This window comes from Salvelinus namaycush, chromosome 7 (genome assembly GCF_016432855.1).
Source record: "Salvelinus namaycush isolate Seneca chromosome 7, SaNama_1.0, whole genome shotgun sequence".
In the NCBI taxonomy this organism is placed as follows: Eukaryota; Metazoa; Chordata; class Actinopteri; order Salmoniformes; family Salmonidae; genus Salvelinus; species Salvelinus namaycush.
Genome location: NC_052313.1, coordinates 46833834 through 46978012, shown reverse-complemented (window position 1 = coordinate 46978012; position 144179 = coordinate 46833834). Strand labels below are relative to the sequence as shown.

The window sequence follows — 144179 nt, the reverse complement described above, 5'->3', positions numbered from 1 at the left end:
GTGCCAATATGTCCTCCAAAATGTCTTCAAGGGCATTATCACTTTTATACAATGGGTTACCACCATATTCAAATATTGATTGACATATTTTCATTGAAAACATAATTTTTTATTAATTTATTCATACTATTTCATCTTTCCACAAGATATAGTCCCGATACAAATCTAGGGTTGCTACCCAAGCCGGATGGTCGTTCGTTCTATCGGTTCGGTTGCCAAAGACACGACCCAATCGTTCAGTCTTTTTGTTCTGTATCTATTGACATACTGGCTGGCAACTTTCTTATCCCTTGCTTGCTAGGTAGCGAATTATGTCAACAGTGCAGCCAGAATAACAATAGTAGCTGCATTAGCATTTGTTTAAGCAGTTTTGTAGTGACATTTATTTGGATACATCCATAGCAATGAGCTAATGAGGCGCGATTTCGCCTGGCATAGAAAATGTGCTCTCTCGTCGGGACACTATTGTTCAGAGGAGCTAGCCAACAACACAACTAATCAATAACTTCAAACTGACACTGGAAAGACTGCAAACTAGCTGCACTTTGTTTCATTTGACCTTTTTTCAATTAACATTTCTTTGTATAAATCCATAAAAGCGATGCCAGCTGATTCATGATGTCGACTGGCTGAGAAACGTTGCCTGCCTGTCTGTCTTGTCCCGACTCCCAACACATTCATTACTATGGGACAGCTGGAGATTGAATTTGAATATTGAAACAATGTTGCAAATGCCAGACAGCAAGGTTTATACAAATCTCCGCATGTTAAAACTAAATATTAGTCTAAAAGAAATGTGAGATAATGTGTAGATGTTTTTTATAGTGGAAATCAAGTTTATAAATTGCTTGGCTGGGCTGATGAAACAGTGGATTGCGCAGTCAGATGGAACAGAGTAAATAGGCATTTTAACGTCATAGATTTAGCCAGTGGTAACTTGTGGAATAGACGCCGGCTTGAATGCGGTTTTAACAAATCAGCATTCAGATTTAGACCCACACGTTTTATAATTACCTGTAACACAAGGTAGAATTCAGTGGCTATAGTTCATTCTTACATATTGGGTTTGAGCTGCTTTTTAAAGCAAAAGTCGAATTGAAAACTTTATTGGTACTGTTGAATTCGATTTTCATAATAGCAAGCTAGGACTGATGGTTTGGTTAGCTAAACCACGGCAACAACTACAGCTATCAAGTTACCTTGCTAGCTACTTCAGTGGATGTTGAACACATTTCTACCTGAAAATGAACACGTTTCTAGTGACAATTGTGTTCAATTATAGCAATGGTATAAAAGGGATAATCAACTCAGAGCTCTGTGTTCTCTGGAAGAATAATAGAATAATGCAACTCCATGGAAGGACACACCGTCCACATTGTCACAGATAGAACAATGAGACAGATATTTCCCTGGATGTATAAATGGGAAGCATCCGGTTGGCGTTTCCACCCACTACCAAGCATGGTAGTGAGAGGAAGCCCACTGGCGGGCAGTGGGAGAAGATGGAACGAGATGGATATTGGCCGACATTCTGTAAATGTTCTCATCAATTAAACATTTGATCTAAATACATTTTTCTGTTCCCAAAACTAGAATTTGTTATGAACAGAGTGGACTTTACTCATGGTCCTAAAGCACCCCGTTGCATCACTTTAAAAAAAAATCACATTCCAATGATAAAACTGGGGGGGGAACAAAAATGCAATTTCAGAATGTGCCCCCCGTCCCCAGTGAAAGTTGCTCCCCTGGAAACAATACAGAGACATCAATAAGCATCGATGACCCCCGTTTGAAACTTTTCCAGCCAATAACAGCCCCAACTAGTTCCAATGAGCTGCCTAATCTCTCAAAGTAAAACCCTCGAAGGAACCCAGAAGATCCCGGGCCTCTACAAAGTGAGGTGCCGAGCTACGCCGCACACTCCCACTACTTCACAAGAGAGAGAATGATTCATTCCAGCTGTAGACCTCTCTCTGTGTGCTGAGGTTTAAAAAATTTGTTTTGAGCCATGTTTAGTGGGTTTAGTGTTGCGACCCCACTCAAGTGAGGGATCATCCCAATGTCTGTGTGTGTGATTGTGTTACAGTGTTGGTGTGTGCTACAGGCTCTGTTTGCATGTGTGTGCGTGTGTGATTGTGCCACAGGCACTGTGTGTGTGTTTGTCTGTGTGTGTGTGTGTGTGGACTAGAAGCAGGGTGACTGGAGTGTAAAGTCACAGAGATCAGGAAGAATTGTGTTCTGAGCTATTCATCATTACAACAACATTCTACTTATGGAACCTCCTCTGCTTCAATTCAATTCTCATTGATAGTGAGTTTCTTCTCTCTCTCTCTCCCTCCCTCCTCCGTCTCTCACCACCCCTCCCCCCTCTCTCTCGCCATCATTTTCACATTCCCTGTTGGGCCTTCTCCTCTTTCTACTTCTGGTCACTTTACTTACCTTGCTTTATCTTGATGTTACTCTGTTCTTCCTTCCCCCCTCCCTCTGTAGCTCTCTGGTACATCATCTCCATGTCTGCTTTCTGTCCTTTCTCACTCACATAAATGATGACTCTTCTCTAGTTCACACACCTTCCCTTCCCCTTAGTCTTTATCTTACTCTCTCACACTCTCTATGTCAAACTCTCTCTTGCAACTTATCTAACTATCCGGCCAAACACAGTCGCTCAGCTCTCTCTCTCAGAACTTTTTGGATCAGCCACAAAGCCGTGGCCTGAGTCCTGACTCACTGCTCGTGTTGCAATCCACACTCGGCTCCCAGGCACAACAGACTGCTCGCTCATTGGTCACACACTCCTTGTTCCTATGCAGAGACAACCTCTGCCACCCTCAACCCCTCCCCGCGTGGCCGCTTAGTTTCCGTCGTCCCGGTACAGTACACACACTCACCCTGACAGCTTTGCCATCTTCGCGAAACCAAAGACGTCCATGCGTTTGAGTTACGGCTGTAAAAACTCAGGTACTCCAGATGGCGTTTAGATCCAGATTCAAATCCAGAGTAGGGAAAACCACATTTTCACAATCTCCATAATTAGGATTCAGTAAGTAAAGGTGCTAAAACATTGGAGAAGTCCAACAAGCAGAAGTCTCATTCCTTGCTGAAAGCGCTAAGCCTTAAGACCTGTCCTGCCTATCCAGAGTAAAGCCCTTGAGAGGGTATAGGGTGGGCCAGTGAAGGACCCCCCTCTGACTAGCCAGTCCGCTCTATCCCGCTCTCCTCCTGGCCGTGGTGGGCAACGCTGAGCCCTCTCTGGGTGGTCTCCATCTCAGCTGAGCTGGAAGATTGTGCCGGTCCAGAGCTATATGGAGAATAAAAGCAAAGGAGAAGGAGGTGATGAAGAGAAGGAGGGGGGATGGAGGAGTGAGAGAGGGAGGGAAGGGAAGGAAAGGAGGAGGGACTCAAATCACAAATCCCAGCACTCACACGTCCTCCGCGGAGAAGAGAGGAGCCATCCGTCCCCCTGGTCTTCACCCCTTTACGAAAGTGAGAGGGGTGGAGAGAGATAGGGAGGGATGCTCGGAATTGCCTGGGGAGGACGGAGTGCAGCAGAGGAATGGAAAGAGAGAGACGTGACGAGCGTTGGGAGAGGAGCGCTGACTCTGCAGAACGAGAGAGGGAGGGAGGGAGGCTGGCGGGAGCAGGACCCTGTCTCTCTGGTTTATTTGTGTTGCTAAGTGAGCCACAGCAACCACACTATACCACATTGCCATATAGGAAGAACACCAGCACACTGCTAACTTTCATATAATTACAAACCTGAAACAGAGCTATGCCTGACGACTCTTTGATGAGCCTCAGAAATATATGTAGTTATATATCTCACTCACTCACTCACTCACTCACTCACTCACTCACTCACTCACTCACTCACTCACTCACTCACTCACTCACTCACTCACTCACTCACTCACTCACTCACTCACTCACTCACTCACTCACTCACTCACTCACACACCGTCAAACAGGAACGCATAAGTCCATTAGGACCCATCCTCATTCCCCCTGAAGCAGTGACGGTGGTCCTGCAGATGGTCCAGGGAGCAACAGGATGCTCTACCTTCTGTGAGTGAGCCCGCAGGGGCCAAGGACAGAACATGGCAGCCATATGAACGTGCCTCTCAGCAGCAACACACTGTAATCGAATGCAAAACAGCCTAAGTCTATTTTACCGTACCATGTAATACAATTCAACACACAAACCCAATGCAACACAACCAAAAGGCAAGTCTGTTCAGTTCTGCTCTGATTGTTTCTGTGCTGTGGTGTTTTTACTGCATTTTAGCCTGGGTGTCTGTTTCTACTCACTTGCCAACTCCTTATGGAATTGTCAAGCGTTTTTTGGCATGACAAAGAGTGACAATTTTGGCATGAAAGCACAGACAGACTGGCATTCAGGCTAGCCAGGCTAGCCTTCTGTTAAATGATATTGTTCTAATTGTATATTTTATTACACCATATTATTTAGATTTTTCATCATTCCTTTTCGCCTATATCCTCTTTTTCCTATATTAACTAATAGTGTAGATCTGTTTCTGATGCCCTGTACTGTGTCATTCTGTTCAAGGGCAGAATCAGGGGTGAAAGTAAGCTGGAACGGTCCCATATGGAGTACAGGCAAAATAAATAGTGGGGTAACCCAAACCGGTGAAACATGAGGCTATCACAATAATTAGAACATAGATTCTCAAAAAACTGTAGGCTATTACAGTATTTATCATTGCCGTATGTGAGATGTGATTCGCATGAAAAATTTGCGAATAGACTTGACAACTTGTGGAATATGCTCCAAAATGCAGTGTAGTTCGATGATAACACTGAAATGTTGCCAAGATGAGTGGCCGACACCGCAGCAGTGTACGCATCAATTCAGGTTACAAGACTTGTGTAGGCTTAATGGATGACAATCACAGAAAGTCATAACACTTTTTGGTGTTTTGCAAATGGTCTCTTTGAATTTATCAAATGGCACTATATGGATGGATGGCAGAATTTAAGTAGCCTAATAGTTGGAATAGTAACTGTCTGGACACTGACTGTAGGCCTCACATGTAGCTTATTATAATATTAACTGCTGTGTTCTTCACGGTAAAATGATAGACCAAAATGTTCCTTTTGCCTCGGGAACAGGAGTGGAGAAATATTTTTTTTCCCTCTTTCAGCATCTTGAGAGAATGAGAGCACGCTTAGGGACGGACCTGTTGTAGCCGAAGCATGCCATTTCTTTCAATGACATAAAAGATGACAGTATTTCATTTTCAACCACATCAAATATGCAACCAAGATTAACTGAAATACTATCAGAAACATGTTGGATCGTTTTCAGTTTTCCTATATGCAATTCCATGATTAGGAGATGCACTCTGCAGAAATCGCTCAGCTATTTCGTGGTTGCTAAAATTCGAATAGTTCGCCTAATTTCAGTTTATGTGACAAAACAAGCGAGTATAGCATAGAGAATCATTGTACAATCTAAACCTCTGTGAAATATCTTTACCATAACCAAAAATATTGTATTTTCAGCTGTTTGAAGGGGGTGCACAAAACCTCAACTTAAGAAAGGGAAGCATAGAAATAGCACACATAGAACAGATCTACCGTTTCTTAGACTCGCTTTCAATGAGATTGACAGGTCTATAACTCACAGTTCTATGTGAATTTGATTGGGTTGCCCTAAAAGTTACATGTTGAAGCTTTAAAGCGTGCGGGCACATATAGAAGGTCCCCGTACCGGGAACCCCTAGGTAGAATTTAGGGTCAGTATTCATGAAGCGTCTCAGTGTGCTGATCAGGTCCCCCCTGTCCATATCATCAAATTGACTATGATCTAAAAGATATAACTGATCCTAGATCAGGACTCCTACTCTGAGATGCACAGGTTCAGGTCTGCCCTTACTGTGTCAGTTATATTAACGGCACCTTTACACAGCTCATCTCCTCAGCACCAGAACACACACCCACCACTATCCTGGGGTCAGTGTACATTCTCCATCCACAGTCAACACAGGCTATGTTAACATGTTCAACCTGATCCCAGACCTGTATACCTTTTCTTGACCTGGGGTTACTATCAACAAAGTCAAACTGATCTCACACCTGTATGGGAGTCTATGGTGAAAGTGACTTGTTACGCCAAGAGGTCCAAGCACTTGCTGAACTTTGAACTGCTCCTGGAAACAAGGCTGCAGAACCCTTCGTTCATCCCATGGAGGTTGATGGCTCAATGCTGTATGCCGTTCTCTGCGTTCCCCCGTGAATCAAAGGTGCACTAAGAACAGAGCGTCCCTTTTCTAAAAACAGAGCATCGGAAAGCGAAGTTAAAACAGCGCTTTAAGCCAGGCAGTGGAGAAGACAGCTTTGATGTGGGAGAGAGGCTCTTTTATGTCACATCCATTTTTTTATGTGGACCCCAGCGTTTCCTAAAGAGCGCTACCTGTGTTTGAGCGCTGTCTCCAGGGGTCGCCGTGACAACCCATCTCAAAGACGAGCCTGAAGCGTAAAACTCTTTATCACATCTGTAGCCTGTCCCTATCTTTTCAAACATAGGCAAAAACAGAGAGTGTCATGTAGATTCCAAGAGGTTCAACTTTCTTCTTGATGATCTCTTCTGTGTTGAATGGGAGGGATGCAGACACAAAAGCATAGTTAGAGACCATATTCAGACCATATACCAGGGGTGCAACTTTCCCTGGGGACATGCCTCCCCCACATTCTGAAATTGCATTTTTGTCCCTCCTAGTTTTATCATTGGAATGGCTTCGGTGTGCTTTAGGACCATGCGGACGCCCCCGAACGGTCGGGTAGGCTGTTTGGAGTGTTTATCAGATTGGATACATATTTTTTTTTATATCCCGCCCCACTTCTAAAACCAAAGTCGCGCCCCTGCCATATACCACACCATGAAAGTCAACTCGGCTATTGGAACTTCTGCGATCCAAAGAATCCATCCGTACAGGAAGCCAAGAGCCTCTACATCAAAGTTACACAAGACACAAGAGACCTTCTAGCACTAAGCCTTGGGCTTGGGTTTAATAGACCGCCTGCACTGATTCTAAACCTTATAGGGCCAAGGGACGTGCTCAGTGGTGCTCGTCTAGATAGAACGTCAATGATGCTTTGTGCTGCAGGGAGATAAGGAAGACGTGATCGGCTAGGGGGAAACCAATATACCCAAGGTCACAACGGGAGACTGTGCGTGTTTTATTAAAAACCACATTAGTATTTTGCTTTGGTATTCTCCTTGCGACCCAAGGGATGGTCCAGAATGGTGAAAACTGAAAACAAGGTGGAACAGCTATGGGCCTGGGAAAAGAGTTAGATGTATGCTCTTGTAGGGTTGCTGTAATATGCATGCAAGGTTATATAGCACTATGAATTATATCAGCTCCGACACACAGGGATCGTATGTAGTTGCAGTAGTAAAACCTGAACCCGCAGATGCCCTATGATGTGCAGGAAGGTTGTAGCAATACAAATGAACACAGCCTCTCAGAGTAGCAGTGCTGATCTAGGATCAGTTTCACATTTGATGTCATAATGAATAACATTACATGGACCTGACCCTAAATTAGCAGTCCTACTCTCAGACGCTTTGAGGATACGGTCCCAGGTCAGGTAGCTACACTTTGATTGTAATATAATTCAATAATACGAGTGATAAAAGATCAACCACAAGATGAACTATTCAAATACTGTCGTACGTCAGCTGCAACAAATGCTCCTTTTGTGAATCTTTTTTTTTTTCTTCCATGAGGGGGGTATTGAAAAGCCAAAGAGACTTGGAACATTTCTTAACGAGACATCTATTGTTCGATTAGGATGACTTTGTAATTGTCTCATGCGATTGACAGAGGCTGATTCACTTCTACAGTATTACGTAACAACGCCCCAAGCTCCCGCATCTTATCCATAGTCTGTCAGTTCTCCCTCCAAATGGGTGTATTGAAAATCACATTTAAAGACACAGTCTGTAAGCTTTCCAGTTATTTCAATTAAGGACAAATAATGTGATGTATGAATACACTAATAGGATCTGTATGAACTTATCATAACTAAAGGATGAAGGACCTATATTCCCATGTTTTGGTTGTCAAGTGCTATTTGCATGTGAAAATATCATGGAGGACACATTTGCAAAGTTGTTGGTGGTCCACTCTTTGGATGGTACAGTATATGACCATCCTACAGAGTGCGACTTTATAGTGGCATTCAATTAAAGAGCAGTGCTGATAATTTTTACATTTACATTTAAGTCATTTAGCAGACGCTCTTATCCAGAGCGACTTACAAATTGGAAAGTTCATACATATTCATCCTGGTCCCCCCGTGGGGAATGAACCCACAACCCTGGCGTTGCAAGCGCCATGCTCTACCAACTCTACCAACTGAGCCACACGGGACCATAATGAATGTTAACAAAGGAATCAACACAATGTCATGTGGCTAATTCATCAGCAGTGACACCTTGTCTCTGCTCTTACAGGACTGGCTGGCAGCGCTCTCTCACCTAGAGTACATATCACATATCTCTCCATCTTATGATTCATCAGCTTTATTATTAACATGACATAATTTATACTGAAGTGTCCTGTACACTTTGTACTGTAGTTCCCAAATGGCACCCAGTTCCCTATATAGTGCACTACTTTTGACCAGAGACCTATGGGCCCTAGTCAAAAGTAGTGCACTACATAGGGAATAGGGTGCTATTTGGGACATAACCTAACTCTACACAGTGGAACTGCGATGGGTACTGTGTGGTACCAATTCACCCATTAACTAACTGGTTTCTTTGGCGTTGGATCATCAACAGTCCATAATAGATAGTTTATTGGAGTAACTGCTTTGCTTTCTAAACCTTATAGTAACAATACACTTCAAACGATTGAGAATGTCTTCCAGAACAACTATACAACTAAACCCACCAAAGTAGTAGCAGCAGCTGTATTAGTAGTCTGGACCCAGATCTGTTTGGGAGACTGTGTGAATAGCAAAATGTTTGGCATGACAATGACCATAGCAGTTGCCAGCACAAATAGATCTGGGACCAGGCTACAGTAGTAGTCAATCAATCACATTTATTTATAGAGCCCTTTTAAGTAGTCATAATAGTAGTAGTAGTAGTAGTCATAGCCGTGGGAAGATGTGGGGGCGGGGGTTACTACAGACGGCTATATCGGTCCGCTAATACACGACTACTAAAGGCCCAGTGCACTAATTTTGTGAAGAAAATAATAATTTTCAGGGGGTGCTGAGGGTGCGGCTATGGTAGGTGCTATCTAGAATCTAAAAGGGTTCTTCGGCTGTCCCCATAGGAGAACCCTTTGAAGAACCCTTTTTGGTTCCAGGTAGAACTCTTTTGGGTTCCGTGTAGAACCCTTTCTACATGGAAACCAAAAGGGTTCTACATGGAACCAAAAATAGTTCTACCTGGAACCAAAAAGGGTTCTCCTATTGGGGCAGCCGAAGAACCCTTTTGGAACCCTTTTTTCTGGCTTCTCTGAAGACCCTGCAGTAATTATTAGGGATAAAGTGCATGTCTGCTTTCTGTGTCCTGTCTAAACAATAAGATCATAGATTTGCGCACCCCATCTCCCATAATCCAAGCAGCAATTTCTTCTTTCCTTATCAGGAAGCCTGCTGCCTAATCCCCAGACAACACTGCAGCCATTCCCTCCAGAGAGATAGAGAGGGAGATGGAGAGAGAAATAGAGGGGGGGGGGGGGGGGGGGGCATCCAAACAGTGCTGCAGTGATTCTCTGCTCCCCTGACAGATATAAAGAGAAGGATCTCATGTAGTCTGGGAAATCCCAGACCTAGGGCAACAGTACTAGGTCTGGGTAACATGGTGGTTTTTCTGGACCACTTCAAAATGGGATTTAAAAAACACTCATGGGGAGGGTGCTCTTCAGAAAGACAACTCCCAACAAATCATGAGTTTGGGTAGGCGGTATTTAAAATTAGAGCGGGCATTGTGCTCGTGAAAAATAATCCCCTTGAAAACATGACAGAGATAGACACAATGTGGACGCAGATAGCTAGACTTATTATAGCCACAGCCAGTCAGGGGTTGAACGCTTGTAACACTAACTTTAGCTGTCTTGTCGCTTGCGAAATACACTCATTGAAAATATCCTCCACAAGTGCCAACTAGCTAGCTACCAATTTTATGTCTGGTGAGGATGTTTACACCAGGGCACATACGGATAAGGCTCTGGGCGGGTTTCCTCCATGTCCATTTCCACTTAGCCCAACCGACGATTGTACCTGTGGACACGTGTATGCTGGAACATTGTTAATGTGGGAGACAACCTGTCTACCTAGAGAGATCGGATGCCCTATTCAAGACCAACTCACCTGTCTTTGGCAAAACAGAATCTGACCAGCCAGCAACTTTAGAGTAATATAATGTAGACTGGGCTTAAGAATAGGCCTGTGACTGCAAAGGGTCATGTATGCCATTACCTCTGTCTGACCACAAAAATATGCTCTTATGTCTGGGTCCAGAGCACTGAGAATATATTAACACTACCAAGAATGTCTAATGGAAGGAATGTTTTGTTTGCAATTGTAGGCTATCACTAATACCATTTCAAGTTTCAAAACCCTCCAGAAATAAACTATACTGTAACGTTTCAGTACCAGTTATGGCCTCTTGTCTAACGCTCTGTGGATTGATAGTCCAAACACATAATAACACTAAAAACCTCTACCTGTCTCGAAAGAAAGAGCAACTTTCATCTCTCAATCTCTCTTATCTCTCCATTCAAGCAAATGCACATCAATAAATTATACCTGCAGGGAACGAAAAGCTTTTGATCCCGACTTGGCAGTATAGTCAAGCGAAAGCTATAACTTTGTGAATTTCCCTCTTGTAGGGAAAGTATATCTTTTTTATGGATTACCGGCATTCGGGGCCTTCTCTCTCTCTCCCCTGACTCATGCGGTCTGTGACACCGAGGAGGGTAGATCAGCGACGTACGGTTGCTGTCAGAATACTAAATGAATAGCAGAGCTCCATGTGGCACGTTTAGATACTACAGAGTCACAGAGCCACAGCCATTTATCACCGCTTCACAGACTGGATGAGAGTGTCACAGTCTGTTTGTCACCCCACATTCAGAACCACTGCAGAGGAAGAGAGGGTACACACACACACAGGTGCACAGCCATGCATGGAAGCAGGGACACATGCAAACACACACACTAATTCAAAATGCATGTACACACATAGACTCTAAGACGTGCACATACTGACATTCCCTAAATACTGAATCTAGACCTGCTGTATGTCAGACCAATGCCAGACTAAGCATGTGGACACTCCCTCTATATGCTGACCCCAGACCAGAATCTGAATGTCAGACATTGTAACTCTGTGAAAAAACATGCTCTGTATTCAGAGCCAGTTGGCGGTGCTCTCTCTGCATGTCAGCTCTCCACCTGAGAGCACTTCATTTTGCATTCTACACCAGAGGCTGGTTCTCCAAACTATGTTGTGATGTCTTTATTCAAATCTTACTCAAATCTTACTCAAATCTTACTTACGCTGGACCCATTTGATAGCGATGAATTGAAATACAACCCCAACAAAATACCTTTTTGAGAAGAGTATTATAAGGCAGGAGTTGAACCTTTGATCTGGTTTATTGGTGGCAAATGAGGCCATATGATCCATTGTGTGAGAACCAGACTAAACATGGTCTGCTCTGCCTCATGAAAAGATCTCTGACAGTTTGCAAACATCAGGAGCGTTTCATAGATTGACACTGTAAATCCCCACTTAGCATGAGTTGTAGACCCATTTACGCCATGGACTCCATCCGTAAGGCTGACATGGATGATAAAATCCTTCTTACTGGAAGATTATGATCACGGGACACAGGAACCCATCGGCTTGCCATTGTGTGGATACAGTGTTTCCCCCAACGTCATTCATCTCAATCTGTCCTATTTCCTACTTATCACAGGAACTGTAATGGGCGCTCTTATTGCATCCATGGGGGACTGAGAATACTATGATTGGCTGATGAGAGTGTACACACAGTGTCATGGGAATGTAAGCGTGTACATCATGTATTTGTCTAATCCCACACTTCTAAAATGATCATGTTGTTGGTGATGTATATAGAGATGATGTTTTTTTTGTTTAGGAAAACTGCCATTTCGGGGCTACTTAATATTTTTTTGTGGCATATGAACTCTGGAAGGCTTCCCTTTTGGGGGTACGATGAGTGAGTCCGATGTTCCCAACACCTTCCTATTGCCCACAGCAATCACCATGTTGAAATTACTTTCGCTATGTCAAACACACAGCCACCACACCAGAAAGAAAACAATATCTCGTCCCTGTTAGCTTTTGGATTAGCACTGTGTTAACAAGCTCTGTAGGGCAGACAACCACAAGCGCTCCGTGCTAACGAGCGACAAGTGGGCTAACCTGACCCCAGCCTGTCTGTGTAAGCCAGCTCTATAGTATTGACAGTTCTGCGAGAGTCTGCACTCCCTAGTGATTCAGTGGTCAGCATGGTCAATGTGTGGTCAACAGCTTTAACAGCGGCAGGTCCAGACACCATGACGGTTCACAAACAGGGGGAGGAGTTAGAGGTAAAGAGACGCTGACTGTGTTCGGATGTGGACGCCTCTGCGGTGTAAACCAATTGGCCTTGACCGCTTTGGCCGCCGGCCTGGCCCAGCGACATCTAAAGCAGCATCCCATAATGCACCAGGCTCCAGAGCCAGACAGACATGGGATTAGGGGATGCAGGATGCAGCGCTATAAATGCCTGCCAGCTCTGTGGAGACATCCATGTGCCTGGATACAGCACTGAACAGTTGGGTCTATTGAACGCCCTCCTGTATTACACATTTTATAAGACATGTTTTATGATAAATTATCAATCAATTGTTAGGAGTTATCAATGTGTCAACACATCTGTATTTCCTGTTGAAACTACCAATGGTAGAAAGGAGTGAAACAAGAAAGAGAAACGGCTGGTGACTGCCCTTACACACCTTTAAAATATCCTCACAGACAATTCAAATACCCACACGCACATTTCATTTATCTGGTTTCTAGGCCACATGTTTCATGGGGAGTGACCCTTCACCCAATCGTTGTAATCCTCCACAACGATGTGTGATCTCGCAATCTCTTTTTCAAAGTCACGTGATCAAGAACACTGGTGTGTCCTACACTCCGTGGTCTTGGTCATATTATGTAACCTATAGTCACAATCCTACCGGATGTCACCATATGTCACAAGAATAATGTTCTTGAAACATCAAAATATGTCACTGGTTATGATTGAATATAGGGACAAAGGTTTGGCATTATTCCAATAATCTACAGTATATTCATATATTCCTATTTTACCCCTTCATTGAACTGAGTTAAGTCTTTGGACATTGCCAATATATGTAGCTCTGAGATTTATGTTTCATAAATACAATGACCTTTACAGAAAATATAAAATGGGTGACTCTAAAGGTCAACATATGCTATATCCACAAACATGGTTTTTACAAATTGATCAAATGTTAATTCTAAAGTGATTAATATACAATACCAGTCAAAAGTTTGGACACACCTACTCATTCAAGGGGTTTTCTTTATTTGTACCATTTTTTACATTGTGGAATAATAGTGAAGACATCAAAACTATGAAATAACACATATGGAATCATGTAGTAACCAAAAAAAGTATTAAATGTTAAGTGGTTAAGTGTGCTTTGAATTCTAAATAAATCACTGACTGTGTCACCAGCAAAGCACCCCCACACATCACACCTCCTCCTCCATGCTTCACGGTGGGAACCAGACACGCAGAGATCATCCATTCACCTACTCTTGCGTCTCACAAAGACACAGCGGTTGGAACCGAAAATCTCAAATTTGGACTCATCAGACCAAATGACAGATTTCCACCGGTCTAATGTCCATTGCATATTTCTTGGCCCAAGCAAGTCTCTTCTTCTTATTAGTGTCCTTTAGTAAATCAAATCCAATTTTATTAGTCACATATGCCGAATACAACATGTGTAGACCTTACAGTGAAATACTTACTTACGAGCCCTTAACCAACAATGTAGTTTGAAAAAATATGGATAAAAATAAGAAATAAAAGTAACAAATAATTAAAGAGCAGCAGTAAAATAACAATAGCGAGACTACGTATATACAGGGGGGTACCGGTACAGAGTCAATGTGCGGGGGCACCGGTTAGTTGAGGTAATATGTACATGTAGGTAGAGTTATTAAAGTGACTATGCATAGATGATTATGAGTAGCAGAGGTGTAAAAGAGGGGGAAAGGGGGGTGGGGGCTGGGGGGCAATGCAAATAGTCTAGGTAGCCATTTGATTAGGTGTTCAGGAGTCTTATGGCTTGGGGGTAGAAGCCTCTTGGACCTAGACTTGGCGCTCCGGTACCGCTTGACGTGCGGTAGCAGAGAGAACAGTCTATGACTAGGGTGGCTGGAGTCTTTAACAATTGTTAGTGCCTTCCTCTGAAATCACCTGGTATAGAGGTCCTGGATGGCAGGAAGCTTGGCCCCAGTGATGTACTGGGCCGTTCGCACTACCCTCTGTAGTGCCTTGTGGTCGGAGGCCGAGCAGTTGCCATACCATGCCAAATCTTTTCAGTCTCCTGAGGGGGATTAGGTTTTGTCGTGCCCTCTTCACGACTAATCCATGGCTTCTGGTTAGGGTATGTACGTACGGTCACTGTGGGGATGACGTCATCGATGCACTTATTGATGAAGCCAATGACTGATGTGGTGTACTCCTCAATGCCATCGGAGGAATGACGGAACATATTACTGTCTGTGCTAGCAAAACAGTCCTGTATCTTAGCATCTGCTTCATCTGACCACTTTTTTTTTTCTAGTCACTGGTGCTACTTTAATTTTTGCTTGTAAGCAGGAATCAGGAGGATAGAACTATGGTCAGATTTCCCAAATGGAGGGCGAGGGAGAGCTTTGTATGCGTCTCTGTGTGTGGAGAATGGTGGTCCAGGGGTTTTTCCCACTCTGGTTGCACATTTAACATGCTGATAGAAATTTGGTAAAAATAATTTAAGTTTCCCTGCATTAAAGTCCCCAGCTACTAGGAGTGCCGCGTTTTCTTGTTTGCTTATGGCGGAATACAGCATTGCAGTCTTAGTGTCAGCCTCTGACTGTGGTGGTATGTAAACAGCTACGAAAAATACAGATGAAAACTCTATACGTAGATAGTGTGGTCTACTGCTTATCATGAGATACTCTACCTCAGGCGAGCAATAGCTCGAGACTTCCTTAGATATCATGCACCAGCTGTTATTTACAAAAATACATAGTACGCCGCTCCTTGTCTTACCAGATGCCGCTGTTCTATCCTGCCGGTACAGCGTATAACCAGCCAGCTGTATGTTAATAGTGTCGTCGTTCAGCCACGATTCCGTGAAGCATAAGATATTACAGTTTTGAATGTCCCGTTGCGCGTAGGCCATCGATTTTATTCTCCAAAGAGTACACGTTTGCTAGCAGAATGGAAGGAAGTGGGGGTTAATTCGATTGCCTACGAATTCTCCTAAGGCAGCCCGCCCTCTGGCCCCTTTTTCTCCGCCTCCTCTTCACGCAAATCACGGGGATCTGGGCCTGTTCCCGAGGAAGCAGTATATCGTTCGCGTCGGGCTTTTTCAGACTTGTTAAAGGGAAAAAAAGGATTCTGCCAGTCCGTAGTGAGTAATCGCAGTCCTGATGTCCAGAAGTAATTTTCGGGTCATAAGAGACAGTAGCGGCAACATTATGTACAAAATACGTTTTCTTTTTTAAAGTAACAAAAATCACAAATGTAGTGGTTTCTTTGCTGCGTGAATCGACCATGAAGGCCTGATTCACGCAGTCTCCTCTGAACAGTGGATGTTGAGATGTGTCTGTTACTTGAACTCTGTGAAGCATTTATTTGGGTTGCAATTTCTGAGGCTAGGAACTCTAATGAACTTATCCTCTGCAGCAGAGGTAACTCTGGGTCTTCCTTTCCTGTAGCGGTCCTCAAGAGAGCCAGTTTCATCATAGCGCTTGACCGTTTTTGCAACTGCACTTGAAGAAATTTTCAAAGTTCTTGAAATTTTCCGGATTGACTGACTTTCATGTCTTAAAGTAATGATGGATTGTCGTTTCTCTTTGCTTATTTGAGCTGTTCTTGCCATAATATGGCCTTGGTCTTTTACCAAACAGGGCTATCTTCTGTATACTATCCCTGATTGGCTCAAACTGATTGGCTCAAACGCATGAAATTATATTTGATTTGTTGAACACTTTTTTGGGTACTACATGATTCCATATGTGTTATTCTACAATGTAGAAAAGAGTAAAAATAAAGAAAAACCCTTGAATGAGTAGGTGTGTCCAAACTTTTGACTGGTACTGTACATGCTCACCAACACAAATATACAGTAGTGGAAAGAGTGTTACTCACTTTTCAGAGAAAATCTCATATGCCCTCACGTTTTGGCTCCAAACTTGAAGCCCTGCTTTGAGATGCAAAGCGAGTGGCTTATACATTGTTACATCACCCTTACAGTAAACAAAACCAACTGGTTTCTTATCAGAACTATGTGAGTAACCTTAATCCAACCTGTGACTTCACTGTAAATCTAACTCAAAACTACTGCCCCTCTGAACCCAAGCCAAGCCAACCCTGACCCTGTAACCTGTCAATGCTTCCCGACTTGTGGGCTAAACCCTAATGCCATGATGTAATCACGAAAGTGTGCACTGTAATTACAAAGCCGGCAAGTCTTGTGGTTTTGACTTCTGTGTCTTACGCAATTGCTGAGAATGTGCCACATTTCCATACATGATTTAACCCAGTGTTTTACCCAAAAGGCTCAGACTTCTCTGTTTCCATCTGCGCAGGCCGGCAGTGTGTCAGGCCACTGGTATTGATCAGCTGGCAGTTACACAACAATGGCTAACTGTGAACTGTTTTGATTATGCAGAGGTTGATGGTTCTGATCTTCACAAGTCCTCACTGTCAGACCTAGCTATGGAAATTCAATTTCCCTAGTATAACATAAGGGTTATACACTAGTTATACACAAAATGCAAGTATCCCCCTGACTCCTCCCACCATAGAAACATGGACTCTTCTAGTCCCCTGACTCCTCCCACTATAGAAACATGACCTGTGTTCAAATTGTAATTTATGTATTTAATTTAACCTTTATTTAACTAGGCAAGTCAGTTAAGAACAAATTCTTATATACAATGACAGCCTACCCCAGCCAAACCCTAACCCGGACGACGTTGGGCCAATTGTGTGCCGCCCTATGGGAATCCCAATCACGGCCGGTTGTGATACAGCCTGGAATCGAACCGGGGTATGTAGTGACGCCTCTAGCACTGAGATGCAGTGCCTTAGACCGCTGCGCCACTCGAGAGCCCATACTCATACTAATCGCTCTAATCGTACTATTTGTGACGTAAATTGAGTATGTCGTGTGCTTATTGGTCATAGAATGGATATAGTTAGAATTCCAAAAGTCTCCGGATGTCGTTCCCAAATTCGCCAAAATACAAAGTATTCAAGCAGTGGACACTATTTCTGTGCTTTTAGGGTCCATAACATAATTCTTCAGAGAATGGACATGGCTTCACAACGGTTTCAGCTTTCAAGAAAATGGCGGAAAATATGCAGCCGAAGTCCGACGAGAGCGGATACAATTTCATTGCTTTAACTAATTATGACAAATGTTAAGACATTTTGAGCAATGTAATAATGTAATGACTTTTCAAATAAGTTACTTTGGCTGACAATTTGTTAGCTACGCTATCCTTACAAACCACAACATATCATTACAGCAGTATGTACCGGTATATTAGCAAGCTTCCTAAAACGTTAGTTGGCTAGTACGAATACATCGAACTTGCCAGTATATTAACTATATGTAATTCTTAGCTTAGCTAAGTGGTATAGTCGTTGTGCGTTCTCAATGGCCATTGTTAATTCGCTTTGGCTATCTACTCCGATTTCAGAGCATTCTCGTCTGAGTGTGCCAGGGGAGCGCAGAACAACTAACGAATTTACAAACAATCAACACCCGTTGAATATGGCCGGTGCCGGTTAACGTCGGCAAAAAAGCATGATTAAATTGTTGCCAGCAGCACAGTTACATGAAAACAGCCTAACCAGCTCTGCTAGGGCGAGTAAAATGGTCAGAGTGAGGGGTTGTGTCTGAAAGTAGCTAGCTAATGTTAGCCAGTTAGATTGGGTGCTTGACTGCCGTTGTGAGGTCAGAACGCTCGGATCAACCCGACTCCTTGGCCAGAGGGTCCAGTGTGTGATCAAATCAAATCGTATTTGTCACATGCGCCGGATAAAACAGGTGTAGACCTTACAGTGAAATGCTTACTTACAAGTCCTTAACCAACAACGCAGTTTAATAAAAACAAGTGTTAAGTAAAAAATAGATAAGTAAAAAATAAAAGTAACAAGTAATTAAACAGCAGCATTAAAATAACAATAGCGAGGCTATATACAGGGGGTACCGGTACAGATGTGCGGGGGCACCGGTTAGTTAAGTTAATTTGTACATGTAGGTAGAGTTAGTGACTATGCATAGATAATAAACACAGTAGCAGCAGCGTAACAGGGGGGGGGGGGGGGGGGCATTTGATGGGTAGCCATTTGATTAGCTGTTCAGGAGTCTTATGGCTTGGGGGTAGAAGCTGTTAAGAAGCCTTTTGACCTAGACTTGGCGCTCCGGTACCACTTACCATGCGGTAGCAGAGAGAACAGTCTATGACTAGGGTGGCTGAAGTCCTTGACAATTTTTGGGCCTTCCTCTGACACCGCCTGGTATAGAGGTCCTGGATGGCAGGAAGCTTGGCCCCGGTGATGTACTGGGCCGTTCGCACTACCCTCTGTAGTGCCTTGCGGTCAGAGGATGAGCAGTTGCCATACCAGGCAGTGATGCAACCAGTCAGGATGCTCTCGATGGTGCAGCTGTAGAACCTTTTGAGGATCTGAGGACCCATGCCAAATCTTTTCAGTCTCCTGAGGGGGAATAGGTTTTGTCATGCCCTCTTCACGACTGTCTTGGTGTGTTTGGACCATTCTAGTTTGTTGGTGATGTGGATAACAAGGAACTTGAAGCTCTCAACCTGCTCCACTACAGCCCTGTCGATGAGAATGGGGGCATGCTCGGGCCTCCTTTTCCTGTAGTCCACAATCATCTCCTTTGTCTTGATCATGTTGAGGGAGAGGTTGTTATCCTGGCACCACATGGCCAGGTCTCTGACCTCCTCCCTATAGGTTGTCTCATCATTGTCGGTGATCAGGCCTACCACTGTTGTGTCGTCTGTAAACTTAATGATGGTGTTGGAGTCGTGCCGAGCCATTCAGTCATGAGTGAACAGGGAGTACAGGAAGGGACTGAGCACGTACCCCTGAGTGGTTCTCGTGTTGAGGATCAGCGTGGCGGATGTGTTGTTACCTACCCTTACCACCTGGGGGCGGCCCGTCAGGAAGTCCAGGATCCAGTTGCAGAGGTAGGTGTTTAGTCTCAGGGTCCTTAGCTTAGTGATGAGCTTTGAGGGCACTATGGTGTTGAATGCTGAGCTGTAGTCAATGAATAGCATTCTCACATAGGTATTCCTTTTGTCCTGGTGGGAAAGGGCAGAGTGGAGTGCAATAGAGATTGCATCATCTGTGGATCTGTTGGGGCGGTATGCACATTGGAGTGGGTCTAGGGTTTCTGGGATAATGGTGTTGATGTGAGCCATGACCAGCCTTTCAAAGCACTTCGTGGCTAAAAACATGAGTGCTACGGGTCGGTAGTCATTTAGGCAGGTTACCTTAGTGTTCTTGGGCACAGAGACTGTGGTGGTCTGCTTGAAACATGTTGGTATTTCAGACTCAGACGGGGAGAGTATTGAAAATGTCAGTGAAGACACTTGCCAGTTGGTCAGCGCATGCTCAGAGTACATGTCCTGGTAATCCGTCTGGCCCTGCGGCCTTGTGAATGTTGACCTGTTTAAAGGTCTTACTCACATCGGCTACGGAGAGCGTGATCACATAGTCATCCAGTACAGCTGATGCTCTCATGCATGTTTCAGTGTTGCTTGCTTCGAAGCGAGCATAGAAGTAATTTAGCTTGTCTGGAAGGCTTGTAGTATGAACGCTCCGAATTTACGAACGGACATTCTGACAATGCTCTGAATTTACGAACGCCCAGAGAGCACTCCAAATACAACCGAAGTCGTAAATTATCTAGGTAGTAATTGCTATGCTAACAAACAAGCAAGAGGTTCCATAGCAACAGAAACAACTTCCGGTAGGCAGGCGAAGTATGCTCAACTGAAAGAATACTGTTTGTTTACAGTACACTAAAATGAACTAATAGTATGTAGTATATACTCATTAAGTATGCAGTATGTTAGTATGGGTATTCGAACACAGCTACGGACTCTTCTAGTCCCCTGACTCTCCCGATTCCTACCATTATAGAAACACAGACTCTTCTAGTCCCCTGACTCCTCCCACTATAGAAACATGAACTCTTCTAGTCCCCTAACTCCTCCCCTGATTCATCCCACTATAGAAACATGGACTCTTCTAGTCCCCTGACTCCTCCCACTATAGAAACATGAACTCTTCTAGTCCCCTAACTCCTCCCCTGATTCATCCCACTATAGAAACATGGACTCTTCTTAGTCCCCTGACTCCTCCCACTATAGAAACATGGCAATGTGTAGTGCAGCATTTCCCAAACTCAGTCCTCGGAACCTCAAGGGGTGCACATTTTGTTTTTTGCCCTAACACTACAACAGCTGACTCAAATGATCAAAGCTTGATGATTAGTTTATTATTTGAATCAGCTGTGTAGTGCTCGGGCAAAAAACTAAACCTGCACCCCTTGGGGATCCGAGGACTGAGTTTGGGAAATGCTGGTTAGTTGTACTGTGGCAGCTCGGCATACAATTAATTCAAGATGTTCAATCCTGGGTAAAAAAAAAAAAAGCTGAAATAAAAAACCTGAAGGAGATTTCGCATTTAATTGAATGACCAAAAAATAAGCAAGGATGGACTTACACACCTTGATGCCATTGTTCCTCCGTGGCTTAGGTGAATAGACTATCTGTGTTTCTGTAGTCTGCAATGTTGCTATAGGTTGTTGTAGATGTCCAACTCATCTTTAACCTTAAAACAATGTAACCAAAACCTTAACATAACTATTATATTCACACCAAGAATTTGATAAAACACCCCTCACACTACATACTATTAAGCTTCTACTTGAGAATACCGTCCTTTCTTTTAGCATGCAGTCCCTCGGCGCTAGATGAGACTCCATTATATTTCCTATCATTTGCTTTCACTTTCCAATAGGAAAGGCATGTGTGCATCTGCCTGCATAGACAGTATCATTGATCAATATTAGCCACTTATAATGCAGCTCAGGAAAAACGTAATGACAGATGAAATTACCATCAGACCATCTCGCTTGCCCAACATGCCATGCAACAACAATCCTGCAACAATCCTGCCCTGATTGTTTTGGGTACTGATGGCCACAGAATAGCTCTTAACAAGCTTTAAAAGTCCTACTGTTGATATGGGACATATTGACTAGTGAGGGGTTGGATTGTACCCCATGCTGACTGTTACCGCTCAGATATCAAGTGCCAATACACCACCCTACATGCTGCCTTCCTATGGATTGTTAATTGGTTTATGGATTGTTAATTAGTTTGATTAATAACGCCTTCAAAGACCAACTGAGGTTCGAGATGGTTGAGGTTGGGGTTTGAGATGGTTGAGGTTGGGGTTTGAGATGGTTGAGGTTGTGGTTTGAGATGGTTGAGGTTGGGGTTTGAGATGGTTGAGGTTGTGGTTTGAGATGGTTGAGGTTGGGGTTTGAGATGGTTGAGGTTGGGGTTTGAGATGGTTGAGGTTGTGGTTTGAGATGGTTGAGGTTGGGGTTTGAGATGGTTGAGGTTGTGGTTTGAGATGGTTGAGGTTGGGGTTTGAGATGGTTGAGGTTGGGGTTTGAGATGGTTGAGGTTGGGGTTTGAGATGGTTGAGGTTGTGGTTTGAGATGGTTGAGGTTGGGGTTTGCGCATGTTTTAGTTTGCTGGTTTGTGTTCTCAGGACGTGTACCTAAAGCATGTGGAATACTGCTGCCATCTTTCTCAAAGCTCAGCAACACCATGAGATCCAACTCAATACTGCTGCCATCTTTCTCAAAGCTCAGCAACACCATGAGATCCAACTCAATACTGCTGCCATCTTTCTCAAAGCTCAGCAACACCATGAGATCCAACTCAATACTGCTGCCATCTTTCTCAAAGCTCAGCAACACTATGAGATCCAACTCGATACTGCTGCCATCTTTCTCAAAGCTCAGCAACACCATGAGATCCAACTCAATACTGCTGCCATCTTTCTCAAAGCTCAGCAACACCATGAGATCCAACTCAATACTGCTGCCATCTTTCTCAAAGCTCAGCAACACCATGAGATCCAACTCAAGGATAAAACAGAACATTCTCCATCTTGGCACAGGCAACAGAAGGCTCACTATCCAGCACAACCTGACATTTTGGAAAGACCCGTACGGACAAATGTGAATAGGTGAGGTGTTCCAAAACATTTTCATGTGATAACCCGTGATCTTATGTGAAGTTAATGTGATAACATGTGACAACATGTAGAGAAACATGTGATAACATGAAACTGCACATGTGGAACATTTCCAAAAACACGTTTTCACATGTGAAATTTCATGTGAAATCACATGGTTTTTTTCTGTAAGGGGAGGAAAAAACAATTATAGTTCTACTGAATACAGCACGACAGTTTGGTCTCCACCGCCACACATCCTCAGAGGGCCTACAAACCTCCCCATTACTCTACCTAGTAGTTCAAACAAGATAATAGCTGGACAAAGATCATTCAAGGCATAAAGGAGGACAACAACACATGCCTGTGAAGCAGAAAGACCAGAGTACGGTACTCACTGGATGATGGTGAAGACCCCTAGTTCATCATCACACCGTTCCATCCCTTCAGACGGACGGACGGTCACTCCAGCCCGCTAAAGGCTCAAAGGGGAAAGTGCTCCAGTCCCTTTCCCTGAGAGTCCCTCTGAAAATCCACTTCCTCCACTGCCTGGTGTTTGCGGAAAAAAAACGTTGTGTGTTTTTTGTTCACCTCCCTCCCTATTGCGCCTCAGCTCAGTGCCAAATGTTCCAGCTTAGCATTCGCTGCGCAGCACCGCTGGTGATGGATTTAGCCTGGGCATCTGGGCTAGCTGGGATAAACCGTTCAACACACACACACACACACACACACACACACACACACACACACACACACACACACACACACACACACACACACACACACACACACACACACACACACACACACACACACACACACACACGCACACACACACACACTCACAGTGTCATGCTGTGCGAGTTAGGGGCCAGTGCCCTTGGGGAGACAACCTCCCCCACCCTGAATAATGACACAACATCATCACATTCCAGGCCAGTGCTTAAAGAGATAGAGAGAGAGCAAGTGAGAGAGAGAGCGAGAGAGCACAATGAAAACAGAGAGAAAGAACGTTGGGAGTGTGATGGGGAGATCAACACAAACGGGGAGAGGATCAATGCATGAACAGATGTGTGCCAGCCAGCACACTCCAAAGCCGCTACCAGAGGCAGAGACAGGAGCGGCAGTTAGAGACAGCTGTCTGATGCCAGTATTATTGGTTATTAGATAACTGTTTTTCTTAATCGCTGCCTCCCTCCCACACACAGTACCTAAAATAATCAAGCATAGATCATACTGTATTGACAAACCTCCAGGAACAAGGGAAAAACAACTAAATGAGTTGGCTATTTTCAGCTATTGCTAACGGTATAAAACCAATTAAAACAAATCTGCATGTGAAAAGATCAACACAGCGTCAGTCAACCGGGGCTAAACTGTGATCTGTGAACTAGGATGACTGAACATCACTACCCTGCATATGGACTCTGTAGCTTAATACCACTCCCACTGAGCAGAGCTCTCATTTAACGCAGCTCAGCGGTGCCCCATGCAACACGCCGCATTGACTGTACACCAAATTGCTGTGCCTCTAGTCTGTGGCAGGCAGCATCCATCTGGATTCGCTAGGCCCTTACGTAACTGGCCGTTTACTAGGAAAAACAAGATGAAGTGTCTAGTAAGTTAAAGCTATTTATTTTTGATCCACTTATTTGAACCATGAGCCTACTTTACATAATGTGGCTTGGCTTGGGAATGCATTTCCTGATTTGGCCTATATATCGCTCGGCAACCTAAATGACATTTATTGTTCAGATCTTCATTCCAACAGGGTCACAAACGTACATGTATTTTAACTTCTCAAAGTCCTCCTCACTCTATGTGACTTACATGTTGAGTAGATAACATGAACACAGTATTATTAACATGCTGTAGTTCATGGCCCATGCTAATTTGATGTGATGACATGGTGGATGGCGCTATGTGTATGGTGATCTCTGCTCCTGCCTATTACAGGGCTTTGTCTTAAGGGGACAGATGCTGGGCATCTCTGCAGTAAGCTGACTGCCTCTAATCTAAAATGATAGGTTAGCGAATCTGTCCATAGCCAATGTCATACATGCAGGTTTCTATACTTTCTGACATTGCTGCTGCATGACATCATCTTGACATTGTTAAAAAAATAAATATATATATATATATTGCCATTGTGTGAAGGTAAGGGGGCTCAGCTCACAAGCACTCCAGCTTTACCGTTGAAAGCTGACTATTTTAGCCAATGAGCACAAGCCAGAATTCTATAGCATGCTATCCATCAGGATGTAGTGCTCCAACCGGAACTCATCTGGTCATGTGACCTGCCACAGGACTCTGGGGCGGGATCACCACTGAGGTAGAAGCCCCATTTTTTCCCATGACATACAAACAACACGATTGAATGGTGTGTGTGTGTGTATGTGTGGAGGACAGCAGGCTAACATAGGCATAATACACATAAGGCTACTGAGATAACTCTACTACATGGCATAGACCAAGAGGACAGCAATACAGTATGGACAACATGCAGAAACATTGAAAATAACCATGCTTAAACCCTCTGGTCATCGATCCATCAAAAGTTGATCAATATTTACATGCAGACACAAAGGTATATCGATTTTACTTCGAAGTGCGACAGTGCCCATGACTGTGCCCTTTATCTGAAATTGATAGACTACCTCCAAAATTGTTTCAAAGAACAGGCATGTAACTTACTCCTGATTTGGTGTACAGGACACAGATCTGTCAGTATTCATGTAATATTCATGTTGTATAAAACCAATTAAAAGCTTAATTACCGTCTCTATGGAAGGTAATGGGTTATTGGATCAGCTGGAACTAAAGACAGTACACCCAGAGGACCTATGAACCCGCTGTTTCATTACAGAAAGAAACTGTTTTCCTTTTTAATAATTGCTCCATATTTTATAAGCACACAATGTTTAATGAGATGATGTGGCCTACGGATGTGACCAAGTTTGTTGTATAAATTATTTGATTTCCACACCTCATTTCAAGTTTAATCTCCGGTAGTTTCTGGCAAAAATGGCTTGTAGATTATACCCAGGTTAATTGGCAAATGAACCTTTGTCACATGTTCGATGTGATTACGTGTTGCCTACGCCCGCAAGCCAGTACTACTCTACACTGTAGCTCATTAAGGCATGCCTGTTCAAGAGCGGAGAAAATCGAAATCCGAGTCAAGACCAAGACCGGAGAAATTAGAGTCAGAGTCAAGACCAAGAGCGGAGGGTGGGGTGGGACCGACCTGCGTGTGCAGAGGCACACATTCACAGAAATGCACACACAGACAGCAGTGTTCTAGGTCTCCAAACCATTTATTGTCTCGGTCTTGTCTTGGTGTTGGATACATTTTTACTCGGTCTTGACTCGGCCTCGGACAATGAGGACCGCTAATTTCTTCCTGGGACCAGCTGAGACCAGTGGAGTACAAAAACTCAATTATTAGTTCCTATTCAGTCATAAAATCACTTCGCCAGGCCAAATATACACACTCCTTTTATGACACATTAATATTGTCTTGGTCTTGACTCGGACTCAATTTCCTCCAGTCTTGAACCGGTCTCGCTTTAGGTGGTCTTGAACACAACACAACCAGACAGACAGAGACACACACATACACACATTTTCACATTTTCACATCATTAAAGAACAAAAATCCCTCACTCCAAGTAAAGATGTATCCTTACCTCATGACTCACAGTATCATCCTGCAGCGCTCCCAGCTTCTACACCCTGATCCTCAGGGCTGGTCAAAAGGCCACGTCACATAAAAAAAAACTACAGCAGCAAAATTACTCTGCTTGAGCCCAAGAAGGAGATTAAATAATTACAACGGATGTCAAAAAGTGTTAGAAAATAAATACACGAGTATGATTGAGAAAATGTGCGGTAAGTGTGTTTGTGTGAGAGCTGATGGGGCTCTGGTGCGTTGGGAGGGCTTAGGTGGGTGTCAGGGGGAACTATTCAGTTAGGGGCGCGGTGTGAGGCGGGGCGGTATCCCTCCACGGACACATCTGGAGAGAGAGAGAGAGAGTGGGAACGTTTCACCTGGCTCATCCCAGCCAGCTGTGGGTACAGGCACATTCCAGATGGCTCAATCAGATTTAAACTCTCCCGACCACTGTAACCTCTTTAGACTTTAAATACAGTGCAAGAACATTAACTGTTTCCTTGTGCTGGGGTTTAGACACAGAGCCAGAGAGAGAGAGAGTCAGGCTTTGATGAATACTGCTCTGTCACATTATCTGTTTCAGCATTGGATACAAGACAAGGAAATTCATAGAGAGTGAATGAGTGTGCAGAATGAGAGATAGAGAGGGGGAGAGAGAGAGCGTGAGAGAGAGAGAGAGAGAGAGATAAGAGAGAGGTGGGGGAATGGGGAGGGCATAAGAGTGGGACAAGGGGTGAGTGAGTGAAAGAGAAAAAGAGAGAGAGTAGTGGGAGGAAGAGGATACGACTGCTACAAGGTTATGGAAAGTGAGGATGCGTGGGAATGAATGACTGCAATAAGGGTAGACTTTGAAGGGATAAGAGAGGTCAATGGTTGAATCGACCCCATTGATCAGAGATCTGAAGGAGCTATATGTGTACTGAATTCACATATGTAGGATATTTGACATTCAGGGGTCAATAATGACTGTACTTGTCGATCATAAGCAGTGGTGGCGAGGTGGTGAGTACAACCCCAAAAGGTTTCTGTTCAAATTAGAGCCGCAATGTGCTTCACAGACATCTCTTGAAAGCTTCATGTCAACACGTGTTGAAATGAATACACCACTGTGATGTAAACAGAACAACTGACGTCTTCCCTTTCAGCCATCAAGGTATTTGCAATCCCTATTCTCACTTGCTTTCTCCCCCCGTTTCCACACAGCACTTTAAACTGTACGCATTTTACATTGAAAACCTTCTCACTGCTTCATGACATAACCTGTCAGAGGGATGACAAATAGTCAAATCTGGAGTTCAATGAAATACGGTATTTTACTCAACGACGCCAAACGCGTTACACTATATCAGCTTTCCTGTCTCAGTAAGACTGAGTGGGGTCCTCCCATGGGGCAGTGGGGCGTACGTGGATGAATACAGACCGCGCCGTGATGTATGAGCTATCTAAACCCCTGTGGCGTCCGGCTATGCTTGGACACGCCTCTCTAATAATGATCACTGGCGTCCGGTGTGGGGTGAAAAGTGATTAAAGCAAGATGAAATTAATTGGAATGTAGAGCAGGATGTTGAGTGACGGTTGATTTTTGCTCTTCTCTCTTTGCTTTACCCAATAAGGGGGGTATGTGGTTTAGAAGTGTCCAGGACTACCTACAGAGGTGGCTTGGGAATCTGATTCCCAAATCAGATTTTGACACCAGATCCGTTGCTTTACACATAATTTTTTTTGGTCATTTGCGAGACATCTCTTTGAGGCCTACAAGTGTTAGTTGCTTCACTCTGCCAAACCTTAACTCTAACAGTCTATCCCAATATCCATACTTACACCCAACTCTGTATGCTCTCCATCCCCACCATAATACTTCACAATGTTCTAAGTATTTTATAATGGAATTGAATAGAAAAAACACAAAGTAGACTCTGGATCAGCATCAACTATTCAGGCGCATATCACATCCAGTGGCGGTCGGTGCCGTTTAAGATGAGGGAGGATGATCATTTTTATTATGAACATGGCCTTATTTCTATTACAGCATATTGGATGACTCTCATTCATATTCCATTAAACCAGTTCAATGTAACATCGATAGGGTTAGGCTACTACATGATAGTCAAATTTTCCCTGTACCCATCATGAAGTTGCTACAACCTAGCCTATGAATGAAAGTTTACAATGTAGGTGCACAGGTCGAGAGCATTTTGAGTAATCAAGGTGACAGACAGTTACAGATTCGATACTGCCTTGCACACTCTTGCCTGCATCTAGGATGTAATCATTAGTCCAACAGTTGCACATTTTAGTTTCTATTGGACAAATTCAGGTATGTTTGTCCCTGGAATGAATACACCCCTGATTCCCATAAAAACAGCATGATCACTTTGCTCGTTGTATATATAATTCCTTCTCGCAGCTATCTACGCACTCTCCTCCTCTCACATTTTCCCTTCACTTGTGGACTTCAGTGCACAACACATCAGCTGTCTGTGACCAGGTGAAAAAACCTTTCCAAGTCAAACCTTCATATCATGATCGCTAACCGCTACGCACAGCCTACATCGTTGTCACGTTATGTCAACTAGAACTAACAAGTTAGTAAACCCACTACACTCATGCAGTACAGTGTACAGTGGGCCCCGGTAGGAAAACATATGATAAAACCAAAAGCTTACCTTGACTTGGAAGAGTTCCAGTGTTGGATAGCCATAGCCAGCTAGCTAACATAGCATCCCTCTCTGTTTGAGCCGGGTGTTTGAGTATGCTACACTAGCTAGCTGCATTTGCTAGCTAAGTGAACTTTAAAAAAAATACAGCCAAATATAGCTAGCTCTTTCTCTCTCGCTCTCTCTCTCTCTTGCTTCTCCTTGATTTTGGAAGAAAATAATGAGTTAACTGTTCAACTATTATCTTTCTCTCTCTTTGAGTCAACTACTCACCACGTTTGATGCACTGCAAGCTAGCTGTAACTTATTCTTTCAGTACTAGATTCACTCTTTGATCCTTTGATTGGGTGGACAACATGTCAGTTCATGCTGCAAGAGCTCTGATAGGTTGGAGGACGTCCTCCGGAAGTAGTCATAATTACTGTGTAAGTCTATGGAAGGGGGTGAGAACCATGAGCCTCCTAGATTTGGTATTAAAGTCAATGTACCCAGAGGAGGACAGAAGCTAGCTGTCCTCCGGCTACACTATGGTGCCACACTACAGACTGCTGCTGAGGATACTGTAGACCTTCATTGCAAAACAGTGTTTTTAATCAATTATTTGGTGACATAAATATATTTAATATAGTTTTATCTAAAAAGTATAACTTTTTTAAATGTTTCGCTATTTCTATGAAATTTACTGAGGAGGATGCCCCCCCGCTATGCAGTAAGTGTCTTTGTGGGGGGTGTAGCGTTCAAAGCCCATCCGAGATTTAGAAAGTGACACCCTGGGAAAAGTTAGCTGAGCCAGAAAAATCAAGTCAGGGACTTGGTTAGGAGTGGCAACAACAGCAGGCAATCAGAGGACAAAACGTTCACAACAATACTTTGAGATTCAAAAGGTTTGATGGTTTGGTGGATAACTTTGACAGTTATTCAGGTCCAAACTATTTCTGATGTTACAACATTAGGAATTTCAACCAATAGATAAACCAACAGATAAAACACATTGGCATGATAACACCAGAGTACAAAAACTGTCACAAAAAGGTAAAGTACAACCCTAATGTACCTAATGTACTTCAACACTCAATTTCTACTCCTAAATATGAGCATTGCTTGGAACCAGCATCTACTGAGAAAACAGACTGAAGAAAGCAGGGTTGTTCTCACTCTCTGTCATTAGAGAAGAAACCAAACATCAAGTGCTAGCTAGAGGCTACTCACTCTGCAGGCTGCTGGGTAATGGCTGTCTCCTGCCACCCGACATCCATCACTAACACGTCAACACTGGGGTTAGTGTCCATCTTCTCTATTGTCTCCGCCTGCGCTCATCCCCACCCTTCATGATGCCCAGACAGCCACGCTGGAGAATGATGGCGAGATGAAGGGATGAGACTAAGAGAGAGAAGAAACTAAAAAAAGAGGTGAGGACTTGTGTGAGATGAGCGCTGCTATCTTCTTCAGGTGATATCACACACACACGGCTCTCCAGCCAATTGAATCAGTCGGTAAGTGGATATCGAGAGGGTGGAACAGAAATCGATTTATTGCGGCTGGGAGACGGAGATTCTTGAACACAAAGCTCTACCCTGGCCATATGATAGTACCGGAGCAGGGTGTTGATCTCGAATTCCAGTTAGAAGTGGTTGATTACAGGACTCCATTCTATCCAAAAAGCATTAGCGCTTACCGCTAAACCCACTTAGCCTCTGTAATGGTAGCAATGATAACCTCCCTAGGGCTGAGGGAGCAAAGAGCATCGTTTTGCTATGGAAACCCTCCTAGTGTATTGAGTAGAAAGCGTCAGCACTGCACCGACTGTTGCCAAAGTAATAATACGTGATAGTCTGCCACATGGCAATCCTGAATGAAAACAAACTAGAGTATGTGTCTGACTCGAAATGTGGACAATATACTTGTCCCTGTTTTCATTGGTGAGTGTCAATGTGTACGAGACACTTTAAAGTATTGGGATGAAAAAAGCAGTGTATTTTCAAAATGAAATCTGATATGAAAAATATGTAGGGGAATAATACATCAACAGATATCACTGGAGGACAGCCAGCAAACTTGTGACATTTTGAGTTGTAAGTATGACTCCGAGGACTGAACCCCTAACCTTCCATTCTCTGGGCAGACACTAACCACAAGGCAACTGCGTTGGTTAGGCCTACATACTGTATCCTATCATTGCAATCCATCACATTTGCCAGAGATTCCGGAACCTTGGTGTAGTTATCTGGTTGTTCTGAGGAGGGTCAGGGCTAGGCTAGCCGGTGGCGAGATGAGGCTCTAGTCATTCCCTCTGACCCTCAGGGCCTAGAGATGTTGACCACATAATAAGACTGTAATCACAAGTCAAAGGCCACCCTCACCATTTTCCCTCAGAAAACCCCCCAAACACACCATCTAGAGTCCTCAAATTCTGGGCCTCGAAGCCAGTTCGTCCTTTTTTATCATTCTTCCCCTTTAATCAGGGACTGATTTAGACCTGGGAGACCAGGTGGGTGCAATTAATTATCAGGCAGAACAGAAAACCAGCAGTAGTCCAGACCTCATAGGGTCAGAGTTGAATAGCCCTGATTTAGAGGCAATGTGATAGCTTGAGGGAGGGGTTTCAACCAGAACCACTGGAGTTGTTCAGAGGCAAAAATATTCTGTATGTTGATCGCAACACTGGCCTTTACACTCAAGAACCCATATTCAGAGGCAGTGTGTGTGTTGGTCAATGTTAAGAGGGTTTCTACAGCAGGCAGCTACGGCAGAAGCTGACAAGAGGGGAGGCATTGTTTACGGCAGGTTTCCCCAACTGGTGCGCGGGTGATTTTGGCCCTGCGGGTGATTCTATTTGGCCCATCAGTTTTATTTACATTTTTTATTGTTGGACACAAGACTAAAAACACCAGCAAATCAGCTTAAAGTGATTTTATTTCAAATCTGTTCCAAAGTATCCCCACTCATAACAGACATACCGTATATGTGATTGTATACAAATGTAAGTAAGGGTTGAAATGATTGTTTTAGACAAATATTAGATCTGTTTAGTGCTTCTTGAGGTCCATTTGCAGTCGACAAATTCTTAGAAATTATGTTCCGTCCCTGTCCATCATCTAAAATATAAAATTGGCCTGCCGCTGAACCTAGTTGATGATCCCTGGTCTACGGGTAGTGTGTTGGTAGGACCTCTGGCACCTCAAATCAACGGAGCAGCACCAAAATCCAGTGACTGACAGACAGGGCACAACCCAAAAAGCTGTGTGCCCATCAAAGGAGGCTGAAGTCATCCTCTGAAAAACACTACCTTCGGTCCAGGCTCCCTCCCCTGTGCTGCCCTTCCCAACTCTCTGATATCACACCTCTGAGACCAAAGGCCCTGTTCAATCTCAAACCGTAGCCGATTCACCATGAGGATAAACCCAACAATCTGCCCGTGTACTTCGCTGTAGTTTAGAAGAACCTTTATAGAGTGTGAAGAATGTTTCTTCAAGGAAAAGGGACTCAACTTGAAGGAGAGTTCACCAATGAACAGCAGAGAATAGGACCAGGATTAAACGCATGGGGCGTTATAGCACAGCGATCGACACAGCCGACAATTCACCTTCTAAAAGGCAACAATATTCGCAGAGATTGCATTCACGGTAAACATTGCGCAGTTCGGCTCAAGTGTCAATTACCTATTTATATTGTGCTGCCATTTAACACGCCTTGCATTGAATCCCGGCCTTGGTCTTTATGAATCAACAGAACAGCAATATTCATAAACCACATGCAAAAAAACAACAACATTGCTCCGACTTTTATTTCAGATAATACTAATAGAAAACAGACTGAAAGTTGATATTTTTACATTTCCACCTCCGCAGTGTGTTCCTGTTCGAGTCTACAAGTTAACAGTGTAATAATAAAACAAAAACAGAATACGGAATTTATACATCAACTGATTCAACACACTTGACCTTCTTCAAACATTGAGGGTAATGCCATGACAAATATAAATATGAACACACAGTGGCCATAACGTCACAGCCCCTCTAAGCAAGAGGAACACAGATAGTAGACATTACTAGAGTAATGACATTATACAAGCACTTAGAAATAGCTTAAATCGACAACGCACGCTGAAGCGTGGCTTGGGGCAGCAAGCATGGCGAACCGAGGAGAAGCCAACAGTCTCCAATAGTCACACATAAAGCAAACGTATCAAATAGCCCTTCTCTCTGTGTTTGCTTGTCTAGGCGGACGGAGAGAGAAGGATCAGACGCAGATGCTGCTAGAGAAAGAGATGGCCAAACGTGGTCCTTGAGCGCAGAGAAAGCAAGACAAAGTCAGCATCATGGGAAAGACCCCAGCAAGGGGTTAGGGTCTACAGCCTAGCATAACAAGTAGACGTCCATGCTTTAGGTAATCATTGCATCCAGGGGGGTCTGTTCCTAAGGCCAGACTGCCAGGTTGGGGGCTGGGGAGAGTGAGGTACTGGGCCGATCAGAAGCCAAGACCCTCGCTTTACTTCTTTACGATAGGCCCGGGCAAAACCACATAGCTGCATGGGTTGGATTTAGGAGGGCAAGGGGTGAACATAGAGAGGGATAACGGCGCAGTCTCCGAGAGGATGTGAAAGGGATGGTTTGGGAATCAGCTTGGAGCTCCCCTCTCAGCAGTGCAGTTCAGGGTGAGATAAACGGCCTCAGTAAACAGCCCGCGGGTGCTTCATGCAGTATTGGGCCTCCGATGACGACACGTACGCCAACTCCGGAAAAAAGTCCTCGTGGAACTCAGCCAAAAACCTGGGGAGCAGAGAGAGAGATGGAGGAAGAGGGACAGAGAGAGAGAGAGTAAAAAGAGAGAAGATATAACACCATAACAGGGTCTAATTCACCCCACTGAGTAGAGTCTGAAGTTAAGGCTAGTTAACACAGCCATCAACAGACAGCTAATGCATTTGAAGCAAAGACCACCGTGGGAAATGCATCACTCCCCCGACTACTGTGGATGTCACGGACCAGACTAGTTACTCAGCACTCCCCCGACTACTGTGGATGTCACGGACCAGACTAGTTACTCAGCACTCCCAATCCTGGTGTTTTCCAACAGGGGGCTTGTTAACACCCCTACCCCCCCCCTCCAAACTTGCAGTCAGTCAGTGCTTTTAGTAACTTGCCTTAAATAACCCAATTCGCCAGAGTTGGAGAGGGAAAATCTCCCCATCTAATCAGTAGGGAAAATAATCCGGAATGTTCTTAGTAAACGCTGCTCAGCCAAATCCTCTAAATCTTGCCATCTCATCTTAGCTCTACCCGCTCTTCTAATTGGTCTGCAAACAAATTATCCTCATCAGAGGGAGAAATTAAGAGGCGCTTTAACCGGCCACAAATTATTATCATCGTTGTGGAGCACCGAACTAGTCAGTACGGACCACGGGACCGTGGCCACAGATATATTTCATTATTTATTGGTCGTCCTATCTATTTATTCATATGTAGAACAAAGGCTGTAAACTTGAACCACATTTCTCTGCAGATGTTAGATATGGACACATTTTTATGGGAATGCAGCTAGGCGGACACAGGCATCCTCGTTCTCATACACATTAGGCACTCTCTCGCTCTCCCTTCCCAGTGGTGGAAAAAGTACCCAATTCTCATACTTGAGTAAAAGTAAAGATACCTTAATAGAAAATGACTCAAGTAAAATACTACTTGAGTAAAAGTCTGAAAGTATTTGGGTTTTAAATATACTTTAGTATCAAAAGTAAAAGTATAAATCATTTTAAATTCCTTATATTGAACAAACCTGATGGCACAATTGCCATTTAAAAAAATATATTTATGGAGAACCAGGGACACAATCCAACACTCAGACATAATTTACAAATGAAGCACTTGTGTTAGTGATTGCGCCAGATCAGAGGCAGTAGGGATGACCAGGGATGTTCTCTTGATAAGTGTGTGAATTGGACCATTTTCCTGTCCTGCTAAGCATTGAAAATGAAATTAGGACTTTTGGGTGTCAGGGAAAATGTATAGAATAAAAAGTACATTATTGTCCTTTGGAATGTTGTGAAGTAAAAGTTGTAAAAAACATAAATAGTAAAGTACAGATACCCCCCCCAAAAAAACTTAAGTAGTACTTTAAAGTATTTTTACACCACTGTCCCTCCCTCTGTATCACAGAAAGACACCAGACGATTCACGATTCTTCCAGAGATCCGTCCGTGTGCCCGATCCCGGCATGCACTTCTCCACTTTGCTACAGTCAACATCCAGTCAGGTTTTTCCCTTCCTGTCTCTCACTAGTCTGAAGAGACCTCCTTTCTAAAGATATTAGTTTTCAATCCGTAGCAGACTAAAATAAATGGGCGTGAACTGAAGTTAAATCCCATCGTGGGCAGGCATCAATATATTGCTTAAAGCATCCAACATTATTTCTCTGAACGCTCCTGTATTTTCAGACAAGTAACCAGGTATCCATCCAATTAGCGACAGATTTTCATGCGAATATTCCAAAATCTGCAGAAAGCCAATGTGCATTTTCCCACCTGCGGTGTGTTTCCATCAAATTTACTTGTCGCGGATGAAAACCAATGCACAAAAATTGTATTTTTCGCTTATGTTTTCATGTATCGAATAAAAATCAGAAGTTCATCACATTTTCAACCTTGTCGATAGTTTTATGACAAAAACTGTTGCGTTAAATAGCAAATGTGCCTAGTCTGGTCTTGGCACGTGTGGTTAAGCCAACAGATTGCCGATAGTGCTGGTAGGCTAGTCTACATGAGAATAATATTTTTATTTGTCAAATGGCAGTCAAGCATCGATCATGTCACCAGAGTAATACCTTTGATATTTATTGGAAAGAAGCATCAAGCTCATATCGTACATTTTCACCATCCTGTGAAGTTCATCATAGCTTAATAAACTGCATGGTTTCCCCAGAGTCGTATTGGGAGGACCCCACACCATGTCATCGCGTGACTCCCAAGTTTACTTCGAGATTAGTTATTATATCAATATTTCTGGATGAAGGCCTTTCCACCACCATTTCTCACATAATTAATTTTACAGACAGAAAAAGATCCCACCATATCTAATGAACAAATTCATAAAAGTATACAGAAACTTCCTGTTTCCATCACAGCCGTCATGATTATTTTTATACGGAATGACATCACTTGCATAAAACATTGTGGATGGAAACATGGTTATTGTCAATAAAAAGATGACACTAGTGGAAGAAGCCCCTAATAGACTATTGAGACGTACCCAGCTGCGAGAAGGAGTCATATGTCCCTCTGTGTGCAACAGCGCGGAGCGGTGGCTGGAGGTGAAATTGCAGGCATTTGATTAATAAAGGAGAGAGAATAAATCCCCTAGGTTTGGGGACAGCTGAAGATCGCTGGGCAGGATTTAAAGATTAGAATCGCAGGCTTGTGTAACGCCCACTCAACTCCCTTCACTTTAATGTAGTCCGACAGTCTCTCACACACACAGACAGATGCAGGTGCACACACACAGAGAGAGAGAGAGAGGCGCACGCACAGACACAAAAACAGCAAATCAATCCCTCTGCATAAATAACATCTCAAGCCATCGTCGATTGATCACATCCTGTTAGACGATATTATGGCTACAATAACCGTGGCAGGCATGCAGGGTGAGCCAGCTTACAGGTCAGTGAGCACTTTTTCCCACTCAGTGAGCTGCATGAATCACACAGAGAGTTGCTAAGTAATAGCATTGCACCACAGTTAACTGCCCAGGTGTACGCACTACACTTCAGGTGACGGGGCTAACACTGGATAGGCGGAGAGGACTGTGTGCGCGTGTCAGCAGATCAATGCACAATGCACTCCCATCCCTCTCTAAGATATACAAAAAGCCACCTGGGGGAAAAGACCCATTTCTCTATTCTCCGGCTACGCTGTCCAACCATTTTTTTTTTTATAGGCTAATGTTCATGTTACTGCAGAGGCCCATCAAGCTGGCGCAGTGTCCAAACATTTCTGCATGCTAAGCTAACGTTACTACGTCAGAGGCCCATCAAGTGGAAACCACTCACCAGGCTAGCTAAGTGAGCACGTCCAAAGAAATGCTGACGTGGGCAGTATCGCGTTGCAGTGATCAAAGGAAGTCTATCATGGAACTGTCGTCGGCACGGCAACTAAATGGCAGCCTGTCCCTTCCTGCAAGGCGGCCGGCCCAATTACACACCAGGCAGTGATTGACTGGGGGATAACGGGCTTCGCCCAGTCAGTGTCACTAATCCTGGAGACTGGTTTCTTGTGCATCTTCGGTTCCACTGTGCGTTAATTTGGCTTGAGGGGTTATTAAAGGAATAAGGCCCGAGGAGGTGTGATATATGGCCAATATACCACGGCTAAGGGCTGTACTTATGCATGACGCAACGTGGAGTGCCTGGATACAGACCGTAGCTGTGGTATACTGACCATATACCACAAACACGGAGGTGCCTTATTGCTATTATAAACTGGTTAGCAACATAATTAGAACAGTAAATAGTAATTTGTCATACCCGTGGTATACCACAGCTTTCGGCCAATCAGCATTCAGAGCTCAAAAAACCCAGTTTAGAAAATGTGATTTATGACCTTTATTTAACCAGGAAGGTTATAGGTTATTGAGAAGACATTTCCTGCTTAAATAACCACCTGACATTGGCTTTACGGCAGCACAAGGAAACGTTCCAGGCCTAGATTGTATGGAGGTGAGCTATGGCAGCCAAAATAAGATATTATTGTAGCCCTGGTTGTAGCCTAGTTATGGTGTGTGGCTGATCACTAAAAGAAGAATGAAAGTAAATAAAACGGGATTATTCTATAATAAGATGGGAGGTACCTGAGGAAGAGCTCCAGGTGTTTGACCAGGGCCCTTAGGTTCTTCTCTGGGATTTGCATCTTCCCTAGGATCTCTGGCAGCTTCACTGTATGAGGGGAAGAAACAAGATTGAAAGAGAACGAGTGACTGGAGGCTATATTGAACTAAACAACAATCCCTGTTTCCCCACACATACACACAGAGAGAAAGGGCTTAGGACACCTACCGAAGAGGCGTAGGAGGTGCTGTGAGCCGTACAGGTAGGAGGGTGGGGGGGGCTGGTCACTCTGGGGGTAGTTATCAGGGGTCAGCTTCCAACTCAGGACCTCGTTGAGCTCGTTGTTCCGTCGGCTCTCCAGGCCGGAGAAGACGCCGCTGCCCTCCTTACTGGGCGTCTGGGGCAACGGAGAGGACGAGCCACTGTGGACAGGGGTTTCTGGGAAGTGGACAGGAGGGCAGACGGCGGTCAATCAACTGATAGCGTGGGTGGAGGACAACATTGGCATGGACACTTCAGAAACAGACATTTACTGTGTGCTGTAGCATTGAGAAGCTGTGCGCAGACTATTCCATGTGTTTAGGAGAGTACTATAAGGTATGACAACAGGGAAGAGTGCCATCTAGCGGATGGATATGGTCATTACAACAACAGAGGCTAAGAGTAACATTGCATAAAGTAAAGCATAACACGATCAACTGTTTATTCTGTGATTGAGTGTGTTTTCTTGCCACTCACTCTTCTCCAGATTGAGGAAGAACTTGGGCAGCTGGGCAGGCGTGTCAAGGCGGCGTTTGGGCTGGGGTGAGGTCGTCGCGCTGCCGCCCTCGCCCGCCATCCGCTCGCCCCCCGAGGTGTGGCGTGTGGAGCGCCGCAGGGACTGGGGGGCGTCGGGGTCGGCCGCGGAGGCACAGCGCCGGCGTTTGGGTGTGGTGGTGGGGTTTGCCGTGGTGGTGGAGGCCTCGCTCAGGGCCGGTTGGCTGTCCGTGGACTGGGGGGTGGAGGGGTTGTGGCCCGAGGGGCTGGGGGTGCGCTCACGCAGGGTCCTGGGACAGGAAGGGAGGGTGGAGATGATCAAATAAAGACCAGTTTGATAATGACATCCAACATCACAAAACCAAAGAAAGGTACAATAATTTGTCAATGGCATTTTCATCTTAGGTCAGATATACAAACTGAACAAATGGCCTGATGTACTTAGCATCTTCCAACAGTGAAACGTTTTCAACTTCATTTTGTTTCATCTTCCGACCTGAAAATGACCCGATGTTAATTATTCAAGATGATTGCATACATAGCCTGATGGTCGGTCTTACTTGCTAGAGCTGGCTGTGTTGTCCCGGATAGGCAGGAAAAACTTGGAGGAGCTGACTTTCTTGAACTGAGCGTGCTCGTTGGGGTACAGGAGGATCATGGGAAGGGTGAAGTCAAAGGTGATTCTCAGGCCGTCCACCATCTCCTTGCAAAGCTCCTCACTGAAACAAAATGGTGACTTCTAGCTACTATCACAAAGATCATTTCATCCACGATGACCATGTTCGAGAGCATCGAATCTGTGATGCATTTATTGGTAATATTGTAACTGACATACTTGATCTACAAATAACACTGAGTAGTTATTTATGATGCAAGGTGATTTGTAGATCAGTCAGTTGGCAGGTGCCTGCAATGTAAAAAAAAAAAAACAACATTATGTAGCCCATGGAAGGCAAAAAGGCTAGTTTTGTACTTTGGGGACTCACTTCTTCTCTGGAGGAACATAGTGAGGACTGAGGCTGGTCTGGGTGGTGCTCTGGTGACTTCTGTACCTCTCATTGGCAGAGAAGGCTGCATTGAAGGCAAAGTGCTTCACGTATGATTCCAAGATGTTCAATATGTTCATCTGGCACGGAAGCTTCACCAACTGGGGAGAAAAAGAACAAGGCCCTTCATTATCACAGCTCATTGGCAGTGAAATGTTGAACTGTCAAAAGTCAAGGGTTGCATTCAGTAGGGTACAGTGAGGCAAAATAAATTGCAACAGAAAATGACAAATCTGTGTTCCCATTGGACTGGTTCAGTTAGTACCTCCCCGTTTTTATAAGTTTTGTCCCTACTGAACATGACCAATATCTCGGGATTTGGAGGGTTAGGAATAGGTATATGGAACTACAATAAAGCGGGTGTTATCTTTGTTTAATGACACACCTTCTTCCTCTTGTTGATGTAGTAGCAGTCATCCTCCAGTTTCTTCTTGAGAACCTCAGGGATGTCTATGCTGATGGTCTTGTCCTCACTTTCCATCTTAGCGTGAGCTTCCTGCTCTTCCTGCTGGAGATAGATGGGCAAACATTCAGATCTATCCAGCCATTTTGTCAAAATGTGTATTTCGGACAATGTCAATAGAACAACCGAGTTGATAGGTTATGTATTAAGAAAACACACGTGTCTGTCGTACTCTAACTCAAAACACATTACCATTTTGTCCAAATCTTCGGAAGAGTCGCTCTCCTCGCTTTTCAAAGATTCAGGATCCTCGGAATCGTCCGCGTCACTGTTGTCTGAAGACGTAATCAAACCTGAAAGATACCCCCACCAAAAAGTACATGTCATTTTAGCTTGCAAGCCATTTCGAATGAGAAGCTATTCCGATAAACTACTTTGCACCAGCACTAGTTTGAGTGTGATGGCACAGTCAAACTCACATGCGTCATCACTCTCTTCCTTCTCTTCAGGAAGTGTCTTCAGAGCTGACTCAACACCGGGTAGACGACAACGTCTCTTCCCCCATCCCTTTCTCCTCCTGTGGGTTGAAGTGGACATAGTTAGACAGGACACTTGCACCAAAATCTGCAGTCACGCCCACTGCTTACTTTTCCAATCTTCTCCAATGGAAACAAACTTACATGCGAGCCACAGCTTTACGAGCCAGTTTACGTTGTAATTTGCGATTTTCGTCAGTTTCCCTGAGCACATGGTCTTCTGCTGCCAATCGATCCCAACTATAGCACAAAGCAACAGATGATGAGTACCACCCCTTCCAATTCAAGCTGCATGCAGTCGACATGACAGTATTGTCCAAGTGATATCAAGGACAAAGCTCCACTGAAGGTTTCTTTCCACACTCAATGATTTCCACCATATAGACAGCTAAAACCATAGACAACTATGTACAGTTTAAGGGATTGTTAAATAAAAGTTACCACTATGTTTAGCCAACCGTACAAGGTTTCGACCAGTAGCTTGCAAAGTAAACATTACCAGCTAACAGTATGTTGGACATTTCTTTTTGCTGCTCGACATGCAGAGCCCACAAAGGATGGGGAAATTAACCTAAACCACTCATAGAAACAGGGAATGACCCACCCATCCCATCCACCCCCCAGAAACACAGCGAGAACCCTCCTACCTGTCCCACCCATCCTCCTCCCCAGTATCCATTCTTCAAGCCCACCACCTCAGACTGTGTATTGTGTATGAGTTTACCTTCTGTTCCAACCATTGAAGTGAATCAGGTATTCTGGGACTCGCCTTCCACGTTCATCTTTGCCAATTACAACATCGACGACCTAAAACATACAATTCCAGAAATTAACGTTAGCGGTAACCGACAAAACTCAAGTTAGCGTGTAACAGACAGCAGGCAAATGTATCCCCACATCTAGACAGCTAGCTAACAGTACGCATTAGTTAGTTAACGTTACATTACTAATTGGCGCTAGCTAGCTAATGTTATGTAAACAACGGGTTGGCTGATTGTAATCTGTTGCCCTGGCCTTGCACAGAGGCTAGCTAACGTTAACTCATGCTATGTTAATTCACCGTTGGTGTTTAACGTTAACGCTAGCTAGTTTAACGTCACTTCCAACGTTAGCGGACAGTTGTTATGACAGTTAACGTTAGCTACTTAGTTGGCTAAATGTAGCAGCTACGAGCTAGCTAAGAAAATATGCCCGAGCTAACTTGGTTACCTACAGCATGTGCAGAGATTAGCAACAAATAACACGGCTGCAGCCATTATTGATGGCCTCGTTTTTGCCATAAACCTACCAGTTAACGGTACGTTAGCCTAATAGCAAACGTTAGCCTAATAGCAAACGTTAGCCTTTTAGCAGCTAGCTAGCATGGCAACCTCGGTCAGGCCTTCTGTGGTCTGTCCGGATATATCAAATAAACATCAGGTCTAACTTAGCTACAGTATTGGATAAAGCCATAAAAACCGGCAATCAAAATGTTTGGGAATTGCATGCGGTATCAGTCTCGTAACCGCAAACAAACTCTTGGCTAAACAACCGGCCATTTACCTTAGCATCATAGAGTACTTTAGCCTTCGTAGGGTCAGGTTCGAAACATAGGACTTTTTCTCCTTTGTGGAATTTAAATTTCATTCCCCGGGAGTTCATTTGTTCGTCATAGCGAGCAGGAGAGGAGGCATCTGGACCCCCCGCTCCTTAACCCTTTCCCTGCCGGGCTGTATCCAAAGGGGTCCTTGAAAAAAATATGGAGAAGGCGCTAGGACACAACTCATCAAACGAATCGGTAATAGGGATTTTCTAGTTTGGTCCTTCGTAGACGCCGTAGAAATAAACAGTACATAACTTGACCAGCAGAGGGCGTCCGTTATTTAAAGATGACCTTATTAATATTTCTGTTTGCCAGGGTGCTGAGGTGACATGTAGCCCCCCTATATAATAAAGCAAAAGTTTGTCCATGTAGCTAATAAATAACGCAACAAAGGATAACCAGTAACAATTAAGAGGTACATCTGTTTACATCACCCTGAAGAAGGCACAGTGATGCTGAAGCATTGGTGTTTTACCCAATAAATGACTGGGAGTTTATATATATATATAGTATATATAGAGTGTGCAACTCTCTTTATTATACATTTTTTTATAGCTTACATTTTATTCACTGTTAGTCAGCACCGCTACACTAAATAATATTCTCTGCGTGTGCGCCAGCTCATGCTTTTTATTACATATTGCAAACAAAAACATTTTGATAGGGTTCAGATTGTGAATGTTTACTCAGCTTAATTTTTATTTATTTTATTTTATTTCACCTTTTAATTAACCAGGTAGGCCAGTTGAGAACAAGTTCTCATTTACAACAGCGACCTGGCCAAGATAAAGCAAAGCAGTGGGACAAAAACAACACAGTTACACAAGGGATAAACAATCGTACAGTCAATAACACAATAGAAAAATCTGTATACCGTGTGTGCAAATGAAGTAAGGAGGTAAGGCAATAAATAGGCCAATAGTGGAGAAGTAATTACAATGTAGCAATTTACACTGGAGTGATAGATGTGCAGATGAGGATGTGCAGGTAGAAATACTGGTGTGCAAAAGAGCAGAAAGACAAAAACAAATATGGGGCTCATTCTTTTCTAAATTTGGAGACTGAACTAGCACCATTTCAGAGAGAGTGTGAGAAAGAGAGAGAGAGACTCTGAATGAAATCCCTCTTTGTATAGCCTAGCTGCATTTGTGTGTATGATGCCTTGTATGCTCAACCTCTTATCAGTGCCAGTGTGTGCTTTTTTCCATTCTGACTGAAACCACCAGGCTATCTCTGCTGTCACATCTGTCACCACACTGACGTGTGACATGAAGAAGACCTGCATTCACTGTGCAATTCTAATGAGTGACACATTTAGCTCAGTCAACTCACAAGGTCAGGATTGTATGTCATAGCCTATTTAATTAGCCTTACACACTACATATGTTTACTGCTAGCCAGAGTAGGTTACTGATGAAGTAGGCTACCTGTTTCTTGCCTTATGGCTAGACAAGTGACAGACTTCTCCAATTATAATGAATTAGAGCAGAACAGTTTCTTTGTTCATTTTTTAAAACTGTACAGTCAATTGTACTGCTATTATCTATGAACACATTTTTATAAAAGTGTATATTATATTTGGTTTCTCGTGGCTGATGCCCACTAAAGTATATTAGAAACCATTCTACTTGGTCCCTTCCCAGCACCCATCCCATCCTAATTTATCCCCTGCAGGCTGTTTTAGCCCCATTCCTCTATTAATGAAATATGTAGTTTTAATAATCACACAGACGAATGGTTGGTATCTACGTATTCAGAATAAATAGACGGATCCAATGTTACATTGATGTTTAAAAGGGGTTAGAAGTCGAAAATGTGCCTGCGTTACAGTGGGACCTCTAGCACTGAGATGCAGTGCCTTAGACCGCTGCGCCACTCGGGACCCCAAAATGATAAGAAGGGATGGATATTTGCCTTGCTTGTGTGTGTGTGTGTGCGTGTGTGTGCCTGCCTTTCTGTGTACGTACATGCATACGTTCATTCATGTGTATGTGTGCATGCGTGTGTACCTGCGTGTATGTGTGTGTGAAGGTATGGGGAAAATGCTGCATCATGGGAGACTGGAGGAGGGGGTTGCCCTGATAAAGCTGCTTATGAAGCTACACTGCATGACACTGATAACAGCTCAGTCAGATTTGACCAGCCTAAAAACAGACGGGGGGAACGGATGAGATAAAGAGAGAGAGAGATCCACAGAGAATTTGAAAACGCTGGGGCTCCTCCCTTTTGTCCTTTAACTATTTGCACATCTCTACAACACTGTACACAGACAAAATATGACATTTGAAATGTCTTTATTATTTTGGAACTTCTGTGAGTGTAATGTTTACTGTTCATTTTGATTGTTAATTTCACTTTTGTTTATTATCTATTTCACTTGCTTTGGCAATGATAACATATGTTTCCCATGCCAATAAAGCCCCTTGAATTGAATTGAGAGAGAGAGAAGGAGAGAGAGAGGGAGAGAGAGAGAGAGAGAGAGAGAGAGAGAGAGAGAGAGAGAGAATTATAGAAAGAGGAAGCCATGACCCTATAACCCTGAGATTCTCAAAAGACACAATCGAAATGTCCATTTACAATGGAAACACCAGCAGAGTTTAGTTGGAAGAAAGCGCCAAGTCTGAGCTCCTTCTGGCCAAACGTTCTGCATAGCAGCTAACCCATATATAGCAACATTGTGCCTGACAGTCTTTCTCACGACTTCTGAGAAACTTGTGGTGCGAAAATGCAGAGAGCAAGATAATCAGACCATGATATTTATTTTGCGAGAGTAAGACACAAGTGTGCCCCAATGTAATGCAAAAAAATGTGAATTATAGTAGGATAGGCTAGACTATAGGATTAATCCTCATTTATGGATTATGGTTTTAGGTCGATGATTAACCTTTATGCCATGTCCTCAATCGGCTAGTTTTAGTGGTGCTTTATTTCAACAAAGTGAAAGTTAGGCTATGCAGCTATATACATCATCAGCCTATACATCACATAGGCCCAACATATGTAGGCTATACAATGAATGTATGATACAAACTTGAAAGATGGAGGTAAAGACCTGCACTGGTTTTGCTCATTGGAGCAACATGAGTGCGCAGTCTTGACGGCCACAGGAGCGCATTGGACGGATTAGAGGAGCGGCGGCGAGGGTCATCAGTTGCGAAACTTCTCTCATCCTGCCGTCCGCTCTGACTACAGTTTGGGAATGAGCTGAGCTGCATGCATAATAACACGGCACCGAGAATTGGATACATTTGCGCGCTGTCTTCCTCGCTTTATCTGAAGCAAGGCATTCTGGCGATGACAGCGTAAAAACACGTGGACCAAGGGTTCACTGTAAGAGTATATTGATGGGACTTATCTCGTGGTTTGTTTCTTTATGGCGCTCAAACTAAACTTTTGAGAAAAGTTTTTTTTTTAAACGCTGCTACGTTTGTGCAGAGGGGAGATAGCGATGTCATCTGGACAAGGAATACTGAACGTCTTCTCCTGCTCCATTCCAGCCTCCAAAGCCATCTCCAAAAGGAAGTTGCGACAAACTCGGAGCCTGGACCCTGATATTATAAGGAAATGTGGCACAGAGACAGTTGGAACCCATTGGGACCGCTTGGGTTTACCGGGTTTGCCCGTTGAGGAGGCAGGTGCGTTTTCATCCACGCCAAGCTCCCCTGAGCACCCGGTTGCGTTGAAATCAGATCCCCGTTCCAAAAATCTCAGGGTGAAACAACCCATTTCGTCTTTATCTGGTCCCTCCACACCCTTGGACCTCTCCCCGACATCAAACTTTCCCTTTGACTATGACGTGTCTGTGAGGGGCACAAAGCGGAATACCGCGTGGGATTTACCGTTTCTGGTGAGGAGCCCCAGCGTCACTCCAACTGGGAGCACGAACACATTATTCTCACCGCGGAGATGGCTTCAGAAGAAGCAGCAACAGTCCAGTTCTCACGCCTATGTCGTTTGGAAGTCGGAGGTAAATATGACAACGCTTGCACTCCACGCAATAAAAAATATAAGTATTCATGGTATTTAAGAGGAATGACATAATGACAACCTACTTTTGTTTTTGAGGATTTACAGTGCCTTCACAAAGTATTTACACCCCTTGACGTTTTCCCACATTTAGTTGTGTTACAGCCTGAATTTAACATTGATTACATTTAGATTTGGTGTCACTGACCTACACAACATATCGCGAATTAGGTTTTTAGAAATGTTTACCTGTCACGCCCTGGCCTTAGTATTCTTTGTTTTCTTTATTATTTTAGTTAGGTCAGGGTGTGACATGGGAAGTTTGTGTGTTTTGTCTAGTTTAGGGTGTGTGTATTGTTTAGGGGGTGTTGTATAGTGTATGGGGTTGTGTTCAGGAGAGAGTTCTAGGAAAGTCTATGGTTGCCTGGTTTGGTTCTCAATCAGAGACAGATGTCATTAATTGTCTCTGATTGGGAGCCATATTTAAGGCAGCCATAGGCTTTAGGTGATTGTGGGAGATTGTCTATGTTGAACGTAAGTAGCTTGTGTGTGCACTTTCGTTTGTAGCTTCACGGTTGTTTGTTGTTTTGTATAGTTTGTATAAGTGTTTCGTTTCGTGTTCATCTTCGTCGTAAAATAAAAGAAGATGTATTCATATCACGCTGCGCCTTGGTCCATTCATTCACCTCAAGACGACCGTGACAGAATCTCCCACCACACATGGATCAAGCAGCGTGAGCGGAACCAACAACAGCGGCAAAGTAACCAGGACTCGTGGACATGGGAGGATGTATTGGACGGCAAGGGTTGCTACACATGGGAGGAGATCCGAGCTGGAAGAGATCGCCTTCCATGGGAACAGCTGGAGGCGATTAGGAGAGCAGAGGCAACCGGAGAGAGGAACCGAAGTTATGAGGGTACGCAACTAGCAAGGAAGCCTGTGAGTAAACCCCAAAAATTTATTGGGGGGGGGCTAAGAGGTAGTGGGCCGAGGGCAGGTAGGAGACCTGCGCCCACTTCCCAGGCTAACCGTGGAGAGCGGGAGTACGGGCAGACACCGTGTTACGCAGTAGAGCGCACGGTGTCTCCTGTACGTGTGCATAGCCCGGTGCGGGTTATTCCACCTCCCCGCACTGGCAGGGCTAGATTGAGTATTGAGCCGGATGTCATGAAGCCGGCCCTACATATCTGGCCACCAGTGCGTCTCCTCGGGCCGGTTTACATTGCACCAGCCTTACGCATGGTGTCCCCGGTTTGCCTACATAGCCCGGTGCGGGTTATTCCACCTCCCCGCACTGGTCGGGCGACGGGGAGCATTCAACCAGGTAAGGTTGGGCAGGCTCAATGCTCAAGGGAGCCAGTACGCCTGCACAGTCCGGTATTTCCGGCGCCACCTCCCCGCTCCAGGCCAGTACCACCAGTGCCTACACCACGCACCAGGCTTCCAGTGCGTCTCCAGAGCCCTGTTCCTCCTCCACGCACTCTCCCTATGGTGCGTGTCTCCAGTCCAGTACCACCAGTTCCAGCACCACGCACTAAGCCTCCTGTGCGTCTCCAGAGCCCTGTACGCACTGTTCCTTCTCCCCGTACTCGCCCTGATGTGCGTGCCCTCAGCCCGGTACCACCAGTGCCGGTACCACGCACCAGGCCTATAGTACGCCTTGAGAGTCCAGTGTGCCCTGTTGTTGTTCCCCGCACTAGCCTGAAGGTGCATGTCCTTAGCCCGGTACCTCCAGTTCCGGCACCACGCACCAGGCCTACAGTGCGTCTCAGCCGGCCTGAACTGCCCGTCTGCCCAACGGCGCCTGAACTGCCCGTCTGCCCAACGGCGTCTGAACTGTCCGTCTGCCCTACGCCGCATGAGCTGCCCGTCTGTATTGAGCCTTCAAAGCCGCCCGTCTGCCATGAGCCTGCAAAGCCGCCCGTCTGCCATGAGCCTACAGAGCCGTCCGCCAGACAGGAGCCGCTAGAGCCTTCCGCCAGACAGGAGCCGCTAGAGCCTTCCGCCAGACAGGATCAGCCAGAGCCTTCCGCCAGACCGGATCAGCCAGAGCCTTCCGCCAGACCGGATCAGCCAGAGCCTTCCGTGAGCCATGACCAGCCAGAGCCGTCAGCGAGCCATGACCAGCCAGAGCCGTCAGCGAGCCATGACCAGCCAGAGCCGTCATCCAGCCATGACCAGCCAGAGCCGTCATCCAGCCAGGATCCGCCAGAGGCAGCCAGCCAGGATCCGCCAGAGCCAGCCAGCCAGGATCCGCCAGAGCCAGCCAGCCAGGATCCGCCAGCCAGTCCGGTGTTGTCCCTCAGTCCGGGAGCTGCCGTCCCTCAGTCCGGAGCTGCCCCTTATCCTGGTGCTGCCCCTTATCCTGGTGCTGCCCCTTATCCTGGTGCTGCCCCTTATCCTGGTGCTGCCCCTTATCCTGGTGCTGCCCCTTAGTCCGGTGCTGCCCCTTAGTCCGGTGCTGCCACTTAGTCCGGTGCTGCCCCTTAATCCAGTGGGGTTAATTTGGAGGGTGGCCATTTGGAGGAGGATACGAAAGCGGGTAGTGACTATGGTGGGGTGGGGACCACGACCAGCGCCAGAGCCGCCACCGTGGACAGACGCCCACCCAGACCCTCCCCTAGACTTTATGCTGGTGCGTCCGGAGTTCGCACCTTGAGGGGGGGTTATGTCACGCCCTGGCCTTAGTATTCTTTGTTTTCTTTATTATTTTAGTCAGGTCAGGGTGTGACATGGGAAGTTTGTGTGTTTTGTCTAGTTTAGGGGGTGTTGTATAGTGTATGGGGTTGTGTTCAGGAGAGAGTTCTAGGAAAGTCTATGGTTGCCTGGTTTGGTTCTCAATCAGAGACAGATGTCATTAATTGTCTCTGATTGGGAGCCATATTTAAGGCAGCCATAGGCTTTAGGTGATTGTGGGAGATTGTCTATGTTGAACGTAAGTAGCTTGTGTGTGCACTTTCGTTTGTAGCTTCACGGTTGTTTGTTGTTTTGTATAGTTTGTATAAGTGTTTCGTTTCGTGTTCATCTTCGTCGTAAAATAAAAGAAGATGTATTCATATCACGCTGTGCCTTGGTCCATTCATTCACCTCAAGACGACCGTGACATTACCAATGAATTAAAAATGAAAAGCAGAAATGTCTTGAGTCAATAAGTATTCAATACCTTTGTTATGGCAAGGTACAGACACATGCATACGCACACATTGTGATATTGTTGTATAGTGGTATTATTAAACGTTTTGTGTTGTGGATATGTGGCGGTGTAGGTATGTTATATGATGTACTGTTTTATCTTTAGCTCATTCAGTACGAACATAGTTCACTGTTTCATATTTGGTTGTATATGTAATGTGGGTGCGCGCGTTGGTGTGTTTGGACCCCAGGAAGAGCAGCAGCTAATGGGGATCCCTAATAAATACAAAATACAAATACAGAATAAAAATATTCCAAAACATGTATCCTGATTGCAATAAGGCACTAAAATAAAACTGCAATGCAATGTGTATGTTTGGGGCAAAGAGTACCACTCTTCAAATTTTTAAGCATGGCGGTGTCCGCATCATGTTATGGGTATGCGTGTCATCGGCAAGGACTAGGGAGTTTTTTAGGATAAAAATAAACGGAATAGACACTGGGAGATAAATTTACCTTTCATCAGGTCAATAACCTAAAACACAAGGCCAAACATACACTGGAGTTGCTTACCAAGACGACCTTGAATGTTCCTGAGTGGCCTAGTTACAGTTTTGACATATATCGACTTAAAAATCTCCGCAAGACTTATAAATGGCTGTCTAGCAGTGATCAACAATCAACTTGATAGAGCTTGAAGAATTAAAACAATTATAAATGTGCAAATATTGTATAATCCAGGTGTGCAAAGCTCTTGGACTTACCCAGAAAGACTCACAGCTGTAACCGCTGCCAAAGGTGATTCTAACATGTATTGCCTCAGGGGTGTGAATAATTATTTAAATGAGATATTTCTGTATTTAATTTTCAATAAATGTGCAAAAATGTCTAAAGACATGTTTTCACTTTGTCATCATGGTGTTATTGTGTGTAGATGGGTAGAAAAAGGAGAAGATTTAATCCGTTTTGAATTCAGGCTGTACCACAACAAAATGTGTAACAATTTAAGGGGTATGGAGACTTTCTGAAGGCACTGTATAACGGTCCGGAGTAGGCCTAAAGGCTACATGTGTTTTTATTTCCATTTCTTGTCTTTTAATAATTAGAGATTGTTCGTTTAATATTTTCAGTTAATAAAGGACAGAGTGCCTGCAATATTAGGCCTTCCAAATTAAGCCTGCATTTAGCAGGGTCTGCAGGGTGTGTGCAGCAGTCAGACCCATAATGAAATCCTTACAAAAACATACTTGGGACTTATTTTTAGCAGCGGCTTTATTGGCCGCATATTTGGCAGCTGTCCACATGCTCCAGTCTAGTTGAAATGTATAATGATGTTTTTCCCCCGTCTCTTGTGGACTCCCTTGCTAACTGGGATCCTTGGGACGCTCATACCTGAAGTTTAAATTTAAAATGGTTAAGGTAAGGGCTAAAGTTATGGTTAGGTAAGGGAGAACGATTTAGGGAGGACGGCTCATAATAATGGCTGGAAAGGAGTTAATGGAATAGCATGGTTTCCATGTATTTGATGTATTTGATACCATTCCACCGATTCCGCTCCAGCCATTACAATGAGCCCACCCTCCCCAATTAAGGTTCCCCCAAACTCCTGCGGTTATGGTTAAGGCTAGGGTAAATCAGGGCTCTCCAACCCTCTTCCTGGAGAGCTACCATCCTGTAGGTTTTCACTCCAACCCTAATATATCGCACCTGATTCTAATAATTACCTGGTTGATAAGCTGAATCAGGTCAGTTACAACTGGTTTTGGAGCGAAAACCTACAGGACGATAGCTCTCCAGGAACAGGGTTGGAGAGCTCTAGGGTAAATGTAGGTGTTAAGGTTAGGGTTAGTGTTGGGACGTCCCAAGGATCCCGCTTAGCATTAACCCTGGAATTAAGCTCATGTAGCGATGCTTTGGCAGTACGTGACTACGAGTTTTGATGGCACTGAGTTGGTTCTCAAGAGTGTGAACTGAACTGTCACGGGGTCAAAGACAGACACATGAAAAAAATGAGCTGTCTCACGATTTGCGGACCCCTCCCCATTATGTTGTTGTTCCCCAAACAGGGCAATGAATGTGACATAGATCTATGATTCAGGAAACTCAGTCAGTGTGAATGGTGGAAATTTCCAACAAGCCTGAATGTGATTGAATATAATATAATTGAATGAAATATATATTTAAATCCATTAAACAGAGGCAACAGAAATTATTCCCCTTTTGTGCTGACAGTTAAACTAGGGTGACTTTGATGCTCTAGGATGCAGGAGTAGAGGCAGTATCTTTCCTGTGACTGGTATTATCCCTTCGAGCTACACTACACAAGTAAGTGGACACCTGCCCGTCGAACATCTTATTCCAAATCATGGGCATTAATATGGAGTTGGTCCCCGCTTTGCTGCTATAACAGCCTCCACTCTTCTGGGAAGGGTTTCCACTAGATGTTGGAACATTGCTGCGGGTACCTGCTTCCATTCAGCCATAAGAGCATTAGTGAGGTCGGGAACTGATTTTGGGCGATTAGGCCTGGCTCGCATTTGGCGTTCCAATTAATCCCAAAGGTGTTTGATGGGGTTGAGGTCAGGGCTCTTTGCAGGCCATTCAAGTTCTTCCACATCGATCTCGACAAATCATTTCTGTATGGATTTCGCTTTGTGCATGGGGGAATTTTCATGCTGGAACAGGAAAGGGCCTTCCCCAAACACAGCATTGTCTAGAATGTCATTGTATGCTGTAGCGTTAATATTTCCCTTCACTGGAACTAAGGGGCCTAACCCAAACCATGAAAAACAGCCCCAGACCATTATTCTTCCTCCAACAAACTTTACAGTTGGCACAATGCAATCGGGCAGGTATCGTTCTCCTGGCATCCGCCAAACCCAGGTTCGTCCGTCGGACTTCCAGATGGTGAAGCGTGATTCATCACTCCAGAGAACGCGTTTCCATTGCTCCAGAGTCCAATGGTGTCGATCAGCACTCGGTGGTCCCGTTCTGCTTGTGTGGCATGCCACTTCGCGGCTGAGCCGTTGTTTCTCCGAGACATTTCTACTTCACAATAACAGCACTTACAGTTGACCGGGGCAGCTCTAGCAGGGCAGAAGTTTGTTGGAAAGGTGGCATCTTATGACGGTGCCACGTTGTTTAAAATACTCACTTCCAAAACCAGCATTTCAGGTTTACTGGGTTTGTCAGGTATAAGGCAACGGAAAGGACTGTTAGTTCATCATTACCAGAGGTTCTAAACTAATTGACATCAACAGCATATGATGTAACATATAAAGTATTTTGGGTCTCTGATTCAGTTAGGGTGATGAAAAGTGTGTTTGATCTGCTATCTAATATCTCTAGAAGGCTCCTTTGAAGTCTACAATCAATTGTCTACCTGGGTGTAATTGGGTGTTGCCTCCTTGGGTGTGTAATTTCCCATCCCGAATTCAACCAATCAATCAATAAATCAATCAAATGTATTTATCAAACCCTTTTCACATCAGCAGATGTCGCAAAGTGCTTATACAGAAACCCAGCCTAAAACCACAAGGGCACCTATTGAGAGTACAGGGAACATTAATTGCAAACCGAAAGTGGCAACGGTGGTTTGGGATTGATGGTTTTTGGATCACTCCAAAGTCCTATCATATCATACACTAACAAGGTCGTAACTCTGTTTTTGGATATCCTACCACTGCATACATGATGTATCATTGAGATAAAGCAGGGTTGCTTCTTCTTCTCCACATTATTCAGATACGGTAGTGGTATCCCACTAGTCTATTCCTACAGACACTGGCAAGCGCAACAGTGGATTCATGCTGTAGTGTTTTCCGTTTTTCCCAACATGTTTTTGTCATATCATATTTATTTTTGTAGCTTGCTTATCTTGTCATAAATTGCCATTTGACAGTCTATCTTTGGATTCCCTTCGTGGGTGTTGGGTGTTGATTAGTGGGTGTTGATTCTGCATTTGATTCTGTGTCAGATAGGCCTAATGAAATCACAAGATACCGAATGGAGCATTTCGACCAACTACTCAGCTAAGAGATTCAGAGTAAAGTCATTATTATTTTCCGATGTGATCCACGAACAGGAAGTGAGACCAGTTTGTTGACGTTTGAGAAGGAACTAGAAGGTTTACATTCAGGAACTATTTTTGGACATCACTTATATTCATGGTTTAAGAGTGAACGAGTGGAAAGAAGAAAAAGGGGGAAGAGAAGGAGAAAAGCAGTAGCTAGGGTGTCTTAGTTTATCTTATTGAGTCCTTCTACTAAAGACGCCAGTTTGAAGCTTCAGTCAGGCTATAACAAGAAAAGTCCATTACTGGACATACTGTATGTTTACTCTTTATGTTCCGCTGTTGCTAAGTAGCCCTGAGACTCATCCAGGCCTATATTACTTAATTGAATGCACATTCTGTACAGTATAGCATATGAAGAGTTTATTTCCAATATGCTATATCCACCTATTTTTCACATTTGTGTTTTTCATCAGAAATGATTGCTAATGGGTGCCTTCACGTTTGTGTGTAATATATTACTGTTCTCAAATGTTCAATTCATAGATTTTAGATGTGTATAAGAATCTTTTTTTTGTTGTTGGCAAAACGCTATATATCCATTGTTTAGCTGGAGTGGAATGTTCGTATCCTGTATATTTGACTGTGATATGTGGTTGTCTCACCTAGCTATCTTAAGATAAATGCCCTTACTGTAAGTCGCTCTGGATAAGAGCATCTGCTAAATGACAAAAATGTCAAATGTAAATGTTTTAAATAGAACATCTCATATTACTGTATTTAATGATATATCAACAACGACAAAAATGATGTATATTTTAAATATTGATGTCAATTTCTTTTGTCTTATGTGTTACATTTGACTGTGTGAAACATAGCAACACTACTTATTTATCTGAGAGTGATGCGGATATGTAGCATTTTGGAAAAAATATGATTATTTCTCCCTTTGAAATGAAACCAAATACTGTACATGTCTGTCAATGAACAACCACATGCCATGAAAAAAACCACACCACTCTCTTTTATAATTTCTTTAAAAAATAACAATCAAATTCAATCAAATGTGTTTATAAAACCCTTCTTACATCAGCTGATGTCACAAAGTGCTGTACAGAAACCCAGCCTAAAACCCAGAACAGCAAGCAATGCAGGTGTAGAAGCACGATGGCTAGGAAAAACTCCCTAGAAAGGCCGGAACCTAGGAAGAAACCTATACAGGAACCAGGCTATGAGGGGTGGCCAGTCCTCTTCTGGCTGTGCCGGGTGGAGATTATAACAGAACATGGACAAGATGTTCAAATGTTCATAGGTGACCAGCAGGGTCAAATAATAATAATCACAGTGGATGTCGAGGGTGCAACAGGTCAGCACCTCAGAAGTAAATGTCAGTTGGCTTTTCATAGCCGATCATTCAGAGTATCTCTACCGCTCCTGCTGCCTCTAGAGAGTTGAAAACAGCAGGTCTGGGACAAGGTAGCACGTCTGGTGAACAGGTCAGGGTTCCATAGCCGCAGGCGGAACAGTTGAAACTGGAGCAGCAGCACAACCAGGTGGACTGGGGACTGCAAGGAGTCATCAGGCCAGGTAGTCCTGATACATGGTCCTAGGGCTCAGGTCCTCAGAGAGAGAGAGAGAGAGAGAATACTTAAATTCACACAGGACACCAGATAAGACAGGAGAAATTCTCTAATCAAATCAAATCAAATTTTATTGGTCACATACACATGGTTAGCAGATGTTAATGCGAGTGTAGCGAAATGCTTGTGCTTCTAGTTCCGACCATGCAGTAATATCTAACAAGTAATCTAACAATTTCACAACAACTACCTTATACACACAAGTGTAAAGGAATTAATAAGAATATGTACATATAAATATATGGATGAGCGATGGCTGAACGGCATAGGCAAGATGCAGTAGATGGCATAGAGTACAGTATATACATATGAGATGAGTAATCTAGGGTATGTAAACATTATATAAAGTGGCATTGTTTAAAGTGACTAGTGATACATTTCCAATTTTTAATTGTTAAAGTGGCTAGAGATTTGAGTCAGTACATTGGCAGCAGCCACTCAATGTTAGATATAACAGACTGACCCTAGCCCCCGACACATAAACTATTGCAGCATAAATACTGGAGGCTGAGACAGGAGGGGTCGGGAGACACTGTGGCCCCGTCCGGCGATACCCCCGTACAGGGCCAAACAGGCAGGATATAACCCCACCCACTTTGCCAAAGCCCAGCTCCCACACCACTAGAGGATACCTTCAACCACCAACTTACCATCCTGAGACAAGACCGAGTATAGCCCACAGAGAACTCCCCCACGGCACGAATCCAAGGAGGGGGGGCGCCAACCCGGATAGGAAGATCACGTCAGTGACTCAACCCACTCAAGTGGCGCACCCCTCCTAGGGACGGCATGGAAGAGCACCAGTGAGCCAGTGACTCAGCCCCTGTAATAGGGTTTGAGGCAGAGAATCCCAGTGCCTGTAAAACCTCATTTACCAACAGTTCAGAAAAATTACCATATAGCATTTTGGTATGAAACTCTTCATATAGTTCTGGTTGGAGCATGTGCATTTCACTGATATGTCCACATCATACTCATTTAGGATAAGTATGTATTAATTTAGTTACTAGACGTTATCTCAAAGAGGTATTCACAAACTGGCACCACGTCGTCACCCCTTCCCTCCTTACTTGTGATTTATACTGGCAACCTTTTGGTCCATTTAGCTGCAGTTACCTAATGGTTTCTTCCCAAGGTCACAGTAGGATAACAGAGTATTCTGATATACAGGATGGCAGATTGCAGTTGTCCTTATTCAATCTTGTTCTGATGGCAGCTCTGCCTCGAGGGCAGAAACAAATGTGAATGGTTTATTTAAGCGAGAAATGTGACAGGTTAAGTTTAGACATGTAATCCCAATTTTAAGGTTAGGGTTAGGGTTTAAGGTTAGGGTTAGGGGTGCGGTTAAGTTTGTGCAATCACTGTTAGCGTAAGATTGAATAAGGAAAACTCCTCTGAGCTACAGGTTGGTTGATGGTCAGTGCTGCTAAAGACAGTTTTCACTGTATAATGCACGTGTTCTAGTCTAGCTGGCATAGACCGAGACAGACACCCAGAGGTACATTCTTCAGTCAACTGACCTAGAGAAGACCTCCAGTCAAAACAATCAAGACCATGTTTTCAAAGACCACTGATAACTGCCCGCACCTGTTCAAAGACTGCAGACTGCAGGCCTAACTTCCTGTACCTGTTCAAAGACCGCAGACTGCAGGCCTAACTTCCTGTACCTGTTCAAAGACCGCAGACTACAGGCCTAACTTCCTGTACCTGTTCAAAGACCGCAGACTGCAGGCCTAACTTCCTGTACCTGTTCAAAGACCGCAGACTGCAGGCCTAACTTCCTGTACCTGTTCAAAGACCGCAGACTGCAGGCCTAACTTCCTGTACCTGTTCAAAGACCGCAGACTGCAGGCCTAACTTCCTGTACCTGTTCAAAGACCGCAGACTGCAGGCCTAACTTCCTGTACCTGTTCAAAGACCGCAGACTGCAGGCCTAACTTCCTGTACCTGTTCAAAGACCGCAGACTGCAGGCCTTACTGGATGCATGTGTTCAAAGAAGGTTAGGTAGATATACTGTACTGGACGTGTGCTGAGTGTGTCTCGTCAGTATAGTCATCGTGAGGTCTGTCTTCAGGCTATAGTGCTGTTTAGGCGAGTCCAGTTGATTGATACCACATTGTGATGGATCACACTGGGATCTTTTAGGAAAGGGTTTTGATTTCAATTCCATCTTGCCTAAAAGCTACCCCACCTTACACTCTGCACATGCGCACACGTACGCACACACAGGCACGCATGCACACACACGCACACACACAGTTTTTAAAGATGCGTCGGAGGGTGACGACCTTGACAGAGACATCTCCGGAATGTTTTTCAGAGTGTGTGTAGTAGCGTCTGGATTGGTTCAACCTGCCATCCCTTTGCCCACTTCGCTTTTTCCCGCAGTGTTGAATCGCAGCTCTGTTTTAGCTCGAAAATAAGTCTCAGTGAATGTCATCTGACAATTCTTGTTCCCTGGCCGGACTTCAATCAAATGATGAAGCTAACTGTAGAAAGAAGACAGTGCGTCTGCACGCTACACCAGCAGAAATAGCTGGTTCGCATTTTTTCCTCTCACATACGTCTCCTTGGGGAAATCAACTGTGGATTTGCGTCTGCGAATCTGCTGCCGCTAGAGTTCTAATGTAATTTCACGCAGAATGTAATTCGTTGTGGTAGTTGTTATTGTCGACCGACACCATGCTATCTAGGTCAGATTGTTTTTTAGAGTTGTTGCTTGCATTTCATATCTCTATGATTTATCAATCAATTACAGATGCTATCTGACTGAAAAAGTGGACCCTAAGACAAAGAAAATCCTAGAAGCAAAAATAGCATGTTATTGGATTTGTGTATGAAGGGGACTATTTGTTGGTTTATCAGGAGACACATTGACACACCATTCCTACAACTACTAGCCTGGTCCCAGATCTCTGTGCTCTTCTGACTCTTCTCCTATGACAAGACAGCACAAACAGATCTGGGGCCAGGCTATACAACTACTGCTGTCTTTGTGAGAGAAACAGTGGAATGTTTATGCAGTAGAAAATCATATCACACATCTCATACTAGGATGATGTTTTGCAGCTTGGAGAAATGAAAGTAGCCTTCATCTGATCTCCCTGTCAGGAGAGGAAAACATTCCAAACTGTGGGTTTGTTCAAACACAGGAGTTGGATGCCACAAAGGGTTCCATGACAAATACGATCTGGCTGAGGGTGATCATTTTGTTAGTTTGTAATATCAAATGCTGGATTTTTGTACGATTTTCAGTGCTTTAAAACGTTTTTTGGGTGCTATGTTTCACAACTGTAGTGGGAAATGTATACTGTTTATTAGCAGTCATTTCACCAAACAAATGGAATTTTAGGGCATGGTTTTGGTTTATTATTTGTCTATATGGAAAGGGTTCTCTCCTTTGAGAAAAAGGGGTATCTACTGAAATAGAACCACATGTAAAGTAAACATTCATTTCGTTGCCAAATCTCAGTGTCTGTTGCCAATTAAATCTCTCCTACAAGGACACACACATTAATGTGGTCAGTCATGGGAAAAGCATGTATATGATTTAAGCCATTTCAAACCCTCACACTCCTCCGATATGAGTGTTTGTACTGGGCATTGGGTTTATGAATCCAATGTATTTATTCATTTTGTTGAATATAAACTGTGGCAATTTGATATACAAAGGCTACATTTTCACATGGAGAAATTCACAAGTGATAGATTTCCAACAGACCTGGGGCCTCATTTATAAACGTTGCGTAGGCATAAAAGAAGGCGTATGCCACTTGCTAAGCAAACTTTGGGATTTATAAAAAACAAACTTGACGAGAGAATGTGCGGTCCTCCATGGACACTTTGATCCATACGTACGCACATAAACTGGAGAAATGAGAAACTGCGACTCCGGTGGCAGAAGGATGAAACTCGAGAAACGCTTTGAAATTGATGCCAGTGGGTAAAATAAATCGAAATATTACTTCTCGCGTATTATATATGAAGAGTTCCCTGGAGTGCACGCAAAACCCCCCACAAAAAAACATGATTTAGGATAATAAATACAAACGGCGAAAAAATAACCCCTCAAATATGTTATACAGTTTAATCGGGAATCATATTTCATTGGATCTGTAATTATTAAACAATACTTGCATGTTATGACAGTTATTCTCATAAATAATAAGGTGAACAGTAGGACAACTTACGTTAACTTCTACTTCCACACAATCCCGGATCCGGGAGCACCCCCATCAGTAAAAAAGCTGACTAGCATAGCCTAGCATAGCGTCACAAGTAAATACTAGAAACAACTTCATCAGATGACAGTCTGATAACATATTTATTGTATAGCATATGTTTTGTTAGAAAAATGTGCATATTTCAGGTATAAATCATAGTTTACCATTGCAGCCACCATCACAACTCTCACCAAAGCGACTAGAATAACTACAGAGAGCAACGTGAATTACCTAAATACTCATCATAAAACATTTCTAAAAAATACACAGCGTACAGCAAATGAAAGACAAAGATCTTGTGAATCCAGCCAATATTTCAGATTTTTTAAGTGTTTTACAGCGAAAACACAATATAGCATTATATTAGCTTACTACAATAGCCAACCACACAACAGCATTGATTCAAGCCAAAAATAGCGATAACGTATAAACCAGCAAAAGATATTAATTTTTTCACTAACCTTCTCAAACTTCTTCAGATGACAGTCCTATAACATCATATTACACAATACATATAGAGTTTGTTCGAAAATGTGCATATTTAGCGGCACAAATCGTGGTTATACAATATGAATAGCAGCCAAAATGCAAACAAAATGTCGGGAGAAATCTTGGGAAAAGCACCTATTCTAATCGATAACTAATCATAAACTTGACTAAAAAATACAGGTTGGACAGCAAATGAAAGATACATTAGTTCTTAATGCAATCGCTGTGTTAGATTTTTAAAATTAACGTTACTACAACATACAGCGTGACCGCACCTAGATTAATAGCAGAATAATAGTTCTACATTTTTCAACAGAACAACGAATTAACATCATATATAGTTCTTACTTTTTGATGAACTCCCATCAGAATCTTGGGAAAGGTGTCCTTAGTCCAAAAGAATCGTTGCTCAGTTGTAGAATGTAGTCTTCAACGTTGGAATTAGCAGTAAACATTAGCCATGTGGCAAAGACGTTTCCAACTCTCTAGAACGCAGCACGAATAAATACCCGAAAATCGCAATATACCGATATAAACTGATATAACTCGGTTTAATATAACAACATTATGATGTCTTTAACACCTATAACGAATAAAAACACAGCCGGATATATCTAAGGCCTATAACCGGAGCGTTCTAGAGCCACAGCCAGAGGTCCTTCCTGCGTCAGAGCGAAGTGAACAAAGACCGGATCCTACGTTCCCAGGCCATTTATAACCTCTCAGTTCTGCCTAGCAACTCCATTTCAATTCTCACTATTCGCTGACACCCAGGGGAAGACGTATACAGTGCATCTCAACCAATAGAAGACAGGCAAATTAATAAACTGACCTGGGAACAGCTTGCAGAATTCAGCATTCTCACATCCTCATAGGAAAATTCCTCCAACTCCAGTTCTGTTTCACTCACAGATATAATTCAAACGGTTTTAGAAACTAGAGAGTGTTTTCTATCCAATAGTAATAATAATATGCATATTGTACGAGCAAGAATTGAGTACGAGGCAGTTTAATTTGGGAACGAAATTATTACAAAGTCCAAACAGCACCCCCTATTGAGAAGAAGTTTTAAACTGATGCCGTTTTCGATGCCTCAGTCGGGCAGATATGAGTGCACAGTTCCATTTATTCCATATATGTTCGTTGCGCAGAACTGTCAATGTGATAATGGCCCTGTCATTGTCAGTTACAATCAGGGTAATTACCACACCTGAAGGTGTTACGCAATTGGGTAGCTTTGACGATCAAATGGGTGGGTATAAAATGGCATGCAATTACAATGCGTAATGACGCACAATGGCTGCTTTGGCACTGTTGGAAGATTTGGCGAATGGAAGAATTCGGAGAGAGCGAATTTTCGGAGACCAGCAAGATTTACTGGACAATGATGAGGAGTGGCTTATGAGCCGGTTCCGATTACCAAGAGCTGTTCTCTTGGATTTCTGTGTTGTAGTGGGCCCAGCATTACAGAGAAGCACCCGCAGAAACCAAGCCGTGCCTGTCCCACTTCAACTCCTTGGCAACCTCGTTAATAGCGTCGATGGTGTCAGGGTTTACCAGAATTGGACCCAGAAGCAGACCAGGACAAGGTGAGTAAAAAGATGGTGAGTATTTATTAATCAATGAGAACGTGGAGGTAGATAGTTCCGGGTGGAGGAGCGGACAGCGGAGGTGGGTTGATGGGAGTGGATAGGCAGATCCAATGGATAACAACACACTGGCGACGAGCAGACAGGGATGGGGTATGGGTTCCGGGTGAATGGTGTTCTTGGCTAACGATCCGGCAGGGAATGGATGTCAGGTCAGAGCTTTTGAAGGGGAGAGGTGATGATCAGGACAGGTGTGCAGATTACTGATGGGATACAGGTGCGGGTGAACATCGATCTCCCAACAAGCTAATTCGCCCGGCAACCAGACAGGGTGCGTTCCAGGACACCGGAAACACACTCCAGGACAGAAACACAGGCAAACACAGACTCAGGAAGCGGGATTCGTGACAGTACCCCCCCTCCGACGAACGCCACCGAGCGGACTACCTGGAGCGCCAGGGTGGAGGCGGTAGAAGTCACGAAGCAGGTCGTCATCAAGGATCTGACGCCGAGGAATCCAACTCCTCTCCTCTGGACCATATCCTTCCCAATCCACGAGATATTGGAAACCTCGACCCCGCCGTCTGGAATCCATTATGCGACGCACCGTGTAGACAGGACCACCTCCGATCATCCGAGGAGGAGGAGGCCGAGGAGGAGGGGGCAACAGAGGACTGAGGAGAACCGGCTTGAGGCAGGAGACATGAAATGTGGGGTGTACTCGAAGCGTTGCCGGCAATTTGAGTCGGACCACAACAGGGTTAATGATTCTATCCACCACAAACGGACCAATGAACCTTGGTGACAGTTTCCTCGACTCAGTCCGTAGAGGAAGATCCCGTGTAGCCAACCAAACCTTATCTCCGATGGAATAAGCGGGAGCAGGAATACGGCGACGATTCGCCTGGATCTGATACCGGTCAGAAACTCTAAGGAGGACCTTCCTGGCCCGATGCCAGGTCCGGTGGCAACGACGAATGTGGGCCTGGACAGAAGGAACCGAAAGTTCCCTCTCCTGAGAAGGAAACAAGGGAGGTTGGTATCCGTAAAGGCATTGGAAGGGGGACATCCCAGTGGCAGATGAAGGAAGGGTATTATGGGCATACTCGACCCAGGGTAATTGAGATGACCAAGAGGTAGGATCAGAGGAGACAAGACAACGCAGCGTGGACTCCATCTTCTGGTTGGCTCTCTCCGCCTGACCATTAGATTGTGGGTGAAATCCAGAAGTGAGACTGACTGTAGCTCCAATGGCCAAACAGAAGGATCTCCAGACAGCAGAGGTAAACTGAGGACCACGGTCAGAAACAATGTCACTGGGCAATCCGTGGACCCTGAAAACCTCCCTAACCAGGATCTCGGACGTCTCCGTGGCAGATGGAAGCTTGGAGAGAGGGACAAAATGAGCAAACTTGCTGAATCTGTCCACAATGGTCAGAATGACCGTGTTCCCAACAGAAGGGGGCAATCCCGTGACAAAATCCAGGGCCAGATGCGACCAAGGTCGCCGAGGAATAGGTAGGGGGTGAAGAAGCCCAGAGCTGGGCCGATTGGTACTTTTGTTCTGAGCACAAACAGGACATGCGGCAACAAACCTCCGGGTATCTTCTCCCATGGCAGGCCACCAAAATCGTCTGCGCAGTAGCGCCATAGTCCGAGCAACGCCAGGGTGACAAGCTATCTTGCTGGCGTGGGACCACTGAAGAACAGCAGAACGGACCGACTCAGGCACGAACAACCGACCGGGTGGACCGTTACCGGGGCCGGGCTGCGTCCGAAGGGCCGCCATCACATCCTCCTCAATCCTCCATGTAACGGCTCCCACGACAAGGTTCTGGGGAAGAATCGTCTCAGTCTTGGCCCCACTCTCATCCGTCTTGGAGAACATCCGGGACAAGGCGTCCGCCTTGCCGTTCTTCGACCCAGGTCGGAACGTCAGGGAAAAATTGAAGCGTCCAAAAAACAAAGCCCACCTGGCCTGACGGGAGTTGAGACGTTTAGCCGATTGCACGTAAGCCAGATTCTTGTGGTCAGTCCAGACCACAAACGGTTGCTCCGCTCCCTCCAACCAGTGATGCCACTCCTCCAAGGCAAGCTTCACAGCGAGAAGCTCCCGGTTACCCACATCGTAGTCTCTCTCAGCTGGTGAAAGACGACAAGAGTAGAAGGCGCAGGGATGGAGTTTACCGTCAGTGGAGCTACGCTGGGACAGGATGGCGCCCACCCCCACATCAGACGCGTCCACCTCAACAACAAACTGACGGGAAGTGTCAGGTTGAGAGAGAATTGGGGCGTTGGTGAATCGGCTCTTCAAGTTCAGAAATGCTCGGTCTGCCTCAGGAGTCCAACAGAAAACTCTGGTGCAAGACGTCAGAGCAGTTAAAGGAGCGGCCACCCGGCTGTAATCACGGATAAACCTCCGATAGAAGTTCGCAAATCCCAGGAATCTCTGGAGCTGCAATCTCGTACCGGGCTGGGCCCAATCCCGAACCGCCCGAACCTTCTCTTGGTCCATCTTGATCTCACCCCTGGAGATAATGTACCCGAGGAAGGATGTAGTGTGGGCGTGAAAATCACACTTCTCTGCCTTCACAAACAGACGGTTCTCCAATAACCGCTGCAGGACCTGCTTAACATGCTGGATGTGGCTGGAAAGCTCCTTGGAGAAAATCAGGATGTCATCCAGGTAAACGAACACAAACAGACCGATCATATCCCTCAGCACGTCATTCACCAAACCTTGGAACACTGCTGGAGCGTTGGAAAGTCCAAACGGCATCACCTGGTACTCGAAATGTCCCATAGGTGTATTGAATCCAGTCAACCACTCGTCCCCCTCTTTGATCCGAACCAGATGATACGCATTGCGTAGATCAAGCTTCGTAAACACAGTAGCACCCTGTAAAGAATCGAAAGCGGAGCTCATCAAGGGCAAGGGGTACTTGTTCTTGACCGTAATATCATTCAAACCCCGATAATCAATACACGGTCGAAGAGAGCCATCCTTCTTACTCACAAAAAAAAATCCAGCTCCCAGGGGTGATGACGAGGGACGAATGAGACCTGCAGCAAGAGACTCCTTTATGTAGGTTTCCAGGGCTTCCCGCTCAGGTCGAGAAATACTGTATAACCGTCCCTTGGGAAAGGCAGCTCCAGGGAACAGCTTAATCGTACAATCATAAGGTCGGTGGGGAGGAAGTGACTGAGCTTTCTGCTTACTGAACACCTCACCCAACTCGTGATATGTTTCAGGAACCAGGGACAAATCAGGAGGAGCAGACTCACTGACCCGACTGGGGACAGCATGAGAACAGGCAGTCCTGAGGCAGTTAGCATGGCACTCAATGCTCCAACTAGTTACCTTACCAGTCACCCAATCGAACGAAGGATTGTGTTCTCTTAGCCAGGGGTATCCAAGAACCAGAGGTACATGGGGGGAAGGCAAAATGAAAAAAGAAATAACCTCTGAATGATTCCCCGACAACAACATCTTAACCGGTTCAGTCCTCATAGTGATCCGTGCCAGAACACTGCCGTTCAGAGTGGTTGCTTCAATGGCTTCCGGTAATTGCTCCTTGGAAAGCCCCAGCTGTTCCACTAAGTCGGCATCAATGAAGCTGTCATCGGCACCTGAATCGATGAAAGCGTTAATCGCTAAACTCTGATCCTTATTTATGAGGGTAGCAGGAAAACGAGGTCTGACAGGGCTCTTGAGAGGTTGAAACTGGCTCGCTAACAAACCTCCCAAACTTAACGAGCCGAGCAGTTTAACGGGCGCTGAGGACAAACGGAGATGTAATGTCCCGAACTACCACAGTAGAGGCAGCTGTTGGTCTCACGTCTACGTTGGCGCTCGTCCTTAGTTAACCCGTGCCGCCCCACTTGCATAGGTTCAGGATCTGGCGGCAGAACTCCTCCACTTATCCCGTGTGAAGGAAAATGATCAACCCGTTCTGGTCCATTTCCTGACCCGAATGGTAACCGAGTCTCAGATTGATTAGATGGACCCCACTTCTTCTCCCTCCTTCTCTCTCGGACTCTATTATCTACCCGAATAGCTAAGGTGACCAAACTATCTAGGTCACTAGGCTCTGGATAGGAGATCAGCTCGTCCTTGAGTTGCTCCGACAACCCCTGGTAAAAAACCGCTTGTAGTGATTCCTCATTCCAACCACTCTCCACAGCCAATGTCCGGAATTCTATCACAAAGTCTGCCACACTGAGAGCTCCTTGGCGAAGAGAGAACAAACGTTTAGCTGCGTCCTTACCTCGGACTGGATGGTCAAAAAGCTTTCTCATCTCTGCCGTGAAACCCTGGTATGACGTCATGCAGGTGTCCCGTCGTTCCCAAACAGCTGAAGCCCATTCCAGAGCTCTACCACGCAGCAGCTCAATAACAAAAGCTATCCTAGCCTTATCTGTGGCGTAAGAGTAGGGCTGCAGATCAAAACCTAACCCACACTGCAAAAGAAATGAACGGCATCCTCCCAGATCTCCCTCGTACTTATCCGGTGTCGGAACCTTGGGCTCACGGAAGGAACCCGCTCCCGAATCGGCAGGTGATATGGATGAAACAGGTGGTGGATGATCCGCCGGCAACCTGAGCTGATCCTGGATACTCGTTAATCTATCCGATAAGTTTCGGATTGAACCCGCTATCTCGTGTAGCGCCGTCTTGTGTTGTCCCAACATCTTCTCCTGCTGGGTAATTGCATGGCAAACGGAGTCCAGGTCCGCTGGGTTCATCACTGGCCGGATCGTTCTGTCAGGGTTTACCAGAATTGGACCCAGAAGCAGACCAGGACAAGGTGAGTAAAAAGATGGTGAGTATTTATTAATCAATGAGAACGTGGAGGTAGATAGTTCCGGGTGGAGGAGCGGACAGCGGAGGTGGGTTGATGGGAGTGGATAGGCAGATCCAATGGATAACAACACACTGGCGACGAGCAGACAGGGATGGGGTATGGGTTCCGGGTGAATGGTGTTCTTGGCTAACGATCCGGCAGGGAATGGATGTCAGGTCAGAGCTTTTGAAGGGGAGAGGTGATGATCAGGACAGGTGTGCAGATTACTGATGGGATACAGGTGCGGGTGAACATCGATCTCCCAACAAGCTAATTCGCCCGGCAACCAGACAGGGTGCGTTCCAGGACACCGGAAACACACTCCAGGACAGAAACACAGGCAAACACAGACTCAGGAAGCGGGATTCGTGACAGATGGTGTCTCTTTGCGTTTGTAGACTGCATCTGTGAGGACACAGCTGCCGGAGGGTTGTGACGCACGAGGTGCAGTGGAGACGCCGGGGCAGGGCGCACTCAGCTCCTGCTCAGCTGCAGCACCACCGACACCGCTGGAACACGCAGCGACTAAAAACAATAGAAAATGTCACAATTGTTTGTGTAAATAAATGTTTAAACATAACTTGAATGCATTTGGTTTACTCTTTTCAAACGAGGGAGTACTAATTACATACCTGGGTCATCCGGTGCGTCTTGCATGTCCGTGTCCCCCTCCACCTCCATCACTACTCCACTCAGGAGGGATTCCCCTATAATACCGGCAAGTCAAGGGGGTTGAGCTCCAGTATCCCCTTTTCCCCGCCGGTGGCACAAACACTTTGTCTGTGTAAGGCTATGCGCCTTTTGGCCTCCACTTTGTCGGACCACTTCTTTTTTATTTCTGAGGGGGTCCGACCTTCTGAACCAGCAGCATTCACAGCGTCCGCCACATGCTGCCACTCTAACGCCTTTTTGGCATTTGTAATACTCACACTGTGTCCACCAAACAATATATTTTTTTATTGCTTCAACCTCCCCTACAATAACTTTATTTTTTTAGCCTTTCTGTGAGGATGTGCGGTCATTGTCGTCATGCAGTCAGTATGGATGAATATTAATTAGGGACGTTTCACTGACTATCTATAGGCAACTATGGGTGTTAAAAGGGTCGGACAAGACGCTCGTTCACGTGCGCCAAATTTCGAGTTGATTGTGATTTATAAAGGGGAACCGGCGTGGGACGTGCGTGCTATGAATCAGAATATTTTTGTGCATAACCACCTTTTGACGTGAATCCTCCGAACAGTTTTATAAATGAGGTCACTGGGCTTTCAGCCCGTGTGAAATAGAATAGTGGCTGTGGAAGGGGCCCTCCATTCCCCTCAAGTCAATATCACTGTTTACCATGTTTGTGGCTGTTCAGTAGAATACCTTATAGACTACCTACACACTTGCTCAAGATCACAAAGCTTGGAGAGTTAGACTCACGTATTTTGCTCTACGGTTATTACCATCTTGCATGCCACCTGGAGACTAGTTTAGAGGTGCTGCCAGCAGGACCTGTAGACTATCAGGCCGAGGAAGTCGAGCCGTTTTCATTTCCTGTCTCTACTAGAGAATGAGCCTGAAGGAAGGAAGTGTTTTAGAGGCCAGGTCTACTTCTGTTGGATAGTAAGTTTCCATTTCACTGGTGGTTGGGATTCACATACTGTTTCAAATTGCTTTTTATATGTGAATTTATTTGCGATGTGAATTCTATCTTACTTGGAGAGAGAAGCCTGAAAACAAGTGTCATCAGCAAATGATCACAACTATAAAGTCTTAATTTACCTTGTGCTTTAATTTCCATCTAGGATTTGTCTGTGTTAGAACTCTCAACATTGGTACAGTTCTGCTCAAATGAGATGAGATCAGCGCACGCAGAAATGATTTGTGCATGTTTTTCCAGAACATGAAGTTTGGCATCTAGTTTCCGTTCGCATGCCGTTCCTACCGAGACACAGTATCACTATGAGGGAGAAGAAAGAAATCACTTTTTGGAAGGGATTACCACTCCCACATCCAAGAATTTCATATTTTGTGCATAACTTTTTGAGATACAATAATTCCTAATACAGTCATTCCTAACAAGAAGAAAGAAAAAGTGTTCTTGGGTGCAGTAGGTTATGTATTACGTGTCCGAATCATTCCGTTTTTTTTCCTGTACACTTTCATAGTAGATGAGGGAATGAAGCTCGTCCATTACTGCTTCCTGGACCCATGGCTGCTTTCCAGCAACACTCGTCCTTGGTTGCTTCCTAGCTTTCGCCTCGCTCGTCCACGGCTTCTTTACTAGCTTCAGCCTCAGAGAAGGGTGGAAGAGTTGTTTGGAATTCCAGTCCATTGATGCATGGGACCCTGTCGAAAAAGGGTGACTGCCCACAATTCCCAATCCTCTGGCTTCACACTCAGCTAAATTCCAGCTATTTCTGCTCTATTTTTTTCACCCTGCTTTCCCAGGCCTGTTGTTACCTAGAATAACCAAGGCAGTGGTGTCAGAAACACACAGTAGTCTGAATGGCATACGGACGTTTATGCTATAGAACTACTAGGTCCCCTCCATTCAGTCATGTCTATAGGAGCCTTGGCTCACTGTTAGAAAGATAAATATGGGTCGTTTTGAATTTACCATTTGATTGGTGTTGTGATTGATGTAGACGGGTGGATACAGTGGCTTCAGTTTAATCCTATATCGATATAGGATCATGTTGACACTCAATCAAGTCCGCAGAATGAGCTTTCCGGAATAAGTGACAGTTATGCCTAGCAACATTGTCATGTCGCGGATTCCATATTCAGATGTCTGAGTTGGGCATCAATTCATAGCTAAACAAACTCCACAGGCAGCCTGTGATATGGTTCAGTGCGTTCTTATCCAAGTGAACATAGAATCCAATGTTCTGTCCTAGACAGCTCTCTGATTGACTCGGGTCAAAAGAGGGGTAAATCAGCGTGGGGAGGCATGAGGCCCAAGTGAGGAACCCTGTCTAAACTCATCAGCCTGATATTATATGCTCATCTGCATGCTAACTCTACCATGTTGAAACTGCTGATATTAACCCACTACCACTTTCATGCTACTACTTCTACTTTCACCACTAGCAAATGATACTGTTGCCACTACTTTTACTTCTGTTGTCATTGGATACACATGTATCTGTAATAACAACAGGCAGGCCCGTCATGCAACCGAGACCACAGACCTCTCTACCTCACCCCTGGAGTGTCTCTCTCTCTCTCTCTTCTCCCTCTCTCCGTTCTGTCTGCTCAGTGCTGTGACCTGACCTCTGGTTTCCGTGGCAGCCAACTAGGCTGGGCCTTCCTCCTCCTCCGTATCGTAGCGTTCTTCACTGCACTTAATCACATGGACGAAGCTCACAAACAATCCGTAGTTGTGGGTCGAGAAATATCAGAGTCCGCCTTACTCATCAACCATGAGGCAGTTTTATTAAATCAAATAGTCCGGCTAACTGACAAGCTCTATCCAGTTAAATTCACCCCACTGCTACCAGTACAATCCAAAACAAGCTAACAGCAACCCCTGTATGACAACATATAGCTAGACCCCAGAAATCATTGCACCCATATATCCTACCTGAACAGATCACAGAGCCTGACTAACTTGTCGTTCTTGTAGGCCTATCCATCCTAAGCAATGATGGGAGATAGAAACTCTGTGAACTTATGTGTCAGACAGGCAGAGCCCAGCAGCTGAAGAAGCTCCACATTTAAACACAGGGACGTTGCAGAGCTAGTGAACTAACAAGACATTACTCAGTGTAACGATCGTCCTGGAAAGAAGGTGACCAACACGCAGCGTGGTAAGTGTTCATTGTAATTTAATAAATAAATTGAACACTGAAACAAAAAAAAACAACAAAGAGGAGTGAATGAAACGAAACAGAAAACAACTACCCACAAAACACAGGTGGAAAAAGGCTACCTAAGTATGGTTCTCAATCAGAGACAATGATAGACAGCTGCCTCTGATTGAGAACCACACCCTGCCAAACACACAGAAAAGAAAACATAGAACACCAGACATAGAATGCCCACCCCAACTCACGCCCTGACCAAACCAAAATAGAGACATAAAAAGGATCTCTAAGGTCAGGGCGTGACACTCAGCTAGGCTACAGTGTAGCTAACTCTATCGCTCCTGAGAGAGAGAGAGGACCTTATCAGTGTGTTCCCCCTTCACTCCCCTTGGCCGGCAGAGTTCAGAGGAGACAGGTTTATCTGCTGTTGTACAGACTTGGTCTTAGAAATAATTAAGCAATAAGGTACGAGGGTGTGTGGTATATGGCCAATATATCACGGCTAAGTGTTGTTCTTAAGCATGACGCAACGCGGAGTGCCTGGATACAGCCCTTAGCCGTGGTATATTGGCCATATACCACAAACTCCCGTGGTGCCTTATTGCTATTATAAACTGGTTATCAACGTAATTAGAGCAGTAAAATAAGTGTTTTGTCATACCCGTGGTATATGGTCTGTTATACCATGGCTATCAGCCAATCAGCATTCAGGGCTCGAACTACCCAGTTTATAATTTAAATAACTAGTAGGATTGTCATTAGAGACCATGACAAAGTATTGTAGTAGCTATTGTAGCTATCGTAGCCTAATCGTTATGTGATTGCTACTCAAACATCCAACAGTAGTTGCGTCCAAGCAAGATGGCGTCCGATGTGAAACTGAAATGTTTAAAAGTGTTTGGGATTTTAAAAATAAGAGGCACGTATTTGCTTGGGTTTTCTAATTTAAGTCTGACCTGAATGCCTCCCAGAAAAATTGTAATGGTTGTGTAAATATGGCGCCTCAGATGTAGGCCAAACAGACTCTCTAACCAGAAGACCTTTCACCCTAAACTCTGTCAGACAGCAAGGAAGCATAACAAAACATGAGGCAAGAGAAAAATAGCTTTCGACTATTTTGTTGCTCTCCGGACAGCCTACGTTTGAGAAACAGGGCGATGGGTTTAGTGTGTGTGTGTGTGCCAACTACATAGTACATGTCCATGTGGTAGTGGTGCAGTTGGTATCAATATACAGTAGGTGTTTCTTTGTAGAGTTGTGTGTGTATGTGTGTCTGCCTAATGTCGCCGGCCAGTACACACTGGAGGCTATGTGAGTAGGACAGGAAAAGAACACCTCGTTATAGTGTGTGTGTATGCCCTGTCACACAAAAATGCATTCGAGGAGATTATCCCTCTACAATAATTGATTAACCGATCCCAGATAGTCTCTTCTGGAATGTTCCTCTGTGACACTGCGTCTGAAAGGAGTGTCTTTTCTCTCATTTGGCAACGCAACCCTTTAACTCCACCTAGTGGTATTCATTTCAATGTGGCTGAGTTGGGAGTTTGACTGGAGCGCATCCAGAGTGCAAGAAACAAAATGAAATGTTGAGAAATCGGAGGTGTAGGTTGCTGTGTTAACCAGACGGGGGTGCTACTGACTTTCCCCATCCCTTGTTACAGCCTCACTCAACGCTTGCTGAACTGAGTGCTGAGTCTACAGCTGCAATGACATTTGGTACAACCCAGCAAAACACAGTCAGTGTGAATGAGCTGAGCTCCCGGGTGGCCTGTGTTTACAGTGGTACCCAGCTGCCCGCCCTCCCCTCCTCTGGCTAACTTGCCATGAATATTTCTCCCTGCTCTAACTTGGTGGTGGTAATGACTCATTGGATCGTAACCCCTATAAATGATCATGCTGTTACAACATAATATTATTGTTGAAGAGTGTGAACTATGGTAATACTGTGGCCAGAGAATAAAGTACTAACGAGTTACTCAGAGGGTTTAGACATCAAATCCAGGCATGGGTCCCTTTCCCTACTGCTGGGTCCCTTCCCAGAAGCCTGGTGCTGTGACGTGTGTGTGTGTGTGTGTGTGTGTGTGTGTGCGTGCGAGCGAGCGAGTGAGAGAATGTGTGTGTGTATAAATGTGGTGTGTATCCTGGCCTCCAGATGTGAGAGCAGTGTAGGGTTGTGATGGGGGAAAAGATCGCTACAGTTACGTATCGGGATATTATTTTTGACAATATTGCAATATTATTATTGCCCTAGTTGCTGCAGCTGCACCAAAACGTCAGTATTTTTCCCTCATAGCTTGTTCTCCATTTTATTTTTAAATAGGGAGCCAATTCATTTTCAGCGCTTCTATTTTCATGACTGATAAAAAAAAACTCTCTTGTCCCTTTGCAGCAGACATATGGTGAGCAATATGTTTGGAATATCGAATCGCAATAAAATCACAGTTTTGAATCGCGATACATATATAATCGTGAGAATCACAATGCATATATTATCAGCACCTAAGTATCGTGATAATATCATATCGTGAGGTCCTTGGTAATCCCAGCCCTAGCATAGGGTTGAGTTCACCAGGGTTAGGGTCGAGTTCACCAGGGTTAGGGTCGAGTTCACCAGGGTTAGGGCTGAGTTCACCAGGGTTAGGATTGAGTTCACCAGGATTAGGGTTGAGTTCACAAGGGGTGAATAGAGGTAACATGGGAGGACGTTGTAGGAGAGTGACCATTATTATTGCACAAATGAGGGGTGGGGGAGTCAGTTGAAACAGGAAGAGCAGGGTAGCTGAGGTAACAAACCAACAACCTTCAGTATGTTGTTTTACTAACACTGATGGAGGGCTATATTCTTATGTCCACATAGAAAAATACGTGATATGGCACACTCTTCATGGTATGGTCTGAAACCCTGTATGTATTCTAATATGGGTGCTTGAAATATTTAGTTGCTTTACTTAGGATAATGTATGGATACGTCACCTTGCTGTATTGCATTGTATTCTAACACCCTTTCATTGTCCACCTTTTCCCCTCTCCTCCTCCTCCTCCTCTCAAACCTTTTATCTCTCCTTTTCCTCCTTTCATCTCTCTTTATTCAGATGGCGTGTCCTCCTTAAGTCACAGGATGTGCCACAAATGGCACCCTATTCCCTATATAGTGCACTACTTTTGACAAGAGCCCTGTGGCCCATTAATGCACTGTAAAGGGAATCGGCTGCCATTTGGGACATAACCACAGTCTCCATGTTAGTAGCTAATTAAATAGACGGCAGAAAGAAGCTGTCCTTTTGTTATCTTGGTTACAGAGGTAAACATAGCGCCTGTGTCTATCCCTCTCTCCCTCCCTCCCTCCCTCCCTCCCTCCCTCCCTCCCTCCCTCCCTCCCTTGCACTCGCACTGTTTTGGAAGGGAGCAAAGACCCTCGTCATACCAGAGCAGGGCCTGAAGAGCACTGACGCACTTCAGTGTTCTGTGTGTGTGTGTGTGTGTGTGTGTGTGTGTGTGTGTGTGTGTGTGTGTGTGTGTGTGTGTGTGTGTGTGTGTGTGTGTGTGTGTGTGTGTTTTAGCAGTTGGATACACTTGATGATGTGCTCATCTCCTGGCCAAGTGCTTGATAAACCTTTAAATGCCCTTGTTATGATTTAGAAAAGACTAGAGCCATAGATTGCTCTAGAGTCTAAAATGTCATCATTCTACCCAGAGCCCAGTGCACTGTGGGAATGTGTGCAGAATAAACACACTGAAAGAGTCCCCTTAGTGGCCACTTTACTGTGCCTAGTCTGACTGGCTTTGTCCATGCTCCTGTCTCTCTCTGCTTCCACATCCCTTTGTCATGTTGTATCACTACACCCACACCCCTCAGACGAGAACAGTCTGCTGCTGGAATGGAGACATTACAGGAATAAGCATATTTCTTTCGGGCCCTTTCGGAAAACTCGAGCTGCCGTGGCGATGGAGGAGTATTAGGGAGAGAGGCAGACGGCTTCAGGGGTAGAGAGAGGAGAGGGAGGGAGAGGCAGGGAAGGAGTAGGGAGAGGAGGGTGTTACTACAGGGAAAAGAGGCTGGGCTAAGGCTGAGTTCTCGTTATTCAAAAGTCAGAGTCATTTGAATCAAGACCCCCATGGGGTCATTTACATTAAGAGGCCCAAATGATGGGTGAATTTCAGTTTAGAATAGCCTAATTGTCTCTGGATAATTTGAATGAAGGAAATACATTCGGGAGGCTTATTGAAACAAAGAGGGGAGGTTCTTGTGGTCAATCTAAAACAAAGAGGAGCCAGCACTTTAACTAGGAGTCTAGATCATTATATTAAGACATTAGTCTGAGCTTTAATACGATCGTAAAAATGGACGTCTCCTACTAATTTGCTGCAGAAGGCTGAATTCATTTTCCTGGCTACCCAAACTTGCTTAGGCCAAACATGAGTTTATTCTCCGCAATGAATCTGGGTCTGAGTACCTTCCAGACGTTTTCTAGAACGCAAACACATTCTAACCATTCTGATTGGCACCAGAAACCGATGGGTTGGGCTAGAGCCATAACACGTGGGTAAAGCGGCATTTTGAAAATGTGTCATTGGCTTTGATACTCTGATTGGTTAGAAATGACCCAATTGCAGATGACTTTGTTTTGTACAACACCCCTCATTTTGACATCACCACAAACGACTTCAACGATGGCAGTCTCAGACTGAAGTATGGAGCGAACATAGAACAGTGGAAGAACTCAGTTTGAGTCGTCAGGCAAGGAATTAATCATAATTTGCCCTAAACTGAGAGGAGGGCGGTTTATAAGCCTCAAGCCCAGGGGTAGCGTGGGAAACGGAGTCCTGGGTAGGAGCTGCTCAGCCTGAGGCCTGTTTGAGAGCTGTGGTTGTCTGGAGCCACACCTGTGTCATATTAGCTGAGCCAGCAGGGAGGGCTTCCCTCTAATGGAGACTTAATAGGCTCTGAAATGACTTACTGCTGCTGCCGTTGTGTGAGGAGCAAAGCACTGTCTTACTAGGTTCAGTGTGAGACAATGGCTTCCATGTAAGACAGTGGGTTTCATATCAGACACTGTGCTGTACCCACAGACAGAGAGATAGACAGACAGGCAGGCAGGCAGACAAGCACACACACACACACACACACACACACACACACACACACACACACACACACACACACACACACACACACACACACACACACACACACACACACACACACACACACACACACACACACACACACATACACACACATACAACTGCATTCACTCATACCAAACTCACCTCCTGTTCTTCTGTTTGCCGACAGACACAGCACATTTGGGTTAAACCTGTACTCCGTAGATTAGTAGCATGTGGGTTTGTCATCGTCACTGTGTTGCCAACACTGTTTCATTGTAATACAGCAGCAGAGCAACTAGAATATGCCCTCTACTGGCCAACACTGCTACCAACCAGCAGCCCAACATTCTTCTCTCAGGGGGCTGTCCATCCAAGTTTCTATAACTTAATAAACTCATCAGCCTGATATTATATGCTCATCTGCATGCTAACTCTACCATGTTGAAACTGCTGATATTAACCCACTACCACTTTCATGCTACTACTTCTACTTTCACCACTAGCAAATGATACTGTTACCACTACTTTTACTTCTGTTGTCATTGGATACACATGTATCTGTAATAACAACAGGCAGGCCCGTCATGCAACCGAGCAGACAGACCTCTCTACCTTATCCCTGGAGTGTCCCTCCCTCCCTCCCTCCCTCCCTCCCTCCCTCCCTCCCTCCCTCCCTCCCTCCCTCCCTCCCTCCCTCCCTCCCTCCCTCCCTCCCTCCCTCCCTCCCTCCCTCCCTCACTTTCTATCTCACTCTCTCACTTTGTGTCGGCTCACCCCTACGGAGCCAAGAGCAGCTGGAAGCTGGACACACTCTGCCAAACTCTCACTGAGAGGACACTCGTGGCGAGGGCCTGTGGTGCATTAAGACTCAGGGAAACTGACCAACCAGTGAGTGACCACTGTCCTCTAGGTTGACCATCCACTCTGACTCAATAGATGGAGGGTTAAAGGACATGGTTCTAAAATGAAGTATCCTTTTCACACTATCATGCCAACCCGAACTATACTGTACGGTTCCAGGAACTATGGTAGTGTGAAAAGGGCAGACTAAGGAGTGAAATCCAAGGACAGTACTCAGTTGGGCAATTCTTCAAAATACTTCTATATATATTCATTGTGTTGCATCCAACAAAAATATTTGATTCTCCTTCTGATAATAATGTAACATTTTGTATGTGGTTAGGTCATCGAATGTTGCAATAGCCAAGCAATGGTAGGACCTATAACTGTACAATTTGCCAGATATACACTTTGCTATTGCATAATCCCAACGGTGATATACACTCCTCTCTGCTTCCTCCTGCGTGTTTCATCGGCTGCTGCCATGGCGACCATGGAGTGTTGTAAACATTTCTCGTGACCCTGTCTGTAGGAGGGTGAGTACGTAGGGTAATGCAGAAGAACGGTATTGGACTAAAGCCTCTGAGATGTCTCTATACTGCATTTAGTCCCAGAGTGGTTACAGCATCTTTACATGTTCTATAAACCAGAATATGGACCGCTTACACTCAGAGAATATTAAAGGCTCATACACATAGCTTACAGTATAGGTATGTAGGCTGTAATGAACAGGGGTTACATTTGGTTGTGAGGAACAAGCATATCCACCTCCTTTGGCAAATAAACCTCTCAGTGTCTGTCCGTTAAAGAACCATGAATACCACCTTCTCAAGAATACCACCTCAAGAATACCACCTCAAGAATACCACCTCAAGAATACCACCTCCAATACACAATGTAACATCCACATCAGTTTGAACCATCTCTTGTGCTGTAGTTAGTTGAAGATCTCATCTCGGTGTGTTTTGTTGCAGTGCTAGTGGAGCCTGCTGGTTTGAGATGGAGGGAGGCTGGAGCTGAGGGGTGGGGCACATGGGGTAGTCTGGGTAGGATTCCAGACGCATTCCGAGGCTCCCAGGGAGGGCAGAGGAGCCGGGATGGATCTTTCAATCTCCACCTTTTTCCCCTCCTCCCTCATTCCCTCATCCCTCTCTCTCCCACAATTGCCTGCAGAAGCTCAAATAGAAACGGAACACATAACTAAACTTTTGGAAGGAGAGTCAATTCATGAGATAAACCTTTAGAATCGTTCTCCAAAATGTAGATGTTTCAATTGTCAAATCCTCCGTGGGTTAGTGTAAATGTTTGCAGAACGTCTGGGAAAGTACAGTTAGGACCTAATGCTGCAAACAATGAATTCAATATTGTTTACAGAAGTTTTACGCCGACTGCCAATGGACTATATAAACAGTGGTAGTTTGTGTTCACTCATCATTAATGCCACATGCTTCATACTATGGATATACAGTATGACGTGTATAACACTATAATATGATATGTAGTGGAATTCCTCACAAGCTGATGTGAGAGAATGCATAACCCATTATGGTCGTGTTTGCTTCAAAGGTCAGGTGAACGAGGTCATACACAACAAAACTATACTATTGGTAGGCTAAGATGAAACGTCATGAATGTTTTTTGGGGCTTTGAGAGTTTGTGAGCGTGTGTTGCGGTGGCCTAGTGTGGTGTAGGAGGTGAGATAGCAATGTCATGGTCCAGTCTACGTTATGTTTGACAATTAGGGCACTCTGACACAGAAGAGGCGGACATGGAACCAAAACGATATACTCTGTGCTTGCCCTCTCTCTGCTTGCTCCCTGTCCGTCTTCTAACACATACAATGACCCCGTCTTTACAGCTTGCAGGCCGTGCTCTCAGAACCATGTGTTTAGAATCCAACATAAATATTTAGGACGAGAGCGCAAAAGAATTGGAGCTTCTCGGTTGTGCGACAGATAAGGGTTTTGATGTGTTAAACAAAAAAATCTTAGAAATGTATTATTAGCAAAGTCACCAAATATGTCCTGTATGTTTTTTGTAGAGTAGTGGGTTGTTCTCAGCTCTCAGTATAATAGAGTGGGTTGACTGGGTTCACTGGGTTGTGTTTCCTTTAGAGAGGGTGGTCGGGCCTCCGGGGTGGCGCAGTGGTCTAAGGCACTGCATCGCAGTGCTAGCTGTGCCACCAGAGACTCTGGGTTCGAGCCCAGGCTCTGTCGCAGCCGGCCGCGACTGCGAGGTCCTAGCGTCGCCCGGGTTAGGGAGGGTTTGGCCGGTAGGGATATCCTTGTCTCATCGCTAGCGACTCCTTTGGCGGGCCGGGCGCAGTGCACGCTGACCAGGTCGCTAGGTGTACAGTGTACGTTGTTTCCTCCGACACATTGGTGCAGCTGGCATCCGGGTTGGATGCGCGCTGTGTTAAGAAGCAGTGCGGCTTGGTTGGGTTGTGTTTCGGAGGACGCATGGCTCTCGATCTTCGTCTCTCCCGAGCCTGTACGGGAGTTGTAGCGATGAGACAAGACAGTAACTACTAACAATTGGATACCACTAAATTGGGGAGAAAAAAGGGGTAAATTAAATAAAAAATTATAAAAAGAGAGGGTAGTCACGCCGGAACAGCCGTTCCAGACATTGTCACTCTACTTGTTCTGTTATGTCTACTGGGTCAGGCTTCAGAGGCCTGGTGACCCTGTCAAGGCCAGCAGAGAGAGGGGGGAGACAAGGAGAGACAAGAGACAAGGAGGAGGAGAGACAAGGAGTACCTGTGTATGCGGTCGTCTCACTCTGGCTTTATCTCTGTCTGTGAGACCAATTCATAAGACCAAATGTTATCACTGTGAGGCATGTGATGACCAAATGTTATGCTCAAGCTTCAGTTTTCCCTAATGGACCAGAACACCCACATCCACAACAGTGCAGGGCAATATAAAACTCTAATTTAAAGTAGCCATTCCTCTTCTTGCTGTGTGCCCATTTAGACAACCCTTATTTTGAGGGAGGGCAATTAAGGGATATTTAGCTGTGCAGAAGAGGAGTCACTTGAGAGACATTAGCCGGCAGTGAGTTGGTGTTTTCTCTGGGTCTGCCATCTCTGATTACTGTAGGGTGAGACATTGGCTTTATTGAGGGAGGAATTCATCAAGGAGCCCTAAACATCTTTCTCTTCTTAGACACAGTGTCACACCCTGGCCTTAGTTATCTTTGTTTTCATTATTATTTTAGTTAGGTCAGGGTGTGACATGGGGAATGTATGTGCTTTGGTTTGTCTAGGGGTTTGTACGTTTAATGGGTCAGTGTCTTGTCTAGGTGTTTGTATGTCTATGGCTGCCTAGATTGGTTCTCAGTTAGAGGCAGCTGTGGTTTATTGTCTCTGATTGAGAGCCATATTTAAGGCAGCCATAGGCATTTGGGTTTTGTGGGTAATTGTCTATGTTGTACGTTTGTAGCTTGTGTGTGCACTTACGTTTATAGCTTCACGATCGTTTGTTGTTTTGTTTCGTTTTGTTATAGTGTTCGTTGCGTGTTTTTCCCTTCTCGAAATAAAGAGAATGTATTTTGCACACGCTGCGCCTTGGTCCTCTCTCTCACCCATAGACGATCGTGACAGAATTACCCACCAGAATCGGACCAAGCGGCGTGTCAAGCGGCAACAGGAGCAATACACACAGGATTTATGGCAAAGGGAGCAGGATCTGGGCTACACTACGTGGGAGGAGATCGACAGGTGGGCGATCGACCCAGGGCGAGTGCCGGAGCCCGCCTGGGATTCTCTGGCGCAGTGCGAGGAGGGATACCGGCGAATGGAGGCAGCACGAAGACGCGGTAGGAAGCCTGAGTCAGCCCAAAAAATTTCTTGGGGGGCGGCTTAAAGGGAGTGTGGCGAAGTCAGGTAGGAGACCTGCGCCTACTCCCTGTACTTACCGTGGAGAGCGAGAGTACAGGGCAGACACCGTGTTACGCAGTAGAGCGCATGGTGTCTCCTGTACGCGTGCATAGCCCGGTTCGGTACATTCCAGCTCCACGTATCGGCCGGGCTAGATTGAGCATTGAGCCAGGTGCCATGAAGCCGGCTCAACGCGTCTGGTCTCCAGTGCGTCTCCTCGGGCCGGCTTACATGGCACCAGCCTTACGCATGGTGTCCCCGGTTCGCCTACATAGCCCGGTGCGGGTTATTCCACCTCCCCGCACTGGTCGGGCGACGGGGAGCATACAACCAGGTAAGGTTGGACAGGCTCAGTGCTCAAGGGAGCCAGTACGCCTGCACGGTCCGGTATTTCCGGCGCCACCTCCCCGCCCCAGCCCAGTACCACCAGTGCCTACACCACGCACCAGGCTTCCTGTGCGTCTCCAGAGCCCTGTTCCTCCTCCACGCACTAGCCCTATGGTGCGTGTCTCCAGCCCATTACCACCAGTGCCTACACCACGCACCAAGCCTCCTGTGTGTCCCCAGAGTCCTGTGCGTCCTGTTGCTGCTCCCCGCACTAGCCCTGAGATGCGTGTCCCCAGCCCGGTACCACCAGTGCCGGCACCACGCACCAGGCCTACAGTGCGCCTCAGCCGGCCAGAGTCTGCCGTCTGCCCAGCGGCGCCTGAACTGCCCGTCTGCCCAGCCCCATCTGAGCCATCCATCTGCCCAGCGCCATCTGAGCCATCCGTCTGCCCAGCGCCATCTGAGCCATCCGTCTGCCCAGCGCCATCTGAGCCATCCGTCTGCCCAGCGCCATCTGAGCCATCCGTCTGCCCAGCGCCATCTGAGCCATCCGTCTGTCCCGAGCCATTAGAGCCGCCCGTCTGTCCCGAGCCGTCAGAGCCGTTCGTCAGTCAGGAGCCGCTAGAGCCGCCAGTCAGCCAGGATCTGCCAGAGCCGCCAACCAGCCAGGATCTGCCAGAGCCGCCAACCAGCCAGGATCTGCCAGAGCCGCCAACCAGCCAGGATCTGCCAGAGCCGCCAACCAGCCAGGATCTGCCAGAGCCGCCAGTCAGCCAGGATCTGCCAGAGCCGCCAACCAGCCAGGATCTGCCAGAGCCGCCAGTCAGCCAGGATCTGCCAGAGCCGCCAGTCAGCCAGGATCTGCCAGAGCCGCCAGTCAGCCAGGATCTGCCAGAGCCGCCAGTCAGCCAGGATCTGCCAGAGCCGCCAACCAGCCATGAGCAGCCAGATCCGTCAGCCAGCCATGAGCAGCCAGATCCGTCAGCCAGCCATGAGCAGCCAGATCCGTCAGCCAGCCATGAGCAGCCAGATCCGTCAGCCAGCCATGAGCAGCCAGATCCGTCAGCCAGCCATGAGCAGCCAGATCCGTCAGCCAGCCATGAGCAGCCAGATCCGTCAGCCAGTCCAGAGCTGCCAGATCCGTCAGCCAGTCCGGAGCTGCCAGATCCGTCAGCCAGTCCGGAGCTGCAGTCCCTCAGTCCGGAGCTGCCGTCCCTCAGTCCGGAGCTGCCGTCCCTCAGTCCGGAGCTGCCGTCCCTCAGTCCGGAGCTGCCGTCCCTCAGTCCGGAGCTGCCGTCCCTCAGTCCGGAGCTGCAGTCCCTCAGTCCGGAGCTGCCGTCCCTCAGTCCGGAGCTGCCGTCCCTCAGTCCGGAGCTGCCGACCCTCAGTCCGGAGCTACCGACCCTCAGTCCGGAGCTACCCCTCAGTCCGGAGCTACCCCTCAGTCCGGAGCTACCCCTCAGTCCGGAGCTACCCCTCAGTCCGGAGCTACCCCTCAGTCCGGAGCTACCCCTACGTCCGGAGCTACCCCTCAGTCCGGAGCTACCCCTCAGTCCGGAGCTACCCATCCGTCCGGTGGCGCCCTCTGGGATGGTCTTCAGTCCGGGACTTTCTACAAGGGTCGCCGCTCCAGAGGCGCCACCAAAGCGGGTATTGACAATGGTGGAGTGGGGGCCACGTCCCGCACCCGAGCCGCCGCCATATTAAGGCCCACCCCGGACCCTCCCCTTCAATGTCAGGTTGTGCGGTCGGAGTCCGCACCTTTGGGGGGGGGGGTACTGTCACACCCTGGCCTTAGTTATCTTTGTTTTCATTATTATTTTAGTTAGGTCAGGGTGTGACATGGGGAATGTATGTGTTTTGGTTTGTCTAGGGGTTTGTACGTTTAATGGGTCAGTGTCTTGTCTAGGTGTTTGTATGTCTATGGCTGCCTAGATTGGTTCTCAATTAGAGGCAGCTGTGGTTTATTGTCTCTGATTGAGAGCCATATTTAAGGCAGCCATAGGCATTTGGGTTTTGTGGGTAATTGTCTATGTTGTACGCTTGTAGCTTGTGTGTGCACTTACGTTTATAGCTTCACGATCGTTTGTTGTTTTGTTTCGTTTTGTTATAGTGTTCGTATAGTGCGCCTTGGTCCTCTCTCTCACCCATGGACGATCGTGACACACAGCATCACAGGAAAGCATTGGAGCCAACAGTAGGACTCAGATAGAAGGGGTTTAGGGAAAGGGAGAGAAGGGGACGGATGGAGGTAGGGATGTAGAGTCTAAAGTGCTTGATAATTGTAGTTAGTATAATTTTACCACATAATTTTCAAGTAAATACCATCTGTCAAACTGTCAGTACCAGATGCAATGCATGCCCGTTGCTGTGTTTAATTTCAGTCAAGTAACCCAGTCAGTCCTCTATCAGCTTTAGTGTATGTTTCATGTGACAAACAATGCGCTGCATGACACTGACATTGTATGGACATCCGTAGCATTGTGCTGTCTCTCACAGCTGGCAGGCCGCGACGCCATGGCAACAGTCATCAACGGTGGTCAGTGGAGAACATGTAGGTGCGTAGGTGGAGGATGTCTGTCTCTGTCGCTGTGTAAAAACAGCGTGAGCCGCACGTCACATTTCCCTGTCTAGGTCTGGTTTTCGCCTGCCTTCAGTGCCTCTGTGTCCACATTGGTTTCTTCGGGACTAGTGTTCCCCTTAAGGACAGTCTGACATGGAGACATTGAGGACACTTCGCAGAAGGTGCAAGCCTTCTCAAATGACCTTTGAGGTCCTTAACAGTTCACACGAATGCCATTCCAACTACCTCATTTGCCATGGTTTTGAAAGCCTCACAAAGCCAAGGCACAACAGAGACATTTCTTAAACTGTGTCGTGAGCTAAACAGGAAATAGATAATGCCATATTTTAAGTGAGCTAAACAGGGAATAGTTGATGTGAGTGGCCTGTCTACATGTAAAACTTAAGGGGAGAAATAGAGCACAGTGTTATGCATGTACCCTGATAAACGTCACTCCCAATCCGTCACAGACCAACTTAATCCTAATTTGTATCATACCACTGTGCTGGAGAGTACAAGCTGTGCAGTTTCGCCAGAGAAGCCTAACTTCATGACGACATCACTGTGAGGCACGTGATGAAGTATAGCCAGCCATCAGCAGCCTGATATTCAGGCGAAGAGGGTGTAACTAGGACACACTGACCCCCCAAAAAAGCATGCCGGTCTGGATTCCATCTCACTGCCATAGTCTTTTGTCTTCTGAAACACTTGGATTTGATTAGTGTTTTACTTCCTTCCTACTTTACATTTGACTTCGAGTTTTTAAAAATAAATTCTGCTCATTTAAGCTTTAGCATAGGTCTTGAATAGCTCTTGGATGGGACAACTGGAGTAAACAATATGTATAGAAGTCCTGTTCACCCTCAGGATAGAAATGGATTCAGGGCAAGTGGTCCCTGTTGCCTGCTGATTGAAGCCTGGTGATTGAATCTAGACCAGAGGCGTGGCGGATGCGAAGAAGGGTGACGTTGTCCGAGGTCCTTGAAGATGTCAGCGAGAGACACAGTGGTAATAAGCGGCTGTGAACAAGTGCTGTGAATTTGTCCAGGGTTAAATGTTATTCTTTTTCTATTGCAGTATTTCATTGGCTCTTTTCCTGTATCATGGGAGATATCCAGATGAGGAAAGAGAGTCACATAAACAAAACGAATCCACCAAACGATCACAGAAAGGGCAACAACAAAACTCACGCAGGTATTTCATGTCGAGTTTGATGTCGCAACATCTATTTCTGTGAATGTTTACTAGACAGGTCGTGACCACTTATGGGATATGTTGTCATTTATTGGATTCTCATAAAGGCTTTTATGGGAGATTTTCCATACGATTCAGTGATTTCAGTGCAGAGGCATATAGTCACTTTGACTGGAGAAAGCGGGCACGTAGTAACTGAGCGATGTAAACATTTGCATTTTGCTCCACGCTCTGAGTTGACGATGACAGAAGGTATTTGGATGGCCTCAGATGAGTGCATTTCATTCTTTAGTATTTTTCCAGATGCATAGCCTGGGAGAAATAACTGAGGTAGTAAAATAACGTCACACAGGATCAGGCACAGGAATAAACAATTCAACTACCAGTTATAAAGACAGACACATGGCAGACAGTAGAATATGTCAGGGTTATATATATATACACTGTACGCTGTACTGTAGTTGAATCACAATGAGCTACTGTCCGTACAACCAATGTACACACAACCAGAAATATCAGAGGTGTGAAGCATAATGGACGAAGAAGTTGGAAATATTATTAGACGTGTGTGTTTATGTTTCATGTGTTGGGGAGTAGTAACATACCACATTCTGTCCAACGGTTAGTCTTTTTGTTATTCCCCTCTGAACCTGTCTCCTCTCATTGCCACAAATGTGAATGACTTGACTATGAAATATGTCGCTCATCAATAGGATTGTTCTACGCCAGAATCAACAGTGGAAAATATTAAGCGCAGTGCTAAATACAATACCCCCCCAAAAATGGCTCTGCCCGCTGAACGTTAGCACAGGAAGAGCAGGTTAAAGGTCACAGAGAAAATCCCAAGGCTCAAGATGTATGTGCTCAGGATGACTCAGGTCAGACTGGATATGACGACTCTCATGGTCCAATCTCGGAGCCGTACACTTTCAAACATTTACGCTGTGAGGGAGGGAGCAGGGAGGGACCTGCACTTTTTAATGATTATTTCTCACTTGTTGGATTAGGCCTACAATGTGTCTCTTTGACGAGCTGTGAGTAAATTGCAAGAAGAGCTCAGGATAATATGTATGTAGGCTTCATCCAGACCGTATGTAACATTATGGTCTTTTGGTTAGGTTGCCATTTGCAGACACATTTATGAGGCATTTGTTCGACAGCAAATTGAAGATGGAATGTATAGTGTCGAGCATTCTCAAAGTATATCCTACTCACTAACCAGTGAGCAGAATGAAGTGGATAGCTCCAACTAACATACCAGGGTCCAGTTTGGAATTGAACTGGCAACCTTTTCTCAATAGAGGTGTGGGAGCTTAAACATGTCTCCTGTTTCACTTAATAAACCACTGCTGCTAACCTTTCCTTTTTGATCAGCTTTCCTTCTGGAGTTAAACTCTCTCTCTCTCTCTGCCAGGGCTTGAACAGTGAGAGCTCTGCTCGGTTGGGACAAAGCGCCCCATGTTGTGTGACGCAACACATCTGGAGTTTTGGGATGTTCTGCCACGTTCCTTCCTCCTCCTTCTTCCTCCTCTGCAGCACAGGCCGCTGTGTCAGCGTGTCAGCTACAGTCACACTGGGACTATCAAACTGCCATTTTAGGAGACAAAGGACTTCTCCAGGGGGATCACAAAGTGGCTCCTTCAGATATGAACTCATGTTTACCCAGTGAGTGAACTCAATGAGTGGCATTGGGGAAAAAACGTAAATAAATGACTTCATAATTGTTTAATTAGGACAGTGCCACAAGGTCTATGTTTCTATCAGGGAGCAGGGTTGGCCAACCTAACACGTTTCCCAGGTTCCGTACTCAGATTGTAACAAATGATGACGTCAGTTGATCGTGATCATGCACTTTGATATAGCTATACTGTAGTGTAACGCAAAAACCCTCCTTTCCTTCCAGTCGGCGGATTTCACTTTGCTGTGCCTCACACATTCCTCAGATGTTTACACGCCTCGTTCTGATTACACTGGTGTTCAGCCTGTTTGTGTGTGTGTATGAATGTGCGTATAGCCTACATACCCTAATCATGTGCTGCATGTCATTTTCAATCGAGTCCCCTGACGTTTAACCATGCCTCCGGGCTGGTTCAGTATTAATGTCCCCTATAAGACCTCTGTACATGAGAGACGGACAGTGAAGAAAGTTTCCCAATAAGCCCTTGGCCAGCTAGCCAATAGAGAGCAAAGCAAATGGTTTGCAATAGGTCAAGTGAATATGAGTCTGGAAAGTGTATTGTAAACCCCTCACAGGAGGCTAGTATTAGTCCCTGTGCACCGTGACCCGATGAAACTGCTTTATTTCATTTTTGTGTTTGTAGAAATTGCAGGCAAACCTTGGCCAGGATTGCTAAAATCTGGTCTCACACAAAGCATTGCACATACTCAGCAATGTCCCCCTAAAGCCCTAATGGGCCTTTTCATTTATTGTTATTTTTAGCCACTAGTTGTCTTTAATATCCTTTTAACGGTAGTGTGACACATAGCCATCGTGCATAACTGTAAAGTCTGAGGGTCTCATCTATAGTCCCCCGCCCCCCCCCCCACCGCAAACAATGTACAGAAGGGGTTTTGCGTAGTGATGAGGTCACAACACATTCATTGGTTTACAGTCATTTCCCAGCATCCATACCCCAAAGGCTGTTGATTCTTTGTAAGTTTCTGTAGAAGCAATGGGGTGAACTGTTTATTTGTTTTTTTTTATCCAATTACACACCGCTGTGACAACCATGCCTAATACAGCCTACAGTAATTGTACAACGGGAGGGTGATTGAGTAAACAGCTTATAACAGCTTATAACAGCTTGAGGAAAGAGAGCTTGTTCCAGCTGATAGAGGGGAAGATGAACTGGACCGGGGTGCACTGGAAAAGGCACCTTTTCATTAGCCTATGTGTGAGTTTTGTAAATGTTTTTGGGGAACTCAGTCAGGGTCTCAACTTACTGATGCGAGTTAGAAAAGTAGAATGCACAAGGTGCAATTTAAAAAATTCGTAGTGCATCAGCAGTTTTCCACTTGTTATGTCAGTCACTCAATTAGCCCATGTCAGCTAGCTTTTTTGTTGTTGTTGATTGCTCGATAAAGTAGTCTAGCCAGCTATATAGACCGTGTATATAGTAGGCCTAATCATCACCTGTTTACCTTACCTGACATGCAGGGCATCTGCTCAGGGCCCCATCCTCAACTGAATATACAATCGGTTTTCAGGGACACAGTATTTTCAACCTAGCTATATGTTTCCCCAAGAAAACCGAATGTGGGGACCCGCTCAGGCGTTTCTTTTACACACGCTACATTAGGTTACTGTGGCCCTGACCCCCAGTCACTCTCACACAGATATCATGAACACGATGGAACACAAATATCATGAACACGATGGAAACATATATAGAACTGCAAGAAATGTGCTGTAAAACAGCAAAAGTGTCTCACTGCCCTATGGCAACATGTGTAGAATTGCAGGAAATGTGCTGTAAAACAGCAAAAGTGTCTCACTGCCCTATGGCAAAATGTGTAGAATTGCAGGAAATGCACTGAATATCGGTATGTTGTTGTTGCATTGGTCGTTCATCACTTTTACTTTCTCCACTCGCTCTCCGTGTGCTCCCTTGAGGTGCCCCGCCTTTAGCCCCTCTCCCTGACTCGTTTCCTCTCTGTTCAGAACGGCGGCGCAGCTTCGCTAACTTCAGCAGTAGGTCCACTACAGAGCGGAGTAGCCAGCATGGAGCGCGAGCTGTTGCGCACTGACACTGCTGTCCTCCGTGGCATGCATAACCTCCAACCGTAGAAGCGTTGTCCTATTCGGGGATTTGACTATTCAGCATAAACCTGTTACAAGTGTTTGTTTTTTTTGTAGCTTTTTTCTTCAATCGAAATTGATGATACAGCGAGTTGTGAGGATATAACGACAACCCTCGTTCCGTTACTTTTGCAAGGATTCAAATAACATTTATTTGATTTCCTCGTTCACTTTTGGATAGGCTACTGTATATGTGGATACTTGTTCTGAACCATGGGCGACTCCGTATTCTTGGAGAGGCACAATTCTCACCTTGTAAGTATTCTGCGTTATGCTTCTCTCGATACAGCCCGTGGTTAAGAAGTATGGTAGTTGAGAAATAGGCTTCCTCCTGTATTTGTTTATGTTAGAGGACAGACATGGGGGGGATATTGGTTTCCTGAAAGGAAATGACTGACACATTGTGCAGCATCGACATGAATCAAGGCTATGTGCCTTGCACACTTGTTTTTCTTCTTCCTCCAGGCAGTAGTGTTTTAGCCTCACCTCATTTCCGCTGCTATTCAAATGTAATTCCCATAGAACCATGCAACTAAAGTCTGTTAGTGTCACACCATCCAGTGTCCTTCCCGATATCAAAACATTAGAGGAGAAAGCCAGAGGCAGCTAAGGTCAGTGGTAGGCTGCCTCATGACTCCGGAGAGTTATGTGGCTGGCTGAGTGGATGTTACCACAGAGATGAAGAAAGAACAGTACAAGCAAAGCCAGTCTATAAGTCTTCTTTCTCTCACTGCCAGGTCAGGGTTCCAGTGCAGTGAGTGCACTCAAGCTTCACATAGAGCTCCGAGCATAGAAAGCAACAGGTTTTGTGTAGCCTACAACGTCCTGTGCTTTTGGAACCTCAGTGTTTCCAATATTTCATGAACTGAAAATGTTGTTGTTTCCTACCATCAGCCCACAGTCTTCCCTCTTCGCTAACTTCACATTCTATGATGCTTCTTATTAGAGAGAGAGAGAGAGAGAGAGAGAGAGAGAGAGAGAGAGAGAGTGGTGGATGGTGATCTAATGATGCAAGGGTCAGAGAGGCAGAGTAGAGGATAGAGACACACACACACACACACACACACACACACACACACACACACACACACACACACACACACACACACACACACACACACACACACACACACGCCTTGCACCTGTCAGAATGTGTTGCATGTTTGCTTAATCGCAGCATGCATTAGGGCTCATTCCAAAGTAACACATATGGAGATAACCCTTCAGAAACAGGTTTATTTACACATTTCTGTGATTCAAAAGATAGTGGGTTACGTAATACATTATAGGAGCTCTGAGGCCCAATGACCCCGTGTTGCCACAATTGTGTTTTGATGTGGTTAAGTGGTTGACTCCATCAGGCACCACAGAGGTGGTAGATAAGGACAAATCAAATCTATGCTGTCGGTGATCACAGAACATACCTGAACTAATGCAACTATAGCCTCTTTAGCAATTGTGAGTGGTGTCTTTTGTTTACGTAGTGGAGTCTTAACCAAATCGTAGAGTGACAAAGAACTCTTCTGCTTGTAAATACTCATGGGTGGTAAGATCAGCGTTGCGGGTTGCTGTCTTTCCCCTTGGAAATGATGTGGGGTAATTTCTCTCCGTGTGTGAGTAATCTACTGCCCACTGAGGCTGTTCACTTTATGAGCCATGTTTTTGCGGTGAAGACTCATAAAAGCGCAACCAAAGATTGAAAAACAATACAGTTTTCTTTGGCTTCGCTGGCCCACACTGTGGTCTACCAACTGACATTTTTTCTTGATGGGTATGAAATGTAGTATGTATGAAAAGCCCATGCAAGTGTGTAGCCTCTCATTTTGTGGTATCACTCACACACAGTTTACTTAGATAAACAACATGTCCGCTTCTCTCGCCCGCAATTAATTGGCCGTTCAACTTCAACTCTCTGGAGTTATGAATGTCATGTGGAGTGTAAGCAACACATGGCACATATCATATTGCAGAGTGCCTTGGTTTTAATTGTAACTGTTTAAGCAGACTCCACCTAGCCTTAGACACAGCAACTTGAGTGCTGCTTCCTTGAGTGTGTAGGAGTGGTTTATGGTTGACTGTTGGTAGTGAACTCTGGCATTCTGACGATGCAGTCCAAGGTTAATACCACTGCTGAAGGATCCCAAAGTTGGAGACAAAGCGTGGAAAGGAGGATTAGGTCCGCATAAGCTTTCCCCATCAGCCTTCCAATAAACAAATTCCATATTCCGTCATTCTGTCCACTGTGTATAAATATTCCAGATTCCAGTGTTATACTGGTTGGAGACGTTGAGGATTTGAAGAGGAGGGAGCAGCACCATGCCTGGTGCCAAGGCATAAACTTTGAATCTGTCTTGTAGGCAGCCATGTGGCTCTGCTCTGCTTGGCTCTACTAGGTTCTGCTAAGTTCTGCTAGGCTCTGCTAGGTTCTGCTAGGCTCTGATAGGTTCTGCTAGGCTCTGATAGGCTCTGCTCACTTCGGAGTGATGCTAGCTCCTCCAGGTGTACTAGAGCTGGCGAACCAATACTCAACCAAGACCCAACTCCTCACTGGGGCGGCAGGTATCCTAGCGGTTTAGAGCGTTGGGCCAGTAACTGAAAGGTCCTTGAGTTAGACACTTTACCCTAATTGCTTTTTACCCTAAGAGTATCTGCTAAATGACAAAAATGTAAAAAATTATCAGACCCCACTGGGTTGGTTTTCACCCGGTTACCCCTTTGTTTCGGACCATTCCCAGACGTGTGTTATTACACGGTTGTTATCTAATGTGTTTGGACCCCCCAATGCTTTCTATTTGTTGGGGTTTGAGAATCCATGATGGATTATCTCTTCTGCCTGCTTCCTCCTTGACTAAAATGGTGATGATGGCATCTGGATGTCATCTGATGGCTGGTTGTAGTGTCACGGCATTACACAGGATGGCACGTGTTTGTGGCATGGTTAGGGGAAGTGATGTCAACCTCAGCTGCCACTCACTCTACTAAGGCTGGTTCCTGCTGCTCCGGCTTGTATCACTGTTGTCCGAAAGCTACATCTTTACTCTCCCCTTGTCACGGCCGTTTAAAGGAGTGGACCAAGGTGCAGCGCGATTGGAATACATCTTTTAATACAACGAAGAACACTTAACAAACTAACAAAATAACAAACGAAACGTGAAGCCAACGTAGTGCTCACAGTGAACTAAACATGGACAACTACCCACCAAACCAACATGGAAAATGGCAACCTAAATAGGCTCCCCAATCAGAGACAACGATAAACAGCTGTCTCTGATTGGGAACCCACTCAGGCCACCATAAACCTACAACCCCTAGACAATACAAAATCCCCATAGATAACAAAAAACCCTAGAACGACAAAACCCCCTAGACAATACAAAAACTAAACAAACCACCCCTTGTCACACCCTGACCTAACCAAATGATAAAGAAAGCAAATATAACTAAAGTCAGGGTGTGACACCCCTGGCTCTCCATTGTGTCCTTTAACCTTTTACTGCAGTGGGATAACTCAGGGTCACACAGAGTGTTTGGTAGTCTTTGCTTGGTAGTCTTAAACAGATCTACATTATAAAACAAGTATATACCCCACACACATGGTTATGGGCTTAAAAAAAGAAGACACCTGAACCATGTCAGATATAGAGTTGAAATGTATTCAATTTTGAGTTTGCATCCCAATATTACATGTTTTATCCATCACAGGAGCCTGAAATATAACAACATTGTTTGACATAGAAACATAAATGTTTTTTGAATTTTTTATTAATTATGAGATTGTGAAAAATATTGATAACATTCCACCCATGAGGCCACTAGATGGCGCTTTGGTCATATGACTGCAGGAAAGGGCTACAGATATGGTACATTATGTGATGTAGCAACAGACCTATTGGCTACTGCGTGCATGTGACTGACTCAGAGAGAGGAAGCAGACAGAAAATCAGACACATTGACTACAGATCGGATTGTTTAATTGTTGATTAATTGAATGACTGATTACATGCGTGCTGGTGTTGTCAGCCGAACTTCAAAAGACTTCTGTATCACAGTGGCTGGGCCTCTGTCTCTGTCCCCCTGTCCACACACTCTCTCTTGCCTCCTGCCTCTCCCCCTAACCGAGGCATCACTGGCCAAAAGGAACCCGCATCCACCATCTTCCCTATCCTGGAGACACTCAGAGAACCTCGTCAGTCTGAGGGCCAAGTACCTGCCCAGACAGACTCCAAATTCCTCTCATTGTTCTAGTACTAAGTAGATGTTTCGTAACGGGGTCTGGCCCCCTTACCTGTTTCCCGCTCACCTTGTCCTTGATGTTTCCTGAAGGCTGTTTGCTTTGCCCCAACCACAACCACTCCCTCTGCAAATAGGACTCAGGTGATCGACCACACAAAGAAGGCTGTTTCAGGGCACCTGACTCCATGATTAAACACAGTCGGATCCTATGGCATCCAGGATGTTGCCCAGTTCCAACAGTGTTTGAGTAGATTTCTATTGATTCTGATTGAGTTAGAGCTGTTCTAGTTCTAACATATCTATTTCTATCAAGGCTTTACTTTTTTTCAGTTACCGGCGATTTCAGTGATTTCAGCCAGCATGGTCAAACTAATGATACAGTATAACACGTTGTATTGGACTCTGAGGAAACAGATTCAGTGTGTTGGATCTCTACTTACGGTTGTGTAATCTGACCAGAACCTCACATATAAATACAAGGAATAAGCTGTACTGTTTAATATAATTTTCAAAAAACATTTTAAGAGGCCAGACCGATTTCTTATTTTATTTATCTCATGATTTAAGTTGTATTGCAAGATTAAAACCGCCATAACAGCCCAACAGGGGTCAAATGTTGGACGTTACAATCGGATGCAGTTATTTTGTTCCAGTGCCCAGTTAGCCTGGGACTGGAAAATCCTGTGGTGTTACAGAGGTCACAGGGTCAAAAGGTGAGACAGGGGTCAGCACATCTCTGTCATCTGATTAACTTTTCTGATATGTCTCTCTGTGTACGGTCAAAGGTCATGGAGCTCACTGAACTGCAGCCAAGGCAATGTTCAGGATCGGGGGAGTGTGGCCAGGCTAACTCAACCAGCCAGGGGAGAGGAACATTCAAAGAAAAAGCTTATGCACCTACACTGAAAAACTTAGATGATGCATGGAAAAATAGTGGGATATGCTTCCGATGGAAATAGTGTCCAAATGTCCAAATGAACTCTGGAAGATTCCCTGCTTCCCTGTAAATTCCCCTTGATGTAGATATAAAAAGCTTTTTATATCATTTTCCCTGATCAAAAACCTGGAACTCCTTGACAAATTCATGTTCTTTGCTTACATGGAGCCAATTTCCTGCAGCGCCCAAGAAAGAGATTGAATGGATAGAAAGGACATTCCCACTTGATTTCACATGGACACTTGAATGCTCAGAAGAGTTATAGTTGCAAAGAGCGAATGAACATAGCACTTTATTGTAGACTGTAAAGTGAGTGTAATGGTTCTACATTCAATTTCTATTCCTGGAAACAGAAGCACTGCCAATCTAGATGATGAAGAGCACATATTCTACCATATAAGGAGAATTCTGCAGACTACTTATTCACAGAAGGTTACAGGCCTAAGAGGGCTTGTGGTGATTTTATGTGTAAATGGGTGTGTATGCTTGAGTGCTCGTGTAAGTGAATGTGTGTGTGTGTGTCTGTGTGTTGTGGCATTCACAGGTCTGTGTATGGGTGGCAATAGTTAATTAAAGCCCAGTGTGTGACCTCTTAGCTCATGCTGATGTGGCTGGTGACACTTTGCTTCTTGAAAGTCCAATATCTTGAAAATGTGACAGCTGACATGCAAAACATTTCGGGACTAATGATAAAAAACACCAAAAGAGCGTTTTTGAGTGGATTTTCCCTTTAAGAGTAGATAAGCTTGTTTCCATGCTGAGGTGAGGAATGTCAGGCCGACAAGTGTGTCTACGCATATAACACATACAACACACACGCACGAACGTGCACACGCACGCACGCACGCACGCACGCACGCACGCACGCACGCACGCACGCACGCACGCACGCACGCACGCACGCACGCACACACACACACACACACACACACACACACACACACACACACACACACACACACACACACACACACACACACACACACACACACACACACACACACACACACACAGCCCAGTGTGTGACATCATCATACACTGAGGCCGAACGAGGTTAAGCATCACTGATTAGTGAATTTTCAACTACACTGAAATTCCACTCAATATATTATATTTACCACATCAAAGCTCTGACATCAGGATGACATTCCTCATCATTACAGCTGAATGACCTCACCCTTCACTTTCAACTGGTGGTGGTAAACATTGTATGTGGCTGAAAAAACAGCAGCACGTGCTTATCTCCCCACTCTCCTGGCATGTTTGCTGGTCGTGTCTTGTGACTATGAGCTGATAGCTCCTCTCTCCATCAGAGGATTCCAACAGGCAGGGTCAGAGGTGCATGGCACGGAGGAAACACCAACGGGATGAACGGGAGGCCGAACAACCATCCATCAGAAGTTATGTGGGGCTTGAGGGTTGTCTCCTCTGCCTTCAGTCTCTCTTCTATCTTATCTCCAGCATGTGGACATTTATCTTGTGTTATGACAGCCTCGTGTGGTTAGACTGAGCGACTCTCTCTCAATGGACTGAGCGAGCAAGTTCCTTTAGGAAGTGAAAGTTGTTTGTCACTTATTATTCCATGTTTTGAGTTCAAGAGGAAGGAGGTGTCAGGGCGAATTCAAAGCACTGTTCTATAGGTGATGTCATGATGGACCATTCCCTTTTGCCAGTAACGTCACAACATCAACCAGGGTTCCTGTGATGTCAGAGAACGAAAGAGAGAGAAAGAACAAAACAATAGTGTGTTCCTTCTTTTTGAGTCTCAGGTCTGTGAAAAGGCAGCAAGGCTACTCCCCACCCTCTCTCTTAGACCCTCAGGAGGATAGAGCCCAGTTTGAATTAGAGGGTCCTTGTCTAAGAAAACATTCAGTGAAGACCATTAAGGTCCATCACTTTATCTCTTCCCTTGCCAAGGCCTACAGAGTATGAAAGGCTGGATGGTTCTGGTGACAGCCAGCAGATAGCTGGATTAATGGCCAGACCTCCTGCTTTCCAAGAGGAATCTATTTTAATTGTGGTAAAGAAGTCCAAAAAGAAGGTGAAATCATACCAGAAAACAAGCTAAGTATACAGATACAGTACATGGTGTGATTAAGAAACTCAAAAATATCTGACTAAATTGTACTTTTAGAAAGCGTGGACCCAAAGAAAATGGTCAACAGGGATTGTAATTTCTTTATACAGCAGAAGTGCTCTCTAATTTTCAGAGCTTAGGCTGTATTATGGCCAGTCGATGATTCACTGAGGAACGGGTCTCTTCAGGATTTGTGTCGTTATGAAATGACACTTTTAGTGGTGGAGTCTGTCTAATAGGTAGTTTGGGAGTCATTTGTCACTGTGAGGGGGAAGTTGTGAGGGCAGGAGAACAGAATTAAGTCATTGTCTTATAAACACACCAATACATCACTATCTGGGGAACTATTGTGTGTGTGTGTGCATGTGTGGAAGGAAAGCAGTGCATGTGTAGACTTGACAGCCTACCAGTTTTAGACTATGTTTATAGTGGAGCGATACCGTACAGTATGCTATTAAAAAATGCCTCATTAACACTCATCAATAAGAATTCAAACTGTTGAACGACATTAATCATCATGAACAAATAAATTGACTGGATAGAACACTGACTACACCCTACAGTTCAAATTCCCATAGAAACACCCGGCTAAAAGGGAAAGTTGTCCACAACGCTGGACTCCGAAGAGGTCAGCTGAAGGTTACAGTGCTGGAGGGAGGAGGTAGAGCCGGGCAACTCGGCTCAATAATTTGCCAGGAAAATCAATAAAGCCCCAGCCTCCCACTCCGTGACCGAACCGACCTAACTTGCCTTGGTGCTGGAAAGCTGGGCACTGGGTGGCTTTTCTGTGTTGAAGGTGTTTAAAAGCCAAGGACTCTTTCGCTCGCTCGCATGTACACACACCACATGCGCACACACACACGCACACACACACACGCACGCACGCACGCACGCACGCACGCACGCACGCACGCACGCACGCACGCACGCACGCACGCACGCACGCACGCACGCACGCACGCACGCACACACACACACACACACACACACACACACACACACACACACACACACACACGCGCGCGCGCGCGCACACACACACACACACACACACACACCACACGCGCGCGCGCACACGCACACACACACACACGCGCATACCTGCCAGAAGTGACACTTGTCTCACACTTCCTGAGCTGATAGAAATTAGCAGCAATGACTGACTGTGGCAGCTTGTGACGTTGTAGAGTCATTGTTAAATCAAATCCAACTGGTAAATCAAACTGTGGTTGTGTTATTGTGCACAAAACAACTCAACTGCGGTAGAGATAAGGACATAATTATCTTTCGGCAAATTCAACATACATGCCACACACACAGGCCTGTTTATATTTGCATGCACGGATGCACACACACACAGATGCATACACAGATGCGCGTGCGCACGCACACACACACACACACAGTCTAACAAAAAAATAAACAAACTTTGAAAAGCTTTTCTCTGAGATGGAAGAAAGTGATGGTGACCTTTTGTGCCACGGTCAGATATCATCCAGGTCATACCGGGGCCAGGCATTCTCATTCAGCCATGGAGATTCTCTTTGTCCAAGAGAAAGTTCTGTAAGAATTCCTTTCCTATTGGTCATATCACCTACTGAGTGTACAGTTGGCAGGGTTCAAAGACAAACATTTCCTTTACATAGGCATTCATGACACAGTTCATGACAAAGTGGTGATGCATCAACAGCAAACCGCCGAGCACAGCCGTCAATTCAACGTCTATTCCACATTGGTTCAACGTAATTTAATTGAAACGACGTGGACACAGCATTGATTTAACCAGTGTGTGCCCAGTGTGAAGTACCTGAGGTGGTTTTCAAGTGACACAATGGTTCTTCCATTCTATAGATCAGGGGTTCTTAAACTTTTTCATCTCGAGACCCAAATGCGTAGTTGACCGTCCTCCCGTGACCCAAATCCTCCTCCAACAACCCAAATTAAGAAGAAATAGTGTGTGATGTATTTTCAGAGCTCACGACCCACCTCTCACATGCCCACGGCCCACTTTGGGTCCCGAACCATAGTTTAAAGAAACCCTGATGTATGTTGAATGAATAATGGCCCGTCGAAAGTTGACAGGAGAATTACAGGACAGGATAAATGTACTGTAATAACCTCTCCATCAGGACATCTGAGAAACAACTTTACAGGCCCTTGCGTAACCGTTCTGGTTATGAATCGCCTTCATTTTCAGCCTGCTTAAGTCAGCACAGCCATAACACTCTGTAACCATCAATCACATTCTCATGAACGTCTGATGGCTTCTTAGAGTCTTAGCGCGTAGCGAGTGTAAACGGTGCCATGTGTCTCGTAAAGGGGCATTGCCTGGTGCTCAGCCTTCCCCCTGTCACCAAAGCTTTAAACCAGCCCAGTGGAACCAAGCAGTGTTGTAATCCCTGTTTTTTTACCAGGGCCTGTCAAAATGAGGACCAGGTAGCGGATGGAATGCAGTGTGGCTTGGGGCTCGCTCACAGTGGGCTAGTTCGAGCGTTGTTTAAGTGCTGTTAAAGAGTGGCCCATGCCATTTTGCTAAAGAAGCTCTCGTAAGAGCCAGAGCTGCCGTGGCATCACATTAACAGGCCACAAGGGCCACAGATTTAGTCTGTCCGGGCTAGAGAAATGTTGCGAGTGGTTCGCAGGGGGTGTGAAATGTTACAGCGAGTGTAGCGCGTCCGGAGGTCCCCGGTGTGTTTGTTATCCGGCGAACAAACACTGGTTTCCTGAAAAGAGAGAGGAGAGAGGGAAGGAAGAGAGGAAAGGGAACAAAGAGGAGAGGAGAGAGGGAAATAAAACGTTTCACTTTTCTGGCCCCCACAGAAAACCTCCAGTATTGATGGTGGAATATTGTGAAATATTGTGTTGTTGTTTTTCTCTAGTTCTTGGTCCTAAGAAAACCACCTTAGAAACCAAAGTTTCTCCGAAACCAACTAGTGGATCATGTGGCTCAACATGGTCGTTCAGCTTGATTGCTCCTGATTGATTCTCTATTTATTTCCAGACGTCCCGACTGAGGAGGATGATTGAGTGGCACATTATTTCTTGGGGAATGGATTATGTAGTGATATGTTCTCATGCCGTGGGTATGGCAGAGTGTTCTCTCGGAGCGTTCTGTGGGAAACCAATACCCAGTGGGCTAGCTAGCAAACACGCTGCCTCCTAGACAGACAAAGCAGCTGAGAGGGAGAAAGAGACCAGAAGCTGCTGACTACTGAAGCTAACTTCTGCAGTTAAGAGTTCCTAGAGTTATTGACACACATTGGAAGGCCATACTTATAACATGCCTCAGTTATACTGCCATTACCACCTCTGATTTGGGCATAGTCTTTAACTCACAGCACTATAATTAACTAAGTTGGACAAAGGTAATTTCATTAAAGATCAGCCACTCCCTTTTCACCTAACCAAAACCTCATGTATTGCCTCGGGTCACATGTTTTGACATCAAAGAACAATTGAAAACTAATGGAGTACATCCTCTGTTGTAAACACAGAACGGCGGTGCCATTGTGGAATGCACAGTACATTTATCTGAGTAAATTTTACTCAAATTCAATACAATTATACTCTACAAAAGATAACATTTGGTCCCAGTCTAAATAGAGTAAAAATTACTCTTGTTGCAGAGTTCAATTTTCAAAGTTATTTCTACTCTATTCAGTACTTATATTTAACGCCACAAACTGTAATTTACTCTATTTAACTTAACATGGAAACAACTCTACTGCCAATTCACTCAATATAGAATTGAATATAATCTGTGGAAAGTGTCATTTCTTACTCAAATTGAATACATTTTTACTCAACAAAGATAACGTTTGGTCGAAATAGAGGGAAAATTACTCTTGTTGCAGAGTTCATTTTTTTGAGTTATTTCTATTCTATTCAGTCTTTATATTACTCTACAAACTGTAATTTACTCAATTTTGCTTAAAATGAAAACTCTGCCAATTCACTCAATATAGAATTTAATATTATCAGTCAAGATTGGCATTTGTACAACTAAACTTAACGTCAATAAATCAGAAGTCAGTATTTAACAAAGCACTTTATTCTTAAATGTAAAACATTTGCAATACATACAGTACATCAAAAATACTGATGATAATAAAATACAATTGTGGACATGAAATGAAATGTTGGCCTCTGTTCACTTTAATACACGTACATAGAAAAAAGCTCAATATTGCAATTCAATACATCTAACAATGACATGGAGGATTTTGTGAAACTGGCATCTCGCATATCAAAAACACTGATGATAAAATAAAATTGTGGCCTCAGTAAAATGACATTTTGGCATCTGTCCCCCCTTTATTAAAAGTAAATAAAAAAGCCAATATTGCAATACAATACATCTTGGTTTTAAAGAGCTTACTGTGCAGTTGAATCATCACAACTGTAAGACATCTGTATATCAAATGAATGACAGAAAAGCTCTTTAACATCAACTACATAAGGTCCCTCTGTTGTACACCCAACTCTATATGCATTAAAGTGCTCATCAAGACATATTGTCTGTAGGGCAAATGTAACCAACCAGTAACCTCTCATCTTTAACAACAACATGGTGGATCTTCTGAAAAACTGGCATCTCACAATGAACTTTAAGACAAACAACTAAACCTCAACGATACATATTTCCATGGTGTTTGGCCCATTTAATATTTAAAACCGTGGTGTCAATTGGTACCTGAAGAGTCTCAGCCATCTTACAGCCACAGTCCACCACATTTAAAGATAACATTTTACCTAGACCAATCATGAATGTTGATGTCAAATGTCTGCCAACTGTATGCTATTTGACTTTGGTGTTTTTTTGCCAATGTTTTAGTTACATTTTTAAAGCTTTTTAATAGTTTTTAAAAGAAATTATGCTTTGCTTCATAGCGCGTGCACCAGCTATGCAAACCGGTCCACTTTTAAGCATACATGTGGGGTAATGCACCATAAAATGATGCTTCGGTAGCAGCCTCTTTTTTGGAAATAATTGCTTGAATGACCTGTGGTGTTCTGCGATTAAGTGTTAAAAGAAAAATGTAATACCCTTTGATATCATTGGATAAAATACTATGTTTACTATCTGAAGCAACAGCAACAGTAAATACCAGTGTAGATCATTTGGACAAACTAAGTCTCCAAAGAGAAGTGGTAGATTGGGAAGTAAACACCAGGACTGGATAGCATTTAACCCCAAGTCATCAGAGTCCTCTCAACTTCACTGCAGGAGGTTTGTTGTTTTACTCCATGTAACCATAGTTACAGCTCTTTATTCTCCTGTCTATTTCATTTGATGTTGTGTACTTGTCTATCAACTGCAGTATTAGCAGTTTCATTTCATATCGGGCCACTCCCTCCAAGAAATCATGCATAATATCGACAGGACAATTTTCACATGTATTGAAGTACTGCAAGGAGGTTAGAATGCGAGAACGTTTAACACCCATCACAGAGGGAAGACTGGGATTTGTCTCCTTTTTTTGGCAGTGTTCTGCATGAAGTGCTCGAGTTCGCATAACTATCTTGGGTGAATCTTGATCAAATTCAGTCTGAAAGTCCTCTTTCTCAGCAAGACAGAAGCGGCAACAATATCTGGCACTGAATGATTCAACAACACCAAATAAACAGTGAAGACCAAGGTTGTCACCTGTAACTTGGACAATAGTTCCATACACTGGTTGATCATACAAGGGGACCATAATTCCATCCTTCTCAAGTACTTTAATATCCTGCACAACTGGATCAAGTATTTTAGAAAAAGCCATATGTTTTAATGTCTTTGGGCATGAAATAAAGCAACCAAATGAATATTAAGCATAAATTAGTTGAACTTTGGAGGAAGATTCCGTAAGGTGAAATAGATTGCTCCTAATTTATGTTTTCCCCGTTTTGATCCAAGAGGATATGCAGTTTCAAAATCATCATAGAGAAGCTGTATCTGAATGGCTTCTGTTTTGAAAATAGAGCGCGGCTCATGAACAGATCTCCATCACATCAGTCATAAAGTTTTCTTGAACTGGAATCGGTCTGCATCATCTCCTTTATATGAGGGTGTTTGTAAATAAACTGTCATGTTTTCAAAATTGGGATGTAAACAAATTTATCAGTAACAACAATTTGATCATAGCCTCCAGTAGTCTGATTGCGTCGTGTATCACATCTTGTACCAAGAACGTATTCATCTGGGTCTACCCTTCCCCACTTTTCTGTAAAACACTGCCTTCTCTTACTTGCAGAATTTAATCCACCTTTTTGAATTACATTTTTTTCAAAACACTGATCAATTTTACACTCAATGTCACTTTTAATAGGCTCCTGTATAGACAGACACTTATTCACAGATTCTTTAGCTTGATTATGAATATCGTCAACTATCTCTTCCATGGAAATGACCAAAGAGTTAATGGTTGTTTCACCTACACCTGCCACTTTAAGTTCAGCTATGGTTGCAGAGCAGCTGTCTACAAGACTCTTATCGACAAGGACTGAGTCAGAAGGGGAACTTGTTGATGGCAAGTCATCAAAATGACTTACTGCTACATATTCAGCTGTAGAGGGGCCTTCACCATGATCAGAACAAGGTTCATGTGCTTTATAAAGATGCATTCTGAACCCAGAAAAAGTGCCATAAACTAGTGAACAACCAGCCTGACCGCATCTAAGACCAAGTGTCTTTCCTGGACAAAGTCCGTGGACCAACTTCAAGTGTTTTGTCAAGGAATTAGTATTTGCCTGGGGGCTTTTGCAAGCAAAACACAACATTTTAGATGAACGATATGAAAAAGTTTCTGTGTGAAATGAAAAACGTTATTTCCTATGCTGCGTTTTAACCGTTTGTAACCTCAAAACTTTTAGTAACTCAAAGCAGCATCCGAGCCCTCAACTCTGCAACCCTAGGATTAACCTTAGCGGTGTCAACATCAATTTCATAAATTGTGGTTTGCAAGAAGTTGTACACATTTATCAGATCCTGGTTGTACGAGGTACCGAAGACAAAATGAGCTTTGAAAAGCTCATCAAAATAGGCAAGAGAGTCTGGTGACTTACAAGGTATTGCATGTTTGTCAATCACAATGAAGTACTTGTGAATCACACTCCTCTGGGTCCCCACAGCAAGCAGATAGGGTTGAAGGCTTTCCATGATGCTCTCCAGATGCCCCTGGATGCTGGTCCCAGTCTGTGACACAAGAACTTCATTAGTGTGCTATTAAAATGAGTCATGGTTCGCAAACAGTTTGTGAAAATGTAAATTACAGCTACACATGATCTTACCATGATTTGTCCATAATCTTAAAAGTAGTAATTAGGAATAGGAATGGGACAGAATAGTAAACTGTAACCTCACCTTGATAAACTTCACAATGTGGTCACTGGCGTGTCTGGCTGAGATTTATCCTGGTCTCTTGCGGCCATGAGGTGACGGTGGCAGAAGGTGGACAAGGACCAAAATGGATGACATGTCACTGTCCCATCCTGAAAGTACACATTTTCACGGAAAGTTACGTCATTCCATTTTGCTTTCAAAAACAATGATCCCTTCCATTAGTATAATCATTTTATTCCAGCAAACCATTTTCCACTTCTGTTGTGGATTCAGCATTTTGAACCAGGTCTTGCAGGTCGCCTGTCTGTGTGAGGCCACGGCTTTGGTCAATTTTTTATTTATTTATTTTTATTTCACCTTTACTTAACCAGGTAGACTAGTTGAGAGCAAGTTCTCATTTACAACTGCGCCTGGCCAAGATAAAGCAAAGCAGTTCGACACATACAACAACACAGAGTTACACATGGAATAAACAAACATGCAGTCAATAATACAGTAGAAAAAAAGAGAAAAAGTCTATATACAGTGTGTGCAAATGAGGTAAGATAAGGGAGGTAAGGCAATAAATAGGCCATGGTGGCGAAGAAATGACAATATAGCAATTTAACACTGGAATGGTAGATATGCAGAAGATGAATGTGCAAGTAGAGATACTGGAGTGCAAAGGAGCAAGATAAATAAATAAATAAATACAGTATGGGGATGAGGTAGTTGGATGGGCTATTTACAGATGGGCTATGTACAGGTGCAGTGATCTGTGAGCTGCTCTGACAGCTGGTGCTTAAAGCTAGTGAGGGAGATATGTGTCTCCAGCTTCAGTGATTTTTGCGGTTCGTTTCAGTCATTGGCAGCAGAGAACTGGAAGGAAAGGCGGCCAAAGCAGGAATTGGCTTTGGGGGTGACCAGTGAGATATAACTGCTGGAGAGCGTGCTACGGGTGGGTGCTGCTATGGTGACCAGTGAGCTGAGATAAGGCGGAGCTTTACCTAGCAAAGACTTGTAGATGACCTGGAGCCAGTGGGTTTGGCGACGAGTATGAAGCGAGGGCCAGCCAACGAGAGCATACAGGTCGCGGTGGTGGTTAGTATATGGGGCTTTGGTGACAAAACGGATGGCACTGTGATAGACTGCATCCAATTTGTTGAGCAGAGTGTTGGAGGCTATTTTGTAAATGACATCACCGAAGTCGAGGATCGGTAGGATGGTCAGTTTTACAAGGGTATGTTTGGCTGCATGAGTGAAGGATGCTTTGTTGCGAAATAGGGAAGCCGATTCTAGATTAAATTTTTGATTGGAGATGCTTAATGTGAGTCTGGAAGGAGAGCTTACAGTCTAACCAGACACCTAGGTATTTGTAGTTGTCCACATATTCTAAGTCAGAACCGTCCAGAGTGGTGATGCGGGCAGGTGCGGGCAGCGATCGGTTGAAGAGCATGCATTTAGTTTTACTTGCATTTAAGAGCAGTTGGAGGCCACGGAAGGAGAGTTGTATGGCATTGAAGCTTGTCTGGTGGTTAGTTAACACAGTGTCCAAAGAAGGGCCAGAAGTATACAGAATGGTGTTGTCTGCGTAGAGGTGGATCAGAGAATCACCAGCAGCAAGCGCGACATCATTGATGTATACAGAGAAGAGAGTCGGCCCGAGAATTGAACCCTGCGGCACCCCCATAGAGACTGCCAGAGGTCTGGACAACAGGCCCCCGATTTGACACACTGAACTCTGTCTGAGAAGTAGTTGGTGAACCAGGCAAGGGAATAATTTCAGAAACCAAGGCTGTTGAGTCTGTCGATAAGAATGTGGTGATTGACAGACTCGAAAGCCTTGGCCAGGTTGATGAATACGGCTGCACAGTATTGTCTCTTATCGATGGCGGTTATGATATCGTTTAGGACCTTGAGCGTGGCTGAGGTGCACCAATGACCAGCTCTGAAACCAGATTGCACCAGATTGCATAGCGGAGAAGGCACTGTGGGATTTGAAATGGTCGGTAATCTGTTTGTTAACTTGACTTTTGAAGACCTTAGAAAGGCAGGGTAGAATAGATATAGGTCTGTAGCAGTTTGGGTCTAGAGTTGAAGAGGGGGATGACCGCGGCTGCTTTCCAATCTTTGGGAATCTCAGATGATACGAAAGAGAGGTTGAACAGGCTAGTAATAGGGGTTGCAACATTTTCGACAGATCATTTTAGAAAGAGAGGGTCCAGATTGTCTAGCCCGGCTGATTTGTAGGGGTCCAAATTTTGCAGCTCTTTCAGAACATCAGATATCTGGATTTGGGTGAAGGAGAAATGGGGAGGCTTGGGCGAGTTGCTGTGGGGGGTGCAGGGCTGTTGACCGGGGTAGGTGTAGCCAGGTGGAAATCATGGCCAGCCGTAGAAAAATGCTTATTGAAATTCTCAATTATAGAATTATAGTAGATTTATCGGTGGTGACAGTGTTTCCTAGCCTCAGTGCAGTGGGCAGCTGGGAGGAGGTGCTCTTATTCTCCACTGACTTTACAGTGTCTCAGAACTTTTTTGAGTTTGTGCTACAGGATGAAAACTTCTGCTTGAAAAAGCTAGCCTTAGCTTTCCTAACTGCCTGTGTATATTGGTTCCTAACTTCCTTGACAAGTTGCATATCACGGGGGCTGTTCGATGCTAATGCAGAACGCCACAGGATGTTTTTGTGCTGGTCAAGGGCAGTCAGGTCTGGAGAGAACCAAGGGCTATATCTGTTCCTGGTTCTACATTTTTTGAATGGGGCATGCTTATTTAAGATGGTGAGGAAAGCAATTTTGAAGAATAACCAGGCATCCTCTACTGACGGGATGAGGTCAATATCCTTCCAGGATACCCGGGCCAGGTCGATTAGAAAGGCCTGCTCGCTGAAGTGTTTTAGGGAGCGTTTGACAGTGATGAGGGGTGGTCGTTTGACCGCAGATCCATTACGGATTCAGGCAGTGAGGCAGTGATCGCTGAGATCTTGGTTGAAAACAGCAGAGGTGGTCTTCCTAAGCCAGGATTCAGACACGGCTAGGACATCCGGGTTGGCTGAGTGTGCAAAAGCAGTGAATAAAAGAAACTTAGGGAGGAGGCTTCTAATGTTAACATGCATGAAACCAAGGCTTTTACGGTTTCAGAAGTCAACAAATGAGAGCACCTGGGGAATAGGAGTGGAGCTAGGCACTGCAGGGCCTGGATTAACCTCTACATCACCAGAGGAACAGAGGAGGAGTAGGATAAGGGCACGGCTAAAGGCTATAAGAGCTGGTCGTCCAGTACGTCCGGAACAGAGAGTAAAAGGAGCAGGTTTCTGGGCGCGATAGAATAGATTCATGGCATAATGTACAGACAAAGGTATGGTAAGATGTGAATACAGTGGAGGTAGACCTAAGCATTGAGTGATGATGAGAGAGATATTGTCTCTAGAAACATAATTTTAACCAGGTGATGTCATCGCATGTGTGGGAGGTGGAACTAAAGGGTTGGCTAAGGTATATTGAGCAGGGCTAGAGGCTATACAGTGAAATAAGGCAATAATCACTAACCAGGACAGCAATGGACAAGGAATATTGACATGAAGGAGAAGCATGCGTAGCCGAGTGATCATAAGGATCCAGTGAGTAGTGAGGCTGGTTGGAGACACAGCGATTCAGACAGCTAGCGGGCCGGGGTAGCAAGCTAGCAGAAGGGCCTCAGAGGGACGTCGTGACGGGGGAAGTCTGTTTATAGCCTCCCCGTGTGGAGCCTCCTCGTGCGTTTACGTCGGTAGACCAGTCGTAATGGATTAGTAGGGTTCCGTGTGGTAAAGGGGACCAGTCCAATTGGTAGAATAGGTATAGTGGCCCAGGAAATTGTCCGATGGACCTATTCAGCCAATGACTTTCTGCTTGTATAGAGTAGGCCACTTCTCCAGGAACTTTGCAGAGGTTGCATCACCAAACATCAGACTAAAATCTTGCTCAATCTGCAGACAAGATGGAATAAGTCAAGACAGAACAGTAAACATTATGGTGTGGCACTATCGTCATGTAATATATCAGTCCTAATCAGACTGTTGTAGAACAGAACACAATTGTCCTGACAGTTTCAAGGCAAGGCAGTTGAAGATCCACATACAATTCCTGCTATGTCTTGGAATCTTGGAAACGCTGTGAATATTTCAGAGGACTTCACTGGGTCATGAACCATCTTTTGGCTATAGGCAAAGGTCTGCTTCATCTTCTCCTTTACAATTGCTTCATCAGCTGTATGCTTCATCAGTGCAACGGCCTCACAACACAGGCTTTCTGTTGTTGGACAGGTTTCCTCTCTGAAGGGGTCTCTATCAGCCTTTGGACCACCTGTAACATGGTGAAACATTTACAGATTACTGGGTTTGTCTGCTCTATACAAGTATACAATATTGTGTCATAAGATATGAAAAACAAGGCTCAGAAACTCTGCAAGGATGGCCATGCATGCAGTTATGTCACCAGATGAAAAGTAGGATTTATTTGACTCAGAAACAGAATTAATACTAAGACATACTAAAAGAGTAAGAGACTAAGAAACACTTGCTTATACAGATGTTCACATACAATTATTCTCTGTTCATGTGTCTGAATGAGACTAACTACAATCAAAATCACTTGGTCTTCTGTCGTCCCTCTGATGCTTCCCTTTGAACAAATGTCAGTCTCCATGCTAGATATCCACTCCCATCTTCTGCACTGTAATAATGCTCCTAAAGTGCACTGTAATAATGCTCCTAAATATCTTCATATTCATTTTTATCCTTAAAACTACAGATGCGCCCATAGATTAATAATTGCTCATTCAACAGGTCTGCCCCCTGCAGTGCAGAACTTAACTGGGCTTTTATACCACCAGAGTTGAGCTTAGGAGAGATGGCAGAGATGGTGGGCATAGAGACATGTTAATAGATATTTTGTTTAACCTGTCTGGGAACGGGGTTCCGCTAGAACGGGGTTCCCCTCGCCAACAGCCAATGAAATTGCAGGGCGCCAAATTCAATAAACAAAAATCTCATAATTCAAATTTCTCAAACATACAAGTATTAGACACCATTTTAAAGATAAACTTCTCGTTAATCCAACCACAGTGTCCGATTTCAAAAAGGCTTTTCGGCGAAAGCAGAACATATCATTATGTTAGGTCAGCAACTAGTCACAGAAAGCATACAGCCATTTTCCAACCAAAGAAAGGAGTCACAAAAAGCAGAAATAGAGATAAAATTAATCACTACCCGTTGATATTCTTCATCAGATGACACTCCCGGGACAACATGTTACACAATACATGTATGTTTTGTTCGATCAAGTTCATATTTATATCTAAAAACCTCAGTTTACATTTGGCTTTGCCTCCAAAACATCCCGTGAATTTGCACAGAGCCACATCAATTTACAGAAATACTCATAATAAACATTGATAAAAGATACAAGTGTTATTCACAGAATTAAAGATATACTTCTCCTTAATGCAACGGCTGTGTCAGATTTAAAAAAAACTGGTACTTACCTGGAATTGTTTAATAATTACACTCTAAAATGATTTAATTTGACTACTCGAGAGGAAAATAATTTTAACTCTGCAAAAAACACTCTCCAGTTTCTACTGTGTGCATACCTCGAGTAACAAGTGCTTGAGTATGAAGCAAAATCAATCAACCTATGTGTCAGGGAACCTACATAAGCTGTCTTAAAGTGGGACTATTAGGACTTTAGGGTTTCCTCCCTCCAGTCAATAAATATGTGTAAATCCTACTATAATGGTTGCTTTAAAGGGGAATGGCATTGCCCTGGCTGCCTTAACTCAGGAGCTTCTAGCTGTGTAGATTAGAAGCAGCAATTGAGGGGAGATGGAATACTTTCTGCAGCTGTGGAGCCTTTGAAAAAGGACTGTACCTTATATGATCAGTGGGTAATCAGTGTGCAGCTCCCAGGGCAGAGGTCAGAGATGCATGCCCACTTTGAAACACAATAGGCTGTGATATGCATGTGTTCAGCAGAGAGAGAGAGAGAGAGAGAGAGAGAGAGAGAGAGAGAGAGTGTGTTTGGTCGTGTATGCATGAAAGATGTGTGCCGCCCTCCGTGTGAATGTGTTTGTGTGTGAACGATAGAGATCTTTAGATTACGATCGTTACTGTTTTGATTGTTCTGTGATTAGTCGAAGTATTTTGACGCAGGTGCTTTTGCGCATGATATGCACGTATTCCACTACATCATATTTACTTTGAGACATTGACAGGCCCACAAGAGAAAATGGAGACATTCTTAACGTGAGCTATACGAGTTAGAGAAAAAACATAACAAATGATGTTTTCAAGGTTTCCTGATTCAGGGCCGAATCCTAACCGGAGAAATGCGTGTGTAGCTCAGACATTTGTATAAATGATGCATTGATGTCAATGGGAGCTTGGCACGGAAATTGAAGTTACGTACTTGGATCTCCAGTGAGGAACTCAGCCATCACTGTCTACCCAGCTTCAAGTGGACTAATGAAAGAAATACCAAAAGATCGTTTTTGGGTGGTATTTTCCCTTAACATTATGCATCAATTTCCTTAAAAGACACAGGTCCCTGGCAGTATATGCAGTGGTGAAAATGGGGAAACAAAGAGTAGTCATGCTATGTTGTAGCAATATGTATCCATTCATTGACCCTTGACATTGAATAAGGAGATGTGAGAACATACAGTCACAATTTGTATGTATTTTCGATGTTTATGGCTACCACTTTTCAAGTTTTGAAACTAATATCTAGCGCCACACACTTCTTTGCATTCCTGCCTCACATTCATCTTTTGTTATTGTGCGCCCATTCTGAGGTCGAAACTACTACTTAAAAAGGATCCAATTCACCAAGAGTCGAGGAAAGGTCTGCCTTCCTCTCTAGTTGTAATCACGCAGCAGCACTCAAGTCAAATTGCACATTTAAAATTGCACATTATTCCACATATTTTCCCTCATTGACTAATCATTGAAATAACAGAGTTGTTTTGGTTCTATATGTTATGTAACAATGACGTCATCTATATCCTCAACCTCAGGGGTTGAACTCAGTTACCCTAATGCACACATTCTTATGTAGTTACAGTTTGGAGTTTGTGCTACCCAAATGTCTTCAAAATAATCTACCTCATATGACCCCCTCCACTTGATTAGCAAGCAAGTATGTTTGTCACGAGCTGGAGCTGGTGTGTTGTCACAGTCCCACATATTTGCAAATTAGAATAGTACATTGGAAGCACACCATCCCCTGAAACACTAAATATTTTGTAATTGTTGATAAGACCAGTGGTAGTTACCTCACCTGCTTCACCGTGGTTATTTTGCAGTGAATAGCCATGCTCGAGATGAGATGAAGGCTCACAATATCTGTGCTTGGATAGCTAGGATAGTTAGGCATGTTTTTGCTTCTTACTGAATGTTTATGATATATGATCGTCCTCATTAGCCCCCCAGTTGTCTTCTGATAACTTGACTTTTGCTAGTTGACGTATCAGGATGTTTCCCGGGCTATTTTCTCTCAGCCAGCGAGACGGATGGACCACGGCAGGTGGAGGGGTCCATCAATCCTTTGTCTCTGACAGGCCAACCAGAGTTTAGCTAGCCCAACGGCGCTGTAATTACAAGCAGATGTTAACCTTGGTGTGGTTCCAGCGCTACACGAGTAATCCATTACCCCGTCAGAGTCAACGGGACTTGTAAAACAAAAACATAAAGAGTAAAAACAATGACGTAAAAAGGAACATTCCTTTGCTGCAATCTCTTAACACATCTCCCTCTTTAAAAAAAAGATTTTTCCTTGGCCACGGTATCAGGCGGTATCCCTATGCAAAATTGGGATTGGGAGGCCTATTTGGGATTGGGATGTTTCCTCCTCAGATGTGCGATGTGGTATCCTCATCTGAGAGGGTTGGAGAGCCGACCGTCATTTTCAAAGGCAACAGATGTTGCCGTTAATTACATGTGCGGACGGAGTGCATTTTCCTCCATTGAGATTTTTTGTTGTTGTTGTATTAATGGAGCCCAAGGGCCTGTCCTCTCTCTGTGGTGGGGATATGTTGGTGTTGGGGTGTTTCAAGGTTTGTTTTTACATGAATTTGATTCTATTTCATAATACCACATAGAATACACACGCAGTAACAATGGAGTTAGAAAATTGGAGGGGCGAGAGTTGGTGACAGGGACATCAGCTGTCACTGATTTCATCTGTTCACGATCACATTCGCATGGGGTTGTTGTTATAAAAAGAAATCCTCAAGTGAGGTCTGTAGCATACTGGTCAGTGGTGCGAGAAAGGTTGAGCAAAAGTTCACTTGGCAATATGAGGTGGTTGTCTTATTGTATGATGTATGCAGTTCCTTTAATACTCTGTATAACGAGTGATAGCCTACTGTACCTTCAGCATAAGAAACCATCACGTTGTTTAAAATGTTCTTGTAGATGGATCAAATTGGTTCATTTGTAAGGTTTGGATTCTCATTCTAAAGTTTGACCTCACATGATTCTGTACAGGCATATGCATATGAAACCACTTGAAAGGGACCAGAGTGGTGTCAATAACCTATTATTGTCCCGGCATTAGCGAGATTACGCATCGGCCCGCTGCAGTAGAGGCTGCTGAGGGGAGGACGGCTCATAATATTGTCTGGAATGGCACGAATGGAATGGCATCAAACCATATGTTTGATGTGTTTGATACCATTCCACCTATTCCGCTCCAGCCATTACAATGAGAACATCCTCCCCAATTAAGGTGCCACCAACCTCCTGTGGCCCACTAATTCATCTGACTGGTGAATTGCTTAGTTAGGTTCAGAGCATGCTGCATTGTTTGTTTGCTGTGGTTTAATGGGTGATGTCGTGATCTTTTGTCCTGCAACCAACACTATGGACAAGTGTTGTCAATACAGTCATATCAGAAGATTCCTATTCAAGTCAACATTATTTTTATACACTCTCTCACCCATTGAATTAGAATGACTAGAACGGACGTTCAAGTCGACATTCCAGGCGGCCATATTGAGCGTACCTCTATTTCTATGCTCTCACCTATAGGCTATGACTGTGTGTTGATCCCTAGAGTGACATCCTACACCTCATTTCTGGGCCCAGGTTCTCCTGGTCCTTTGGATCAGATGAATGTGTTCTCAATTAAAGCAGTAGGTTTGTACCCGCCAGGGTCTCAATAGAATGAATCTAATAGAGAGAGAGGAACATGTTGTCTTTGGCAGAGTGCCAACCAGGGCTATTGTGGCTTCCCGACTTTAAATTCACTGGTTTTCATGCGGACAGCGTGTTATGAAGATCACCATGAAATGTTCGATTGCATGATGTAGTTGAAGTTACTGTGCAGTTTGCTACCGCTGATGGTTGCTGAGTTGTTGAAGAGGATTTTAGGTCATTGCATTTAGCTGAGAAACGAGAGAGAGCGGATGGAACATTCCAGTTGGTCTTCTAATATGAGAACCCGCTCATTGATTCCACTGATGATGCACTTTCTTTACTATACGTCCATTCAGTGAGGTCGGTAGCGTGTGCAAGTTTAGCGATTGGGCATTCGTTCGACGGTTGCCATGGTGATGTTTTCTGCGTATCCCGGAACACTTGAGGCTCTGTGTATACGTTACCACGGAAACAAGCATATTCTTTTGCTTCAATTTGTGCAATTTGTCCTCGCTCATTGAACAGATTTTAAAAAGGCGCATACCGCCCACCTTATTAGCCGAGCCACCCCAAAGCTATTTCGAAAAGGGCTGCCCTGACAAACAGTAACACTCCCATACAATACATCACATAGGTATCTTGGAGAGAACAGAACCTATAGGTTGAATATTGTCATGAGTCAGTAGATTTTCTCAGCTCGGATTTGAGAGTCTGGAATAGCCATGATTGGATTAAGATGTTGATCCTCCCTCTATACATTCTATACTGTGCTTAACGAATGGTCAGTCTGCCTTTTAAGGCGTCATTGTAGACGTGTCCTGTAAATCACAGTACAGTAATAGCCTACCCTACGCGACAGTCATTGGTATGCTACAGTTAACCTTTCTCCTTGCAAGACTTTCACACTTTTCAACGAATTACATAAGCCAAGTTGTTTAAGTGATATGATTAGTCACAGCAGCATGGCAACCTGAATACGATTATGGTTAGATAACGTGTTTTCTTGCACATCATCTGACGATTGGTCGAATAGAGATGTTCAAAGCAAATGGAATAACTCGATTGCAGTACACAACCATTTTACAATTCTTTTCTCATCCCCGCTACTAAAACAAGCTCAAACATGATTGACACCTATGACAACGCGCTACTGAAAGGCAAGGTAAGAATCAACTTGCATACAGTAAGCTTATTTCAGCTCTATGCAGTTGGCAAGGAAGTTGAATTGAGTTCCTGATTTCACTGGGAAATCAAATGGAATTGATGTGTTGAGGACAACTCATTCTGAGTGACAGTCTGTACTCATCCTATTAGCAGTATCTCTGGCCATGAGGTCTACCTGTGTCAAGGGTAAACGTGTTTTCAGGCGCAGAGTGCATATGATAATATGTGAGTAGTGGAAAAAGAGATGTTTAAAACACACTAAGAGTGTGGAGGGAGGCAGCCTGGTCGGACCCTGTCTTTATATAATGAGAAGGCCATGTGTGGAGGACCGTGTGGGCCTCAGAGCTGGGGGGTGGAGCAGGAGTTGAGATGGTTAGCGGGTTTGGGAGATGTAGTTCCTAGTCAACTGTAGTCCTTAGCCAAGTGTGAAAACAGAGATTATGAAACACAAACTGACCAATATTGATTGGTTCTCTGGCAAAGGTTTACGGTACGTACAGCGGAGAGGATACAATTGGACAAGATCATTTTTCTTCCTGAGGTTGTTAAGGGAGCAGCCATAGTAGATATTTGACCCCTTTAATTCACCCAGTGGGTCATGGCTCTGACAAATATGTTGAATTGTTTTGTAACAAATTAGTTGTGTACACTAAGCACTGTCAAAGTCAACTGGCTTTCCTGTTTACTGTATTGTAAATGTGCTCATAGAGACTAGAATTAGAGTCTGAAGAGAACTCCCAAGTGGTGAGGAGGGAGCAGCATTTCTGAGGTACCAGCGTTCCATAGCCATTCCATACATGATCCATAGATGGACTCGGGGGAATTGGAGCTCAGGCATCGCATTCAGCCCCCCTGCCATGCCTAACAGCTCAAGAGAGTAGCAGCCCCTGCTTTTCCAGCTGTCCCCCCCCCCTTCAAAGGTCCCCCTTCCCTTCACCCCTTACGGCTGTGTCCTGAGTGTGCAACCAGTGGAGGGGACTGGAACGGAACGGGCTCCCTGCCACCACCAGTGGGGTGGGGAACTCACAACAACAGTGCTGTGGTTTCATCCATACAGGGCTAGACACTAACGACTAACTATTGGCGCGAGTGCATCTGGCTGTTCCTCTGCATGCTCGTTAGCTAGGAAGTATCAGGGCGGGTGAGAAGCCTCTGTCCTCTTAGTACAGCTGTGTAGATCTTCTATTTCCACCTCCTTGTTTTTCACTGTTCTGGTGGATGATGCTGTTGTTCCTCTCTGCTGGCTGGGGCGTTTTGGAAGCACAAGGTGGGTATTGTTGTATCTTTAAGCAGGAGTGAATTCAAAGTTGTTGCACAAAACTAGGCTTGCGTAAGAACAAATTACAAGCTAAATGAAGTTCTATGACATACTAAGGCCGGTTCAAGGAGGACTCTGTGTGTGTGTGTGTGTGTGTGTGTGTGTGTGTGTGTGTGTGTGTGTGTGTGTGTGTGTGTGTGTGTGTGTGTGTGTGTGTGTGTGTGTGTGTGTGTGTGTGTGTGTGTGTGTGTGTGTGTGTGTGTGTGTGTGTGTGTGTGCGTGTGTGTGTGTCAGATTTAAGACTTTGTGGCTGTGCCAGCTAGTGACCACTCTGCAGAGCTGCCTCCAGAACAAGATTCATGATGAACAACGCTGACCTGCTCTGATCTCTGGCTAATACATCAGTACTCTAGCTCTGTCCTCTCTCTTCACCAGCTTGTAGGGATGACAGAGGGGAATGTAGAACCATAGAACCAGGGATTGAGGTGATTTATGAGTTCATCTTGAAGCTCTTTGTGAGTTGCCTGCTAGTCAAGCCATCCACTCTCGTTCCTCCCCTTTCCCTAACCTGCCATATACAACCTGTCCGCTCCGCTATGTATATATACTGTATATACAGTGGGCTCCAAAATTACTGACACCCCTGCCTGGCAATGCACAAACAATACTTAAAAAAATATAAACAATATCATTTTAGAGATAAACTCAAAATACCAACATGTGAAAAATTCCACTTATTTAAGTTTATCTAAGTATTACGGAGCTATATTGAGCCATAACATCACTTCCTTTTTCACTAGGGTATAAAAAGGAGGTAACACGCATGCAATATCCCTTTGTCATCCAACACCATGAAGAAAAGAACTGGCAGTTCAAAAGGGACAGATGGTTGTAGACCTTCATAAATCTGGTAACGGCTACAAGAAGATCCACAAGCGATTGAATATACCACTCAGCACTGTCAAGACAATTGTAAAAAAAAAAAAAAAAAAAGATATGGAACAGTTGAAATCCTCACGGCTAGAGGACGCAAATGCATTTTGCCCAACAGGATAGGGAGGAGGATCGTGAGAGAAGCAGCAAAATCCCCAAGAATCACTGTGAAAGAATTGCAGGCCAGAGGTCTTGGGGTCGCCAGGTTTAAAAAAAGCACCATCAGACGCCACCTCCACAACCACAGGCTCTTTGGAAGGGTTGCCAGAAGAAAGCCCTTAATGACCCCAAGATACAGACGCAAGCTCTTGGAGTTTGCCAAACGTCATTTAAATTATGATTAGAAGAAGGTGCTCTGGTCAGATGAGACCAAAATTGAACGTTTTGGTCAGATACAGCATCGGCATGTTTGGCGTCGAAACAGAGATGCATACAAGGAGAGGCACCTCATACCCACGGTGAAATATGGAGGGGGGTCAGTGATGTTCTGGGGCTGTTTTAATTCCAGTGGTCCAAGGGGCACTGGTTAAGATTGATGGCATAATGAATTCCACAAACTATCAGGCAAATTTTAGCTGACAATCTGGTTGCCTTTGCCAGAAGGCCGGGTCTTGGCCATATGTGGATTTTCCAACAAGACAATGACCCAAAACATACCTCAAGATCCACACAGAAATGGTTCTGTGACAACAAAATCAATGTTTTGCCATTGCCATCTCAGTCGCCGGACCTCAAGCCAATCGAAAACCTGTGGGCTGAGTTGAAGAGGGCAGTTGATAAGCGCAAACGCAAGAATGTGAAGGATCTTGAAAGGATCTGCATAGAGGAATGGTCCAAAATCCCTCCAAATGTGTTCCTTAACCTTGTCAAACATTACAGGAAAAGACCATGCTGTTATCCTTGCCAGAGGTGGTTGCACTAAGTACTAAATGAGGAGTGACAATAATTATGAAACCTTGATTTTGGTGAAATGTATTTTATATTAAATAATTGTATGATTTTGGTGGGTTCCATTGAAACATTAATAAAGTACAGTATTTCTCACGTTGGTATTTTGAGTTTATCTCTATAATTATATTGTTTATATTTTTTAAAGTATTGTTTGTGCATTGCCAGTCAGGGGTGCCAGTAATTTTAGGGCCCACTGTATATACCGAGTGGCATAGTGGTCTAAGACACTACATCTCAGTGCTAGAGGCGTCACTAAATAAAATAAAATAAAAGTTTATTTGTCACGTGCGCCGAATTCAACACCTTACAGTGAAATGCTTACTTACAGGCTCTAACCAATAGTGCAAAAAATGTATTAGGTAAAGAAATAAAACAACAGGTAAAAGACAGGCTATATACAGTAGCGAGGCTATAAAAGTAGCGAGGCTACATACAGACACCGGTTAGTCAGGCTGATTGAGGTAGTATGTACATGTAGATATGGTTAAAGTGACTATGCATATATGATGAACAGAGAGTAGCAGTAGCGTAAAAGTGGGGTTGGCGGGTGGTGGGTGGGACACAATGCAGATAGCCCGGTTAGCCAATGTGCGGGAGCACTACAGACACCCTGGTTTGAATTCAGGCTGTAACACAACCAGCTGTGATTGGGAGTCCAATAGGGCGGCGCACCGGTTTGGCCGGTGTAGGCCGTCGTTGTAAATAAGAATTTGTTCTTAACTGACTTGCCTAGTTAAATAAAGGTTTGGGTATAATGTGTATATTTATGTTGTATACACATATTGAGACCTAGGTCTCAATATGTCGTCCCTGTTAAAATAAAGGTAAAAAAACGAAACAAATACTGAGCCTAAACATCCATCAGCTTTACTGACCTGGGCTTCTCTTTCAAGTTAAGGAGTGCGCCTTTAGGGCTTATTGCTCAGGCATAAAATGCTTTGGGTTGAGCTGGGGACGTTTGAATCTAAGGACAATCTGTCCCGATACTGTAACATCTGTTTGTGACGATAGTCGAGACTTGTCCATTCCTTTCAAGGTGTTGCAACTTTACAAACAACCAGCCTTCGATCATTATGGGCATCACGGTCAATTGCAGTGATTGCAGACCCATTCTTCGAACAGAAAATCTGACAACACGGTCAGGTTATGGTGACAGTATCAGTGATGAACGTGGTAACAGTGGAGGTAGTCTTAGGGGCTATAACCAACTCTCAAGCTAGCTACTTTAAGTAAGAACAGCTGATGCTAGCCACTAGCTGACAAATGTTCCTCTGCCAAGTGACAGAATAAAAATCTCTCCCCAGGGTGACTTCACCTGGAACAGCCTGTCAGGGCGGAGTGTACGGCTGACGCCGACGGCCATCCAGAGCCTTTCGGAGCTGGAGCGGACCTGGCTACAGGAGGTAGCCTTTAACAGGCTCCATCAAGACTATGACCTGGGCTGTCAGATCACCATCCCCAAAGGTAAAGTAGCGAGGTGTTTTTGTGTGCGTGTGTAAATGTCGTCTGTCTGACTTCCTTTCTAGTCCGTCCATCTGCCTGTCCGTCTGTCTGGTCATATGGCTAGTCAGTCTGTCCCTGTGCCAATGCTACAAGCATTTTCACAAACATATGCCATCAACATCCACCTTGGACCTCTCCGAGACCAACATCAAACTGTCTAGCAGACAACCGTGAACTTCCCCTCCACAGAGTGTGTTTGGGGAAGCTGTAAGCACTTATGATTTGAGATGTAAACCTCAGTACACATGTTTTCCTATACAGTACATCTAGAAGACTCAGGAGTGAACTTCCTGTCTTATGTAGTGTCAGTAAGACACTTACACATGAAGATGTGTAGACCTTTCCACTCAGTACCATAGGGCCGTAGCCTGCTGCTCTGTTCTAAGTCATGCTCTGTGGAGAGCTGTATATTAGCCAGGGCGTGCATTCCAGTCAAAAGTTCTACCTCTCCCCCGGATGATTTAATGCGTTTGTCTGTGTTCCTTATGAATTCCAGAACCCCTCAGGCATGTGTTACTGAGATATTTCAGCACACTGACTGTGGGTTTTGTTTATCTTGAGCCTGGGGTTGGGTTAGCCGGTGTTTCGCTGAGGCCTGGAGATCCTTGAAAAAATAGAGAAAAGAAAAGCAAATGGCTCGTTGGATTGTTTCACGAGTCGTTGGAGTGGGGAAGAGAGAGAGAACTGGAGATTCCTGGGATTACTGTCCAACTTTGCAGAGTCAACTGACAAGAATCCAAACCATTTCCTCTTCTCTCTCTCTCTCTCTCTCTCTCTCTCTCTCTCTCTCTCTCTCTCTCTCTCTCTCTCTCTCTCTCTCTCTCTCTCTCTCATACACCTTCCTCTCTCTTACTTTCTGTCACACACATACTGTCTCCCGCTCCCTTTCTCTCATAGCATCTCTGTCTCACCCCCCCCCCCCCCCCCGCTGTCTTTCTCCCGCTCCCTTTCTATTCTTCACTCTTGTTCTCTCATACTCTGTCTTTAGATATTCCATCATAACGATCTGTAGATATGTCAAAGCATAGTTTCTTAGCAACCTGTTCTATGTACCTGTACCAAGAACAGATTTGACTGAGTCAATGGGGAAAAAAACAATCCCTGTTAAGATTATAAACCAATCATAAAAGAGCATACCCACAGGGCACAGATGTCAATTTAACATCTATTCCACATTGGTTCAATGTCATTTCATTGAAATGACAGGGAAACAACGTTGATTCAACCAGTGTGTGCCCAGTTCATAACATCTCGACTGTTTTGAAGACAGATCAATCCACTGTTCGAAAATAGGTGCTCTGGCTATAGACACAGTTTTGAGGTATTTCCCCAATAAGAGTTCCAACCCCTGGTCCAAGCTGCCAGAGGTTTCCTGTGCATTAATCAACGTTCTTGCTAGGAGTCATAGATCTTGTTGACAGCTGACAAAACACTTCTTTCCCTTCCTCATAACGATTCAGTCCTTTTCAAACTGAAACTCATATTTGGATCCACACTAATTCAAAGCATGATGGGAAATTGTCCAAATAGTCCACTGCTGGTAATATCTTTTCTTGTTAAGTGGTGTGCTGTAACCTTGATATAACAGTATAAGAATATGCTATAAAATATATTTTACATTGAAGGGGCTCATTCTCTACTTTTCTCAGGGTTAAGTTTCACTTCCAGGATTGAGCTCAGGTGAACTGGAAGCCCTGATTCCTTATTATAAAGTGGGTGGTTTGAGCCCTGAATGCTGATTGGCTGATTCCTTAATAATCCCTCTTCACAGGAAAGCCTGAGGATCAAGAGGAAATGAGAATGTCCTATGTTTCTTTCCTCTTGATCCTGTATTGATGAAACCACTGGACCAGAGGCTGGAGACACTCATCTGTCATCTTTATCGCTACAGTGTTCTGATAACCGATGCTCTTTGAAGCCACTGGCTCGATCATCTCCAAAATGGCCGACATACATGCTACTGGAAGAGATCACCTAATGTGACAGCAGGCCATTGTGTGAGTTGTTATCAGTGTGTACAGATAACTGACAGTTTTCATTATTTTCTTTATCAGATGGGCAGAAAAGGAAGAAGTCGCTGAGGAGGAAGTTGGACTCTTTGGCGAAAGAGAAAAATAAAGATAAAGGTATATTGATGTGAAACCCTCAACATGGTTATCACTAGTTACCACATCCACAAAGTCATAAACCCTGCCCATTTCTTCAATTTCTCTTGTTAAAATTTTATTTAAACCTAACCTTAACCTAACCTAACTTTAAATTAACCAAAAGCAATTTTTAAATGTTTATTATTTTTATATAGCCAATTTTGACTTTGTGGCTGTGGTAACTAGTGGAAATCCCTCAACATGGTATTTTATGGAAAGACTAAGTGCTTTGTACTGTACATTTTCCTGCTGTGACAAACTGGTCAAATTAATATAACAGATCTCTAGGCTATGCAAGCAGCATCCTCCTTGGTAATGCAATTAACACTGTTTAACAAGGCAGACATTGAAAGCGGTCCCTTCACTATTGGTGCTTCAAAATGGACTAAGGAGGCATAAAGATAGTGGAAATATTGGAAGGATAATCATTGGGTGTCTTTTCAGATGCAAACTAGAACCAGGGGTTAGGGGGGAGCCCTCTAGTTTACATTTTTTCTTTGGATTTTTCTTTTTTCTTTTTATGCTGTCACTTACATTTATGAAGACGTTTTCCCAGTCCTGAACATTTAGTTTCCAGGGAAAACAGAACCTTGTCAGTCCCTAGCCCTACACTCTTAGAAGAAAGGGTTCCAAAAGGGTTCTTCGGCTGTTCCCATAGGAGAACCCTTTTTGGTTCCAGGTAGAACTCTTTTTGGTTCTGGGTAGAACCCACTGTGGAAAGGGTACTACATGGAACCCAAAAGGCTTTTTGCCCCAGAACCAAAAACGGTTCTTCAAAGGGTTCTCCTATGGGGACAGCTGAAGAACCCTTTAAGGTTCTAGATAGCACCTTTTTTAAAAGTGTAGCCGCAGCCCCAGGTGAATAGAAGAGTGGCTATGAAAACACAGACATATTTACTAGGGGAGGAGGAGGGATATATTTAGCAAAGTGGAGCGACTCCTTGTAAGGGGATTGGGCTGAAATACAGCCACTGTGTCTGCATCACAGACGGCATATTTGGCAATGTGATAACTACAGATCTGATAGAAGGTAACTCTCCAATAGAGATGGAGGTATAAACCACTCCAAGTATCTTACACATTTGCTCACAAGCTGTGGGGAACTTTCCTTGCAGTCAGTTTATTCGATGTAAACATGCATGTATGTCAGGTTCTCTTTGATGCTGGTGGGCAACGGTAACATCAACGTCAGCTCTGCCCGTTGTATACAGTACCAGTCCAAAGTTTGGACACACTTACTCATTCAAGTGTTTTTCTTTATTTTTTACTATTTTCTACATTGTAGAATAGTAATGAAGACATCAAAACTATGAAATAACACATATGGAATTATGTAGTAACCAAAAAAGTGTTAAACAAATCAAAATATATGTTATATATAGTAGCCACCCTTTGCGTTGATGACAGCTTTGCACACTCTTGGCATTCTCTCAACCAGCTTCACATGGAATGCTTTTCCAACAGTCCCACATATGCTGAGCCCTTGTTGACTGCTTTTCCTTCACTCTGCGGTCCAACTCATCCCAAACCATCTCAATTGGGTTGAGGTCAGGTGATTGTGGAGGCCAGGTCATATGATGCAACACTCCATCACTGTCCTTCTTGGTCAAATAGCCCTTACACAGCCTGGAGGTATGTTGGGTCATTGTCCTGTTGAAAAACAAATAATTGTTCCACTAAGCGCAAACCAGATGGGATGGTGTATCGCTGCAGAATGCTGTGGTGGCTAAATAAATCATTGACAGTGTCACCAGCAAAGCACCCCCACACCATCACACCTCCTCCTCCATGCTTCACGGTGGGAACTACACATGCGGAGTTCATCCGTTCACTTACTCTACGTTTCACAAAGACACAGCGGTTGATACCAAAAATCTCAATTTTGGACTCATCAGACCAAAAGACAGGTTTCAACCGGTCTAATCCCAGCTAGCAATGAAGAATCGGCCTAGAAGCGGCCCTCTTTCGGGGGGCTCGAACTGATTGAATCGGCCCGGAATCGGGTGTCGGACTCAGCTGTCTACTGGAATTCAGCCGACTTTGCAGGCATCTTACCAGAATCCCCCAGAAGCGGCCCGATGCAATTGTGCATCGCCTCATGGGTCTCCCAGTCGCGGCCGGCACGGGTCTCAAACCAGCATCTGTAGCAACGCAGTTTGCACTATGATGCAGTGTCTTAGACCTCTGCTCCACTCAGGAGGCTCCAGCCACAAAGTTTTTAATGCTAATCAATTGCCTTGCACAAAGTATCAAAATTATACATAAATACTACACAGGACTCATAAAGAATGTAATTTAAATGTTAATTGTATTTTTCATCACAGAAACAATGAGAAAATATGGAAAAATAATTAATGAAATGTTAATGATGTAAAGCAGCCCGTGTAATCATCTGCCAGAGAGTAGCCCCAATCGGCCCGAGCACCAAGTAATACATTTGGGCCAGATAACTCACACCGGAATCGGCCCGAGCTCAATCCCCGCATCCTAGCCATAAGTAATACTGCCGAAGGCGGCCCAGAATCAGGCCAAATGACGTTGGCCAAGTCTGACTCTCAACCGAGTCCCCCGACTTTCAGCCGGAATCGGCCCAGATCCACTGTGCTAGCTGGGATGTCTATTGCTCGTGTTTCTTGGCCCAAGCAAGTTTCTTCTTCTTATTGGTGTCCTTTAGTAGTGGTTTCTTTGCATCAATTTGACCATGAAGGCCTGATTCACCCAGTCTCCTCTGAACAGTTGATGTTGAGATGTGTCTGTTACTTGAACTCTGTGAAGCATTTCTTTGGGCTGCAATTTCTGAGGCTGGTAACTCTAATGAACTTATACTCTGCAGCAGAGGTAACTCTGGGTCTTCCTTTCCTGTGGCGGTCCTCACGAGAGCCAGTTACATCATAGCGCTTGATGGTTTTGCAACTGCGCTTGAAGAAACTTTCAAAGTTGTCGACATTTTCCGGATTGACTGACCTTCATGTCTTAAAGTAATGATGGACTGTCGTTTCTCTTTGCTTAGCTGTTCTTGCCGTAATATGGACTTGGTCTTTTACCAAATAGGGCTATCTTCTGTATACCACCCCTACCTTGTCACAACACAACTAATTGGCTCAAATGCATTAAGAAGGAAAGAAATTCCACAAATTTACTTTTAACAAGGCACACCTGTTAATCGAAAGGCATTCCAGGTGACTACCTCATGAATCTGGTTGAGAGAATGCCAAGAGTGTGCAAAGCTGTCATCAAGGCAAAGTGTGGCTACTTATATGTAGAACATATATTTTGATTTGTTTAACACTGTTTTGGTTACTACATGATTCCATTTATTTTATTTCATAGTTTTGATGTCTTCACTATTATTCTACAATGTAGAAAATATAAAAGATAAACCCTTGAATGAGTAGGTGTGTCCAAACGTTTGACTGGTACTGTATGTAAATAATTCATCACAGCAGCAGTCCCATTCTCAGTTTCTCATGTCATGTAAACTCACTGTGGGAGAGGTCGGCGGTCGATGAAACATTCCCCTGAGGTACTGGGTTAGAAACATAGTGGCTGTGAACATGCAGGCTGCCAAATGCTTTGTCATTAGGGTGTGTGTGTATGTATTTATGTGTGAATGCCTGCATGTGTATGTGTGTGTTTAAGTAAACATTCTCAAAGTGTGTGGTTGTAGAGAGAGTGGACTGTGTCACCTAGCATACAGTATATGGTTGTTTTGTACATGATTACTCGCTTACTCTCCCTCCCTACTTCCCTCCCTCCCTCTCTCTCTCTCCCTCCCCCTCTCTCCCTCCCCCTCTCTCTCTCTCTCTCTCTCTCTCTCTCTCTCTCTCTCTCTCTCTCTCTCCCTGCTTCCATCCCTCTTTCTCCCTCCCTCCCTCTCTCCCTGCTTCCTTCCATCCCCCTCTCTCCCTCGATCTCTCTCTGCTTCCCTCCCCCATCCCTCTCTCTCCCCCTCTCTCTATCCCAGCTGTCCTGTGTTGTCTCAAAGCTCTGGCTCAGTCTGTCACCAGAGTTGGACATATGTGATGATGTGGCATGTGCTGTGGTCCATTGGGTTGATGTGATTCCATACTGGCCTCTGGAGCAGCCTCTCTCTCAGCTGTTTAGACAACCATAGTAAATTAACTTTCTTACATTTGGGTACACATTGCATCAAACTCACTCCTGAGAGGGATCTGTTTACAATGTAGCCTTCTACCACCGCACTGCAAAAACAGAATGTGTTCGGGGACTGAAACAGAAGTCTGTCTGGGTGATGGCTTTGTCTTGTGATTGGGTGGACCTTGGGTTTGTGCGGCCCAGAAGATAGATTGTCATCCAATGTCAACAACGGTTTCCATATTGAACCTAACATGGCTTAACATTTACTGTATTCTGTATCTCTCTCGGTTCTGGTTTGGAGACGCACTTGCTAAAGGCTGTAACATTAGTTGATTTTAGTGTGCTCATTTTGAGTACGCAAACTAAAATAGTTTAGTTTCTCTCCTAGACAGAGAATGAGAACAGGTCTAGAGTAGTGCCAGATCACACGGACGCTGTTAATTGAGTTTACGAGACTGCCGTGAGCCTGTTCTAAAAATGACTTGTAGCTGTGCAGGCTTTATTGTTCACTGGGATCAAAGACCACCTGGCTAATGTGGTGGGCTTACGTGCAGAGAAGTCTTAAACTGACGTACTGTTAAGAAATGGTTCCTTGTTGACTTATTTATGGGATAATATAGGCTGGATGAGACGTTTTATGAGATTTAGTTTAATCTGTTTAATTCGTAGCATGTGTAGTAATCTCTTTTTGGCGTGTTCATCGAAACACAGATGGTCTTGAAATGTTTAATTGGAGATTTGTTTCATGTTGATAATCCTGAGCTGCGATAAACCAATTCTGTAAACAGCATTTTTTTTGTTGCCTAATCCCTTCTCTTTCCATTGTGTGAATTGAATTTCAATGAATCCCTTCTCTTTCTTTAGTGTGAATTGAATTTCCGTTAATCCCTTCTCTTTCTGATGTGTGAATTGAATTTCCATGAATCCCTTCTCGTTCCATTGTGTGAATTGAATTTCCGTTAATCCCTTGTCTTTCTGTTGTGTGAATTGAATTTCTCTTTTTTTCTCCCTTGTCTTCCTTCCCTTCCTCTCTATCACTCTGTCTCAGACATGTCAGTCATGTCTCTTGTGTTGTCTCTTAGTCACTATGATAACAATACATTGTTAATATTGTTTATATATATCGGGAGCTTGGGACTATAAGGTTCTATCTGCAAAAAGGTGATTCTGAGATCATTGGCTTTGAAGTTCCAAACCCTCATTTGTGTCAGTAATTTGTATCTTATATTCTTTTGAACTTAATATGAATTGGGATATTTAGAGTACAATATACTGTAGGTAGAGAACGTTGATCAGAACAAGGCTATGTCAATAACATTTTGACAAAAAGGCAGGTTCTACCTGGAACCAAAAAGGGTTCTTCAAATGGTTGTGCTATGGGGACAGCCAAACAACCCTTCTAGGTTGCATTTTTTTTTCTAAGAGTGTACTGTCAGGGACCTGTCTCTGTTAGGGGAATTGATACATCTTGTTAAAGCAAAATACCACCCATCTTTCATTAGTTCACTGTTGTTTTTCATTAGTCCACTAGAAGCTGGGTAGACGGTGATGGCTGAGTTCCTCACTGGAGATCCAAGTACGTAACTTGAATTTCCGTGCCAAGCTCCCATTGACATCAATGCATGATTTACACAAATGTCTGAGCTACACACGCATTTCTCCGGTTAGGATTCGGCCCTGAATCAGGAAACCTTAAAACATCATTTGTTATGTTTTTTTTCTCACTCTTATAGCTCACGTTAAGAATGTCTAAAGTGGCCATCCCATTCAACTGTACAATGAATGTCATTGTTTGTATTGCTGTCTTTTTTACTTTATTTTTATTGGAAAATAAAAAACATATTATTATAAAAGAATGTCTCCATTTTCTCTTGTGGGCCTGTCAATGTCTCAAAGTAAATATGATGTAGTGGAATACGTGGATACGTGCGCAAAAACACCTGCGTCCAAATATTCAATGAGTAATCACAGAACAATCAAAACAGTAACGATCATAATCTAAAGATCTCTATCGTTCACACACAAACACATTCACACGGAGGGCGGCACACATCTTTCATGCATACACGACCAAACACACACACACTCTCTCTCTCTCTCTCTCTCTCTCTCTCTCTCTCTCTCTCTCTCTCTCTCTCTCTCTCTCTCTCTCGCTGAGAATATGGTATTTACATTCCTCTCTCTCTCTCCCCTTCCAGAATGCATCCCCCAGGCTTTCGGTATGGCCCTGTCCCAGGTAATCGCCAACGACCGGACCCACAGGCAGCGCCAGGACGGCCTGCGTCAGGACCCTCCTCACAGGGAGGAGCATAAGGACCCGTCGGACCTGGTGTCGTCCATCCTGCAGTTTGCCACCAAGAGGTCCACCAATAAGGAGCTGTCCAGCAGTAACTCCTCCCTCAGCTCCACCTCGGAGACAGCTAACGAGTCCACGTCGCCCAACACGCCCGAGGCTGCCCCGCGGGCACGCAGGAGGGTGAGGGTCTCCCCCCACACGCCTACTGTACCAACTCCATGCACACACTCCATCATTGTGCGTGTGTGTTTGTGTGTGTGTCTGTGACCTCAAGTAGACGTCAGCTTGATAATGCTCTCATTGCGGTCTGCAGGGGGGCATGTCGGTGGACTCCATCACAGACCTGGACAATAACCAATCCCGCCTGTTGGAGGCGCTGCAGCTCTCTCTGCCCGCTGAAGCGCCCAGCAAGAAGGAGAAGCACCGGGACAAGAGGCTGAGCCTCAACCCTATCTACAGACAGGTGCCTCGCCTGGTGGACAGCTGCTGCCAGCACCTGGAGAAGCATGGTACGAATGAACACAGCCCCTCTCACTGACCACACCTGGGGCCTGTTCAGTAGGGCACAATATAGCAAAATGTTTTGCAACGGAAAACAAAAACGAGCGCAGGTAGCACCTCCCTGTTTCAAAACGTTTCCTATGTGCTGGACACGGCTCTATTAATGTGGTCAAAATCCTGGTCTTTGTCAGGGATCACTCACCCGATCTGACCCTACAGGGTGCAGTCTGTTGGAGTTTCCAGCCCCACGTCTTAACCCCGCCCTGCACTGCCCAACCAGCCCCACATCTTTACCCCGCCCTGCACTGCCCAACCAGCCCCACATCTTTACCCTGCCCAACCAGCCCCACATCTTTACCCCGCCCTGCACTGCCCAACCAGCCCCACATCTTTACCCTGCCCTGCACTGCCCAACCAGCCCCACATCTTTACCCTGCCCAACCAGCCCCACATCTTTACCCCGCCCTGCACTGCCCAACCAGCCCCACATCTTTACCCCGCCCTGCACTGCCCAACCAGCCGCACGTCTTTACCCTGCCCAACCAGCCCCACATCTTTACCCCGCCCTGCACTGCCCAACCAGCCCCACATCTTTACCCTGCCCTGCACTGCCCAACCAGCCGCACATCTTTACCCTGCCCTGCACTGCCCAACCAGCCGCACATCTTTACCCTGCCCTGCACTGCCCAACCAGCCCCACATCTTTACCCCGCCCTGCACTGCCCAACCAGCCCCACATCTTTACCCCGCCCTGCACTGCCCAACCAGCCGCACGTCTTAACCCCGCCCTGCACTGCCCAACCAGCCCCACATCTTTACCCCGCCCTGCACTGCCCAACCAGCCGCACGTCTTTACCCTGCCCAACCAGCCCCACATCTTTACCCCGCCCTGCACTGCCCAACCAGCCCCACATCTTTACCCCGCCCTGCACTGCCCAACCAGCCCCACATCTTTACCCTGCCCTGCACTGCCCAACCAGCCCCACATCTTTACCCCGCCCTGCACTGCCCAACCAGCCCCACATCTTTACCCCGCCCTGCACTGCCCAACCAGCCCCACATCTTTACCCCGCCCTGCACTGCCCAACCAGCCCCACATCTTTACCCCGCCCTGCACTGCCCAACCAGCCCCACATCTTTACCCCGCCCTGCACTGCCCAACCAGCCCCACATCTTTACCCCACCCTGCACTGCCCAACCAGCCCCACCTCTTTACCCTGCCCTGCACTGCCCAACCAGCCGCACATCTTTACCCCACCCAGCACTGCCCAACCAGCCCCACCTCTTTACCCCGCCCTGCACTGCCCAACCAGCCCCACATCTTTACCCTGCCCTGCACTGCCCAACCAGCCCCACATCTTTACCCCGCCCTGCACTGCCCAACCAGCCCCACCTCTTTACCCTGCCCTGCCCAACCAGCCCCACCTCTTTACCCTGCCCTGCCCAACCAGCCCCACATCTTTACCCCGCCCTGCACTGCCCAACCAGCCCCACATCTTTACCCCGCCCTGCACTGCCCAACCACCCCCACATCTTTACCCCGCCCTGCACTGCCCAACCAGCCCCCCATCTTTACCCTGCCCTGCACTGCCCAACCAGCCCCACATCTTTACCCTGCCCTGCACTGCCCAACCAGCCCCACATCTTTACCCCGCCCTGCACTGCCCAACCAGCCCCACATCTTTACCCCGCCCTGCACTGCCCAACCAGCCCCACCTCTTTACCCTGCCCTGCCCAACCAGCCCCACCTCTTTACCCTGCCCTGCACTGCCCAACCAGCCCCACATCTTTACCCCGCCCTGCACTGCCCAACCAGCCCCACATCTTTACCCTGCCCTGCCCAACCAGCCCCACATCTTTACACCGCCCTGCACTGCCCAACCATTCCCACATCTTTACCCCGCCCTGCACTGCCCAACCAGCCCCACATCTTTACCCCGCCCTGCACTGCCCAACCAGCCCCACATCTTTACTCCGCCCTGCACTGCCCAACCAGCCCCACATCTTTACTCCGCCCTGCACTGCCCAACCAGCCCCACCTCTTTACCCCGCACTGCCCAACCAGCCCCACATCTTTACCCCGCCCTGCACTGCCCAACCAGCCCCACATCTTTACCCCGCCCTGCACTGCCCAACCAGCCCCACATCTTTACCCCGCCCTGCACTGCCCAACCAGCCCCACATCTTTACCCCGCCCTGCACTGCCCAACCAGCCCCACATCTTTACCCCGCCCTGCACTGCCCAACCAGCCCCACATCTTTACCCCGCCCTGCACTGTCCAACCAGCCCCACATCTTTACCCCGCCCTGCACTGCCCAACCAGCCCCACATCTTTACCCTGCCCTGCACTGCCCAACCAGCCCCACATCTTTACCCCGCCCTGCACTGCCCAACCAGCCCCACATCTTTACCCCACCCTGCACTGTCCAACCAGCCCCACATCTTTACCCTGCCCTGCACTGCCCAACCAGCCGCACGTCTTTACCCTGCCCTGCACTGCCCAACCAGCCCCACATCTTTACCCCGCCCTGCACTGCCCAACCAGCCCCACATCTTTACCCCGCCCTGCACTGCCCAACCAGCCCCACATCTTTACCCCGCCCTGCACTGCCCAACCAGCCCCACATCTTTACCCCGCCCTGCACTGCCCAACCAGCCCCACATCTTTACCCCGCCCTGCACTGTCCAACCAGCCCCACATCTTTACCCCGCCCTGCACTGCCCAACCAGCCCCACATCTTTACCCTGCCCAACCAGCCCCACATCTTTACCCCGCCCTGCACTGCCCAACCAGCCCCACATCTTTACCCTGCCCTGCACTGCCCAACCAGCCCCACATCTTTACCCTGCCCTGCACTGCCCAACCAGCCCCACATCTTTACCCTGCCCAACCAGCCCCACATCTTTACCCCGCCCAACCAGCCCCACATCTTTACCCCGCCCAACCAGCCCCACATCTTTACCCCGCCCTGCACTGCCCAACCAGCCCCACATCTTTACCCCGCCCAACCAGCCCCACATCTTTACCCCGCCCTGCACTGCCCAACCAAGATGATGTAGAAACAAGGCAGCAGTGTCTGGCCATTCATTCCTGACACTCAGTGAACCGACTTTGCAATCCTTCTCAACGTCGACCCCTGGGCTCACCCCCCCCCCCTACCCCCCCCCCCCCCCCCCCCACCGCTCTCCCGCAGTCTTTAAATCCTCACTTGCTGGACTGAGCATTAGGAGCTAAAGTTCTCTAAGGCGTGAATGGGCCACAGTAGCACTGGTTTAGGTTTGATGGTTCATGATGTCTGTGTTGAAAGGAGGCTTATGGCGGCTACGTCTTCACGTCTCTTCCATCTGTGATTATTCGGCTTGAGTGTCTCTTTGGCCAGTGGAGGATGATGCTCACTTACGTCCTCCGCTGTTTCTTCCGACAGGGCTACAGACGGTGGGGATATTCCGAGTGGGGAGCTCCAAGAAGAGAGTGAGGCAGGTGAGAATCTGGGAGAGGCACTCTTTGATACTTCTCACACATTGCTGCACAAAGCTGTTGTTTCAGCTCACCGTGAGTGGTCGGCGACACCTTATAACTTAATTAATCTAATTAGTAGGTGATCTTGTATTGTTAACTTAGTTGAAGCATCGATTGTCATGAACTACACATTTTATTAATTGGCTGTTCTGGTTGACTATATGGTTTTATAAGTACTTTTTTCTTTACAGGGGCCCATGCTAATTACATTATATTTCTGCATACTGTGATATAGATAGAAGTTATTCAAATTCAGATATATTGACAGAATATATTTATATTCATGCATTGGTTTTGATATTGCCGCCGCTTCGGAGAATACACACCCACTTAGCATTAGTTCAGCGTATGTTATTAAAGGAAGCAGAGCGAATTAACTTGTCCCCGGCTGAAGAGCCAGGCTCCTCTGTAGTCGTGGCCCTGCTCTACAAAGGGACGCAGTCGAGCCTTAATACCATATTTATAATTCAAGCAGGGCTTTTAGCATTCATTTCCATCCCAGGGCCTATATTCAATTTCCATCCCAGTGCTGATCTAGGATCAGATTAGCCTTTTATATCATAATGAATCAGATTACATGGACAGGTATGTTTTGCCTATATCGTCCTAGTGTGGTTTCACTCTGTAGTCTTTTTTTGCTCGCTATTAATTTTTTTCCCTCCTTTTTTTTATGTCAGTTGAACATTTGCTTTTGGTTATTGTGACAGAAAACTCCATTCGTTTTAGTGTTTTTTTTGGACAATGTCTTTGTTTAAAGGAGATTTGAGTGTTTTCTGAGTTCTGTTCTCCGAGTTTGGACTTCTCGTGTTCTCTGTTTGCGTAGCTCATATGCAACGCTCACAATGGCAGATCTCAATCTTTCATTCAAGTCAGCAAAAACAAGCACTGGTGCCAGACAGTTTCAGTCTCAGTCTTAAATGGTGTTGTTTCCGTTCTATGATGGGGAATTTCTTTTTATTTTCAACATCTCACCGTCTGAGGGAATACAATGCTATCAGCGCGTTGAATCAAAATGTCACCACGTGAGACAGTTTACAGACTAGATCATCGACATCACTTAGAGATCGTATTTTCAAAGTTACTTAAATCTCAACCATCTCTCACTTCAGGAAGTACCTATATTAGTAGGCTACTTCCTGCCAACATTTAGATCTGTAACAAAGTTTTTTTTAAATATAAAACACAAGCTATAATCAAACTTCGCTATAATGCTTAATCAAATACAATACTTGGTTATAATGCTTATCTTACTGGACTAAGTGGACCCATTTCAATCCTGAGTAATGCTAGGGGTCAGATTGTGGAGGTAGCAGGTTGATACAGTATGGGAACAGAACCGGTTGGACCAGGACTACCTGTGAGAATGTTTTCACCACCAAGGTCACACCTGGTGTGTGCATACCTGTGTATGTCTGTGTATATCTGTGTATCTGCGTGTCCCCGTAATGTGTGTGGAATGTATTTATGTGAATATGTTTGAGTGTTTCTCTGAGTTCACTTTCTAACTGTAGTCGCTATAAGCAGTAAAGTATGTGGACTACACAGTATATCTCATGTTCTGTTTTACTCTGTCTCTTAGCTGAGGGAGGAGTTTGACCGGGGAGTGGACGTCCAGTTGGATGAGGAGCACAGTGTCCACGACGTGGCCGCGCTGCTCAAAGAGTTCCTCAGAGACATGCCTGACCCTCTCCTCACCAAGGAGCTCTACACTGCCTTCATAAACACCATGTGTGAGGAAACATCAACTTCACTACTTATGAATACTACTCTCTGTGTGTGCAGTAGTAGACTCACTCTTTTTCCTAGGCCCAATCACCTTGGTTGGCCTCTTTCAGTAGGACACACCCTCAGATTGCACTAAACCCACACTTGAGTGTATACTTCAGTCAATGACACACAGACATGCTGTATGCTCTGTAAATGTTGGGCTTTAGCCTACCAGAGTGCACACATTGTGCCAAATGTTGTGTATGTGATTGTCGTTGTCTACATATTTGGCTATGTGTATGTGAGAGTGTGACATATTTATAATGATTTAGACCGAATCCTCACTCTTAACCCCTGACATCTAACCCCTGACCCCTGTCCTGTTCCTCTGTAGTGCTGGACTGTGAGGAGCAGCGGAGTGCCACCCAGCTCCTGGTTTACCTGCTGCCAGCCTGTAACAGCGACACCCTAACCTCTAACCTCTAACCCCTGATCCCTGTCCTGTTCCTCTGTAGTGCTGGACTGTGAGGAGCAGCGGAGTGCCACCCAGCTCCTGGTTTACCTGCTGCCAGCCTGTAACAGCGACACCCTAACCTCTAACCTCTAACCCCTGATCCCTGTCCTGTTCCTCTGTAGTGCTGGACTGTGAGGAGCAGCGGAGTGCCACCCAGCTCCTGGTTTACCTGCTGCCAGCCTGTAACAGCGACACCCTGCACCGCCTCCTGCAGTTCCTCTCTACCGTGGCCAACCACGCCCACGACAGCCAGGACAAAGACGGACAGGAGGTGAGGCGAAGACCCCCTCCGTTACCCCCACCGCTCCCCATGATTCCCAAAACAACCACAAGCCCCTACCCCCTAGACCTCCCTAGAAACTAGATCTGAGAGGATTGGATAGGTGTGTAACCGGCGTCAAGCTGCCGTTTCAACAGTATAGCTTCCTCCCTCCCTGACACGCACTGAGACTAGGGGCACAAGCTCTCAGGAATCAAACCATTGTCATGTCATTGTGTCCCTCTGACGCACAGTGACTAATTTGGTCTCTTGTTCTTCATGGTAGTTGTCCAATCTGTTTAGTAATTATTTTCCTGAAGCACTCAATGAAAATAAAAGGAAACTCAATATAGTATTCTATGAGGTCAATATAGTATTCTATGAGGTCAATATAGTATTCTATGAGGTCAATATAGTAGTCTATGAGGTCAATATAGTAGTCTATGAGGTCAATATAGTAGTCTATGAGGTCAATATGGTATTCTATGAGGTCAATATAGTAGTCTATGAGGTCAATATAGTAGTCTATGAGGTTAATATGGTATTCTATGAGGTCAATATATTGCTATATCTGGTCAAATATTTTTTTTCAATCAGAAAGTATAATGAAAAAGGAACTGTTTTCCATGGGGTGTCTCTTTGTTAATGACAATCAATTGCACTTGTTTGCCTAGTCTAGTGTTGCTGTTTGTGATTCCATGCTACTGTATGCAGGAATCACCTACAGGACACACTAAAACTGAATGCACTCCCTGTACTGTCAGTGGTTTAGATATAACTGTTTGATAAGCAGCTGGCATTATTGTTATTCCTATGTCCTCATCTCGTCCAGGTGACGGGGAACAAGATGACCTCTCTGAACCTGGCCACCATCTTTGGTCCCAACCTCCTTCACAAGCAGAAGAGTTCAGACAAGGAGTTCAGTGTGCAGAGTTCGGCCCGCGCGGAGGAGAGCACCGCTGTTATCGCTGTTCTCCAGAGGATGATCGCAACCTTCCACTCCCTCTTCATGGTGTGTGGGCGGTTCCTTGTGTGTGCGTGCCTGCGCACATATGTGTGTGTTTGAATAAAGATACTATGTGTGTGTGTGTGTGTGTGTGTGTGTGTGTGTGTGTGTGTGTGTGTGTGTTGATATCCTAACCACTCTCCTGTTTAGTCCCTCTTTATAATACAACCTTGCACTTGTATGGTAATTGGACAGGCAGGTACTGTTTTTTTTTACAGTAATGTATTCGTAATAGCCAGCAAACAAGCTACAATTAATCACTTTAGATTGGCCAGTAAGTAAGACTCCCTTGTGTGTTCATTGTATACACTATACACAGGTGAGGTGACGCAGTGTAACAACTACATAACCTACATTGTGTCACCTCAATCTGTTTATGTAGTTACCATGTCAAATACATGGGCTTAGCACTGACACATTTGATGAACTCTCTATGTCCTGGGTCCATATACATCCATTCAATTTCCATTACCTCTGCCTGTCCTCTTTCTCCCCATCACACCTCCCTCCCTCCCTCCCTCCCTCCCTCCCTCCCTCCCTCCCTCCCTCCCTCCCTCCCTCGCAGTGCCACTCAGTAAAATATCTGCATCCCAAAGGGCACCCTGAGAGACTACCTTTGACCAGGGCTCATAGGGAATACAGTGCCATATGGGACAGAGCCTGTGTTTAAGTTAGAGAATCTCCAGGATTTACCAGACAATGGCTCTGTCTTATAGAATGAAAACAAAGCTCTGTGGGCCTTTGTTAGTGCTGTTAGAGCTGATCCTGGACCTGATTAAAGGCCTTAGGGCCCAGTTCCGGACCACTACAGATCACAGGCTTTTGAGACGGTGCCAGAGGGACTTATGGGCCAATCCCTTGCACTGATTGTTCCGACACCACCCCCGCCATTTCCCTGAACAGAAGTTGTATTCGTTGAACTTTGCAGAGGTTGTTTTCCCCTCCCCCCAGATTGTGGAATTCAGGGTAGTGGCGGGACGCTGGAAAGAGGTCTTGTTAGGTTCTGAAATGTTATCCCTCGTGTTTTTCAACTGGGCTGGGTTGTTTGCTGAAGGTCCTGACGTAAACCAATAAAGATGTTTGTAGCTCTTTAGTTGGATGTGTTTGGACTGTCGTGCTTCATTGCCAAATCACTTCTTTTATTACCCTTGTATTTTATTGCCCATTGCCCAGACACTATACATCAGGAATGGGAAACTTTGATGGGGGCAACAATTATTATTTTTTTTTTCAAGTTCATTTCCTGCAATTCTGCACATTTTGCCATGGAGCATAGAGAAGATTTAGCAATTTTATAACTAATTTCATGTAATTCTAATCATTTTGCCATGGGGCGGAGAGAAAAATGTGCAGTTTTACAGCTAATTTCCTGCAATTCTACATATTTTTCCATAGGATGGAGGGAAATGTTTGCAGTTTTTAATATGATAACTGATCATCAATGGGCACTAACCCGGTTAGTATTTCAACCATACTTACGATAAGTTTAGATATCTGGCCGCTAGACTGACTTACCAATCTAAAAAAACAAAATAAATGCTGACATGGGCTAACTGAGTGACTGCTGATGCACAACCAAGTTTCGAAATTGCACCTTATCTATTCTATTATTCTTCCCTCCCCCCAAAAAGTATTTTTGTTTGTTTTTTGGTGTGAAATTGGTCCACGAACCTACAAAAGGGTGTAGCCCGTGGGCCACCAGTTGCCCTACCCTGCTAAACATGGATCCATAGACTGGTATTTAATAGTATTCAATGTTATACTATGTGTTCATGTATTGATTGGCTCGTGATCACTAAACGTGAAGATGGAAAAAGTTAGACTCACTTTCACCATGAGGTTGTCTTGGTCAATAGCACTCCCTAGTGCTCGATCATATGCCATTACATACATAAACCGTTTTTTGTACATGTTTGGTTATGTCTGTGGTTATCTGTGTGTAGGTTCCACCGGACCTGCAGAATGAGGTCCTAATGAGTTTACTGGAGACTGATCCTGATGTGGTAGACTATCTGCTCAGGAGAAAGGCATCACAGTGAGTACATTGGTTCCATGGCACATATCACAGTCACACATTTTGAGTACTCATGGAAAGTAGTCGCTTAGCCTGGTGTTCACGTCTGTTGAGCGAAAGGGAAGAACCCATTATCTATGGCAATATCTTTTTATTCTCTCTACCCATCCTTTTCTCTCCCTTATCCATCCCTCCCTCCACTCCTTAGGAATCCAGACGTGTTGCGATTGGAGGATCCTTTCTTCCTGAGCGAGAGGCGCTCATCCAGTGACTCCAACAAGGTCTCCAGTGGAGAGCTGTCCCCCTATGACAACAACTCCCCCATCCTGTCTGAGCACCTGGGGGAAGGGACCAGCCCAGGGTCAGAGAGGCTCTTTCATGTCCCAGAACAGTACACCCTGGTGAGGCAGGTGGCAGGACGGACACGGGACCCCCATGGGTCCAATCCCTGGGTCTCAAAAGGTAAGAGGGCTACTGTCCAGTTTTACTTAGCTGTGGTTGATATGATCGTGGTGGTGGTGGTGATAATTAAGACGATGATTGTGGTGGAGGTGATGATGATGATTATAATCTTGATAATGATGAGGATGATGATTATAATCTTGATAATGGTGATGATGATGAGTATGATGGTCCCTAAACACGGTCATGTTCATTATGTCAGAGGAGCATGCTAATATCTGGGGAGCCTGGCATTCCACTCTGAAACCAGGGCTGAAGGACCAGCCATATGCAGGTAAGCTGTTGAAATGTAACAATCACATTTTTGGACTTTTACTTATCTTCATTTTCGGACTTTTCCCATTGACATTTGTATCTCCAGGTTCCCATAGCAACATGTCAGAGGGCAGCTCACGCAGCTCCCAGGAAGGACTTGACTGTCTCCAAGGCGATGCCAGGCAGGTGGTACGACGGACACAGACCTCGCTGGGCGTGGCCGAGTGCAGGCCCCACCCCCCTGTGACACGGGTCTGCAGCAGCCCTCATGGCGAGGCGGGACGGCCGCGCCTCCTGCTGAGCCTCAACCCTTTGACCCCACCCCACCCGCACCCCGACAGCCAATCAGCAGCCAGCAGCGCAGAGGACCTCCCCCAGGGCATTGGACACCAGGCTATCCCCAGCCCTAACTCTGCCCACTCGGGTCCCGCCCTCTCAGGGCGTCCTCCCCCTCCCCCGTACAGCGGCTCGTCCTCCAGGCTCTCCCCTGCTGCCTCTAAACCAGCCCAGCCTGTCTCTCCCTCCCCCGCAGCACCCCTTCACCAGCACCCCCTGCAGGGTGGGAGGCCAACGGTGCCACAGAACTCAGCCTCCCCCACCACGTACAGCATGGTACCCATGAGCCAGGAGTGGCAGGACTGGCAGAGGGACAGATGGCAGATCTGGCAACTCTTGTCCTCGGAAAACGCAGACACACTCCCAGAGACACTGGTGTAAGCTGGACCATCGGACCGTGGGGTAGTGCTAGCCATCCCTCCCCTCCGTCCTTCCCCCCAAACATGGACGCCACGGGGTTGTTTACATGTGCAGCTGCTGCCTATACTACGGAAGTGGTACGGAGTCACTAGTGTTTCCTGTTTGCTATGTATTGATCCGTGATTGATGTTGTATCCTGGGGACCCCTTTGCTTGTTATTAAATACTTTCTCTGAGCTGTTTGAGAGGATCAAAATTAACTGTCAGCAAGACATACCTCAAACGTCAAGTTGATCAATTTGATTCACAGTTATTACTGCATGTCCACATTTCGATAAGGCCCCAGTTTAAATTGAGCTGAATGTAATATGTAGAGGTGACTTTTGAAGACAGGAAGGTTTAACGTTTATGACAACAATTGATAAGCTACAGTCAATTTACATGACCAATCCTACCCTTATATATTTACTGAAGTCATCACATATATTAGTGATTGCTGCTAAATATTCAGAAAGTATTTACTTGCTGATAATATATCCCGGTAAGTATCGTACGAGTTTGTATGAACAGAGTTTTATTCAATGTCAGTCACCAAGTAACAGAGCCCACAGTATAGTTTTTGGAACAGTTTGTATATAAGCATTCTAATGTATTCTATGTCAACCTAGCTAAAAAAAAGAAATTACAGGCTGTCTAAATGTTTGTGTTGTGTGGTTTAACAAGATAACGTCTGTCAAAGCTTTACTGAACCAAGTTGGGTTCTAAAAGAAAACTATTATTGCGATCAGTACAGTAATGTGCCACGTGCCAAAATTCCTTTACTCTCTTGTCATCAAATGTTTTTTGGGCGTCTATAAAGTCTCATCTGCTTTCTCTCATTCCATAGTTAACATTGTTCTTTTAGCTTTTGGATTTCACTTCACCATGGTTGCTACAGCATGGCTTATGGTACAAGCTCATATCAACATAATTCATTCCAATGATCTCCCTCATTCCATTAGGTGGTTGATGTCAAGGTTATGGCTGCATAGGAGTATTTTTGGAAGCAGATTAAAAAGACAAGTTCATTGCTGGCCTGACAGGTTCATTGCTTTACCTCTCACTGTATTTATCTGATTGATATGGGATTTTACTAGATATTTGCACTTACTCTACTGGACTCTGGGAATTGACAAAGCTTTTTTGAGTACTCCTTTTCAACAACAAAATAAACAAGTCTCTTGCTTTTGTCATTACATGCACTGTCTGCCTCTATAACTTACCTGTTGCTTTTTGCTCCCAAATACATTAGTAGTCTCCAATCATTTCCCAGTTTTGTGGATATTTGCTGGCAAATATTGCACACTTTCTAAATGGTAGTTTGTGTGGTTATGTTTGTTTCAATCCGTCCGCATGTCAGAGGAATTTGAAGTTTGACAGACATTGGAATTATTTACAAGGATTCACACATTTTTACATGTCTTTGCAGTGTCCGACAAAATGAGAGTACTTGTCGAAAACGCGTCCCATCTTTACTTCTATAAAAAGCGCTTTCAACAGTTTCTAAGCACTATTCTGAATGTCAATGTGTTTGGAGTCAAGTATGCCATAGATCCATGCTCTTTGAAAATTATTTGATACCCCACATTGCTTTATGGTTGTCAATGATTTTTTGTAGCTTGTCATCCAAGATTTAAAAATGTATTTTTTATAACTATCATGTCTGTTCAGTACTGTAACATATGAAATAACAGTTTTTACTCCAAAAAAATCTACAAACACATGTATAAGGCCCGAGTTTTGACCTTATGTCAGCTTTTGTATTGTGTGTCGTCTTAAATATGCCATGGTGGAATTAAACGTGAAAGAAGGTGTTTCGTGTACTTGGTTGGTTAACAGCTTGTGCCCTTATACACCTTTTACCAGTGGCGACGTAACCACCGATTTCGACGATGCATGAATGTTTGACGGTGTAATAACAGTATAGAACCAAAAGAGGGGACCCTAGATCTTTTTGCTTAGTCGTCTTGTCCACAGGTCATTCTAAAGGTCTCGAAATCATCCACATCATCCTTTATCACCCAACGTTCTTAAAACAATTTGGATATAGTCGGACAATTTCACAATTCTTCACCTTGAAAGAGGAAAAATAATATGAAAAGAGAGAGGAGGAGAGAGGGCGGAATAGAGAGTGTGGAAGGGAGGAGGTAAGAGTGAATACCAAGACCTCCATGTTAGAAACCTGAGATGAGAACCCTCCATGGTGGCGGCTTTAATTCCCACTGAGCTCAGGACAAGTCCTAAATCTGTTTACGGCACAGAACAGAGCTGAAAATGAACTTCCAGGAGATCATTTCCCACATCTTAATTGGTAATGTCCTGCTAATCGGGTGTGTAAGTACAGCCAGAGAGAGACGTGGTCAGAAGAGACAGCGATTTTCCACAGACTTCAGAGCACCATAGAAACATGCTCTACTATTTGATAATTTGAAGATTGATTAAGCTATTCAGTAGTTAATTTTGTGCAATTATTTGCAAACCATCAACTATAAGTATTTTGAACATTTGAAAATGAATATAATCCCCTAGCTTAAAATAGTTAAAAGGGATGTTAAGCTTTCTGTGGAAAATAGCTTCCATAAAACAAAATCATTCTGATTTGTGCAATCAGACTGTATAACGACCTGAAAACGGACTTCCTCAAAGATAGTTGACAGTCAATGGTGCAGTGTCCCATGGACTGTTCAGAATCCCCTCTAGTTCACCATCCAAACCAGCAGTCAAAGCATGTGATTAAAGTATTTCCTTTAAAGTCTGTGGTTCACCCAATCGGAATTCCAATCACTGTGTATCTGTAGACCACTGAATATTTCCCTCCTTTTTCCGAGAAGGCAGCGGTAGGCCTTACCGTCCTTACTCAATATGGGCTCAATTTCCCCTTAGCATGATGTAAGCACAGACACAAGGAGAGAAAGGATACAACACATAATGAATCAATTTACTTGAATATTCTGAGGACCATAGGATTTTTTTTCTCAAGTTATCAATGAGTACATCTTACCGACATCAACCACTTAAGAGAGGGATACATTTTTCTATTAGTTTCCAGTGGATATCTCAGTTTATGGAAAGCAGTGATCATACTCTACAGGTATGGAGCAGTGTAGCTATTTGCCCTTGTCCATCTGACATTAACCATGTATTGTAATAGATTGTCAGTGTTGCAGAACAAGCAGATACAGTGGAGGCAGATGATCGCATGCAGGCCACAGTAAATCCCTCTGTCTCCGGTTTGGCTCTTGTAAAGTGGAACCATGGGGACCAGATGGTTTTGGAGCCAGACCCAAAGCTGACCTCAATCCTTAGCCCAGTGGAGGAGGGGTGGTTCTGGTTCTGAGAAGGAACACGCCCGTCAGTGGTTCTGTTCTGTCTCTGAGGTCCGACTCCACTCTGCTACACTGCCCACGCAAAACACTCCTGGTGGGAGAGAGGGAGGGAAGGAGGGAGAGCTGTGGGGGGGGGGGGGGGGGACTGGTAGAGAGAGGAGAGGGAGAGAGAACAGAGAGAGAGGGAGAGAGAGAAAGAGAGAGAGAGGGGGACTGTGAGAGACCGAGGAGAGAGAGAAAACAAGTGAAAGTACGCTTCTTCAAAGAGATGAACACACACACCCCTGTGCCTTCAGGGAGAAGGTTTGACTGACTCTGTATTCTCTCCTGAGTATTTCTCCGCCTCCAGAAGTAATGTGAACTGTTTGGTATCAATCACAACTAGAAAGGAGTTGTACAACAAAAGCTCTTTTGTGGCCAAAAACCGACAAGCCCAGTAAGATCGAAGCTCAAACAATGACTCCAAACAATGGCACACAATTACTTTTCTCCTTAGAAGCTTTCCTCTGTTATCTGAATGCTTGCTCATGCATTGTTTCTGTTTGATTTCAATGTTCTAGCTATTCAAATGAGCCCACCAAAGGACACCGTGAAAAGTCGCTATGCTGCTGACTACTTACAGATTCTGTGATATAAAGAATACTCACTTTTTGCAATCTGCCTTAGTAACGCGAGAGCGATGGGGACTGATGCTTGACTATCCCACTGGACACAGACGTCAATTCAACGTCTATTCCACGTTTGGTTCAACGTAATTTAATTGAAATGAAGGGGAAACGACTTTGATTCAACCAGTGTGTGCCCAATGGGATGTGAATATTAGGCCCCGGTTCTTTTGTCTTTTGTCTCTTTTGGCCCGTAGGACATGTCTGTTTTCCGGACAGCAGCTTTGTTCTAAATAGCCTTTGCGTGGACCGTGAAAACAAATATAGCCAATACAAAGCAGCTTTCTATCTGAGCGTGATGACATGCCTCCTAACAGAATGAGCCGACTGGCCTTTGGTTTCTTGCTGCAGGGGGGGTAAACAGTCGGTTGGTGTGAGCTGTGGGAGGTCAACAAACCGTTGATGTACTGGAGTGTTTAGTTACAGCATATGTGGATCTGTTTTTCTACATAACACATGTTTGCATGTGTTATGGTGCCCAATGCATTAATGAGCCTCTTATCCTTAATGTTTTTCTCTCCATCACTTTTATTTTTCTCACCATCACTGTGTGTGTGTGTGTGTTGGTGCGTGCGTGCGCGTGTGTTGCACAATGAAGGGTGTTTGAGCCCAGGAGGACCTCATTAGCAAAAAGGACCAGCAGCTAGCTGTCTGTTTATAATCAAGATCTCTGACCCAATTATCCCTGTGTCATTGTTATCACACAGTGAGAAAATGCTAAATATCATGGATCTTTGTGTTCTGTTACTGTTTTTGCCACGGAGACCCACTGACGTTTTCCACATGAACTAAATAGCCTGCATAACGCTGTGTACCTTGGGCCAGCGTTTTGATTCAACCCTAAGACAGTTGTGAATCAAGAATGCTGGAATACTTCGTAAACAATCATCCAGATGTGTTTTACCACTGGCTCATCTGCATCATGTTTGAGGTTGTGGTGGTTGGGACAGGGAGGGACTCTGATTTGACTGGATGCCAACAGTGCCCAGAGTGGATGGGCACATCATCAGGGGGGCTGGGATGCAAGTAGGATGGAAGATGGGCGATTCAGAGCTCTGTTAGCTCTGTTAGCAGCCGGAGGGGAGGAGGAAGGGGAGGTGGAGGAGGAGGAAGAGGAGGAAGGAGGGGAGGAGGAGGAGGGAGAGGAGGAGGAAGGAGAGGAGGAGGAAGGAGAGGAGGAGGAAGGAGAGGAGGAGGAAGGAGAGGAGGAGGAAGAGGAGGTGGTGGAAGAAGAGTTGGAAGGAGGGGAGAAGGAGGAGAAAGGAGGAGGAGGGAGAGGAGGAAGAGGAGCAGGAAGAAGGGGAGGAAGAGGAAGGAGTAGGAAAGAGGGGAGGAAGAGGGGTGGAGAAAGATGAGGAAGAAGAGGAGGAGGGAAAGTGCTCCATCCGACCATAACATTGTCCACAGGGGATACGGAGCAAACACGGACTACACATGTTCACACTGATGCTAACATACTGTACTGTACATATGGAAGCACATGCAAACACACACATTCACACACACGTACGAGCAGAAGCGTGCACATACACAAATGTGCACGCACACACACACACACAAAATGTGTAGGATGAAGGTGAGTATTTATTTACAAGTTGAAATGTAGCGGTAGAAAGATCCAGGTGGCGGAGCGGGCAGTGGAGGTGAGTTGATGGGAGTGAATAGGCAGATCCAAGGGAGTAACAGAAGCCACCGACGACCAGGCAGGAATGGGGTGAGTGTTCCTGGTGAATGACTGTAGGCAGAACAAACGGAGGTAAGTTCAAGGCAAGCAAGACGTACAAAACAACAAAACAAACTCTAACAAACTGGAGGCTGATACGCTGGCACAACATACTGTTCATGGCTAACGATCCGGCAGGGAATGGATGTCAGGTCAGTGCTTATGAAGTGGAGGGGTGATGATCAGGACCAGGTGTGCAGATAGCGGATTGGATGCAGGTGCGGTAAATCAGAGATCTCCCAACCAGCTACTTCGCCCGGCAACCAGACAGGGTGCGTTCCAGGACACCGGAAAAAACACTCCAGGACAGAACACAGGCAAAAACAGACTCAGGAAGCGGGATTCGTGACAAAATGTGTCCATGTTTTAGACAGTATTTTGATGTCACATCAATATATATGAAAAGAAAAGCCTTAAACGTTCTCATTCAACTACATCAATGTTCATCTCCCATGCACAACAAAGGATAATGGGAGGAAAGGGAGCAACGTACTGTCAAAATAATGGAAACACCAACATGAAACGCGACAGAATTTTAAAACTTTGTTTCCATTGAACATGCCATACAAATAAAGGCATTTTATGTCATTACATGAAGAGTGCCTCGGTCCTCCTTTCTTTTTGATGACCCATTTACCCCTTTACCAAAGAGCACCTTCTGTCTGCCAAGATCTACTAATGTGTACCTTAGCAGCGCTTCCCTTACTCCTTTGTTCTGTTTTAATAGGCTGTTGGGCCACCACAAGCCACCAGAACAGCTTCAATGCGCTTTGACATAGATTCTACAAGTGTCTGGAATTCCACTGGAGGAATGTGACACCATTCTTCCTTGAGAAATTCCATAATTTAGTGTTCTGTTTGTGGTGGTGGAAAACGCTGTCTCAGGCGCCGCTCCAGAATCTCCTAGAAATGTTCAGTTGAGATCTGGTGACTGAGACAGCCATGGCATATGGCTTACATCGTATTCATGCTCATCAAACCAACACACACAGATACCCTGCTTACCCTTCACACACACACACTCCCTTGATGACTAAGAGGCCAACTCAACACCGATAGCCCTGAAACAGCTGTGATCCCTCGCCATGTGAAAGCACATGTGTTCCATATCCTGCTCTTTGTCCGATCAAAGCCTGCCGCGGGCCCTTACACTATGGAACAGGCCTGTGTGAGCATGCTGAAGATAAAGGCCAACTCAGGTATGTCCTTCCTGTCTCTCTCACCTTGAACACATATTGAATGTTTGGGTGCAATCAATGTTGTGGGACAGTATCCTGTGTAGTTCTTGGTTTTTGGTTCAGTGGGTTATAATATAATTTGGCTTTGATTCACACCTCTAGACTAATCTAAGGTCACTTTTGCATTTTACCTCTCAATAGTAAGAGTAGGTTGGGGAAACATCTGCTGTACCTGGTCATTAGACTCTGATTCAGATAACATTTATAAGCATAGTGAAGTGATTCGGTTGGACCTAAAGAACTGTTCTAAGTGTAACCGATGTGAAATGGCTAGCTAGTTAGCGGTGGTGTGCGCTAGTAGCCTTTCAATCGGTGACGTCACTCGCTTTGAGACCTTGAAGTAGTGGTTCCCCCTTGCTCTGCAAGGGCCGTGGCTTTTGTGGAGCGATGGGTAACGATGCTTCGTGGGTGACTGTTGTTGATGTGTGCAGAGGGTCCCTGGTTCGCGCCCGGGTCGGGGCGAGGGGACGGCCATGAAGTTAAACTGTTACTTTGATGCTGTTGACCCGGATCACTGGTTGCTGCGGAAAAGGAGGAGGTCGAAAGGGGGGTATATGTAACTGATGTGAAATGGCTAGCTAGTTAGCGGTGGTGCGCGCTAGTAGCCTTTCAATCGGTGACTTCACTCGCTTTGAGACCTTGAAGTAGTGGTTCCCCTTGCTCTGCAAGGGCCACGGCTTTTGTGGAGCGATGGGTAACGATG

General features: G+C 45.0%; 2 protein-coding genes across 3 annotated transcripts; one reads left to right on the top strand and one right to left on the bottom strand.

Moving 5' to 3' along the window:
- Positions 1 to 31826: 31826 nt before the first annotated feature.
- On the bottom strand, positions 31827 to 42258 carry LOC120051307 (male-specific lethal 3 homolog). Of its 2 annotated transcripts, none has more exons than XM_038998120.1 (12): positions 42029 to 42258; positions 41211 to 41293; positions 40631 to 40726; positions 40430 to 40527; positions 40203 to 40303; positions 39933 to 40052; positions 39488 to 39648; positions 39062 to 39220; positions 38484 to 38791; positions 37974 to 38183; positions 37769 to 37853; positions 31827 to 33700 (listed from the first exon to the last, which is right to left on the bottom strand). In XM_038998120.1, exons 1-12 carry the CDS (start codon positions 42125 to 42127, stop codon positions 33601 to 33603), a joined length of 1620 nt encoding a protein of 539 aa, XP_038854048.1. In that variant the 5' UTR covers positions 42128 to 42258; the 3' UTR covers positions 31827 to 33600. The 2 variants fall into 2 exon arrangements, with proteins under 2 accessions (XP_038854048.1, XP_038854047.1); XM_038998119.1 differs by having other exon boundaries at positions 32698 to 33700; positions 39933 to 40055.
- A 2984-nt stretch (positions 42259 to 45242) lies between these two features.
- LOC120051306 (rho GTPase-activating protein 6-like) lies at positions 45243 to 138326 on the top strand. Its single transcript, XM_038998118.1, has 13 exons — positions 45243 to 46035; positions 116812 to 116971; positions 119065 to 119136; positions 125454 to 125731; positions 125865 to 126060; positions 129479 to 129534; positions 131153 to 131303; positions 131917 to 132065; positions 132886 to 133065; positions 135003 to 135094; positions 135282 to 135535; positions 135738 to 135809; positions 135897 to 138326. The coding sequence occupies exons 1-13, from the start codon at positions 45517 to 45519 to the stop codon at positions 136505 to 136507; spliced, it is 2790 nt and encodes a 929-aa protein (XP_038854046.1). The 5' UTR covers positions 45243 to 45516; the 3' UTR covers positions 136508 to 138326.
- Positions 138327 to 144179: the final 5853 nt, after the last annotated feature.

Bases quoted from the DNA above. Each gene is read 5' to 3' on its own strand.
- LOC120051307 (XM_038998119.1), bottom strand. From the start codon at position 42,127: ATGAACTCCCGGGGAATGAAATTTAAATTCCACAAAGGAGAAAAAGTC. The intron at 40,528-40,630 runs GTAAGTTTGTTT...TTCAACCCACAG, and splicing joins CGTAAAGCTGTGGCTCGCAT to GAGGAGAAAGGGATGGGGGA. The intron at 33,701-37,768 runs GTACCTCCCATC...TCTGCTCCCCAG, and splicing joins CACCTGGAGCTCTTCCTCAG to GTTTTTGGCTGAGTTCCACG.
- LOC120051306 (XM_038998118.1), top strand. From the start codon at position 45,517: ATGTCATCTGGACAAGGAATACTGAACGTCTTCTCCTGCTCCATTCCA. The intron at 126,061-129,478 runs GTACGAATGAAC...TTCTTCCGACAG, and splicing joins CCAGCACCTGGAGAAGCATG to GGCTACAGACGGTGGGGATA. The intron at 135,095-135,281 runs GTGAGTACATTG...TCCACTCCTTAG, and splicing joins CTCAGGAGAAAGGCATCACA to GAATCCAGACGTGTTGCGAT.